This window comes from Asterias rubens, chromosome 3 (assembly GCF_902459465.1).
Source record: "Asterias rubens chromosome 3, eAstRub1.3, whole genome shotgun sequence".
NCBI lineage: Eukaryota > Metazoa > Echinodermata > Asteroidea > Forcipulatida > Asteriidae > Asterias > Asterias rubens.
The window spans coordinates 6,265,263-6,409,441 of NC_047064.1; the positions used below are offsets into that span (position 1 = coordinate 6,265,263).

The 144,179-nt window shown below is 38.1% G+C and overlaps 4 protein-coding genes across 7 annotated transcripts in view; 2 read left to right on the forward strand and 2 right to left on the reverse strand.

Annotated features, from left to right (window-relative positions):
• Nucleotides 1–3,556: 3,556 nt before the first annotated feature.
• LOC117288003 lies at nucleotides 3,557–42,208 on the reverse strand. Its single transcript, XM_033768678.1, has 5 exons — nucleotides 41,875–42,208; nucleotides 14,263–14,567; nucleotides 12,922–13,058; nucleotides 5,699–5,794; nucleotides 3,557–3,694 (listed from the first exon to the last, which is right to left on the reverse strand). The coding sequence occupies exons 1-5, from the start codon at nucleotides 42,084–42,086 to the stop codon at nucleotides 3,557–3,559; spliced, it is 888 nt and encodes a 295-aa protein (XP_033624569.1). The 5' UTR covers nucleotides 42,087–42,208.
• Nucleotides 42,209–44,807: 2,599 nt separating this feature from the next.
• LOC117287832 (neurexin-4-like) lies at nucleotides 44,808–111,989 on the forward strand. Its single transcript, XM_033768372.1, has 23 exons — nucleotides 44,808–44,903; nucleotides 64,201–64,323; nucleotides 64,768–64,964; nucleotides 67,383–67,524; nucleotides 68,489–68,692; nucleotides 76,721–76,905; nucleotides 77,105–77,385; nucleotides 77,757–77,914; nucleotides 78,414–78,563; nucleotides 79,093–79,255; nucleotides 79,871–79,977; nucleotides 80,668–80,766; nucleotides 81,452–81,655; nucleotides 82,250–82,332; nucleotides 82,785–82,986; nucleotides 100,827–101,053; nucleotides 101,672–101,837; nucleotides 102,979–103,212; nucleotides 104,095–104,280; nucleotides 106,691–106,818; nucleotides 108,917–109,001; nucleotides 109,543–109,812; nucleotides 110,250–111,989. Exons 1-23 carry the CDS (start codon nucleotides 44,831–44,833, stop codon nucleotides 110,441–110,443), a joined length of 3,861 nt encoding a protein of 1,286 aa, XP_033624263.1. The 5' UTR covers nucleotides 44,808–44,830; the 3' UTR covers nucleotides 110,444–111,989.
• A 9,000-nt stretch (nucleotides 111,990–120,989) lies between these two features.
• Nucleotides 120,990–142,947, reverse strand: LOC117287725 (V-type proton ATPase 116 kDa subunit a-like). 3 transcript variants are annotated; one of them, XM_033768227.1, is made up of 20 exons: nucleotides 142,883–142,947; nucleotides 139,335–139,473; nucleotides 138,776–138,854; nucleotides 138,253–138,350; nucleotides 137,309–137,437; nucleotides 131,784–131,848; nucleotides 131,137–131,263; nucleotides 130,878–130,960; nucleotides 129,995–130,301; nucleotides 129,019–129,169; nucleotides 128,295–128,434; nucleotides 127,403–127,551; nucleotides 126,706–126,790; nucleotides 126,126–126,244; nucleotides 125,319–125,526; nucleotides 124,567–124,674; nucleotides 123,926–124,063; nucleotides 123,248–123,365; nucleotides 122,280–122,451; nucleotides 120,990–121,709 (listed from the first exon to the last, which is right to left on the reverse strand). In XM_033768227.1, exons 2-20 carry the CDS (start codon nucleotides 139,449–139,451, stop codon nucleotides 121,619–121,621), a joined length of 2,484 nt encoding a protein of 827 aa, XP_033624118.1. In that variant the 5' UTR covers nucleotides 139,452–139,473; nucleotides 142,883–142,947; the 3' UTR covers nucleotides 120,990–121,618. The 3 variants fall into 3 exon arrangements, with proteins under 3 accessions (XP_033624118.1, XP_033624117.1, XP_033624116.1); XM_033768226.1 differs by having other exon boundaries at nucleotides 131,784–131,866; XM_033768225.1 differs by having other exon boundaries at nucleotides 131,784–131,887.
• A 225-nt stretch (nucleotides 142,948–143,172) lies between these two features.
• Nucleotides 143,173–144,179, forward strand: part of LOC117288603 (V-type proton ATPase 116 kDa subunit a-like) — a 25,523-nt gene continuing 24,516 nt past the window's right edge. For both annotated transcript variants that reach the window (XM_033769521.1, XM_033769522.1), the window contains exon 1: nucleotides 143,173–143,259. The gene's annotated coding sequence lies outside the window, so the exon portion shown is untranslated. The remainder of the gene's footprint in view (nucleotides 143,260–144,179) is intronic.

Below are 144,179 nucleotides of genomic sequence, written 5' to 3' on the forward strand. Positions count from 1 at the left end.
AAAGTTGGACAGGAAGGTCAATATTTGAAATGAAAACAATTTAAGCCTGGAAACTTTTTTTTTTTCCCAATTATAATTTCTTATAATAAATGGCCTAGAAGAAGCTGACGGTCTGTAGAATTTGTATCTGGACAACATTCGTCAATACACTTATTTTTTAGTAAAACATCCACCAAATGCTAACAAAAATGTCAGTCCTCACTACATCTGTATAAATCTTTTATCTCCTCCAGTTTCTTTAATACTAACTTTCATCTAACTATTTTTTTTCAACCAAAATCTTTTTGTGCTTCTGAATGTACATTACAAAAATATATTGACAACAAACTTCACTTTGTTATAACTATCCAAGTCCCCCCCCCGTGTCAAAATTTTGTGCCCATAAGTGGAAATTGCCCTTTAAGGCCATGGGCCCTGTTGCATTAGTCTTGGCCTTCATGCCCCTTCCAAATATTCCCATAGATTTTAAGATTTTTGAATGGAGGTGCCCTTCGGCCTTACCCTCAAACATATGAAATTCCAGGCCAGGAGTGGATTTCATAAAGGGTTAGTCTTATCTCGAGTTTGGACGAGTTACTAATCCTAAGGCTAGTCCTAGCTTAGGACTAGCCTTAATTGTTTAATATCTCCTAGCCTAAGTTCTTTGTGAAAGCAACCCCTGAAAATGTATTGCTAAGCACAGTATTTCTGTTTTCATTCTCAAATTATTTTTCTACAGGACTTGATTCAAGATGACTGACATGGCATCTTTTAATTGTTTACAGGTTTTCATCAAGAATTTTGAAAATAAACAAATATGCTGACCTCAGGGAAAAAGAAAAACAATTCGGGAAGGATGTATTTTAATTGGCAAAGGAAACATAAAGATATATTAAAAAATCTAGCGACGACGAAAAACTACCAACACATGTCTCGCGCAGCTGCGGAATTTCTGTAACTCGTTTCTGTTTAAATAAACCTACATTTCTACCTTGAAAATATGAGAAAACGGGTACCAGTGATTGCCAAGCCGGTACCAGTTGCTCATCATCAGGGCCCAATTTCATAGAGCTGCTTAAGCAGAGAATTATGTTTGGCACCTTTCTGCTAAGCAGAAATAAGCAGGATACCAGTCACAGATGGTAAATGTGACGTGGTAGTTTGGTTGGTAACCTTATTCTGGTAAGCATAATATTACTGTTCTCAGCTACTTGTTGTGCTTAATCAGCCCTATGAAATTGGGGCCAGAATTATAAATAATGACTTGGGCTAGGAATTGTCAGAATTTGACACGCTGGGTTGAGCAGATGACTGAAATATTTATGGGTCAACGTCTCTATCTGTTGTTTATTTGGTGCAGCCAATTAGTCAAGAGCAAATATGGACATCGATTGGGGAGAAGAAATAAATTGGTATTGATTTATATCATTTACAAATAGGGTCAGGAATGTTTAATGTTGGCATGAAAAGACTGTATTGTTTTGGGTCATTTAGCTTGACTTTCACTATTGCCTTTTTACCCCTTCATTTTTTTGTTTTTCAGGTTTTTACGTTAAAATTGATCTGTAGAAAACAAATAAATCATAACGAATATCAATATAAACCAAAACATTAAGAAGGAACACAAAACTTAATGTATTTGTACCCAGACCCTAGCCCAGGATGACCTGGGACCTAACCCCGGGATGATGCCCAGAATCAAAAAATTGCAGAGTTGCAGAATTTCTGTAAAACAAACCTGGATTTCTACCTTGAAAATATGAGAAGATGCGTACTGTGATCACCGGGCCGATTATTGCAAAGTTGGTAACAGTTGCTAATGTTCAGAATTATTAGTAATGCCCACAATCTAAAAAATAAGTTATAATTTGTGTTTGGGGTTCAGACTCAAGTACTGGAATCCATTTCTATAGAACTAAAACATTGTTTTGTCTATTACAATGTATAAAGCTTAACTTACAGGAAGAAGTGTATGTAAATTAAAAAAAGATATAAACGTATAGTTTTGCACATATAATGTATACATTAGTACACTGTACAATAATGAAATTGATTTGAAACTTGACTTCCAACAATACGTTTATGATAAATCTATATCAATAGTATATGACAAAGTTTCCTACATACCATGTCTGCATTGGTCCTTGTTGTACGCACTCCACCGGGGCATAAGTGACCATTATTCACATTGGCCATTTTGAAAGTTCACAATCGTGCAGTAACCTCAAAGACTCCTGACTCCTCTGTGAAAAATCCCTCCAGGGGTACCCACAAAAGTGTGGTCAGAAGTTACATATCCCTCAGAGTTTTGTTTGTGCTTTTCCTAGTTTGCCTTCTGAGCTCCAGTTTGTAAAAAAAACTCCAACGTAAAATGGAAATTCAAGATGATCCTTAATTAGGATGTTCTACACAAAACTGAAAGAGAAGTTTCCTTTCTCTAAACAATGCCAAATGTATTCAATCCACCACGCACACTGCCATTTCACTGCTCCTCCATTAAATCCAATTGACACTCATCCATAAATCTGCAGATGCCAAAGTTGTCCACACTCAACAAATGTAGGGATCAAAGAGAAATTGTTTTGCTCCAGCATGTATACAAACTTAAAACTTTACTCTCCTTGAATACAAAAGTGATGCTCAAAAACACACTCTTCCTGTGTGAATAATACGTATCATCAAAATCACCAAGCACTGAACGTTAAGACAGGATAATTAGTAGTAGTCGCACTGAATCCAAGCAAGGATTTGTAATCAAACTTTAAACTTACTTAAGGTTTACTCTCCTAAAGACAGTCATGTTCCAAAGCACACTCTTCCTGTGTGAATTACGTACATCGAAATCACCAAGCACGTTAAACAGGATAGTTAACCAGTAGTCACACTCATACCGAGAGAGTATTTTTTTCCCTGTCCCCTGTAACTGCTGTCGTTAGACAGGATAGTTCGAGCAGTCACACTATATCCAAGCAAGGATTCATCTTTTTTTCCGCGCCCCCTTGTAACTGCATTCAGAGACAGGTGCTCGTAATCCCCGTCAGGATCGCTGTCACCGTTTTTTTTTTTATTCGCCATCAACGTGTGCTCCGTCATCAATTAATGCAGTAACATGATTAGGACTCTCTCGGCTGAAATTGTCTCTTCACGGCCACATCATCATGTCAATGTTAAGCCGACTGGTTGGGTCGTTCTAAGGAGAGACCCCTTACACACACACATGAGTGGGAGAGACACAATGCATACAGTGTAAAGTAGTTCTGTGGCGATATGGTATTACTATTATTATTATTGTGTTATTATTCGCTGGGGCTCTTACAGGGTTGATTTCAGGAAAGTTGTAACGCTATCCTCAAAATTTTGCAGGGGTGGTGTTTCTTTATAGGTCCCCAGTGTAGAAGCTGACACCACGGAAGGAAACAATATTTAAAAACCAATACAACATGATTTAAGTTCTCCCCTTCGTTGGTCGCTTTCTAGTCAAAATGCTCTAATCACTGTGTGGCGATCAGAATTTAACGAATCCACTAAGGAAGTTGCTGCGACAGATGCCAGCTTGACAGGACGCTTTTGTTTCCTTCTACACCGTCTGATTAAGCGGATTGTTCCTTGATGTCTCCTTGGCGTTAATCCAATCAGATTTTGCAGCTTTCTCTGTGAAGAGTTTGACTTTCTTGTCACAACTGTGAAGGGTTGCTGATCGTCTTGTGAAGCAACACTGAAAATTAAATTTCTACAGTTGCAACAGTGTTTCTTCTTGACATTCTATTTAACAGTTGTCTTGTCTTCAGCACCGCCTGTTCTCCAATTGTTTAGTTTATAATAGGAATTTTGTGTCCACTCTATACTCCACCAACGCACCCTTGGCTTTATGGTCTCCTTTAACAATCCTGCCGAGTTACCAACAGAAACGTTTAAAAAAAAACAATTGAGCAGCAAGTCATTCTATATAAGTATACACCTCGAGTAATAAGAGTTAGTTCCATCGCTCTGTAGAACAAACAGATATAGAAAATCCGCTTTTCATGAATTGTCTGGGACTCTGTAGAACAATGTAGCAAATACAGCCTCAATTGTAGTGTGTTTCTGACGACGACCTCACTTTATATTTCTACATACGTCAAATGTCAGAGATCTAGATACTCTATTCATTCCATTCAGGCGAGGATGTCAGAATGAAATTACTTCTCTGCTGCGGCTACTGCATTGATCCCACAGCGAACGAAGCAACTCCCTCCTCCATCAGGAATCTATCATACGTCTAGACTTTGAAGTGCTTTTTAATAACATCAGTCCCTCACAAAAAAAACATACACGCTTGAATTGAAGCGACAAGAAAATGAAGGAGTTCACACTACTCACATCGGCGCAAAGTACACAACACCTTGCTACATCCGATACATTCTCACAAAGTGCAACGACGTCGCCGAGATGTGCAGCCCTTGTCAGAAAAGTTTCAGGAGAAGAAACGTTTCTTCAAGACTGCACAAAGCAACAGATGGATGATACGGCGTCCAGTGCATGCTTATCTCATCAATAACCCCACAGGACTCAAATGAGTCTTCAATAAAAAACACACCTGCAAGTCACATTTGAGACAGAGCAATGCTGAACTTGCTGTAACCATGGCAACACATCACCCAAAGAAATCTTGGCGAGTCTCAATCTCCAAGGAGAGGCTTACATTCTCGCTGTTTTCTTCCCCCCTCTCATCAATAAGATATCAGATTCCTTTTTAATATGTTGATCCCTAATCGGTTTTTCTTTCCGGGACTAATAATGCGGAGAGGTAAAAAAGCACCCTCTGTTGTCCAATGTGACGTCTTCATACACTTCTCTTCTCTTTCTTAGTGCCCTCCAACCTCCAGGAGGACAGCCGCTCCGAGCTGATGTCGTTCACACTCTCTGCTGTCTGTCCAAGGGTAGATCTGACCTCCCCATTAGTACCGGGGCAATGATATGCTGTCTCTCAAAGCATCCAGAACGCACACACACACATTCACGCCAAGGGAGACGGCTTTCATCACGTTCGGCTGGCCGAGGATCGTGATCAGTCGCCGCATCCCAGGAGGAAGGCTAGCTTTTCTCAAGTATGTGAGGAAGGGATACTAAAACGATACCCCCCTATGTGAGATGCAGCAGCATGAGTCAAAATCCAGTATCCCCTAGAATCGTAAACATTGGTGATTGAATCGGTTCATGTTTCTGAAACTGAACTTTGGGGGTTTTATCGAAATGGAGGTCTGCTGTGCCTGTCTGCAGTTTCCCCTTAACATAAACGATGACTAATAGAAGGTTTTTTTAACGTTGAAATCCAGTATCACAAAAAAATCATAAACATTGTCATTGAATCAATTCATGTTTCGGAAACTGAACTTTGGGTATTTGAAATGCAAGTCCCAGACTGGAGTCCCCCCTATACATAGACGATGACTAATACAAGGTGTTTTTTTAACGATGAATGACAACACAAGATTACTGCCCAGGGTAATTCACACGTTCCTTATAATGTCAACAAACACCTGAAATCCAATCTTCCTAATTAGGTACGCCTTTCTTAATGGCAATCCAAGTACTGCTGCGATCATGCATCTGAGTTTCCTGAGGAACTTGGCGGAGAAAACTATAAAAACAAAAATAAAGATAAAGCAGAGAGCAAGGAGACAAAGCATCGAGCTGTGAAGATAAATCAAGTCAGTGTTGGTCTTCCATCTCAACAAACTCTGCAGCGACGACGTCTGTAGTCGATGTCCTCCGTCGACTCGTAGTAATCAAATTTCCATTCCAAGTCATTTCCTTGCCTATTATTTCCACCATCCTAAAGGCCAAATAAATAAATAAATAAATAGTTGATCGCCCTCTCCCTCATCCTTTTTTGAGGCCGCTTTTTTTCTCTCTCTTTTTACTTTTTGTTCCTGTGTATTTCTCATTAAACTTATTAATCTTATAAGAACTTGTGACTACATCAAGTAAATGATGACTTTATAAAACTGAAGAATTGGTAGCCAATTTGAATTAAAATGCTTAGCAGCTACCTTTGTGAAAAGATTTCAAACATAAAAAGGCCCTCATCCTCCCCTTTTTGGAAAAAAACCTGGACGATTACCTGGTATATATTTTTACTTGGCCTAATGCAATCCCAGCACTTTCTCTGCTGCTGTCTGTGGCAACCTAAACAAATACAACCCGTACAATGAGTGCAGGCAATGTGTCTGTGCATTACTTCCACAGGGTTTCACATCTGTTCAAAATATGGTTTGCCCTCCTCCGTTATTCGAGACAAAACTTTCTGAAAATTATTAGTGAAAACATTTCTTTTGGCACTAATAAAAGTTTGCTGAGCTATAACTTCTTTAGAAAATGATGTGTCTGAAGAATTCATTTAAAAGGGAAAGGAATACATGTAAATAAAAGACAAGATTTGCAATTGTTGTACCGTCAAATAACATCAGTTTGGAGTCCCTTCATTTTATGAACCTAAATATTTTCTTATTTGTCCTCCGGAATCATAACAAGAATCTTTTGTTGAAAATTATAACGCTCACATCCTGTGGTTATGGGCAATTTTATATTTCCTGTCAGTCTTTTTTCATTCATCATAAATGTCTTAAACGCAAGACTACTTCCTTCTTTCTCGATCAAAGTTTGGATTTCTATTAAACGGTTAAACAAATACGTATATATTATATACTTTGCCTTTAGAGCATCCAACAAAATTGTTTTGCTTCGCAATTATTTTAACATTGCTATAAAAAAAATAGGCCCCACACAAATAGTAGAGAGCTTGAGTTATGTAGGACACAATCTGACACTCTAAGTCAACTCAACAACCCAACAGTCCAATCTGTTTTCTCTTATGTAGGAAGTTTACAAAACACCCCTTTCCTTACAAATTCCTTAGAGTAGACATTTCTGAGTTGCTATTTTGTTTTTCAAGAAAAAATGTGAAACCGCACCTCATAAATACCCTTAACGAAACAGGTGACACTCTATGTCAACTCATCAACCAACCAATCCAATCTGTTTTCTCTGATTTTTTAAAGATTAAAAAAAACGCCTTTCCTTACAAGTTCCTTAGACATTTCTAAATTTTTATTTTGCTTTTTCAAGAACAAATGCAAAGACCGCACCTCATAAATATCCCTTGAAAAACAGGTGAAGCAGAACAAAGCAAGTCTTTCAGTGAGATTCCAAGATAGATGACACTGAGGTTAAACTGTCCGCTTCTGCAGGGAGTAATGTTGTGTCTGCACTTGTTTCTCACAATTTCTGTTTAATTATAACTTGGTGGCTTTGGTTACATTTTTGAAAGGGGGACTCTGTTCTCTCTTCTGAGGAAGTCAAAGTTTAACACAAACACATGACTAGTTTCTCAACAGCGGTTTGTGACAAATTGCAGTTAAAAAACACACAAGGACCAGTCCAATTATGTTGAACTAGTCTGGCTGGCTAGTTCTGCCGGTCGATTTCACAAAACTCCTCCTAAATTAAGACTTATCTTAGGACTTAGGATGAGTCCCAACCCTGCACTGTAGCATGCAGACCTTAAGATTAATCCTAAGTTAGGAAGAGTTACTCTTTGTGAAATCGACGGCAGGCCTGAAACTTCTCTCTTGGAGGGGCGCATCAATTTCCTTCTGGTAGGGGGAACTTCTAAGTATGAGGATACTGTAAGTTAGCATTGGAACCTTGCAGAGGGCACCACAGCACATGGTGCCATGGTTTATTTGGAGGCCCGCAAGTCGATTGCTTGCCGCTGATATATTTGTAAACACTGATTTAATTGTTCATATTCCTTCAGTCACAAAGTCTTATGCTAATAACAATGTTGCAAGCAGTGCTGGTTGCAAAGAAACACTCAAATATGGCCCAGTGAAAAAGCTGGCGGAATAGAGAAATGGCTATCTAAGCGGTCCTGCTGGCTAGTCACTGAAAAAGTTATGGGCAAACCCTGAGTGCATACATGTTTTTTCTCCCATTATTGTGATCACCTATGATACATGTATTCCATTTCCATTTTTATGATTTTGTTGTCCTCTAAATTTACGGTTTTGCATGAAATGGCCTCTTCCACATGCAGACCTACACCACTGTAACTAGGTTAATAATAATTGGCTTGCATCCCCTACATGCATTTGGGGGAGGCTATCCAGGAAATTACATGCCATTAGCAAGACAAAACATTTCAGTTTCGCCTGGAGTGTCAATGAGCGCAAGGAGAGACCGGGGGAAAAAACCACAAAGTGATTTTATTTTTCATTCGATAAAAAACATCCGACACAAAGTTATTTCTCTGAGGGGGGTTAGAAATCTCACCCGTCGCAAACTCCCACATGTGTGATTTCAGCACGTTTGGCATATTTATCCGCAACAATTTACATTTATTACGGCGACGGCGGGGCCAAGATTTGTTTTCAATCACTCGTGCCCTTAATACAGAGTCGGTGACCCAATCTTCTGAAATGAGTCAGAAAGTGACTTGCGTTGTTTCCTTTTCCCCCCAAGCGTTAAAACATGACATTGCTGGATGAATAAACAAATTTCAATTTCAGGCCTGGAATTTGATGGAGGCAGACCACGGAGGCCATGGCCTCTGTTGTACCAGGTCTTAGCCTTGGTGCCCATCTCAAAACTTTCCAATAGACTTAAAGATTTTCCAATGGGAGTGCCCTCAGGCCTTGAACTTCGCTCTTGAAGGGGCATGGCAATTTTCCTCTGGTAAGGGCACTTCCATTGGGAAGATGTAAGTTTGTATTTGGAACCTTGCAGCAGGCACCACAGCAAAAGCACAGGGCACCACTGTGAGTGCCGTGGGCTATTTCGAGCCCTGTGCCCTTTTGCAAAATGAAAATATCCCTGCCCTCTCAAAGATGTAATTCCAAGCCTACAATTTCACCTTGTGAAAGGCAATTGCCCCACTGATGCAATCCTTATGAAAGTTTATCAACCTCCTGGCACAAGTCATGAATACATGCAATTATAAACTTAAGTAGCACTATATATTTGGTGTGGGGTAACACCATGTGTTCATCATCTACTTGCCCGGTAGATTTTGTCCCTTAGAAAACTGTTTTGCTTTATATTCTACTATTGGGAGTGAAAAGAACTGTCCAGTTTTTTCGCAACATGTGCAACTACCTGGGAAGAAGGTAGAAAATCGATCTGGACTACTACTTTAGCTTTTGGTTGATCGTTCTTAACTTCACTACCTCGGAGTTAATTCTTAATTGGTCTCAACATTTTGACTAGCTTGCTCTAGTCATCGTCAGTAGCACTGTTAGCTACATTTATATCAACAATTGCACACTTACTACACGTATCAGCCAAATTCACTAGCTACAAGTCAAAATCCAGATATTTTGTAAAATTCCTATCAATCTTGTTTTATCTATAATAGGAATTTGTTTACCATTTGCTTCTTTTCCACAAATTAATTTTGTGCAATCGTTTCCATGATCTTGCACAATACTTCTCCATACGTCAATATTAAAGAATCAAGAACGAAAAATTACCATCACAATTGATTAACCATGAAGTAGTAATTTCAAATAAATTATGAATATAAAACCATCTCCCAAGAGATGATAAAAAAACACTACACATGACATTAACCCCATCAGCATAATGAAGGACATGATCAGTATCAATATCCGATGATTTGTTTCAAATGGTGTCAACTTTCAGTGTGATTTACTCCTAACTGACCCAAAAAAACCAGAGAGCTTCAGTGATGTTTTTGTTAACAGAGCACGTAAGTACATGTAGATTTTATTGAGATTTTTGTCCAGAGTATTTCCCCGACCAAATTGCAGAAAAATAAATCTTATATTTGCCAACAGGCAGAGCACCAATGTACCCAACATACATTTCTGTATATTTGACCACACCGACTTAAAAACCTTCGCTGGCAAATCATTGCCGAAAGCAACAGTTCACTTTGTGTACATTACGAACCGAAGAAATAAGATCTAATCTGTGCATAATATCTTGACAAGGTTGGGGTGACTTTACTGACAGGATATGACTCTATGAGTGTACAGATGGAGCTTTATGTAAGACATATGCCACAGGGAATGCAACTTCTAGATATTCTAGATATATGCCACTTGGTATTCTCCAGTTTAAAGGGATTGTACAGCCTTTTAAATCTTGTTTAAACATTTTTTTTGAGACACGTTGTTTTGAGACGTGAATAATGGATGAGATCATAGAGAACCTATGATTGGATTTGTTGTTGCTGTTTTCTCAGCAAACAGACCCGGCAATCAGCTGAAACTTCCATTTGTGACTTATTTTGTAACTTTCTATATAATTTTGCCTATAAATCACACCCCCCCAAAAAAAAAAAAGAACTTTAATGAACATTCAATTTTTTCATTCATTTCTAACTGAAGAATACTTGAAAGTATTACAGGGAGGGCAAGGTTAAAGAGTCCTATTTGCAGCACGTGTCTCAGTTACTCAGAAGGGATTAACGGAATGATGACGTGCCAAAGCGGTCATGTTCCATGAGAGATGATTGAGGGCAAGCACCTGCAATGGGTTTTACACATTCTCTTATATATCGCTGCTGGTGGATTTCCTAATGATCACTGTGTTCATATATCATGCTGGGTGTTGGCATTCGACAACTCAACCACAGTTAATGTTGTAAAATTTAATGTGTGGCAGTGAATGATGTCCCTTGCACAGCAGAGCAAATTGCTACACAAAATGTATCAGTTGCAACCATAGAGTTATATATAAGAACTAGAGGGCGCACTGGCCTATATACGCGACCCGGCATGCGCGCAGGCGGCCATTTTCTAAGTTGACAAAACAGGCATTGCTTAGCATGTGTTTGTGCGGCCATTTTGTAAGTTGAAAAAACAGCATCGCGTCAGCGTTCAATAAACACAAACTCCAACAAGTACTTCGTATTCAACGCGCGTACATAATGGCGCACGTGTCTCGTTGCGGTCCCGTCGCGTTTGTACAAGAAGCATCACCAGTGCACCCTCTAGTTCTTATAACTCTATGGTTGCAACTCAAAATCACCATTTGCATACTCAATAAAGCATTCAGTGTTCAAAATATGTTACTGAACACTAATGATAAGTAATCAAATATATTTAGCATAAGACTTACTTGGTAATAAGCAACCAAGAGCTGTTGATATTATAAAAGGTTGTGAGAAACGGCTCCCTCTGAAGAAACGTAGTTTGTGAAAAAGAGGTAATTTCTCACTCAAATATTAAAAGACCTTGGATCTCAAGCTGGTTGTTGGCATTTGACCATAGTTAATTTTGTAAAATTTAATGTGAGGAATTTGATGTCCGATTAATATTAACCCTTTCAGGCACCATTTATATAAGGTGATCAATTGATCATTTGTTTGAACACATTGTGTATTTGGGAAGGTATTTTTTTTGCAAATGGCAACCCCCCCCCCCCCCCCCAAAAAAAAAAAAAAATAATAATAATAATAATAATAAAAAATAAATAAATAAATTAATAAATAAATAATTAAATAAATTTGTCACAATACTAATTTATAGCATTACCAAGAGTCATTTTCCCATTCTGAAAACTGGCGACTTATGAAAGAGTAGCCCCTCACGCAATGTCTTGTCAAAGCACTTTACAAGGAAAATCAATGCAAAATACTGTAAACGGTTTCGATTTAATAAGGAGAAATTGATTTTCTAATTGTTCACTAATTCTAGAAGTCAATGTTTCCATTTTTCACTTTTCACCATCTGTCGTTCACCTGGGCGCTTCAATAACAATACATAATGTTATACACCACATGTAATTTTAATAATTGGATGGCAATGATCCAACACAGAAAGAACAACGACTCTACACAACAAACTTGTCCAAAACTAAATTCAACATCAGGCCTTGAAATAACCCACAGCACTCACAGCAATTTCCGTGGCGCCCTATGTTTATGCTGACATAGTGCTTTTTGCAAAGTTACTCAAAGACGTACCCCTTACCAGAGGAAATTTGCTGTGCCCCTTCAAGAACGAAATTCAAGGCCAGCAACATACACGATAACTACTTGAAATTGTGTGTTCTCGCCAACAGTAAATCATCTCCATTAATATTCTATTGTTCAACAGATGTACAAAGAAATAAGCAGACATACAAGTAAACAAACATCAATATCTTTCATCGTCAACTGTAAAGCCACATCGCAAAAACATCCTGAAACATGATTCCAATTATTAAACCTAAGTGTACGTAAAGAATATGAAATAACTTATTGTAGAACGATTTGAGATTATGAGGAAAGTCAAGCAAAGTTCAGCACTGTTCAAATGATATACTGCCCTCTGTTGAAAAGAATGTTTTGATACAAACTTTCACAAGTCTACACCACAAGAGGGCCCTGTTTAAGTTTAAGGCCAGTTCCAAGTTGGGGGGGGGGGGGGCTACAGAGACTGTTACTAAGGACGTCCTATATTTCAATGCATGATGACACGGCAATCTAGCAGTAGCCATAGCTTCAGACACAGGCTTAGCACAGATTATATTCATAATTGTATCCTTGGTCCTTCACGCCATAACTTAAGGCTGACTGATACCCTTACAGTCAGGCTTTGAAAATGAGAAAACTACTCGAATAAAGACTACATATTTCTATGAAATCAAATCAGGATGCTAAAGAAACCCTATTTGCCGATCAAGCCTAAACTTGTGCGACCATCACATAGGTTTAATGACAACATGAACAAAAGTAGAATCTATGTCCATAAGTTTAAAGGAAGAAATCCAAAATGGTGCTGAGTCAAGCCACTCAGGTCATGTATCGATCGATGCGAATACTCAAAACACTTGCACACTCTATTCTACCTTAGTGCACAGCACTTCCGTGACCTAAGGTAGTTTTTCACAAGATCTTCACAATAAGAACAACACCAAACCACAGCAAATAAAAAAAAAATCATGGTTTCTCACCGTGTTAGCGACTTCCAGAAAGTTTCCGGTCGAGGAGTTGGCGCTCTCCATTAGCTTCTGAAGGAAGGCTCCTGGCTCCGGGCTCATGTCCCTGGCCCCCGAATCTCGCTCCCAACTCTCTCTTGCCGCTGAGGAAGCTACAAAGAGAGAAAATTGAACTAGGGTAAACTCTCGATACAATGTCTTCATGAAATACTTATAAAACCAAAAAGTGACAGTAGAGGGGCTTTCCTTTTCAGCATTTGTTGTGTGTAAACAATATAGAATTGTGCAATTGTTTGTATCCTTCAACACTTATCTTAAAGGCAGTGGACACTATTGGTAATTACTCAAAATAGTTATTTGCATGAAACCTCACTTGGTAAAGAGTAATGGGGAGAGGTTGATAGTATAAAACATTCTGAGAAATGGCTCCCTCTGAAGTGACGTAGTTTTCGAGAAAGAAGTAATTTTCCAAAATTTGATTTTGAGACCTCAGATTTAGAATTTGAGGTCTCGAAATCAAGAATCTCAAAGCACACAACGTCGTGTGACAAGGGTGTTTTTTTCTTTTGTAGTTTTCTCGCAACTTCGACGACCAATTGAGTTTAAACTTTCACAGGTTTGTTATTTTATGCATATGTTGAGAAGACTGGTCTTTGACAATTACCAATAGTGTCCTCTGTCTTTAAAGTCTGCAAAGAGCAAGTCAAGTGCTTGTCAAAGCAAAAACATTTTCCCCCATATTACCGTATACATATGTACAACCATCATTGCATTTAAACACCTCTATCCATCCAAAACATACTCCATTATTGGGTTTGGTTTTATTTTGCAGGGATGTAATAATAATCATAATAATAATAAATCTTATAAAGCGCTGGTATCTAGAAAACTATAACTACCAGTGACTCAAGTGATTGTATCAGTATTGTCATCATTTGATCAACAGAGGGCACTGTTTACTTCAGTCAGTCTAGTCTAGAAATGATCCACGGGGAAGGATCCTGAGCTCTTGCACATCACCCATTTCGGAATGCCCAACTGACACTGACAGTGTCACTCCATGTTTAATCAAAGGTATCACTCAGATTGGTAAAGCTAACAAAACCATCAAACTCTTAGGCAGTGTTCATGCTTTGTGATATCTACCACATTGTATGATGAAATAACAAACTTGTAAACATTTGGGCTACATGGAATCTATTGTGTCAGTTTGGAGAAAAATTCTAGAAAATTTACTTGAGAAAATAAAAATCAGATTACATTGAGTTTATCATCGCAATTTTGAAGTAACTTTTCAATTCTCCTCAAACGAACCAAACAAAAAATTCTTTCAAAAATATCAAAAATCCCACTCACCTAGACTGTTATCGCTATTGGGCCATGACCCGTACTTGTTTAAATTCTGCGGTAAATTCGGATCACTGCCCATGCCCACTGACCCCTGACCCTCCAGTTTGGCGTCCAGCTCCCCGAGGCTCGGATGTGACGAGAGGCCGCTGTCCTGCTTGGCCAAGGAGCTGATCTCCCCTTTGAGTTTCCGCTGGCAGCTGATGAACTCTTGGCAGGAGATCCGGCCCGTCTCGCCAGCTCCTAGCTGCTCCATGATGTCCTGGACGGCTTCCTCCATGTTCAGCTCTCGACAGACGGCGAGGAGATCGTGTCTGAAAAGAGAGAAATAAAGGAAGATTTGTTTGAAAATAGTTTCCATGGAAATCTTTAAAATAAAAAAAACCCACAAAACATAATCAGAGGACAGGAGGAGCTTCATCGGGATGAGGCCAGCTTATCCTGTTACAACCTTTCGCATGCCATCGAGTCAAACCCAACTCCAAGTTAATCTACAAGGCAGCATCTAGCAACAGAATCCAGGGGTAGATTACACAAAGAGTAAGGACTAGCCCTAGGAGATATTAAAAAGTTAAGGCTTAGTCTTAAGTTACAACGAGTAACTTGTCCTAACTCAAGAAATACTAGTCTTAACTCTTTGTGAAATCCACCCCAGCATTCCCCTGAAGATGATCAGAGCATACTGAGTGAAATGTGGAGTTGTCAGCCACCGTTTCTTTTCAGAACCAACACTACTCGAAAGAGACTTACACATGATGCTACCACAAACCTCACCTAAACAATATGCTTACTAGAATAAGGTTACCAGCCAAAGTATCATGTTACGTGTGAAATCTTTGACTGGTATCCTGCTCATTTCTGCTAGGCAAAAAGTTTGTGCACAATTTTGTTTCTGTCTGCTAAGCAACTCTATGAAATTGGGCCCAGTGGATCAGTGAAACATTTATATCCAGCAAATTTAAAATAGAAATTTAGTTTTCGTGATACCACAAAAAATTAGGTGGTCATACTTCTGCTTAATGAATTACGTACCAAAAGTAATCATGAGTCAAGATTTAAGATTCAAGGTTCATATTTGATGGTCGATATCCCAGATGGCACTACTACCCATGACGACATCATCCATTAACTCTTTCAGTGCCAAGGTCATACTATTTTATTTATTTCGAAAGTGACAATATCATACATGTTAGATTGATTTTATATATATATATCTAAAAGTGTACCTGAAAAAAAGCACCAAAAAACAGGCACTGTAAGAAGTTTAAAATGTTTTGGGCTAATGCCAATATACCCCAAAACAAAAGTTCTGTCAATCAACTTTTCAGTTGTACACAGGAACTCTCTTTAAATGGCACCCTTAGCTTCATCCTGGGATGCCATTTACCCCCTCAGGTTTACGAAACACTACATCACAGCAGATGACTTTGAGTTATGACAACATGCCAAAACAATGTCTAATAACTGTCTCTACTTTTATTCCTAGGTTACCTTCATTGTGGTTTTGATTTCAACAGTGGTTTAGATCCAAAGCTTTGACAAAAGCCAGAGCCGTATATTGAGAGTTGCGACAACTTGCGATGAGAACTTAGAAGCCATTTTGCATCAAAAAATAAACCGCATTGGCAAATACTTGATGCCAGACTAGTCTGTCTTTTAGGTAAATAATAATAATAATAAGACTTGTAATGCACACATATCCACCCTGCTGGGTGTTCAAGGCGCAGTAAAACCACAAAAAGGTTGTGCTGCATTTGGACGAAAAATGGCATCCAGCAACCAAGTGACAAAAGAAAATGGCCAATCCCTCTACAGTATGCTGTAACTCTCTCAATGCACAGCTCTGACATAAGCCATTGTCCGTTAACTGAAACCCCAGCCATTTTCGTTGTCGTGGAAATAATGAAAAGTGACAATTTGTGGGGTATTGAAACGGGGAACACATCAACCTTTGTTCTAGATGATGGAAGATGATGGTAGGCTGGGTGTTGTGACATTTGCTGCTGCTGCTGCAATGCATTACATTTACATACTTGTTCATGTATTCATTCATTCATTTCACAGTTGGGTTAAGTTTTATCAAATTTTTATCAAATTTGATCAAATTTTTTAAATTTATGCATTCATGCCTACAGTTTATTCTCCTTGTTAAGTCAGAGTTTGTTGTCTTTTGTAATTTTTAATAATATTGAATTTTATCAATTTTAATCAAATATTATTTTTTTTTTTGCATTCATGCCTGGAGCTTTTCTTCTCCTCTTTTAAGTCAGAGTTTGTTGTTTTTTGTAATTTTTAACAATAATGAATGTAAACACGCCAATTTAAGTCTTTTTAACTTCTGTCGTGTATTTTGTGATATTTTTAATAAACCTGAATGAATTGAAACTGAATTGAATTGGATTTCACAGGTAAAAATTCAAGACAGACAATAAGAACAGTAAAGAAAACAAAAACATGCACATACAATTGGGGGAGAGAGAAAAAAAAGTAGCACCCCTGATGGATTCTAAATAAGTAAACTAAATAACCATCGAGTTAATCTCCTGATGCCACAATTAAAGAAGAACAATACAAAAGGACATTGCAGATGGACATTATTAAAACATGGTTTACAGTGTGACAATATAGAACTATACAAGCAGTATAGTATACATGTAGTAGTACAGACTGAACTTATTTTGCACGCTGAACTGATTTTGCACACTAAATGCCAATATTGAGTAGTCACAAATGGTGACTTTTGAGTAGCAACTGATACAACTTGTGTAGCATTTTGCTTAGCTACACAAGGGAAGTTGTTCGCTGTCAGGGTGTCTATGAAATGCTTGACGGTGGATTCTGTTAATGAGCCGATTATACACCAATCTGTCGACCAAAGAAGCCACATTATGGCAGCACAAAATGCCTTCATAACTGTTGAGGTATCACTTAAAAACAGTAAAACAAGGGAATTTGGGTTGAATTACACACAGATGTGCGCCAGCGCCATAGCTGGAAGTAGTCCCTTCGCATCCATGGTGGTACAAAGCCTGAGCGTGCGACCAGTGCGTGCGCAAATGATGTTCCACGTATTGACTTACCAACAATGATAAGGGTCTTCTTGAAATGATATCAACAATACAGTGCAATTAGATTGGCCCCCCTCTAGATTATACGATACTGTAACCAAATAGCATTATAATGAATGTTGAAAATTGAAAATCCACATGGCGGAGTTTGTCTGGTTGTGGTCGACCGCCGACATTTATACTCAACCTCTTGAAACAATCAGCCCTACTCAGATGAGACTGTGTCTCAAGCGACCCTTGTAAGTCATGATCATCCATCTATAATGACCTGAGCAGGTTGAAGCCAGGGGAGCCATCAGCCACTGGCTCAATGCTCCTCACGTGTTGAGAAAAAAAAAAAAAAAAAAAAAAAAAAAAAAAGAAGAGAGAGAGAAAAATGTCGGCGATGGCGTTGACCGATTCTGACCAGGTGAAAAGGATTCCCCCACACCTCATCATTTATTAACGGGGCAATCACTAAAAGTAGGGGGAGGGGTTGGTTCATTAAGGGTGTGAATGCATATCACACAAGGAGGTGAGGCTGGTTATGAATTGATGTGTAGCAGGGGAAACACAGATGCTTAAAGGGAAGGTACACGTTTGGTAATATTACTCAAAACGAATATTAACTTAAAAACTGACTTGGTAACGAGCATTAGAGAGCTGTTGATAATATAAAACATTGTGGGAAACGACTCCCTCTGAAGTAACGTAGTTTTTGAGAAAGAGGGAATTTATCACTAAAATAATAAAAGACTTCTAGCTAGAAGTCTTTTATTCTTATCTGAAAGCACACAAATTCGTCCAACAAGGGTGTTTTTTCTTTCATCATTTTCTTGCATCTTTGATGACCAATTGAACCCAAATTTTCACAGGATTGTTAATTTATGGTTATGATGGGATACACCAAGTGAGAAGACTGGTCTTTGACAATTACCAAACGTGTACCCTCCCTTTTAAGGGTTACAAAATAAAACAAGCGCAAAAATATTTCACAAGGAGGTGAGGCCAGTATGAATTGATGTGTACTTGGAAAATAATACCAGCGCCAAAATATCTCACAAGGAGGTAAGGCTGGTATGAATTGATGTGTACCAGGAAAATAATACCAGTGCAAAAATTTCTCACAAGGAGGTAAGGCTGGTTTGAATTGGTGCCTACCTCGGAAAAACAGATGCTTAAAGGAGAAGTTACAAAATAATACCAGCATTGACCAAAAAATCATACAGCAAATGCCTAGCAAAATAAATCAGCAAAGCAAAATACATGTAAATCTTTGAGAGGGCGAGGCATTTTCATTTTGCAAAAATGAACCTCCCTCCCCTTCTATACTTGATTTCAAACAATGACAAACAAGTTGTTGACTGCAAGCCAAACTCTAGAAATTGTGGGGGGGAAAGCAACCGACACACAGAGGCTATATTGTATAAAAATTACCCTCCATTTCAACAATTCATTTTACAGATCCTTTGTCAAATATTTTAATTTTTTGTAAGTGAGGTAAATTTTGCATTTGAAAATTACCATTAAATATATTAGTCGGTACTGCATCAGAAGGGACTTTCTATCTTTCGAGAAATTGCAAAGTTAATTTCCTAAACGACAAAATATTGCCCAAAACAAAACCATTGTTTACCAAGTACACCATTTTTAACCCTGGCACTAGCACTGATATGTGATAACAAAACAGCAGACAAAGAAAAATTCAAACACAAAAAGTCAAAACATTAAATTCACTTTGACTCACTCAAAACAAACTTGAGTGATTACTATCCAATTACATACTATAATTTCCAAGTTGCTGTCAATAAATAATTTACGCTTATCAGGTTCCAGCAGGCTTTTAAAAGAAAACACTACTCACAAATTGGACTTCATTGGCACAGAAACCCAAACAAGGGGCTTGGAATTGTGTAACAATCGAATCAAGAGCATACATCCCCCCCCCCCCCCCGGTGCACCGCAAAGCACTTCTAAAACGCACCTCCACAAGCGTAAACATATGGGTTAATAGAATTAGTAATGGGCAGTTTGACAACAAGATGGGGGCCATGTATCGGTCTGCTGAAGGAAAAGTGCAATCCACTTCATGATTTGAACTTGAGGGGGGGGGGGGGATTCTAATATGCATATTTCATTTTAATGAAACGAGGTGGACAATGGACAATGACTTGTATAATACACAGTGCGGTTTGCACTCCTCAAGTTGGAAGGGGGGCGGGGGGGGGGGGGGGGATCCTGAAATTCATATTTCATTTTGATGAAATGAGGTGGACAGGATTTGCTTACAATGACTTGTAAACACAGTGGATGTTATTACCCTCTATGCGGACGTCTTTTGTCAATGTTGTATTCTCTACGGGGTTATGCCAAACTGAGGAGGGGAAAGGGGGGAGGGGAAAGGGGGGAGAGGGATCCATCTGGCGGAAACACTGGCTTGCCTGCTGTGGAGTACCATCACAATATGAAATAAAAATCAGACACCGGTGTGCAAACACACAATGTAATGTTATTAAGAAAGTACGGCGACTTCGGTTACCCGCATAAAATGTATCTGGGTCTTTCTTTCTCTTGGCAGGCGTTCCAATTTTTTGAATTGCAATGAATATTTATGGGCAGCGCATTCAATCTTTTGGGGGAATAAATGTTGGTGTTTTTTTACATACCTTGATTGTGTTTATACAGTAGGCTCTATCTAGTGTTACACACATGGGTAATATCTGATTCTGTATGACTTTATGAATTCAGAAACTTCAATAGAACTGATTTATTGTATGGTGAAGAGCTTGAGGCTGCTCTACACACATTGGCCTACTTTATACAAATACGCCCTCTTCAAAAGAACTTATTTAAAACATTTATGGCAATAACAACAGGTTTCCCTTTCCGTGTATGTATAAAACCTCCTCACAATTCATCTCCAATAAGAAATCAAACCTCTTTTTTCAAAAAATTTTTTTCACAAAATAGATCTTTGATTTTTGACTGCAACCGTGTCAGCCGCTGTTACTGTTCAACTCAAGTCATCAAATAATACAAATAAAAACCAATGAGGTTCTTGATTTGGTTTTTGTTTTCGTGTACAAAACCAATGGGGATGTTGGAGAAGAAGAAAAAAACAAGTCCAAACAATAGTAGTCTTGATTAGTGACAATCGTTTTGTTCATGTAGTCACCACTTGACCCTTTCATGCACCATTTATTTTAGTAATAAATTTGTCATATTGGACACATACATTGTTTATTAGGGGCTTTTTTTCAAATGGTGACCCCTGAAAATCAGGTGACAAGAACACCCTCAAAAGTCCTCTTTCCCGTTCTGAAAACTGTGAGGCAGTGCAATCTTTATTTTTCATTTTACAACTGTTTTTCTGGAGGGATTTAAACTGGTCATTAGCCAGACGGACCACTTGGACCTCTCAACTCTCACTTGTCCATCGGAACACTGTTAAAGTAAAGAACGCTGTCATCCAGCTGCTCCTTTAATACCACATCCCAGAGGTTATCAACTCATCATCTATCCCTAAACTGCATACAGGAGACGATCAGGTTCCGTCAAGTCGTTGATGATGAGCTCCCAAGAAAGCTAACAAAGAGCCCCGGTGTTCTGTCTCCTCGTCGCATATTATTGGCAAATCACCTGAAGCTTACATTTGCATCCTCTTTCCTCCCGGTCTTGCCCCCTATGAATCCATCTGCTTTGTCTTCTGTTTTCTTAAGGGGGCTTTCTTGGCAAATCCCTGAGATATCTTTTGGGACAGATGCGACACCTGTTTAAAGTGCTGGGATGGCCAGAGTTTACCATTTTAGCGATTCAATGAATGAGAAGATGTTAAGATGGTTAATAGTGTCAACTCCTTTGGGAAGAGGTAGGCCTACTAAGAGATGAGGCTCTTTCAGTGACAAAAGTGTACCGGTAGATGAGTACGTTGTATTTATCCAAGAGTGCTTCAAACTGGTTCAATTTGCACCCCCAAAACTAAATATTTGCACAACTGTATTTTCCTCTTTCAGAATACTCTCTAGATTTGTCAATAAATAGATTTCATGTTTTTGTTCAGGAGGTACGTACATGTATTGTGATCAGTTTAATAGGTTTCTTTGGCCATAAAATTTTCCTTCTTCTAAAACTTATTTTAAAATCCATAATTTATTTACTTAATTATACTGTATAAAATCGTGTTTTTTACCTACAATGATCTCTTTAAAACAAAAGGCAACCTATATCATACTACCTACATTGTATCTCATCCCCTCTCATAAATAAACTAAACTACATGTATATTAATAATTAATATTAATAATCATGTAAATTTAATGATAGTTACTTGTATGTACTGTAATTACACTCAAATTCCCCAGTGTCTAGTCACAACAAAGCCTCATTAGAATTCACAGTGTTATGTACACTAGTCAGGACTCAGGAACACATGCGGGCAGTACCCGTACAAAAGATAAAAACAACAAAGAAACACGTGTACACAATACACCACTGCTGTTTCACCTTTCAAGAGCGTGTCATCACTATTCGTCAATACTCCTTTTAAAACACACCAAGGCCCAATTTTAGTAAGATTACCAACCAAAATACCATGTTAATGTTAACAATTTCTGAGTGGTATCCTGCTCATTGCTGCTATTAAAGCAAACAATTGTTAGAAATCATTTCCTATCAAAAAAATAGTATGTCTTGACTACCAAAAATTACGCATCGTGATCTTCGTTTTGAAATACTAATTGAATCACCTAAGGATGAACAAAATAACTAGAACAGAACAATCATGTAAATTAATTCCAACTCAATGAATGTTTCATTTATAAAGAGAATCTGTAGCCAAACAAATTATATTTATTAAAAAACTAAAAAATCAATAACAAAAATATTTAAAATAGACATTGCAAGGATTGTTCAGATAAAAAATGTTAAAATTAAGAAATTTAAATTGTCAAAATATCATATTTTAATAAGCCACCAAAATGTGTTCTATTGCAAAGATTGCTCAGGGAGCAGATAAAAAAAAAATGAAATTGATATTTGAAAATTAAAATTGTCAAAATACTTCATTTTAAACAAGCCACATGGGGGTTTCGGGTGACGATAATTTATGAGGCACATAAATTGTATGTCCTTGGCAGGTGCTGGCGCATTGCACAAAGGATCGACGCCCCATCTCTCTTAAATGGTTCTCCCCCAGCATAGCAATGTTGTATATTGACTCAATTAAACTAGGCCACAACTCTCCGGGCTCTATCTGGTGACACACAGAGGTTGACAAAAGACTATGGCTTGATTGCCTCTCAATTGCTGGGTGACTGTGGGCCCAAAGCCTGTAAGCACAACAAATTTATTGCTTAACAGAGAGTGGTTACCAGCCAAAATTGCCTTAAGTGTACACGGTTGTGACTGGTGCCCCACTCAATTTTTGCTGAGCAAAGAATTTTGTCAAGTAACATTTTCTGCTCAACAGCTTTATGAAATTGGTCTTTTCACAAATGTATGCACTCTGGGCCATCTCGTTGTGGGCCATCTGTCAATGGTTGAAACATGGAAGACATGCTACCCCACTCCCTCTTATACCCACCTGTCAAACCATATTAATGGGGACAATTTCATTGAGCTGTTTAAGCAAAAGAAATTATGCTTAAAAGTTTTTTGCTAAGCAAAAAAAAAAGGACGATAACAGTCACGACTGATACATTTGGAATAGTATTTTGCCTTGAAAACTTATTCTGGTTTATGCATAATTTTGTTGTGATAACTTCCTTTTTTGATTTTCTGAATGCTCACTTTTTCTTAGCAGAAATTTGTTAAGGAATATGTTCTGCTTTTTTTAAGCAGCTCCACAAAGTTGGGCCCCTGGTGTCAGTGTGAAGAGAATTTCATTTCTGAACAAGTTGGAATGAATGCACTGGTCAAACTCCAACCCTACAAAAACAGACTGTATACATTTTAATAATTTTACAAAAAAAATTTGTGTACAACTAATAATGCTTTGCTTCTTTTGCTACACTGTATAACCTTCTGAGAGACATTTAAAGGGTAGGTACACGTTTGGTAATTACTCAAAACAAATCTTAACTTAAAAACTGATTTGGTAACAAGCATTAGAGAGCTGTTGATAGTATAAAACATTGTGGGAAACAACTCCCTCTGAAGTAATGTAGTCTTTGAGAAAGAGGTAATTTCTAATAGAATATTAAAAGACTTCTAGCTAGAAGTCTTTTATTCCTATCTGAAAGCGCACATTCGTCCAACAAGGGTGTTTTTTCTTTCATCATTTTCTCGCAACTTCGATGACCAATTGAGCCCAAATGTTCACAGGCTTGTTATTTTATGCTTATAATGGGATACACGAAGTGAGAACACTGGTCTTTGACAATTATCAAACGTGTACAGTGCCTTTAAAGCCAGCCATTGGGACTACCAGAGGGTAGGTATCAGAACATAATCATTTTGAAGAAAGTACAATCTTTCTTTTCTCAATATCATTAGCCTACAGAATTTGATGGACCAGAAGAAGACAACAAATGTACTGCTGCAAGACAGAGCCCCCCACCCCCACCCTGCAGCATTTGCCTTAAAGGCACTGGACGTGTTTGGTAATTGTCAAAGACCAGTGTTCTCACTTGGTGTATCCCAACATATGCAGAAACGACAAACCTGTGAATTTTTGGGCTCAATTGATCATCGAATTTGCAAGAGAATAATGAAAACACCCTTGTTGCACAAATTTGTGTGCTTTCAGATGCATTTAACAAAAGGCTTCAGCTGAAATCTGTTATTATTCGAGTGAGAAATTACAGTGTACCTCTTTCTCAAAAACTATGTTACTTCAGAGGGAGCCGTTTCTCACAATGTTTTATACTATCAACAGCTCTCCATTGCTCGTTACCAATTAAGTTTTTATGCTACCAATTATTTTGAGTAATTACCAATAGTGTCCAGTGCCTTTAAGACTAATTTCAATAGCCATGTCAGCATTCAGCGACGTTAATTTCAACAGTCCCACTTCCCACCTTTGACAATGCAGTGTGTAAGTGCAGCTGCCGACCCCAATCATCACCAGCGCCTTGTCTCTACCCCTCCTCCCTACTACCCTCCCCCTCAGACATGACCAAATAAAGAGAGGCCTCTGACATCCCCCGACGACGCATCGATAGCTGATGTTATTGTTAGGGGCAACCCAACACTTTGCATGTCTGAGTTTTTTTCCAGGGAAGAGGGCATCCAACAAGAGGGGGAAAAAGGAAATGGGAAACATTGAAGAAAACAGAGAGCAAAGAAACTTTGACCTCCACACTTTCCAGGTCTTTGAATATTGTAGCCCCTTCAGATGTTCTCACTTATAAATATACTATTTTGTTAATCCGGAGGTGACAGGTTCAAATCCTGCTCTTAAGTTTACCACATCACAACTTGCCCTGTCGAGAACAAAGAACGGACCACCTTGAGAGGGGGAAAAAAAGGAAAAAATAAAGCTTGAAGAAAATGGAAAGCAAAGAGGCTTTGAACTCCACTTTCCAGGTCTAGGAAATTGTGGCCTCTTCCGATGTTCCCATTTCAAAAAAAAAAAATTTTTGTTCTCAAGAAAAATAACCTTGTCTGTACAAGCCTGTATGCTTGGTTTTTGAAGGGGGCAAGGGCACCAAGGCATTTTCTCCTTGGTTAAGGGCACCCTATGAGAAAATTGTAAATTTCTACTGGATGGAGGCAATCGCCTTCGTTGCCTCCGTGAACATTCAGGCCTGCCTGTAGCCTTTATACCAGGACAGACTCGCATCTCAAAATAGATTTTGGGTTTTAAAAAATGTGTTAAAAAATTAACAAGTTTGAATTTACTGCACAAAATGAAAAGCGCAAGGTCAGAGTCCTCAAGAATAGGTAGAACACTTGTTTATCTGTTTACAAACACCACCACTACCTGAATCAATGAGTATATTACTTAAAACTCGGTTTTCATGAAAACATGGACTATTTCTGGTGGCCCCTTAACTAAACATCCCAACCGATGGATTGTGCACATTTTCTGGATTAGAATAGCCCTGCTGCGTATTGACCTAAAATAACCCCTCCCCCGAGCATGAGTAGAGGGTCCACGCATGACATCCCAAGAAATTAAAGCCACATGATGATCCGAATGTTATGAATCAATCATGTTTACCACATGAAATCATGAGAGGAATGTCATACCTTAAAGGAGCGTTACAGAATTGGTAAGAAACAAAAATCGTGAAGATCACAGATTTACATAAAACTTACACGGTCTAATGATGGTGATAGAAGAAAACATCCCTTGAAATAATTCTGTCTGAAATTTCATATTAGATAGTATTATAAATAGTATAATTTTGGGTTTTGAGTTTATCGCTCAGTGAGCGTTTAATTCATTTTTATTTTGGCGTCGATGCAATGCAAAAGTTGTAATCCGTTTTTCACTATTCTCTCGTGACCCAGATGGCCGATTGATCTCAAACTTCTACAGGTTTATGTATATGGTGGATTACATAAAGTGCTTACACTGTTAGCAAAAACCAATTCTGTAAGGTTCCTTTAAACTGCGGCTATAATAAGCTGCCCCAGAAACACAGAGATAGAAGATCAATTTTGGTGATGCATGAATCGGATGAAAACAACACAGGTTGATATTTTCCCCAAACGGGTCGGCACTCTCAGAAGTCTCGGTCTAGCAATGTTTGCCGTTATGTTTTGGTCTTTAGGTTAAATCATCCGTGTGCTTAGTCCGTGACGGCAAGATCAAACAATCCTCATGTGATCCAGCAATAAGTTTTTAAGGAGAGTGAAGGATATAGAGTGATGCAGAAATAAACTAATCCTATTTCAAAGGGACTTCAAGGTGACAAGCCAAGGATTTGTGACAGTTTCATTAAAGGCAGTGGACACTATTGGTAACTACTCAAAATAATTATTAGCATAAAACCTTTCTTGGTGACGAGTGATGGGGAGAGGTTGATGGTATAAAACATTGTGATTAAACGGCTCCCTCTGAATTGCCATAGTTGTCGAGAAAGAAGCAATTTTCCATGAATTTGATTTTGAGACCTCAGATTTAGAACTTGAGGTCTCGAAATCAACCATCTAATTGCAACCATCTTATGCATATGTTGAGATAACCAACTGTGAAGGCTTGTCTTTGACAATTACCAATACTGTCCACTGCCTTTAAAGGACGGTGTTGAAATTAACTTAAGAGGAAAACATGAAGCACACTGTACACTGTACTGTCATCAACAATGCTGAATTGATGGTATGGGATACATACTAGTCTAGTAGTATCCTACATGTACAAGATCCACAGTTTACTTTCACACAAACGGTACAAGACTTTGTCAAGTCTAAACCTGTGAGTTATCCCATAGAGCAAAGACCAAAACAGAGTTAAGGGGAAAACATGGAGCACACTCTACACTGTGATGACATCAATGGTGCTGGTTTGATGGTATGCAATGACCCACAGGTTACTTTCATGCAAACAATAAAGGACTTTGTCAAGTCTAAACATGTTAGTTGTCCCATAGAGCAAACACCAAAACAGAGTTAAGGGGAAAACATGGAGCACACTCTACACTGTGATGACATCAATGGTGCTGGTTTGATGGTATGCAATGACCCACAGGTTACTTTCACGCAAACAATAAGGGACTTTGTCCAGTCTAAACATGTTAGTTGACCCATATACCAGAAGGTGCTCTGGAGGTACACAAGACTATGCACATGCGTTAACGAAACATGTGCTCTATTTAATTAGCTGTAAATTTGAACATAATCACGACACATTGATTAATTGATTGAATGAAAGGGTCTAATTAATGTGCATAATTCACATGGTATGAGGCAAAATTATGTTTTGCAAAGGTGCGTTACGCATTGTGCAAGGGACCAATTTGTAGGCCTAAAGACCTTTATCACGGTGTGGTCATCTTGATTTTACTCGATTCCAACTCATTGTAACCAAACTGAAATATAAGTCTGGTGCCGTATGCGCAATGAATGTATTACTGTAATTGGAAACAGGGAACATGACCCAGATAGTGACAGCATGATAAAGGTCTATAGCTTCTTATCTGCACTGATTTAAAAAATAGTAAAACACAAACACAAATCTCAACTTCTTCCATTGAAAGACAACAGCCATCACACAGGGAAAAGTTACAAAAACACACAATTTCTCTTGATTTTTAACTACTTGAATGTTTTATGAGAATCTTCCAGCGACAAAATTAAACACCACTACTCAATTTATTTTTCAAAAATCTCTCCAGATTGTACCAAGTACCTACAAATGTGACAATCGTAAAACACAGAATTCCAAATTCTTCCATTTAAAGACAAGATCCATCGGATGATCCAACAAGGAAAAGTTACACTCTTTTGATTCATAAACACTTGAATGTTAAATGAGAATCTCCAATAACAAAATCAAATACCACGACTCAATTTCAGTCACTAAAATCTCTCCAGGTTGCACATGCACCTACAGATGCAATGTAAATTTGTAGGCGAGACACACCCCTCAGTAAACATTTACACATTTCCAGAATCTCTATGCATCCCAAGATATTCAATTAAAAAAAAAAAGGGTTCCACGAATTCAAGAAAGAAAAAAAATACATTACCGATAATTCTTTGAAGCTTATTAAGTTAAAAACCGAAAACTGTAACGCTTTCAACGGCCTGCCAGAAGAAAAAAAACAACAACCAGTAATTAGGTTTCTTTTCCCGCCTCAATATTTGCAGGAGAACCTTTCTTCGCCCACAAGAATAAAACTCTCCAGGGCTTTCCAATAAGACTGGGGCTTGCTTTTAGTGCATCTCGCAGGACAAACCCGACAAGGCAGTATTATGAATCACTGGTCTTATCAAATTGTCAAATATATTTTTTTTCAGGGAGGTAGTCATCATTTCTATAATCATATATAAAAAAGGAAAATTGAGCCAGTCGGTAAAATCCCTCCTAAATTTGAAACCCCAAGGGGCGGCTGAGTCATTTGCTAATTGTTGCTGCCCAGCCGCACTCTCTTTCTCTCCCTCCCTCTCGACCCTCTCGCCTGACCTGAGCTCGGTGATAGTATCTGTTTCAAGTTTATGGTTCGTTTCAGTTCAGATGGATTTTATATAAAAAAAAGATTGGTAAATTTCATCTGCAGATTTATTTGATAAAGATGCTGAGAGAGGTTTATTGGAACTTGAGTAATTCGCTCATTTGGTGGATTCATAAGCATAATATGAAATTCATTACTTTTTGCCCCCTGATGATAAGTGGGCCGCTTGCTCTTTTAGAATTCTAAGTAAATTTATTCAAGCACCTGTTTTTTATTACTTTCAAAAGCAGCGAGTTTTCTTGAGTATTATTGTTAGCTAGTAGAAGCTTTTATTTGTTTGTTTATTTTCCTCTTATTTATTTATTTATTTAGTTTGAGTTTATATTTTAATTGTTACTTTTAATTTTATTTTATTTATTTTATTTTTTATGTTTCACATGTGAAATGTTTTGTTTACATACATTTTTTTCATTTCAATCATGCATTGTACAGATGTAATACCAGTACATGGGCAGTTTTCAATACTCCAATCTATAATATCCAAACTAATATCTTACTCCTCAGGCTACAGCCAGAACCATAAGATCTTTGTCTACAGAAAACAGGGAAATTTCCTCCTTAAATTCAAACCATGTTACTAAGAGCAAAAACTACCAATCCCTAGAAATACTATTCTGTATAGACTACAAAACTGTTGCACATCATAATTTCATTCAGTACAAGAACCGTTTCTTTAATGTAAAACTGCTTTAACATCAGTATGCATCCCAAAGTTGTTTGGATGCAAAGTGCATACGTTTTGTTGTAAAAATACATACATTGAGCAAGTTTGTTCCTGATTTTACAGGTATTAAATTATAAATTTCATGCACTACAGATCTTAAACAGCAATTCAAATTCAGATTTAATTTTGTTTTCTTATTTCAGCTTTTAAACGTTAGAAATGAAGTACCTTATCTTTTAGAAGCCAAAGTCATGGATCCATATGGCGAACCTTCAGTCTGGTAATCCCCCTGTTGTCAGCGACCAAAATAACACCATAAATCACCAGACAGATTCAGTCAATGTAAACTCTCACGGTCAACAGTACGTGATCACAAGAACGTTGAGCTCTTCAGATTCACGAAGAGAGAGACAAAGAGAAGAAAAAGTCCAGACGAAAGGGCTCTGTTTTCACTGAAAACACTCCACACAGGCCATCTCCAGATGAATTGATGGATGAAGCAAGACGCTGCTCCTTATCCCTCTTCCAACCGCATCCAATCACTGCATCTCATACACACTAGACAGTCCTCTCGCTCCCCCCGTGTAGAATCTCTCAAGACGTTTGTTTCTTTCGACTTGATTTCACTCTAACAAGAGATGATCTCACGGTCTGGGGTACATTAACTACACAATGGCCTGTGTCTTTTGTACTTTGCGTTATTTCACTCCGTTTCTTCAATCATCCCCTGTGATGTTCATGATCGTTATTGATTTTAAATTATATGAGAAATGCCTGGACGAGTCATGCGAAGAGAAGAGAGAGGGGGGGGTTATGAGCCCTTTTACAAGAGATTCGTGCTTGTACATTCGGCGAGATCCTGGTGCGTTTCAATTGTTTTCCAGCCCTGTGGCTATTTTAAGCCTCTGCCATGATTGCACTTGATCCAATGTGCGGCTTCATCCAGCGTAATTATCATTTTCTCACTTGGGAGGATTTTTAGGTCTATGGGTGGGATGATAAATGCAAATTTTTTGTCGGGGGCTCTTAAGAAATTAACGAATTAATCCAGTTACTGTGTTCAAAGATTGGATTCACCCTTCTCTGTTGGATTTAATCACCTACTGTTTAGATCTTTGTGTAAGAAGGAGAAGGGAAACAATTTGATGGTGTGCATTTAATTATAATTTTGGATTTGCTGGTTATAGGAGAACTGTTGTTGAACCAGCATCCGAACTGCTTGAATCCAAATGTTTTGTTTGAACTCAAAGGAAAATCAAGCAGATTAAATCAGGAAGATCAAATACAGTATTTTAAAATAATTATGTTAAACTTGCATGGGGATATAGAATATTATCTGGCATTTCTGGTCGTATTGAGGGCAGCATATCAACGGACACAGCACAACTTTAAAAAACTTGGCTATGTGTGATCTTTGGAGATTCAAAATTTTCAATTTTATTAATTTGTAATCAATGGTGAACTTCAGAAAAAAATCATTTTGCAGAATAACTCATTAAGTATAATAAGTAGGCTTTCAGATAAAAATTACAAAAATTGTCTTTTGTAAAATACAGAATTTAGAGGAGCGGAGGAGTTCATGCATTGGGAGAGTAGAACTCTATGAAAATAAGCCGCACCAGATTTAAGAAATAAGCAAAGGGAAACCAGTTAGGAAGCCAGAAAACTCAATTGAACCTAGAATCAATATTGACAGTGAATTGGTCTGGCAATGACCCAGATATACACCATTATGCACACTGTATGTATAAAAGGTCAAAGTGTTAAAAACTATGCATTGCGCCCTTATTAATGGATAAGCAGGACCGTATAAATCGCACACATAGCACTGTTAAACTACGGTATAAATTTGCAAGACTTAAAGACACTGGACAACACTATTGGTAATTGTCAAAGACTAGCCTTCACAGTTGGTGTATCTCAACATATGCATAAAATAACAAACCTGTGAAAATTTGAGCTCAATCGGTCATCGAACTTGCGAGATAATAATGAAAGAAAAAAACACCCTTGTCACACGAAATTGTGTGCGTTTAGATGCTTGATTTCGAGACCTCAAGTTCTAAATCTGAGGTCTCGAAATCAAATTCGTGGAAAAATACTTCTTTCTCAAAAACTATAGCACTTCAGAGGGAGCCGTTTCTCACAATGTTGTATACCATCAACCTCTCCCCATTACTCGTCACCAAGAAAGGTTTTATGCTAATAATTATTTTGAGTGATTACCAATAGTGTCCACTGCCTTTAACCATAGAGCAAGGGTTTAACCATGGAGGTACACAAGTCTCTTTTACTTGTGTACATGTTGTACGTGTACTCGTACTGCTCAGTAAAGTAGCTGAATGAAATTGAGACCAGCTGTCAATCAATCAGTGAATAAATAATTGGAGGACCACACTGTGTTCTCACCAATCTGCATTCCAGCATGTCTCACAAGCTAGAGGTATATCAACCTTCCACTCTGTGTACATTGTGAAGTACTAGAGGGTTTATTATTAAGTCTTGGTACAAGACTTGTAAGTTACCATACATTACACGCATCCTGACCTGTCGTTATTCAACTCTCCTTGCTCTATCACGGGTAACTATAGCCTATATTGTGGGAAGCGCCCCTAAGAAGTGCCTGCAAGCGGTGACTATGCAGTAGTACTAGTAGTGCAATGATCATGTAACAAAGATCCGCTGATCCCATTTTGCCCCAAGACTAATAAATAAGCAGAGGGTTTTGCGATGCTCGCAAATCCTGCTGGAATATTTGGGTTACCATCTTAGATGTAGATGTACGTCAAAGTACGGCCAACAAAAGAAAACATTCTACAATGTACATACTGTCCAAGTACAACTTCAAGGCCCGGATCTTCACAATTGAAGGAACAATGTCAATTTGGTTTCGCAACAGGAACTTTCTGTTGGAAAATCTTAAAGTCTATGCTGGTAACATTTTGAAAAAGAAACCAAATCTAAGACAAATGACAACAACAGCTATTTCGTGTGCAACGGCTCAATACACTAGTTTAAAAATGCATGGGCTGATCTGTACAATCATAGAGAAAGGTAGGCTATACAGCAACATGGGCCTTACAAGTTTCCTCCACAAAACAAAAACATTGTGACATTACCACATCTTGTGAACACATGTTCCCAACAACAAAGACCCCCCAACCCATAATAAGCCCATTAAAGCTGCCTAATGACAATCCAAAGCGACAGGACGATCAATGGTAAAGCCAACGTCTCGTCTGTCTCTGTCTCTCCTAACATCCGATGAAGAGTCGGCTTTAGAGCCGTCCAATCAATACCCAGGCAGCAGAGTTATGCCAAATCAGCGAGACGCACTTCCACGGGTCCTCCGTATGGACCAACAACACGGATCTTGGTCAGACATCTTGTAAGGAGAGGGGGAGCCAGAGATAATGCCCACAGGCAAGAGATTCCATCTTGTGTTACGAGAAACTGTCCAGGAACCCTGAGATCTACATGTATTTATTTTTCATATCCGATTTCGCTGCACTTTTGGGGCACTCAAGATATTCCCTGTGCACCGTATTGCAACTGCATCATTTTGAAATTACACAAGACATGTGTATTAGGTGTGTTCCTGTATAAATTACTGCCCTTAGACTTGGTGGGGGAAACAAAATATTATTCAGTGAGGACTAAAAGTGATTTGTGTATACTGAGAATTTTAACCGTTATGTTCTGCTAACCATTAAGTGTGTTCGGTTAAATTTATTTACTTAATTTGATTAAGCCTTCTTATGAAGAAAGTGTCACAATTTCCGCCCCAAAAATCATTGCAAATCTAGATTTAAATAGATTAACCTAGATAACCATGTGCCCCTAAGATGTACATGTGCTGCATTTCAATGCACTGCGTAGTACCATCCTACATAATCAGGTTAGAACTCACCCAAATCTCAAATAAAAAAATAATACAAATTTAAACTGAAGACCAAATTAACACAGATTCTGAACAGAAATCTTAGGCCCCCATCACACGTTGATTTTGCTCACGTCTGAAGTAAAAACTTCTGCTAGCAGAAATTTTTGTTGTAGCATTTGGAAATATTTGAGAAGATTTCACTAGGGACCTTGGACAGTCCAAACATTGTTGGACTGCAAATTCCAAAGTTTCACAACCATGAAAAAATAAAGCAAGGGATCCCTGCTAAATTGCAATCATGCGAAGAGGTATTTTACTTCATAAGCTCCACCGTCCACAAAGCACAACTCATTCCTAAAACAACAACAACAAGGCACGTAATAAAAAATTACAAAGACTGTTGTCAAAATACAAACATTTTTTTTCTCCAACTTTGGAGTCTGTAATCTAGCAACCAGCATGGTGATTTTTTCCTCCACCAAGTCAACAAATGTACACACATTGTCCACAGAAAGCACCGAGTACAAAACTACTCTTGTGTCTTACTCAATGAAACAAGGCACTCTACAGGATTCGAACCCACACCCTGATGACCCAACCACCGAAAATTAACCCTGGAATGCTTTAAATAGTACACCACTAAGTCAGGACACGCCACACTAAAAAATCTGTGCATCCCATCAGTACATTTTAATATCCCCAAAGTTTCTAATTCCAGCATCACACCTGTATCAATCAAGCCTACACCATACCCCAGGCCTGGACTTAACCTCCGCTAAATTGGGAGCGTATGCCTCCAGGAAATTATAAGCCACATCGAGGGTGAAACCCGAGTTCGCAACGCTTGATCCAACAATGGAGCCATGCACTGACAATCGGTCTGAACAGCCCTTTAAAATTGCCCAGCACGACGGTTGACAGGTACCTTTAATTAGAAACAGGGAGGCAAATCCCCATTGATGAGTGTACTTTGACACCTCGATGGACGACAAACTCCATCTTTATTACTTACAATGTAGTTCTTGATATTTTTGGTCATGGCTGTTCTCTGGATATCTCAAATACTCTCAGAAGCTAAGAAACCACACTTGGGTTCGAAGGGAAAAAGTCGTGCCTATTCTTTAGATTTTAAATGAGAATCTGTATTAAGGTTGTCGGTATCCATGTAGGCCTAATGTCTGGGAACATAACAAGGGTGATTGCAGCATGGTGAGGAGAAAGTTATACTGCAGGCCTTGATTAACACACATGGCCTCTGTTGCCCCTGGTCTTGGCCTTGGTGCCCCTTCAAAAGTTTCCCTCAGACTTGAAGATTTTCCAATTGAAGTACCCTTTGCAAAATGAAAATGACATTGCCCTTCACAAATGAAATTCCAGATCTGTTACTGCGAGGATTGTTATGACTTTGGGATTTTGACGGTTCATAATAACGAAAATATTCCCAGGAGGACAAGGAAAATAAACAATGTTAACATTAATCATTACACAAAATGGAAATGACGATGGTTTGGGCCTACTGTGATTAACCATGGAGGTAGAAATAGACAGTCACTAAATTAAGGTTTAACTGAAACCAGCATCCATGATTAAAATGCATAAACTTTGCAGAATGCAGGGTTGTCAGTTATTTTTTAACATGTTTACATTATTTTCTCCTTTTTTTACAATTATTTGTTAATATGTCTACGATCTTTCTTTCCTTTTTTCTAATTTTGTTTTCTACAAGAGAAAGGAAGAGAAGAAATAAATTAGCATGATTGAGTAACAGTTTGACTACAGTGTGACTTGAGTCTGTCCCTCCATGCTTGAGTCATGCCAATTAACTTGACTGTTTCACGCCGTTCGAGCAAAAATTTAATAAATGTACGCGAGGTACACCTTGTACTTCAGGGCTCAAATTTCAAGAAAATGTCAACTGCACAATAAGACAGCAGGGTTTGTAGCTCACAACTTTCTGTGGACCAGAACATCCAGAAATATAGAAAAATACTGTTTTATTTTCTGTGTGCTTTTCTGATTTTTTATAGGCAGTGGACACTATTGGCAACTGTCAAAGACCGGTCTTCTCACTTTGTGTATCTCAACATATGCATAAAATAACAAACCTGTGAAATTTTGAGCTCAATTGGTCGTCGAAGTTGCGAGATAATATTTATAAAAAAAACACCCTTGTCATTTGAAGTTGTGTGCTTTCAGATGGTTGATTTCGAGACCTCAAATTCTAAATCGGAGGTCTCAAAATCAAATTTGTGGAAAATTACTTATTTCTCGAAAACTATGTCACTCCAGAGGGAGCCGTTTCTCACAATGTTTTATACCATCAACTAAGGTTTTTTGCTAATAATTATTTTGAGTAATTACCAAACGTGTCCACTGCCTTTAAGCCTGTAGACAACAGGCCTGGAAAATCACGAAGGCCACAGAGGCCAAGGCCTTCGTTGCCCTGGTCTTGGCCTTGGTGCCCCTTCAAAAGTTACCCATTGACTTTAAGATTTTCCAACGGAAGTGCCCTTTGCAAGAAGAAAATAGCCTTGCCCTTGCAAAAGTGAAATTCCAGGCCTGAGACAACATTGGAATGTCAAAGACAAGTACCCACACTTTTTGTGAATCAACATTAATAAGAAATGAAATTAATAAATTATTGAAAAGATCAGAAATATCAAATGAGAAGTTAAGACCAGTCGGTCATCAGAGTGACGCTCTACGTTTTGACACCCCTGGTGCTCTGACAACCCTAATCCGATAACCCCTCATGATCAACTCGCCAGAGTTAGGGTTAGGATTTAGACTTTATGGGTGTCAGAATTTAGGTGCGTCAGAAGGAACCATAGAGCTATAGTCGGAACATACATGTACATGTAGGTATGTCAGTGAAATTTTTCAACATTTATTTTAGATTCCACACCCTCTATTCTGAGTTGAAATCTAACCAATCTGCTAAAACTAAGGCCAGTGGTCTGTTGTTTATCCCATAATTGCACTTCATTGCAAATCTTAACAGTCCACGAATGTATCTTTAACGAACCAGAGTTATTGCTCTCTTAACAAACAATGCATTTAGGTCAAACGATTGGTAAGTAGGCCTACTCGCTGTAAAAAATCAGCAAAACAAGTCACTGCAGAAAAATAAAAATAGGTTACCACAACCTATGACTCTAACTAACAAGTAATATCCATTGAAAAATTGAAACTGACTGCGAATGGATATTAAATCACTTGACTCCAATAATGTCTCTGTCATCACAGACATTGCCCGGGCCATGTTGATTCCCCCCCCCCCCCCCCAAGCACAGATTGCAATTACTTGGCATGAGGCTTTACCAATTGACACTCAGTGATATCCTATCAAGACTGATCACCTCACATTAAGCACAAAATACCACAATTTTTTTTAAAGGTGGCTTCATTTTGCCATTGTAGCATTATTTGACTTTAAAGGCATGCACGTTATTGGTAAACTCAAAATAATTGTTGGCATAAAAACTTACTTGGTAACAAGTAATGGAGGGCTGTTGATATTATAAAACATTGTGAGAAATGACTCCTTCGAAGTAGCGAAGTTTTTGAGAACAGAGGTAATTTTTCATTCAAATAACAAAAGATTTCAGGCCTGAAGCCTTTTATTACGCACCTGAAAGCACACAAATTTGTGCAACAAGGGTGTTTTTTCTTTCATTATTCTCTTGCAACTTCGATGATCAATTGAGATTTCACAACGTTTCACAGGGTTGTTATTTTATAAATGTTGGGATCATACGAACACCAAGTTGGGAATACTGGTCTTTGACAATTACCAAATGTGTACCTTCCCTTTAAGGGTAAACTCTGTGCATATTGTTCCCTTGGTTGTTGGGAAGGCAATTTGTCTTGGTCCACTTCAGACTGTTTATTTCTGATTAGAATACCTTGGTTATCTGGATTGGGTCAAGTTGAATGACAGCAGTCAGTTTAGTTGTTACTAGGCACAACACTCTTGCTTTAGTCATTCCCTGCTCTATGTTCCCTGTTTATGCTGTAAGGATTCTCCCCAGGATTTGTCAATAATGTGGAGCATTCTCAACCCAAATTTTTCAAGTTAAGTATTTTTGAAATAAAGAATAATAATTGTTTCAAAAATGTGTTTTATTGTGTTTAAAGATATTGGACACTATTGGTATTTGTAAAAGACCAGTCTTCTCACTTGGTGTATCTCAACATATGCATAAAACAGCAAACCTGTGAAAATTTGAGCTCAATTAGTCGTCGAAGTTGCGAGATAATAGTGAAAGAAAAAACATCCTTGTCACACGAAGTTGTGTGCTTTCAGATGCTTGATTTCAAGACCTCAAAATCTAATTCCGAGGTCTCAAAATCAAATTCGTGGAGAATTACTTCTTTCTCAAAAACTACGTCACTTCAGAGGGGGCCGTTTCTCACTATGTTTTTTACCATCAACCTCTTCCCATTACTCGTTACCAAGTAAGGTTTTATGCTAATAATTATTTTGAGTAATTACCAATAGTGTCCACTGCCTTTAAGATTTGTTTGCATTTATACCCATATTGGTTGGTAAGCAGTTTGCAACAGTAGTGAAGTCATGTCATCTTAGGTCTGACTCTCAGCTCACCAATCTTCCAGATCAATTCATGACAGACAGATATCAATTGAGCTGATAAATTGCCTGTGCAAACTGCACAGCAAGACATTAATTTCCCTCCCCACCAGGATGCATGGACCAGAGCAATGGATTGAAAAGCTTGACCCCTCGCTGGGACACGCTTGCATCAGAAAAATCACTCAGGATCTCCTTTTCACCTGGTCTAAGCGATTCCCTGGGCTGAGTTAAGTGGGTTTACAATGAGTATGCTTGTGGTATATTATGAGGTATCGTATGGATGAAACATAGCAACCTGAAACGCTACAAGTTCGGGCCCAATTTCACAGAGCTATTTAAAGGCAGTGGACACTATTGGTAATTATTCAAAATAATTATTGGCATAAAACCTTTCTTGGTGATGAGTAATGGGGAGATGTTGATGGTATAAAACATTGTGAGAAACAGCTCCCTCTGAAGTGCCATAGTTTCCAAGAAAGAAGTAATTTTCCACAAATTTGATTTCGAGACCTCAGATTTAGAACTTGGGGTCTCGAAATCGACCATCTAAACGCACACAACTTCGGGTTATTTTTCTTCCATTATCATCTCGCAAGTTCGATGACCGATTGGGCTCAAATTTTCACAGGTTTGTTATTTTATGCCTATGTTGAGATACACCAACTGTGAAGGCTAGTCTTTGACAATTACCAATAGTGTCCACTGCCTTTAAAGCGAGGGTATACTATACCTTTGGTAATTACTCCAAAAACTAACGACCATAGAAACTTACTTGGTTAGAGAAGCCCTGCAGCTGTTGATAATGTATAACATTTCAAAAAAATATTTCCCTTCAACGGAATGTGGTTGTAAAAAGAGGAATTTTAATGTTTCTGCATGAAACTTTTCTCAGATTGTGTGTTCCAATTGTGGATTATCCGTGGATTAACTGTTCAGATTTTCAGCAATATCTCAAGAATGCTACCACCATTGGAAATTCAATTTTCACAGGTTATTTTTTATTTGAAATTACATTTACATAGGATTAAAACAATAAAAAAAGATTCCAAAGAAATAAGGAATACATTTTCATGTACAGCATACTTTTGTAAAATTGTACAGAGTACAAACAAATGGTGTCAACATTATGTGAAGTTATTCTTCCCATTCTGCCATACAATTTGTCACTTTGTAAACAATGTGACAACATAATATGAGTCACTCCTAGGTGATCAGCGCCTGGAATTTCATTGACTAAATTTCAAGGCCAACGTCCATAAGGAGAGAGCGCTGAGTTCCATTTAAAAATCTGAATTCTTTGGGAACATTTTCAAGAGCATCATAGGTGGGGGACTTAGAGGTAATGGCTGAGATGGGCTGATGGGAAATTAAGACCTTGTGATTGATTCATTCCAACATTGTGTAATTACACTACACTGGTACTCTGGGCCCAATTTCATAATTGCTTTTAAAACAATTGAATATTGCTTTTAAGAATTTTGTGCGAAGCAGAAATGAGCAGGATACCAGTCACAAATATTTTGTATTGATTCAGTAGTAATGTTAAAAATGCTTACATTTTCACAGTCAATTACAGTCCATAAAGAGCAGCACAGTGTACCAGGTACAACTGTATTGCATAATTTGATTCACATAATGCGTTGCACACCGTTCCTTTGAATTTTATTACTGTATTCCACAAAAAGGCTAATTTTCCCAGGACGCACATTGTTTGGGGGCATAATATTCTACCTTTACCTTCTTAGCTTCAACCTATTTTTTTGAAATGAGCATCTAATATCATAAACCAGTCATACATCCAGCTCCCGAGCGTGCCCCCCCCCTTCCCCAACCCCCAAGCGACTGTAATCATCATATCCAATTTCAGTAACACTGTCTGAAGACTTAAGAAACTTTTGTGGATCTGATTTCTTTTAGTCATCATAAACGTCCAAGTGTAATTTCCGAGCTCTGCCTGCAGCATCATACTATTTCTTTTCGAACCAGTGTCCGGCAATAATGGCAGTGCGTTGGGGGGCTGTTATAACTACAAGGGATTCGTTTTGTTAGTAATTTCTGGGGTGGGCGTAGACATCGATCATGAATACACAACTGGGCCGAGGGCGACGGAGATTGTGGACAAAGTCTTCTCAACTTTCGATAATGTACTGTGACTTGGAATTTCAGTTATCATTGAGGGGTTGACGCTACAACTCCACAGAATTTTGTTTGGGTCTTTTCCCCCAACAGAAATAATTTTAATTTATATTATATTTGTTACAAAGAGGAACTGGATACAATTTTGTTTCAGTACAATTACTTTGGACATAAACAATGTACATGCAACGTACCTCTGTCTATATATATTTTTTTTAAATACACCAATCTACTAAAGGCACTATTTAACAAACAGAAATTACTCCTTAATTTTTTTAAATTTCGGTCTGTTAGAAAATGGTTATAATGCAGAAATGTACAAAGTGTAAAAAAAAAATCATTATTTATAATCAAACCAACGATACGTCTTATCTGAATGTCTTTTTGGTGAAAATCAGTGAATTTTATGACACTGAAAACTGCTTGACAAAATAACATTCCACAGTGATATTAAAATAACAATTATTTTCCTTGTTCAATTGATGATTTTCAGCTCATCAAAACATTCCTGCGTTAAAATCACACTCGGAAATCCTACGCAAAATCCATTCTAGTTTTAAGAAGCACTGCGTGCACCGTATTATAGCCACCTACAACGAAAACACACTAAACAACAATTCTATGTCTGGGGCGATGTGGGATTAACAATTGAGGATTAAGCTAAATAAAGGATTGACTGTCTGCGAGAATGATCCAGTCAATGAAAAAAGTTAAGCCCAGCCTTGGCATGATCAGCATTTATCATGCTTCTCTCTTTGAGTACTGGTCAATGCGGTGCAAATCTGATAAGCTGGCAATATACACTCACACCATAGTGTACATGTATGTAGTTGAAGCACTCTCCCTATTAAAACACTAACAGAGATCCTCTGACAAAATGTTAGATTTAAACACCTACATGTAAGGAGCAGACGCATATTTGATTCTGTATTGCAACATCATTTGTCAACTTGCTTCATTAATTAATAGAGAATGGCCTAGTGTTGGAGTGTTGTAGTAATTGATGAACCTACTGTACTTTCAATACTTTAACACTTATAAATATAGGCCCTAAATCACACTTTGGTGTAGAAAGACTCGGGGGGAAACAAATCACAACTTCTGCCGTGTGGTTCCTCAACATGAAAAAGCAACAATAATATTTTCTTGTCAAAGCCTGCATGGAAACTTTTTTGGCCGAAAAAATACTTTTCACATTTTTCAGAAAAGTCCACAGAACAAGTATTTAAATGCTTGATAAAATGGGGGAAATGCTAGTTTGCACATTTAATCATTGTGTAAAAAACAACAAGCTTTTCGTTCATTCAATTTGATTTCTAATAACTGTGTTATGACTCCCACTCAGTTAGATTGACATTGAAGGAAGGGCGTATGCTGTTAAATGCATTAATTAATGTGCAGGCCTTGAACTTCTCTCTTGGAATGGCACATTAATATTCCTCTGGCAATAAGAGGTACTCTAATGAGGAAAATGTAAATTCGTATTGGACCTTTGCAAATGGCACCAACAGCAAAAAAAAAAAGGGCACCACGGCAATAGGAGACTTTCCAACGCTAGGTGGCAGCAGACATACCGGGTAAATTTCCATTGTTTACGTAGTTCTGAACATGCGCATAATTCTGAGAACAATGGATTTACCCGGTAAGTCTGCTGCCCTCTATCGTCCCAGAAAGTCTCCCATTGTTGTGGGTGTTGTTGGTTTAATCAAGGCCCGTTTGTTGATGATAAGGTTTATCGCCAATAGCAAATTATCAAGAGAGGGCGCTGTTGAGCACACACAAAGATATAGGCGATGCGTGCGCGAGTCGTGCATGACAGCATACAACCGCATAGCAAACTGCCCCATATGCCTTCCCACAACGCATTGCGGTTCTGAATCGCGATAAACCTTATGGAGAGGTCCTTCTGAAAAATGTCTGTATTCTAGTTCTACCACCACTTTCTCACTCATTACAGTAAATAAGATACTATTTTATTTCATAACCAGTAAAAAAAACTAGTGAGTGGCAGGTTATGTTTCATTCAGAGACTTATCCGGTCCCTCTACTAACTACCCCTATTTACCAAATTAAAAACAAATCTACTATTTACTAACTATTTTTAACAGCTGTTCATACTGAAGTTTTCTATTTAATCCCCAACAATTCCTTTACATGCCTGTAAATTTAATACATACCCGTCTATAAACCCATCTCCATCGCTATCGCACGTCTGGAAAAGTCGTCGCAATCTACCTTCCTCGCTCGTGCTGTTGGAGTCGCAATGCGTGTGATCCCCGGCGGAGGATCCAGAGCAACTGCTCCCGACAGATCCACGGTCCGACCCGCTGCTCGACGAGAAGAATTTCTCCGAAATGTCTGTCCTGTTTTCTCCTGGATTTCTCTCCATGTCCGTATGACCATTAACAACGTGTATCTATTGTGTCATATTCCGTACAAGATAATAAGGATTTCCGAGACGTTAAAGGTCCTCAAGTTGGCATATTTTGGCTAGCACGTTTTGTGTACATTACAAATCTACACTGATATGTGCACACACACGTAACTGTTTGGGAAATGTGTTCGAACGGACGTGTAGTTAGTGTCACATGTCATCATCATTGCATCAAGTGTCTATGAAAACAAACTCTAACGATGAGTTTCATTGTTTAGTTTTTTGTTTGTTTTTTGCAAGATGTAATTCCGTGGGTTTTTTTTTGTCATGAAATAATATTAAATTTTGTTACGGACGGATGTTCATTTCTCCATCCGTGCTCTATGGTTTTCCCCATTATACTTCTGCCGTTTATGGCAAATACATTGTAATACATTTTTGCGGTAACAATTACACTGATAATCAACGGTTCCAGATGTGATTAAATATGATTGTTATTATTTTAAAAACTAAATTACAAACTTTATTAAACAACAATGAGTTTGTAATGTTTCGCAAAGTTATTGAAACAAAAATATGTTGTATTCCTTCAAGATGTTTTTTTTAGGGGTTTCATCACCATCTACTTGTTACAAAGTCTATAATAAACGAGAAAAGCCGTCAAAAGAGGGCGCCTGCCAACATTCCTTCAAAGATGTAAAGGTTCAAAATCAACGCAAGGTGGCGGTATGTTGTTTAAGGGGTCAGCAAGCTGCCGCCGTCTTTTGGTTGTGATAATAATAAACTCTGTTTTGTTTTCACTTTCGTCCCATGAACTCTCAAATTGGATTGAAGATGATTTTAAAATTGGTGTTTACATGTATTTATTTTTAGGCCATGACTTTCTTACTGAAGTAGTTCAGAGCTCTCACAATAAGAGAAATAATTATTTCTTAAGTTAGTTCATTGTCAGAGGAAATGATGGCGTATTCCATCCCAACTAATGCATACAATAATTTATAAACAAACCTGCGAATGGGCTCAAATTGGTTATCGAATTTGCATATTTCTTTTCCATTTTTTTTTTCAATTCCACATTAATTTCCATACTTCCATGAAAAATATAAACAATTACATGTAGTACGGGTTAAAACATATCACGTTTTGATAAGCAGAAGCTTGTAAACAAAACAAACAGACAGACATACAGTGAAAGAAGACAAACCATCAATGTTGAACAGTGTGTGCTTTCAGATGCCTGATTTTGAAGCCTTTCTCATAAATTTTGGGTCGAAAATCGCCCCCAAAACTACCCGGTACTTCTTCAAGGGGGGGAGTTTCTATCGTAATGTTTTATAAAAGCAACAGCTCTTCAGTGCTCTTCACCAAGTAAGTTTTCTTTAACGGCTATTATTTTTGTTTGAGTAATTACCAAAGGTGTACCCTCCCTTTAAAGACAATTTTAGCCTGAACCCATGAGTTTTTAACCAACACGATTGCAACTTTCAACTTTGCACATTAAATTGCCTAAAGTTAGTTGTATGTTCAAAACTAGTTCGTCGGGGATTTGACGGTGTACACCACATTCCGTTGGTTTATTTTGATTGCTTCAAGCAAAATAATTATGTGATTTTTAACCCTTAACTTGGTATCCATGGTAACTCGATAATTATGAAAACGCTTGCTACTGCATTAACCGGTGAATGCAAACGATATAGACAAAAAGATGAACTTTTCCTTCCCGAAAGTTTGATGCCGATTGAAAATGTGGCAAAAAAGCGTTGTCTTTTGACAGTGGAGGATGACACGCTGATGTTACCGCCGATGAGTTGACTGGTCTTTGGACATTTCCTCTACTTTTTTTCAGAATTATTTTTCTTGAGGATTGGCATAATTATGCTCTGGCAGGTGCCAGCAAGAGATTATGTCCCCTCCTTACGGCAAGCTGTGTACAAACTATTTCTGATAATAATAGTGCCCTCTTGTGAATCATTCTTCCTTCAACCCATGTTACCATTGGAAAATATCACGGGAGAGAATCTCCAGCGGACAGAATTTCCCTATGACACAACACAATAATTATTAGAGAATAATGACAATTATTGTAATTGACAACAACATTATTCTTTATCTTTATGTTTGTAAATGTTAAACGAGAGACAAAACTAACTTTGAATTTGAAAAGCATTCACAAAAGTTTGAATTTTGTCCCTTTTTTTTTTAAATAAAAAATTTGATAAACTGTAACAATTTTAACGTTTTTCACTTTTTGAATTGTGGATCAACTTGTTTAAAAGTTGTTTATTATTATTTAATTAAAAAAAACCCAATCAATTTAACAAACATGGATGCTAACTATGTTTTATTTGTGTGCGGTTCTGTTTATTTATCTATTCCTTTTCCAACTTGCTGTTGTAAAGTAAAAATAATTTTTATGTTGAAATGAAAATGAAACTAAAGTATCAGACCTTGCTCTAATTACATGCATATTTTCATCGCACAATAATTTAAAAATAAACCAAAACATTAACGCCATTTAATTAATATAAAAAGTGCCCCCTCCTCGAGTTTTGCGTTAAAAAGTGAAACCTACATTCATTGATTTCAGAAGGGTAGGTTGCACCTCTAAGTATCACGTGACCAATGATTGAACTGATAACCGCCTCACACCACTGTGTTGTTCTCCGCATCATCTGCGGCCACGAATACAATACAAATTCGCAACCAGACTACTATACAAATAACTGAAAGCGGAGCTATTGCACGGCGTGTGCAGGAAAATGGGCTACCAAATACCACTCGTTTTAGCCTGGATTTTCACTATTTCGGTGAAATTTTGCACTGCAGATATAGGTAAGACGCACTTATGTACCTTGTTAATATATGTTTATTGAAAGGCACGTTTATAAATGTTTTGAGGTCGTAGTTTGACTTCTTGATTTGTTGAACGGGATAGAGGAGAGCTCGTCCATCTCGCGTCGGGAAGTGATGCCTGGAATTTTCTACAGCTTCCCCACGGCCCGTCGGTTGGACACCAGGCAAGCAATCACCGAAGGCCACCGGCCGTGTCTAAACATCAGCGCCATTAAAGCCAACATTTTTGTTGTTTTTCACTGATTGTTGGTGGCGGTAGTATCCACATCAACAGTTACTTTAATTAAAGTACTATTTTCTGTACGGGGATAGCCACACCAGGCGTTCGTACAGTACCTGACAGATGCAGTTATGCAGATTTTCAAAATATTTTGAATAATTAAATTAAAGCATGGTTGAATATAAAGTTTAAATTCATACATTTTTAAATTTAATTAACCAAAATACAGGACAGTTTTATCAGTTCTGATTTACACTCGTTTAGCAGTACTTTTAAAAAACATGACCGACCTTGGCTATGGTCTATGTATGGAGTCAACAACAGAGGGTGCAGAGTGTGCACATTTTATGGCCTAATTTAAGTTGGTAGGTGTTTGCGAGGGACAGTTTGAAACTTAAGCGCATCTGACCTTGCACTCATAGAAATTAAACGCAGAGTTGAGGTTATCTGAGGTTATAAACTGACAGATTTTTTTCTTAAATTTTAAACTGAAGGTTTGTGGATGATGTGAAAGGAAGGTATTTATGAATGTTACTCATTTAGTGGTGACCCAGTCTTAAATGTTCCGTTTCTTAAAAAAAACCTTGCAGGGTCATTGCTGTGTGATAAAGGACCTTGCCTTCGCCGGCTTCGGCTTGCTTTTAAATTTATATTTACAATCTTGTCACCGCTCTTTTATTCCCTCTTTTATATATACAAATAATAAAACATTTACTTTAACCTGAGAATTTACATAAATTATCAAATATGACAATACTCCAGACACAGAAATGAAAAATTCACATAAAAGATACATAAATTTTATACAGGATAGTTTCATGCCAACACGCACCAATTTCTGCTATGATTTACAAAAAAAGGGCAAAACATCATATAGTCACTAGTCATGCATGAGACATGTATCTGTGACTAACGGAAAACATGGGACAAGGACCCTATATGATGTACATGTGTCCTACATGTACATGTCATAGAACTGCTCTAAAGCACAAACAGTAGCTAAGCTACTAATGCTAATTAATTGTTAACAACCAAAGTACCACATCATAACTCACAACTGGTATTCTGCTAATGTTGGCTTAGCAGAAAGTACATTGTTGTACATGTAGTTCAGCATTTTTAGGCAGCTCAATTAAAGTTGACACAGTCCATGAATGGTCACCCTTTTCTGCTAAGCAAGGTATGCTAAGCTTCTTTGACCACTGCCCATTCAGATTCAACAGAAGTGGACGACCCACCCAGTTTCTGTGATTCATATTTAAAAAATCCACAGTTTTGTTGTTGTTGACAAGAAGTTCAAGTAGTGAATGATTACTCAGACAAATATGTACAGAATGTTTGCTACTTTGATTACATCTGCTGGTTGGGTAATTGCAAATATATCCAAAGGATTATAAAAATAAATAAAAAATTCTTCTTTGCGATTCTTTGTAAGTCCCCTCTTAAATTTGTATCAAGATTTTTTTCAAAGGATACTGATAACAATAGTTTGAGAGTTTATAATTTGGCCTATTTTATTTAATATTTGGGTTTTAGGGGCAGACCAAATTAATTGCAATGCAAATGATGTAAGATCTGACCTAGTTCTATTCAACAATGAAGTTGTTATGAAAAAAAAAATCAAACAAAAAAATCAATCAAAAAGGTAACATAATGTGGTTTTACCTATCGGCAGTGCAGATTTTAACGTCATTACAAGCAACATTCTCATTGTGTCTGTATTTTATTAATAAGTTACAGATTTCATTTAATAGGCCTACCTATAATACCTAGAGAGCATTAGTAGTCATCTCTGTTGGTCAGCTTAACACATGCTTTTAATATCGGCCAATGTTTATTAATGTTAGCGCCCTGCCCATTCATCAATGCTTCATATTGTTTTCATTACGTGTACAATTTTATAGATGGAGACACATCTCTAATGTTGCGTGGCAATGAGTACAGAAGAAAATGACATGCTACACAAGTAATAGGATCTCATTGCTAATGTCTATTCTCAGACTGATATTATTACCACAATTGATTTTTTGTCCCCGCTGTGTGTGTACACTGGATACAGTGTGCACAGTGTTCTTAATTGTCAATTAAAGGGATGGTACACCATTGTTTTTTTCAAGAAGGAACACATACTTTGTATCAAAAAACATATTCCCAGTTGGAACGAGAAGCAATCTTTTGGGGGTATTCAAAAGCCTCCTGAAGACGTTCCTGTTCCCCAACCAATCTTAGTTCGTTTGTTTTTCTTTTTGTCCTCGTCTCCTGTAAAGCGCTCTGTTCTTAGTATAAAGGCTTCGTATTATTATATTATATTATTATTAATGTTTACATGGAAGTTTTTAGTAAATGAGCATCAATTGTCTTATGGCTACATTACAGAAATTTTAGTAAATTTTCCACTGCAAGAAAATATTGGCGTTTACATCATTTCCTAAAAAACATAATTTCAGACCGAATTTAGAAATGTTCACAGTCCCATGTTAGAGCCTTCATTTGTGGGGCTGTTTACCGCAGTAATATGGCTCTTAGATTTGTGCACCGGTGTGCATGAAATTTGGCTCAGCACTCAATTTAACAAAACCAAGCAGTTAAAATTTGAGCAGTTTGTTTTTCACATTTATCCGGAGGTCGCAGCTATTCAAATACTGCTCATAGTACAGGCCTACACAGTTTTTTTGTTTATTCAACCCAAAGAGTTATTCTTCAATTAATATCGCCATGTTTTCAAACCCCCGATAATTGTCCCACAATGACAAGTTTCTGACTGACAGAAATCTATTTTGCATTAGACTTTTTCAGGCACAAAATTTCATATGTTCAGATTTAAAGGTAGGTTGTACAAAATATAAATGTCAAAGGAAACAAACAGCAGGATACAATATTTTTATTGGAAACGGGTTGAACAAAAGTAAACAGTCGAATAATGCGTGATCATCGTGCCATCTTCTGAAAAATCCTAAGATGCCCTCCTCTGTGTACACCAAGTGATGCACGTGTTCATTTATGGTCTCAAAGTCATCACGTCGTCCATCATTGATGTTAATTCGCATTCCTTTTCCCTCTCTCTGGGGGACTCCGTTTCTCCTAAGATTTAATTTCTAGGATTTGTTTTCTTCATCCCTCCCGACTGCGGGAATTTTAATCACACCCAAAGCAGGGTGCTGGCTGGATACTTTACGTATTAAAAAATATCTGGAAATTCTTTTATGCTCCCTGTGGGTAGATTTACCACCCGCCTCATGTCCCCGTAAAAAAAAAAAAAAAAAGAGAGAAAAAAAGAAACAGAGTTGGTAATCTGTTTTGCTTTTCAGTCTAATGTATTAATATTTAGACTAATTAATTTGTCCATAATCTGGATTAAGGTCAGCCATGTAAAGTTGTCTAAAATCTGTGTGCATTGGGATTTGTCCTTGTTTGATCTTTTTAGTTCAGGCTGCACTCTGCTTAATTGCTTTAAAAAGACAAAACATAATTATGATCTTATATTATTCACTCTCCTGTGTTTGTTCATTTAATTTATGTGCGTTGCATCTTCGTCATACTTTTTTTTATATGAAAAAAAAAAATGAAGGGGAGATGTTTTTCATGGATGGGACAAAAGCTTACAGTGCATTAGGCATGCTTGGTTTATAATGAATACACTTACTACTGTGTGTAAGTGCCATACATGTAACACATTTAGCCCTCGCCCTGGCCCAAGCCATTCCTGGCTTTGTCCATTTCTCATTTTGTTTTGATTGTTGATGTATTTGAACTGAATGAAAAATACCATTTCTCTTTTACAAATACTTTAGAGAAGGAGCACTGCCCTTTACCTTAATGAAAATATTCTCTTGAAAAACAGCAGATACATTTTTAATGTACACAACTGCATGACTTAATTTATGATCTACAATAATGTTGTAAGCGCTATGAGATGCCCTTCGGGTGTGAAAAGCGCTAGAATATAAAAAATGGTTATTATTATTATATATACAAATAATGTTGAACTACAGTCTATCGTACAATTTGTACTTAACTCAAATGCAAGTTGTATTCGATCGATGATAATCATGATACGATGATAAATTTGTTTCATGTGCATTGTAATTCATGTTTTCCCAAAGTCTCACCTGGTGTACACATTTCATTCCCTTCGTTATCAATTGGGTTATGTTAAAATTGAACACGACAAAAAAAGTGCAACCCCCTGGGGTGCGTTGCAGCTGTTATGACAAACGAGCTTACATCGTGTAAAAACCCTCTCAAACCCAGTAAAGTTTCCACTCATAGATTCTTGTCTGTAGAGATCCAAAGCTGCGATTATTCTGGTGAGTAGCCAGCGCAGCATTGCAGACTTTTGTACTGTATATCGCTCTTTGACTGGATAGGGAAAAGGATTGGAAGGGGGAAGGGGGCGGACAAAAAAGGAGAAGGTTATCCAGCATGGTTAAAGATGACACATATTTTTATCTCTCTAGGTTTTATTTTCCCAGACCTGGAATTTCATCTTTAGGAGGGCAAGGCCATTTTCATTTTGCAAAGGGCACTTCCATTGGGAAATCTTGAGGTCTTTGGGAAATGTGTTGAAGGGGGCACCAAGGCAGTGTACTTCCAATGCATTCAAGAAGCATCAGGCCTAGCATATGAAGGTCATGATTTTCTTAATTGTCAGGCCTCACATCAAGCGTGTTGGATCAATGCCTATATTCATTTGAATTTAAACTGAATGTTTGGTGCTGGCAGGGCTGTTTATTTCTGCTCATTCAGAACAGTAGTTCTCACAGCACCAGGCCAAATCTCTTCTATTTATACTCGACCTCCTGAAAGTTCACAGGGAATGTTTTTCTATTGATCTCAGGGGATTTTTACACACCATCTATTTTTCTGCTCACCCATCCAGTAATGTACATGTACCAGGCATGTCTGGCTGATATGACCTGAAATGTTTCATGCATGCAACATTTTAGGTTTATCAGCTTATTTCCAGAGGCCTGTATTTAATCCACTTTTCATGGCTGCCGTATTTGGTGGTTGCAAATTTATTGAAATTAAAGCTCACCATTTACCAACAAATATTTTACTGTCAAATCTTTGCAGTGTTCATTTCGAGCCTTGGGACCCATTTTTGTGTTTATTGCATAAATACTGAATAAATAGAGCAGTTTCTGCACTTGATTAACTGCAAGTGCTTTTGACGCTCACAAGGTGCTAATAAATAATTCAAAATGAATTGATGTTGGGGAGTGTGGTAAGCTGCTAGTGTTGAAGTCCCTTGGCTTGTTTTCCACCTTGTCGCCCTTTCAGCAGATGCTCATTAGCGATTGTCAACAGAACACCTGTGACCTGGAATCTGGATTGATGCTGAAAGAGGAACAGGGCATTGGAGATCAGTGTGCAGAATGTACACATGTACCAGGCCTGATACTTCATGGAGGCAACGAAGGCGATTGCCTTCATGCCCTGGGGCCTGATACTTCACGGAGGCAACGAAGGCGATTGTCTCCATGCTCCGGGTCATTGCCTTGGTGCCCTTAAAATGCCGTGGGCAGTAGAAATTTATAGTTTCCTTATAGGTTGCCCTTTACCAGGGAGAAAATGCCTTGGTGCGATTGCTCTTTCAAAAATGAAGCATACAGGCCTGTTTGTACATACATGTAGTTAAACTGTAGATGACTTTTACAAAACTAATTATACACAATTTCAAAAGTGCAATGCACCACTTTGTAAACGAAGTTCTCAAAATTAAAATCTGCGAAGGTCACTTTAGCAAAATTTCCTATACTCTGTGTGCCAAATTCCAAAATGTACAATTTAATTAACTGCCTGTCATGCTGTATCGTACGAGTGTGTGCATTGTCATTTGTCATTACACATCTGATCTGATACTCTTTTGAATAGTCTGTAGGAAAGTGCCCCTACAAGTTATGCTTTATTTGACCTGACTGGACGGAAGCATTGCTGGTACCTGCTGCACTCGTGAAGCAATAATGCAACACCAAAGTATGCACCACATCAAGTCCTGCTGTATAATGTCTCCTCAAGTGTGTGTTATTTTTGGCACAAAGAGTCTGTCTCTGAATCGTCAGTCTCTCTTCACACAGTCTGTGTATTTATTCAGGAGCATAGGGGGTCAGTGATCCAAGGGATGGCCCAGCCCCACCTGGGATCCTTCCCGAGGGTTTGTAATTATTTTCTGAGTGTTACAAGACGCTTGTAAAAACAGCCTTTAATGATCTTTTATCAGGGAGTTTGAAGAACTGTATTACAGACCCTCTAGAAGTAATTGGATAACTTACGCTCACTTGAGCTTAGTAAGCGAAAGTAACGTGATTCAGTGAGTGTTCTAATTGGACAATTCTGTGGCTAATGTGTGTCATTATACGACTAGAAATTCCCCAAAATTGATTATGTCCTACCATCTCCATGGTTATGCATAATTGTACCTATCCATGGAGGAAAGAAGGTCCAACCATTGAGGAGTATTTTCTTTCCTCCATGGTCTTCTAATTTTTCCTCCATATGGTCCTACAATGTACCATGATCCTTGTTCGTCTGTACATGTCTGATGTGGTTGAATCTTAATGTAACTGTCATGGGTAGTACCGGTACACATGTATGTACTTTGTAAGTACTGCTCAACTGTACCAATTGTACACATTACAAATCTTCTGCGTGCAAATGTTTTAAAGTTGTAGTCATAGAGCTGGTCATTGCTCCATGGTGTAGCGTGTAGTGTACATTGTACCATAGAGAAGTGGGTCCTTTCTCTAAGATTGTACAAATTGCCGTACATACAAAATATAGTCTATTAATGCTATTTATTGGATTCTGTTGAATTTGACTGTATATTGAAAAGATGTGCCTTACATGTAGGCCCTGCTTGAAATTGAATGAAGAATTGTGTTGACTGACTGAAGATCTGCAAACTGGGCATGTCCAAGATAGTTTTCTATTGTTGTTAGTGAGTTATCATGGATGACTTGTAGACCATGTTAGACACATCATTTCTGTGGACGTAAAATCATTGCCAGAATTGGTCTCGTCCCTCATGAGCGAACCTGTGCCAGAATTCTCACTGTCTCATGAGCAATTTACCTTCCTTTTGTCCACCTGCATCAGCTGTTTTTATCTTATTTGCACTTCATAGTCCTTAATCCCTTAGCGATAGACAGCCACCATAAATTATGTTAGACACAACATTGGAAGTGCAAATTTGCATCACGTTTGCTTCTCGTCACGGCACGTGGCATCGAGTGCTTGCTTTCCCATGATGTCCTGTGGCAGGCAAGCCAAACTTGTTACCGATGGCTCTTCGTACAATGATATTATGAATGCTCTACATGTTTTTGTGTTACAGGCTAGAAACACAACTTCAGGGTTTACCCTCAACATTTTCAGTGACTGACCTGCAGGAACACTTACATGCAGCTTGCCATTTTCTTTAGTAGGTCAGCTTTTTCACTTGTCCATATAATTTTTTTAATGAAATAGGGGTCGCTTTTTAACACTGAACTTGCCAGCCGGACCACTTGGAGTATTCACCCAATTCACCTGACTTCATTTGTAGAATAATCTTGGATGCGCCATATTGTGGGCAATGTCACTGCGTTATTCAGTGAATTCTAGAGTTGAAAGTGTGTCTGGCTCATCAGTTGGTTGCCATGACAATAATAATGATAATAATGTCACTTTAAATTAATGTGTAGTGCTTGTACGTAGGTGTACACCAGCAGATATTGTACTCCAACAAAAATGTGATGGAGCACTAACAGAAAATTACTAAGCGGAGAGACACAAAGAAAGCGAATTACATGAAACTTCTGAAATGAAATTTGAAATGGCTAGGAATTTAATTGAAAATGTAGGCCCTAAATGTATTTGACACATGTGTTCAGCTTGTTTGTCAATCTGACATGCCTTACCAATGATTGCATGGTTATGGTAATTCACTCCCCCAGTGTATGATGCATAGCAGGCAATCATAAACCAAAATTGAAGTTATTACATTCTTGTGTCTGTGTATAATATTCAGCATACATTATTCACTGTTCAGGAAAACAGTAAGGAACAGTGATCGAAAAACTTCTGACGTAACATTCAACACTCGGAGCTAAAATATTGTATTTTGTAATATTGCCTTGATGTATTTTTCAACCTACAAGTAACCTTATCGAGAATCACATGCTTCCCTATTTGGGGAAAACAATATTTGATAATACCATGTGAATATTACATGGTGTTATGCCAAGTTTCAAATCCAAACTTAATATTTGATAAGCAACCAAGTTGAAATCCCCCACCCCCATCTACCTCTGAGGCATTTTATTGCATCTTCGCCCACATTTCCTGCATTAAGTTTTTAACTAAATGTGTCTTAAAACATCTGCAAGAAAAGTCAAACTTCGTTCTCAGCAAGAAGGAACTTGATCAGATAAGCAGTGACTTTCGTCCACGGTCGAGAAGCAAATCCTGGCATGACCGATTTAACATTCACACTGATCCTAATCAAATCAAATGGAGTTGATCATTTTGGCAGTCGGCTTTTCAACTGCTGTCGCGCTCTCTACCTGTCTTATTCTCTCTCTTAACTGAATGGTACTGATCGCAGACTCACTGTCAAGGTTATGTACACATGGTTAATTTGCTGCGTGGCTTTTTCCTTGGTGTATGGCTGAATATTGATTCCGCTTGTATGGGGGAGACTTTGCGCATGTTATTGTAATCGGAGAAGATGGTCGCCCCAAGAGTAGATCAGACGCTGATAAAGCTATTTAAATTTGTCTTTTTAAGATTCTGTCAGAGGTTTATCAACATTGTCATTGTCAGTTTATATTCGATGGGATGGCTAATTGATTTACTGTGTGGGAGTAGAATACATGTAGATAGAGCAGGAAAAAGGGAAACACTTTAAGCAAATAAAGAGAAGGCTTGATGTTTCATTCTTGAAAGGGCAAGGACTCCAAGGCTTTTTTTTTGCTTTAAAAAGGGCACCTTTATGACAAAAACTTACTTTTCTCTTGGAATGTTTGAAACAGTGTAAAGGCAATCGCCTGGGGCAAATGAGGCCTCCGGTACCTCGTGATGTATCAGGTTTGAAAATTTGGATTATCGTGCAGGCGCTTTACCAACTGAAATTTTATCAAGGCCTACTGTATGTCAGTTTCCTTTGTGGTTTTACTTGAAACTGTTTTTTTTGCACTTTCAATTTGTTTTTATATTTTATTTATAGTGACATTGCAGTCACTTTAACAAAATATTGTGATTGAACATGTAATAATAGACCTATACTTGGTCTCACAATATGAGAGGAAAGATAAATGAAAACAACTTTCAGTTTTTGTATGTTGTTGTTGGTCGGGGTGGGGGTGGGGTGGGCTAATGAAAAAGCTTTCAAACTGTCATTATTGTCTATCAATGATTGTTTTATTTTACTCCTAACATACATAAAGCAGGGTTATTTGGGAGTGTCAAAACACAGAGTGGTATCGATACATTTATTTCTACAAAACATTTCCTCATTGGAAGGTTAGTAGTATGAGGTAATGGGATGCAAACATTAAACATAGAAACTAGCAAGAACAAGGTTTCTACTGGAATGACCCCAAGTTCCACATTTTTGTTTTGATGTTTGATGTTTAGCCCATCCTGGTTACTGCTGGTACCTTAATATTTAGCTACTATTTCCTTCTTCACATACATGTACAGTACCAAGAAATCCCACAATGATAAATTGTTTTTAATGCACTGATTATTCACTTGTGGTTTTTAATAATGCACCCCTACCACAAAACAAAAATGTGACCATTGTTTTATGGAAAGTGAGTCGAAAGTGAGAGCACTACAGAGGGTTAGCATTATTTATTTCATGAAATACTGCTTGGAATTATGACGCTTTATTTTTCTTGGTATATTATGTGTCGCTCATCATAGAAACTTCATGTAAAACTGCATGGAGAACAGCAATATGGTTTTTCCTACATTGAACATTCGTTGTGTACACAGTGTACACAAAAATTTCTTGTACGGTATTTTGATCTTTTCACACTATGCATTATGCAGGCATGGCAGTAGAAACGTCAAGCCTTTCTAAAGTCCGATATTTCAATCCTGTACGGGCAAGGCAGTTTATAATCCATTTTGCAGGCATTGTACTTTTCCTACTTGGTACTAGATTGTTTGCCTTTGAAACATTTTAAGAAGAAATCCGATGAAATAACCTGAAAAGGCCATTAAACCCTTCTATTTTTATTTATGAACTCATATCAGTCTTTTTTTTTTTACAAATGCCACATAGAGTACGACCCTTTGGTTCTTCTGCAAATATTACATGACTAACTAAAATCCAAATATGGGGAATATAGTCACTTGATATTCACTTGTTGGTAGAAACCAGTACCAAGAATCAATCCGATACGGAGAACGTGCTTTTCTCCAAAGCTTCTCCTGCCCTATGGAATAAGCTCCCTGTCTCACTTCGCAAAACAACATATTTAACAACTTCAAGAAGGAACTGAAATCACACTTGTTTACATACATGTAGACTTACATTAGATTTAACTTAATTTAATTTAACTACATAGTAGGCCTATCCATCATTTTCATTTTGTATAAATGTTTTCGTTTTGTATAGGCACCTTGATGGAGCTTCTGGAGACGTGCGCATTATAAATCAATTATTATTATTTACAATAACGCACAACGTAGAAACATTTGGGGAGGTTATAGTAAAACTACAATAAGGCCTTTTACCTGGATTGACAATTAGCTGAAAATCCAATGAGAATAGCACGTCTGGAATGGAGGTGCCAATGTTATGATTCAAGTACCTTCACACTAGATTGTTATTGACATCCAGAAACCTAATTATGTGCTTTAAAAAAATGTGGCCTTGACGAACTGAATGCTGTACAAGGAAACCTTACAAACAAGAATTCCAGGTAGTTCTCTATTCAAAGTTGCCTTGAGACACCATTTTTTAAAGTAATGAACTGTTGGATTGTTGTAATCCTGTTTATATGTATGAATACAACAAAACTAACCTGTGAAAATTTCATTAATTAATGTGCAGGAAGAATAATTCCTAAATAGGAATACACAATCTGAGAAGTAATTGCAGTCACGTTTCTCAAAATTCAAATTTTGTGGGTTCCTTACTCCTAACCAATGGTTTTATTGCCATTATTTTGAAAGTGAATACAGGGGTCCAAATTGCCACTAGCCCGCTAGCCCGGGACTACCAGATTTACAGTGGAGCTACTCATTTTTCCAGTTTGATAGCCTGACGGACTAGTGGAAAAATAATGCAAAAATCATCATCACAAGCACAACTGTGCTGTGGTGTATTGTAAAGATTGAGCCTTGACGCGAGACATGATGTGTCTTTCGGGCTACCAAAATCTCATCAGGGCTACTAAAAATGATTGGTTACTAGCCCTGCTGACTACCATGAAAATACGCTTAATTTGGACCCCTGGAATACCAACCAATTGTATACTTTCATTCCCTTTAAATTCTGTAACGACAAAAACCTTACACACACAGATTCCAAGTAGTTTCTCTATTCATTATTACGTTAAATCACCATCTTATCATATAACCTTGCTCTCCAATAAAAACCACTTGCACTTAATGAAAAGTCTGGCAGCCTTCATTATTGTTATGAGTGTTACATGTTCATAATGAGGCCAATCACTCCCAAACCCTGTACAAGCCCATACCCTTCAGGCCAAGCTAATTTCCTGTACATGGAAAGCAATTTTCTTGACAGCCCCTCGTCTGTCGTTGTACCCAATACTTTCCCAATAGTTTCCTGAATTGAATTTCCCTTTCCTGTTATCAAAGTCTTCAGATTTTTCTAAGTGTTCCAGTCCAAGTCTCTGTGTGAAGTACCTAGTGTAGATCCAGTACTGTCCTCGAGTCTTAAAAACAAAAGTGTTGCTGTTCTCATCGTCGTGCGAGAGGCAAAAACCTGCACCTTATGTTGGATGCTATTCGCGGGCGGGAAACATGAGGAGGGTTTCTTGAGATTTGTACGCAGGGCATGGGTCGGAGTTAAAGCACAGTGACCGGGGTCCGGGGTCTAAATCAATTTGTTCTGGAGTGCATGTATGCGTCAGGTTTGCGCTAGGCAATGCAGGAGCCTTTGTTGGAACCTGGATGCAAATCGTGTTTTACCCACTGACACCTATTATAATCATTTAGAAGATGGGATACGTGTAAGAGAGGTGGTTGGGGAGAGGAAATTGGGGAGACAACGTGTCGTGCATAATATTTGTAGCTCGTGCCACTACTGTGCCACTATTGTAAATTAAATACAAAATACTGTAATATCTGAAATATATGTAATTTCTATACTTTGCGTTTAAGTGATGTAATACCACTGTGGACTGTGAGCTAGGGCCACGCAGCGTTCGGTGCCAATAGCTGTACCAAAAGGATGCAGTGCATCAAAAAGGATAAAATTTGATATCAGAGTAATTGACATCATCTAGATCTATTGGACTCTTTTATAGTTTTTAAGCCTGTGTCGTTGTAAACAATTGTCCAGTGTTCACAGTGTTGGTTGGTGTTTTGACAAGTCACTTTGTACAATTCTGACAGAAATTGACTTTCTTGACTAATTGTTCTGTAAGTTCATTTCAAGTCACCCAGGACAACAAAGAACCTGACAATAAAAACCACTACAGGGATCATACAAGTTGGGCTGTTGCGTTCACTAAAATGTTTTGAGTGGCAGTGTATGGAATTTACATACATAGTGCGTGGCCTCGATCTAATGGTATGTAGTACACTAGTAGGCTCGGACTGCAAGAACTACATTTTCATACAAAACAGATTCCACAAATGTTTCTGCACTAAATTTATTTAGAACAACAGAGATACATTTTAAAATAGAAGTTACTCAATGTTATAACAAGTTACTATTATTGTAATAATATTTTGTATGACTCATGATATGGATTACAAAACTAACATTATAGCAAGGTTATAACTGCAAGAATATTTACATATTATATTGTTCCAAATGAGAATGGTACAATGGCTTTCTGTCTATTGTGTAAAAAGAAGGTTTGCTTTTTAGTAGCATGTGTTTAATGTAAATTTGTGTGTCTACATCAAGGTGACTGTAAACAGCTGAGTCATTTTCACCATCACATGCAGGGAAATGGCATTTTGTGGATAAGGTTACCTCGGTGTTTTCTTTCCCTGCCTTACACATCTGTGGACCCCAGTTCGAAACCCACCACACACTTGTATTTGGATTGGGTTTTCAGTCCCTAACTGATCTCAGGGGGCATTTTCCCATAGACCTTATGAACATGACGTCATTTCAGTACGGCGCCCTCGCCTTGAGGTCAAAAGGAGGCTGTACATTGGCCAATCTATGTGTGTTTCGATTGTTTCGTCACCGTTTGACCTCAAAGATGGCGGCTGGATTACGCCAATGCATAAGGTCTATTGAAGTTTCCTCCCACATCTGAAATTTAATTCTTTGGTTTTTTTCTTGAACACCATTTATAATCTTGCATATTTTCTGAGTGTTTTAAGGATGTTAAAAAGTTTCAGCTAAACTTGTCCAAGAGTAGACATGGGCCCAATTTCATGGCTCTGCTTACTGCTGAATTCTGTGCTTACACTTTACATCACATTGAATCTTGTGCTTAAATACCAAACTCCAGAGTAAGCAGAGCCTTGAAATTGGACCCCATGTTACAGTCCTGGTGTAAAAATGACTGGACTTGGAGCTGGTTGTTGTCCAGTGGGTATTTCAACACTCAGCAGCAGGTGGTTATTTTTTTGTAAACAAGCGATATCGATGTCATAGGTCATGTCACCCAGTCCATCAGTTTGGGTCTAGAGTTTATTTTTATGGTGTTAGGTTTTGATAGAGTGACGAAAGCATCAGTTTTGTGACCATAAAATAACTTACATATATGTATACTGTAATAGAAAATCTTCAGTGGACTTGAGCACTTTCACTGGACTAGATGTAGGAACACACTTTACAAGATTGGCTTAACTTTTGGGTGGAGATTGTATGTACACGGGCCTACACGATGTACATGAACATAGATCTAGTTTATGATTTACACGCTCGTTAAACATGCATAATTTATATTTATTTGCTCAGCATATTTAAAAAACCCAAATCAAAAAAGTATCTGCTATAGGCCTAATTTAATATATAAAAAAAAGCTTAGTAGCCTGACATTTTAAGAGCTACCACTATTTTCCTTGCTATTTTCATCTGCAGTAAACATAAGAAGCTTTGCATTGAGTACATTTCTTGACATACCTTCGGTTATGTCTGCCTTATACATGAAGAAACCACCAGTATTAAACTGTCAGGGGATATTGTGTAAACGTTAATGATGAATTATTGTGAGTTACCAGATACAAGTATTACGAATGAACGCATAATGATCTTCCTTAGAGGGATAGTATACCCTCGTTTTTGTAAGAGAACAAAAACAATGTAATTCATTTCCTCTAGATTCCAATCAACACACCATTCACAAAACCTGTGAAATTTCATTACAGGAAATCACGTTTAAGTGAAAACAAAACAAATCCCTGCAGTAGCTCCGTATTGGGCAGTATTTTGATTGAACAAGTACAGAAACCAAACTGCAAGCGATGTATATTGTTGGGTCTTATAATAAGGGAATCAATGTGTGGTGAAGAGGTTTTAAACTAGTGGTTTAAACCCGCCGAGGCCTGGTTCTTGATAATGTTACCGAGACGAATAAATTATCAAGAACCAGGCCTCGGCGGATTAAAACAGATTCAACACACTTTGATTCCCATTCATACCTTTTTGGTCAAAAAGTAAAATAAATGAAAAAATTATAATTGTTCAATGATTTCTTTCAACATAACACCCCTCCAGCTATGAAATGGTAAGGCCCTCGGGTAAACAATTCCTTCTAAGGAGATTGCTGTGCGCGTCGCGCGTATCGCGTGATGTGGCACAACTGTTCCAGACGTTGCTCTCGACCAATAGGAATGAAGAAACTGTCTCATAAGCACAGGTGCAAGCTCCCGTGTCACGCCCATGTTTCAACACTTTTAACTGGTGTTATATCATCCGTTCAAACAACCCCTCGTGATGCCCTATCGACCAATCAGAATGGATAAACTGTCTTAGGTATTTATGAATGCTATTTCACTCACCAGTAGTTCAGACAGAAACAAATCTCTGGATAATTGGTACCAGTGGCAATATCTGGTGATTAAACATTTAGCCTATTGAAAATAATTATTAGTTTTTGAAATATTAGGATGTAAATTGGAAATCTTCATATTTTTGTTATACTAATGATGGACGGTTCTAACCATATTTAACTCTCCAGTAAATCAGACAGAAGTATCTCTCTGGTTAATTGGTTCTGGCAATACATGGCATGAACTCTACGTCTCTAGATGAACATTCAGTTTATTAGTTTTTTGCAATATTACCAATATACCAAGGGCAGTTTTGTTTGAACCAGGGATTTGTTGTTTGATTTTAATTGAAAACCCTCATAATACTAATGGATTTCACTAATGGGTTGGGGGGGAGGGGGGGGGGGGGGGGCGGAGGCATTTGCTTAATTGAAACTGTCATTGACGGGGGTAATATTTATGACCACAGAAGTTGGATGAGATCAGGCAAATGAATATGAAAATGTTCTGCAAGTGACCAATTAATTAACCTTGAGAATGAATTCTTAGGGTCGTGTCTTTTAGTTTTTTTTTAGTTGAGGGGGAGTATAGACATATTATGTAATGAGGCTTAAATTTGTAAATGGGTTTGAACAAAATATTACCCAGTCAGTTCCCCTTGTGGTTTATTATTAGTCAAGGATTAAATTTGTGTGTGAGAATTTACAGCTGTTACGGGTCAATGTTGTTTTGAGAATAATTTACTGAGATGATGTTTTTAATAATGAAGCTACAAATACCTTCATGTGTTTACATGTGTAGAAAGTTAACCATTGTGTGCTTTGCTTTCTTTGAGGAAATAAAGTGATCAAAGGCTTAGGCCAATAAGAGATAAAAAAAAGTTTCTCTCCTAGGTTCAAACTAAAAAAAGGAAGGAGGATGCCCTTTTGAATTCTTTTTTTTGTTATCCAAGACGGCATATTTTTTACCTCAAGTCAATGTCTTCTGCAATGTATTTAGGTCACTAAAATTTCTGTTAAATTTAATATTTGTTTACATAAACTTAACAAAAATTATTGAGGGAGCTATGAAAAAAGAAGGGAACAGAGACGAGAAACAAGTTTATTTGTAATGTACCTTCTTTAAGAAAAAAGAGTGGTGTCTGTTAAAGTCTAGTCCTTGGATGCAATGAATAGGCAGCTGTTGACTGTTGAGATTTAATGAATAGTTGGGATGTATTGTCGGGAATTACATCACCAACCAATGTGACTACTTTTACTTGCAGGGGAAGGTCATTCCTTTTGGCATACTGTTAAAGCCCTCTTCATGGCTTCCAGTGTCTGATCCTTCAAAATAGCTGAAACCAAAGTAACAAAAATATACAATTGCGGATGTTTGAAGAAAACCTTTACGGAACACAATGATCTAGAGCAAGCTAGTCGAAACGTTGAGATCTATTATACAACTCACCCTGCCTGAGGCATGCAACTTTTTTGCTGATCAGCTGATTTCCTCTTTTTCTTTTCAAAACAGTGCCATAGAAAAAAAACGGAAAAACGCTGTAGGAAAGTTAATTGTGATTGGCCATTTCCTCTTTTTTTTTTTGTAATTAGCATGTTGCATACATGTACTCTGCATTCCGGACTGTAAAGTTATTAAAGGAACGCGTTGCCTTGGATCGCACGAGTTCATCTATAAAAAGCAGTTGTAACTGTTTGTAAAAAAAATGCATATGGTCGGAAAGATGTTTTAAAAGTAGATTACAATGATCCACACAAATTTGCCTCGAAATTGCGTGGTTGCTTTTACTTTGCAAACTAACACGGTCGGCCATTTATTACACAGTGGATGATGTAAAAGGAAAACCGTGCAATTTCGAGGCATGTTTGTGTGGATCATTGTATTCTACTTTTTTACATTATCTTTCTACTCGTATGCGTGTTTTTAACAAACGGTTACAAAAGCTTTTTATAGACCAACTCGACCAATCCAAGTGTTCCTTAAATAACGAGAAGTCCTCTTGATCCATTCCTCAAATCCCATAAACATAAGGAGATCTGCAAAATGCAAATACTCTTTTACTTCAAGTCAACATCTCTAAAATGAATTTAGACCTGACATTTTAAACAGGTGCTAGCAAATTTACTTCTGAATGTTTCATTGCAACAGTTGTTCATAGATGGTCTCTGTCTGTCAGTAATGACAGAACAGGTACATTGTAGCCTTTGTTTACAAATAGAGTGACCTTTTACAGTACATTCTATGTCCTTTCTGGCAGGCAAGGTACTCCACTGGTCATGACAAATGTTACATCTTGCGTCTAATTTCCACCATTCAGGAGCTAGGAATATTTGTAGTGTGTTAAAAATAAAAACCTCATTATATATAAAACCTTACAAGCTTTGCTTCTTTACGGGTACCCCACAGTTTCATGAATGTCAATGCTTATTATTCATTTAATTAATCTTATGAAACAACTGTTTATTTCTTGATTTCCAACTTATATTGCCTTTGATTTGATATTGATTGTTATTTTGATACTGTGGAAATAAACTGATTGATTGGAACAAAAACTGCAGTCTGAGTTGGACACCATTTCATTAAAAAAGTAGAGCTCGCTCTATAGATGCTTTATCATGAGGTTTCTGCTTTACAAGGCAGAGGTTTGTAGCCAGCTGCTGCAGGTCTTAATTAGCCCAAATCCTGGACCCTTGGGGTGGGGGAAGCCTTGCTGGGCAGCTTGGCCCTGAAAAAGCCTAGACAATGTGCTCACACCTGTGGCACTGGCTACATGTATGTGTCTGTTGTTCCAAATTTAAAATGTTGGAAGTTACAGTTTGGTTTAGAAAGGTACATTAACATACCCATTGATTTCAACATGCAGCCCCTGACTGCGTAACTAATTTGGTGGAGCACCAGCTTGTCAATCCAGAGGGTTGCAGGTTCAAGTCCCGCTGTACTCAATATTTCTTTGTTCAACCCACATTTTCTTATCTTGTAAGCATTTAACATACCATTACTCTATGAATATTTTGTAAAAAAAAAATACTGTTTAGAAAATCCCCCCAGTGATGTATTTACATGTAAATGTAACAGGAGGAGATGCAGCTCATCAATCGTAATAACTAGTAAACTGGCGTCTGTATGACTCCATGTCTCAGTGTCAAATCCAGTCTTGTGTTCTCATTAGGCAATCAGTAGGTAGACATTTGACGCTGGCTTTTGCATGCTCAGGCACAGTGACATTGTGCATGAGTGTTGTCTCCTCTAATGAATATGTGAAAATAAAGCTGAAACTGCAGCGTTTAAAAAAAAAAGTGTTGTTCAACCATAGAGTGGCACAACTGAGGGGATGGCAAGATGAAGATGAAATGTAGAGGGGCCAATGATGTTCGGTTTTCTTCTTTATTGAATCTCATAGTCCCTTTTTTAGACCAAAATTTTTGAAATTAAATTTATTAATCTTTGGTCCTAGGAATCAAGCACCGTGCACTGTATACGTATTTTCTCAATGTAGATTTTCTTCTAGTACAGTGTACTACGTGTGTGCATACTACTGTACATAGTTAACAAAAATAATTGAATACTTGGTCCTTACGGGTTTTATCACGTGCACACTATAGTGTCGTGGCTAGCGATTAAGAGCACTGGAAGCAAGCTCTGGTGTATCTGATCAGCAGAGTCTGGGTTCGAGTCCCGGTCGTGACACTTTGACCAAAATTGATCAATCACACCATACTACATACACTCGGATTGGTAGTGCTCGTCAAAGAACCCAGAAACACTTACCGCAAAAGAGTAGCTGTTAACCCGGTATTTCTTGTTCACATAGCAAGCACCCTTGTTAAAGGATTCCTCAGTTGTATCAAGTGACATGTTGTTCACCATTCAATTATTTTCAGACCTAATTTTGTTTTCTTCTTTTTATTTTAGATGCCAACTGCCGGCTACCCCTAGGTATGGAGTCAGGAGCCATTCTTGATGGTCAGATTTCAGCGACATCATGGATTCATGTTCTTGAAGGCCCAAGGTATGCCAGACTACACAACAGAGATGGTAAGTATAGGAATAATAATATCAAAGTTTAATATAGCGCATGCTACCAACAATGTACTCAAGGCGCTTAGAATACATTTTTTGAATTAATAACTGATACAGTTATTGAAGTAATGATGTCTGAGACCCAATTATGTTGCACCTTCTAAGGGTTTACATGGTGCTACGGAGCATTCAGCAGCAAAAGAGGGATTTTTTTTTTCAAACAAAAATAGTTCTAGTATGAATTTCTTTCAGACTAGCATTATTTAAACAATGATTAGTTATCTTTACCAGTTGAACTGTTTATTACCTTAACTAGTTTGTAAATCTTAAAATAATGTCGAAATTTTGAGACAAGTCGGGCTTGGTCGATCAACGTCCCATTTGTCTCATCTGGATTTAGAGACAGATTGAAGAAATAGTGTGCTCATTGGCAATGGTGTTACTTTGTGTAACTCGCAGGTGGTGGAGGGTGGACAGCGGGCACCAGTGACCTAGAGCAGTATCTTACCATCGACCTAGGGAGCGTTGCAGAGGTTACCGGTGTGGCCACGCAGGGTCGATACAACACAGACAACTACGTTCAGGAATACAGGGTGATGCTAAGCACAAACGGCAAGGATTGGACAACTTATAGTGACGATCAAGTGAACGATAAGGTAAATTATCTGTATCTGTTTGAGCCATTGACGTCAGAACTCGTGCCAATATTTTCCCTGCTAGAGTTTGGACATCAGCATTTTGTTTTTTTGGTGTCACACAGAAGACCCATTTGGTGCAGGGTATTTGGCATGGTGTACCCCTTACCCTTCTATTGTGTCCTCACTGTGTTCTTGGAATCTCAGGAACTCTTTAGAGTTTTTTTTTGTATGGATACCCTGCTTATTTGTCTGAGCAGAAGTATACATCTACCCTTCAGGCATGATAATCTTCCTACTTACATGTAAATGTACATAAAATGTAATGTTGTCTCATTTCAGAAGAATCAGAAGAATTGTGACCAAGTAGCCTTAAAAGTCTATTAAAGCCATCACCATATGTAGGTCAGGCCTAGTACTCAATAAATGTCACCTACTTTTTTCCAGGGACCAAATATCATGCCCTATAATATTCTGCAAGAACAGCAAATGTATGAAATTTGGCCTAAGGTCCCAATTTTATAAAGTTACTTTAAAGCACGACCAACATATTGCTTTTAAAACAAATTTCCAACTAGGAAAAACTAATAACAAACAATGCACATTTTGACAGGTAATCTGTTTGCAGGGTTTGTTTTCTTTGTAAGCACAAAATTGTCTAGTGCATTGCTAATTTTTCTTCTTCTATGTATTTTAAGCAGCTCTATGAAATTGAACCCTGGGGTTTTGGTGTTTAGTTACACCGTTGTACACATACCATATGCTATAGACTCCTGTTACATTGTACATTATAAATTATGGGGAAGAATTCTGGTGAAAAATGCCAAGAGTGTGTGTGTGTGTGCATCAGGTCAATACAAATGCTGAAAGGTTAAGTGTTATCTACTGGTACATGGAAATATTACACTGAAAGGAGGGCGGACTAATTTTATTTGTCGACTATACTAGTAATTTGCATTCATTAAGGCAGGCCTGTACGCTTCATTTTTGAAAGGGCAAAGGCACCAAGGCATTTTCTCCTTGCTAAAGGGTACACTATGAGGAAGTTGTAAATTTCTGTTGGAGTATTTGAAGGGCACCAAGGCAATGAGCAGGGTCATGAAGCCAATCGCCTCTGTTGCCCCCGTGAAGTATCAGGTCTGTTTAGGACTCATGAATAGGACTCATAAGCTAGTGTATCAGGCGGATACACCCAAATCTTGAGCTTTCTTTATGGTATTCTCTTGGATGTTTTTTGTAAAATTAAAATGTTGGTGTATCAGCCGAAATGTGCATGTATCGGCACGCAAAATGTGTGTTAATGCATGGAGAGAACCATGTTCTGTCCATTATGTACCTACACATAATTCACAAATTTGACCATGAATCTGTCTGCAAGATTCAGTTTCATGTACCGCCAAGGCACTCCACAGTACCAGCCATTTTCCCTAAGTGCTTAATGAATATTCATGAACTTATTTGCAAAATGTGGCTTACGACCAATGCCTGTCAGAGTTTTTCCCCCCACTGTATTCATCAGACCTGAGTAATGCACCCAATCAATAGCGTATTAGTAATTGACTAAAATGTGTTCCTTTCATATAATCCATCAGGTAGTTTACAGTCCGCATGTCTAACAAATATTTAATAGGACTCTACACGTAGCCCTTAGGGTAGTGAAATGTCCATTCGGTCGTTGAACTTGCTGTTTGAATGCATACAAATGTACCACTTAATGACTGAAACAATACATTCAACGTACTGGGGATGAATGGGGGACTTTCTGGGCGCTTGGTGGCAGTAGACTTACTAGGTAAAATCCGTTGTTCTCGGTAATGCACGCAGGCTCAGAACTCTGTAAACAATGGAAATTTACCTGTTAAGTCTGCTGCCACCAAGAGTTCCCAAATAATGAGAATATTATTTAATTATTTAATTACATATCCAACAATGCAAGCACCAATTATAACAGGATGAATAGAAAACACAGGCCGGGTGGTTTGTTTTCTGAAAGGGCAAGGTCATCAAGGCAGTTTCTCCTTGATGTTTCCAAGTGCTAGAACTCTTGACATTTTGTAAGACGAGTAAAACAATGGATGAATTTTAGGCACGATTGTGGTCATTTATCTCGTGATGAAATTTAACCCTTTTTGAAAGCGAAATTAACTGGAATTTCAATGTGATCATCTACAAAATACAATGCTTATTTTAAAATGCCCAACAAATTTGATAGCATGGAAACTGTTGTCATAACATCAGGCCTCGAAATAGCCCATGGGATCCACAACAAGTGCCAGGGTGCTAAATGAAAGTTGCTGTGCCCCTTAAAGAGTGAAGTGCTATGGTTTAATAGTGTGCTTGCCATAAATTGTTTTCAGATATAAATTAGTCTTCAGATATTATTATTATTATTCATTCATCATCCATCGTTATAACTTTCATTTCATTTCTGTTTGATAGATGTTTGAAGGCAACACAGACGGCAACCTCGCCAAGAAGAATGAGTTTACGAGGAACATTGAAGCCCGGTACGTCCGCTTCAACCCCACCTTGTTCATCGGAGCGCCCGCAATGCGCGTGGAGGTTTATGGGTGTCTTAAGGGTACGTACAACAAAGAAAGGTTCAAATCCTACCCGAGTTAAAGGCAGTGGACACTATTGGTAATTACTCAAAATAGTTATTGGCATAAAACCTTACTTGGTGACGAGTCATGGGGAGAGGTTGATGGTGTAAAACATTGTGAGAAACAGCTCCCTCTGAAGTGCCATAGTTTTAGAGAAAGTTGAATTTTCCACGAATTTGATTTAGAGACCTCAGATTTAGAACTTGAGGTCTCGAAATCAACCATCTAAATGCACACAACTTCGTGTGACATGGGTGTTTGTTTCTTTCATTATTATCTCGCAAGTTTGATGACCGATTGAGCTCAAATTTTCACAGGTTTGTTATTTCATGCTTATGTTGAGATACACCAACTGTGAAGGCTAGTCTTTGACAATTACCAATAGTGACCACTGCCTTTAAATGCCTGTGATTTATTTCACAGAACTCTGGAAAGTGCTGAGTATACAGCGCTTACACACATTGGTGTAAGGGTCAAACCAAAATTGTTATTCTTTATTATCACACAAAAAAAAAAACATTGTACGTTACATAAACATTGTCAGCTCTACCAATCCTGTATAATACCTCTAACTATTGGACCTTACCGAAAGTGACATTTCCTGAAACGGTTTTGAAATGAAGTGGGCAAAATGGTAAAATCCCCATTTTTGTCTTAAAAACCCCCAAAACAAAACAGAAAATGTCTTTATACAGCAATTGATATCCTCATTATTGCAATTCAAGCATCAAATAATTTTAATATTAGTTTTGTTTTTACTTTCAGGTGTCAATGAACTTGAAAAGTTCATACTTCCTTTCTCAATGTTGACGCACATATTCGCAACGAATATTCGCAAATACAGAGTTATCAAATTCACGTCAAATGACGCTTCGCATTCACAGGATGTATAAACCAGGCTTTATGCTTTCACTTCTAGTGTCAATTGTTCTATTTTTACAGATACCGCCTCCTTCGATGGGAATACCTACATCAAATACGACGTCAGTAACCCGGATAATCACATCCAATCCTACGACGGGTTGTTCCAAGCGCGCATCAGGACGACACAACCGGACGGAGTCCTGCTGGCGGGGGTCAGTAAACAGTCGGACTACCTCTTCATCCAGATGAAGGGAGGCAAGATCCTAGTGAGCATTAATCTCGGTTAGTACACAGGAGTTATTTTTTTCTTGTTCCTTTTTGTTTTAAAACATTTTGTTTTGCCAGTGATCAAGGTTGTAGGTTTCTAGGTGGCAGGTGAAATGATTAAAGGAACACGTTGCCTTGGATCGGTCGAGTTGGGCTTTGAAAAGCATTTGTAACCGTTTGTTATAAAATGCATATGGTTGGAAAGATGTTGTAAAAGTAAAATATAATGATCCACCTAAACACGCCTCACAAGTGCATGGTTTTCCTTTTACCTCGTCGACTAACACGGTCAGCCATTTATGGGAGTCAAATTTTTGACTCACATACTCCCATAAATGGCCGACTGTCTTAGTTTGCAAAGTAAAATGAAAACCACGCAACGGTTATAGACGCTTTTTATAGACCAAATAGACCAACTCATCCGATCCAAGGCAACGTGTTCCTTTAACTGACATGCTCCAGGCCTCCAGTACACAGGGCACTCGCACAGAATGGGCAGCCTACTCAATACCTCTGAGCCCACTAACCACAATTCTCCTTTCGTAAGAACCAATCCGAGCAGTGCTGGTTTTACACTAAAACCTCTGAATCCCTATAAAGAGACCACCATCTCAAAGATTATTCAGTCTCCGGACGATTCAATTTAATTCAATTCAATAATACAATTATTCCATACTCTTGTGGGAAAAAAAGAACAAATATGAGAATTAAACGGTACATAAAATGTACCAAAATCAAAAAGCGCACAATGAGAACAGTTAGGAACTCTTTTCACGGCAGTGAAGTTAATAACAAGAAGTCCCCTTCATCCACTAAGTATCTAACTTGCATAATTGTTTTTATTTGAACTAATTAGTTTGAACAAGCACTAAGAAGTGTAAGAGGACAAAGACCTTATTTGTCTTTATGAGTGTTAGATGTACTTAATTACTAAACGGAGTTGTAAGGTACTTATCAGACTCAAAGTCAACATTTTAAACAGCTACCTGAGCGGAATGTTTTCATTGGAAATGGTATTTTAACTTGTTTATAATGCACCTGTTCACAATTTTAATGTAATTTTGATATGTGTACACCTCTGAATTTCTCGTAATTATCGATTAAAAAATCAGGCCCCAACCTAAAGGTTTTGAAAAACTAAAAACACTTTTGCCGTTGAGAGCGCGCGTCAAAGGGCAATGCCGCTGACGTCATCTCTGGGAGCTTGCTTTGTTATGACTCCACGCTGCAACAAAGCGGCTTTACAAATTGGAGCTCCCAGAGATGACGTTTTGAGAGTGATTACGTAACAGGGCTTTTTGCAAATCTCTCAGAAAAGAACTGGATAAGGGCATTCAAAATGATTGCTTTTTTACACAATTGAAATCTTTTTATAGTCATATGACTCGATTTCCCTAGCAAAGTTTACGACTTGACATTTTCGTTCAAGCAGGTCTTTAACATCATTTTCTTCTGCTCTAAATATAACACAATGAGCCATTGTTAAAATTCAAGTGAAAAACATAAGACTGTTGGACTTGTCCATGCATTCTTCACTGGCCCAATGCCAGAACTACTCGCCTCAGGCCTGCAGTCAGGTGTTATTTAAAAAAAAAAAAAAAAAAAAAAAAAAAAAAAAAAGTCATGCAAGTTCCCCCAAAACAAGGCTAAAAGCCACTCTAGGTAAAGGGCTACAAGGAAGAAAACATAGAAATGCAGAAACTCGGTGGAGCTGAAGGTGGAATTTATATTCCTCTTAAAAGATGGCAGATCATAGGATGGAGAGAAACATGCACCAGGCAAGGAGTTCCAAAGAGATGCAGTACGAGGGAAAAAGCTACTGGAGTAGCTCTTTGTTCTACATCTTGGCACAGCCACAGTAAAAGGATGAGAACAAGCAGAAATCCTGATCTCACGTTATATTAGAGCCCTGCCTGTATGCTCCTTGAAATGAAAGTCAAAGTCCGAGTGTGAGGCAATAACATTGGCAAAAAATGTTCCAGACAGTTGCTGAATGTAATGATGCGTGCAGATTCATGTTTCGACGGGGGAGGGGACAAGCTGTCATTATATTGGAAATGTCTTGCTGCGGAAAAAATATATACCCGGTAGTAGTATGGAGAAAGTATTGAAATGAAAAAATATGGTTCATTGGAGCTCTCATCACAGTCTGAGGAATTTATGACTAGTGGGAACTGTAAACAACATCTGTGTAAGATATCGGGGACAAATGCTCCAAAATATTCTTAATATTACGTTTTCAGTTGACACACAAGTTATAGTCAAGGTAAAGTACGTGTCGGGGGTTCTCCCAGGAGTGGTCAAAACTTGGGGCATGCTAAAATGAAGGTTTACTGGTGAAAGCATTCAAAATTGTCCTTTAAAGAGAGAAAAAAACCTCCTTTAATATTTCCGGTAAAAAACATTCTAGGTTAATCCCACAATGTAAAAAACAACAACACGAGTACGGCTCCTACTACAAATCATCCCACAAGATCTTGTAAGAGAAGCAAAGTTTATCAGCAGCATTAAATAGCAAAAAGAAACCCTAAAACTTACATGTAGCAGTGCTAGAAATATACATTAGGGATTAAGAAAAGAAAGTATTATCAAAAATATGCCAATGCAAAATAAATGCTTTAAAAATACCAGTGGTAAATGAGACCATACAGCTTGCATTTTACTAATAGCTTCCTTCAGTGCTAAGTAATTGTCCAGTGTATGGTTCCAATTAGGGCTCATGAATAACTGATGTGCCACCACCTGACGTTCCACTATTTGCTGACAAATAAGAGAGATTTCAGGGAGAAAAAAAAAAAAACCAGAAAGAAAAAACCCACAATAGATCTTAAATTTGCATCGGGATAATTTTTTACCCATACACCGATGTAATATGTTAGCACTGTATACTCAGTACTTTCCTGAGTCCTGTGAAAAAATATCACAGGCATATTACTCGGATGGGATTCGAACCCACGACCCTTGCAATTCTAGAGCAGTGTCTTACCAACTAGACTACCGAGACTGCCCGGTGGCCAGAGGCATCTCGAATGCTATTGTTTGGCAGTGGGTACCTCAACGATATATCTTAGATGTTAAATTTGCATCTGGGATAAGGAATATAATTATTATTTTTTTTTTACCCATACACCGATGTGTGTTAGCACTGTATACTCGGTACTTTGATTAAACCCCCAAACAAACAAACTTCACAAATCCCTCTTTAAAGCTCTGCTGTCTCATCATCAATTATGAACCAACAATTTAACCATTCCTCACTCCTAACAACCCACACATGATATCCTGGGATGTGATGAAATGAAAAAAAAAAAAAAAAAATAATAACAGCATTTTTTCCCCCTGCCTGCCTGATATCCCTTCATGGTCACCGGAGCTTGTGGCAGTTAAGTGACAAAATTGCATTTCACGGTTTGTTCATGCCGGGTTGGTTAACCGTCCCCGCAGGAGGTTAGTGCCAGAAACCTTGATGCTGAGTAGGTTGTACATGCACTTGGCGTCTTGTCTCTTTGGATTCGAGTTAGTCTTAACCTTGATGCTGAGTAGGGTGTACTTGGTGTCTTGTCTCTTTGGATCTCAGTTAGTCTTATCCTTGATGCTGAGTAGGGTGTACTTGGTGTCTTGTCTCTTTGGATCTGAATAGAGGCCTTTTCGCACTACCTTTGTTGAAACCTACCTGGTTCAGCCCGCTTCATTTTGACACGGATCAGAGATAAGAAACATTCACAGTCGATTTCAATCCGGCTAGAGCATGCTACCCAGATCGGAGGCGGATTGAAAATTTACATCGGGGATAAAGTTTTTTATTTTAATTTTATAGTTTTACCTATAAACACCGAAGTGTGTTAGCACTGTATACTCAGTCATTTCCCGAGCGCTAGGCAAAAAAAACCTCACGGGCATATTACTCGGGTGGGAATCGAACCCACAACCTTTGCAATTCTAGAGCAGTGTCTTACCAACTAGGCGCATGAACGTCTTGTGACTGCTCTGCGCATAACACACAAGTATATATGCACATATGCAAAGAAAACTAACGGTGAGAGCTGAGATATTTCACAAAAATTACAGTTAAAGGAGGAATACTTGTGCTACATAAGTAAAAACCCACCATCAAATTATGTATTCAGCCATATAATATTAATTTGATGAGGTTAGTTGCTTCTGAAGTGTTTCTGCCTTAGAAATGATCCCTCATATCTAGGTCATCATTGAGTGCTTAAAGGCACTGGACACTATTGGTCATTACTAAAAAATAATTGGCAGCATAAAAACTTAGTTGGTCACGAGTAGTGGAGAGCTGTTGATAGTATAAAACATTGTGAGAAACGGCTCCCTCTGAAGTAACATAGTTTTCGAGAAAGAAGTAATTTATCACTAAAATATTTGAATTTGATTTCAAGACCTCAGAATTAGATTTTGAGGTCCCGAAATCAAACATCTGAAAGCACACAACTTTGTGTGACAAGGGTGTTTTTATCTTTCATTATTATCTCGCAACTTCAATGACCAATTGAGTTCAAGTTTTCAAAGGTTTGTTATTTTGTGCATATGTTGAGATACACCAAGTGAGAAGACTGGTCTTTGAAATTTACCAATAGTGTCAAGTGTCTTTAATCCGAAAGTGGAAGAGCTCCATGGCGAGATGTGAAGAGGCATTGTACAGTTGTCATAAATACAGCATTGGTTCTACTCTGAATATTTGTTAATAAAGTCCTGACATACCATGTCGTGTACATGATGGTGGGTCACGCTGTGAACCAACAGAGTGACCTTTTACTGTACCAGCAGGACTGTTCATCATAGAGCAATTACCTCTATGCCCCTTGGTCATTGCCTTGGTGCCCTTTAAAATGTTCTAGTAGAAATGACAACTTTGTTGTCAGCACGTCAACTAAGCATGAAACATTCAATGCCAGTGCCAGTGCAGTGAATGATTTCTTTGTATAGCAGAGCAAAATGCTACAAAATAAAAATCAGTTGCTACTAAAAAATCACCATTTGCTTCTCAATATTAGCATTCAGTGTGCACAAATCAAGTTGAGTCTAAATATTTTGCTGTGCAAAATTGCCTGCCGGAACTGTTCCCTGCATTGTATTTTGTTCATTGTTTCTATAAGGTCAACTGTAGTAAAAAGATTTTAGACTAGTTTTCTTTTTCTCAAGAAAGACTTTGAGAAAGACTCTGCTGGGCTCCTACCTTTTGGTTGGTAAGCAGTTTGCAAATCAGCTAATTTGATTTTCTCATTTAAATAAAAAGAAAGTTGAAATTAATGTTCATTTTTTTCAATATACCTGTGTTAATGTATTCCAGCACATGTATAGCTTGTTTTGGTGTTGGCAGCGTTCTTAAGGTCCTATGTAACTTAAATGAGTATTATTTATAAAGGAATAAAATTAGCATAATACCTTACGTATTGTGTGACCTTCAGCTGAGATAAGCTGTTGGCTCCACACAGACTTTATTTTCTCTTTGAAATGATTAAAAGGTTTTAAGCAAATAAGTACATGTTTTAATATTCTGTTATTAATGTGCTTTTACCTTACAAACATTTACAGATGGTGTACTTAGGGGTTGTTCCGAACATTCAATGTTAACAAATTTCAAAATTGTTTTGACCTACCCACCCCAAATTTGAAGGTATAGCTTCATAATATAATAATATACAATTATTAAAAATTAAGAACAGATCAAATTGAACCAGATCAAAGGTCTCCAACAAAAGTTGTTTTGAATCACCTTTTCTGGCTTAAACAAATTACTTTATAGTTATGTCAGGTCAGGAATTATGACAATCTTAACTAGCTGGTTATTTTGTCTTGTTCTTTTTCATTTGTTCATTTAAATATATTAAAAAAAAAACCACAATTTTGAAAAGGAAAAAAAAAAACCCAAAAACCAAAACATCCACATTACACATGCATTCTTCATGCATTAAATATTCTTCCTATCTAAATCTGATTTCCATTCGTTTTTCCGTTGGAAAAAAAGTATAAAAATTGTGATTAAATAGCCAAAATAGTCTATTAAAATCAACGTAAATGTACACCATGTGTAACATGGAGGTCAGCCCTTGTAAAATTGTCCTACCTTTCTAAAGTCAAAATATATCATGCCTCATTCTTTAATTTCTTTGTATAAGTTTTGAAAAAATGATCTTCAGTTATGTGATTTTGTGTGTTTATTTTTGTCATACTTTTTCTTTGAGCAGTGTAATCCTTGTTTTCTGTCCCTTAAAATTTGATTTAAAATTGCAATTGAAATTATTCGTACTGTTTTGTGATGTACCAATGCCATTTTTAGATAGGAAATGAAATTAAGCACAATATGCAGCGCAGCACCACAAATTAAATTTCTTATGCAGAGAGAGTTTTACAAGGTGTTTCCACAAACCTGAACTAGATTGTATTCCAACCTTGCAGAGTTACAAATTGTATAAAACGAAAGTCTTTTGTCCGCGCCACAGTTTCAGTGATCTCATAACAAAATTAACAAGAATTTACAAAGGGGGTTGAATTGAAACCCTGTCAAGAGACTTTTGTCCAGGAGTGAAGGCCCTGTCACACAGGACAATTTTTACAGGTAACTTGGAGGCAGCCAACGGCACTGCATGCAAAAGGAACACTTAGGTGAAACAGGAGCTATTTTCCAACTTGTTTTTTGTTGCTTATTCCCTGCTTTCTCATATCAAGATGAAAGTAAGAGTGTTTTCTATTGGCAAGATTGCCTGGAACTGGGGTGGATTTCACAAAAAGTTTGGACTAGTCTTATATCGAGTTAGGCAAGTTACAACTGTACTCGTTCTTACTTACATAGGACTAGCCTTAAGCTTTTAATATTATCTTCTTAGACTAGTCCTAAGTAAGGACTAGTCCTAACTCTTTGTGAAATGGACCCTTGGCTGCCTATAAATTGCCTCGTGTGACATTGCCCTGAGATGTTTTTTCCCTTAAAAAAAAAAAAAACATCTCAAAACTACCAAACGAAAGCAAACATTGAATGTCAATATCTTGTAGAACAAGAGGTTCAAGTAGACGTGTGACTTCTTTCTATAGACACCTTCATGACCTTGTATCGATGCCACCCGCGGCCACAGTTTGCACATGGTCTGCCATAAAAATCATAACAACACCTGATCCACATCAAAAGGCAATGAGATTACGAAAAAGTCAATCAAGCAATATTGCACACAATAGGGGCAGGGTGAGGTGGGAGGGAAGGAGGGGGAAGAGGTTTGGAAAAGGGAGAGGTATAAATTGTTTGTCGGATTTCTGAGGGTTGGTGTCCAGTCGCGAATGCTGGTTTGTGCCGGTTGTCACCTCGCTAAATGTTAATGGATTCAATGTTCTTGTGACAATACTGTGACAGTTTTTTTTTTTTTTACTGTTAACTTAACAAGTACACACTGAATTATACGAGTGAAACTTTCACAAATGGATTTAATTGTACCTTTCTTGATAATTTTGCCTTTACACTCATCAACATTATGTTGACAGACACCAAACGATTACCCAACCTTGCACTCACATTACACTCCACCTTGCTTTCTTTGGTCCACACTTGACAACACACCCGTGCAAACAAAGTTCTAGGTCAAAAAACCTTCAGTGTAGCTGGGCCAATGATTCAGAGCAATCTTCCTACCGCCATTAGGGAATCTCTTACTTTACCTTCATTTTGTAAAGTTCTTAAGACTCACCTTTTTTCACATTAATTGCTTTCAAGTGCGCCATGATCGTGATGGAATAGCGCCTTATAAATTTTAGTTGTTATGATAACCTTAAGGGAAGGTACACGTTTGGTAATTGTCAAAGACCAGTCTTCTCAGACTTCTAGCTAGAAGTCTATTATTATTTTAGTGAGAAATTACCTCTTTCTCAAAAACTACATTACTTCAGAGGGAGTTGTTTCCCACAATGTTTTATACTATCAACAGCTCTCTAATGCTTGTTAACAAGTCAGTTTTGAAGTTAATACTTCTTTTGAGTAATTACCAAACGTGTACCTTCCCTTTAAAAGGAATCTCCTGTGATTTGTTTTTCAAGGTGACAGTCCCAATATGCCGGATTCTGGCATGACAGAGTTAGAAGGCGGAAGTCTTCTGGATGACAACCAGTGGCATCTCATCGAGTACAAACGCCAAAGGCAGACTGTGGAACTTATTGTTGATGGGGTGGCCGTAGCAACCAGAACCAACGGGCTGTTCTCTCGACTAGACCTGGACAAAATGGTAGGGAAACAAAAACGGGTCAAACATGAGTGAGTTTGTTGGTTTTCTTGAAGATGGAAGAGTACACTGATGACTTATTCCTCGAATGAATATGCTGCACAGTTTTTAGTACATTTTAATTCTTTTAACCTTTTGGAAGCGTTTGCATTTTTTTTTACCTTACTCTAACCCTCTCAACATTTGCATTTCCCTTGACTAGGTGACCATCGGCGGAGCTCCCATGCAGCACAAGGGTCTCGTTGTCAGACAGTACTTCAGGGGCTGTATGCAGCATGCCCTTCTCAGTAACAGCGTGCTCCCGTCGAGCCTAGGCACTGCCCTCAACTTTATCATGAGCACGACGGACAAGACGATGACCACAATCAGCGTGGAGGGAAATCTGGTATACTCCTGCAGCGGGGACACGACTGTACCAGCTACATTCCCCACTAAGAGCTCGTACTTAAAGTGGAGGGGCCCTAATAGTATCCAAAACTACACGTGAGTCTACCTGTTTGTTTTGTTTTGTTACGACGATCTTTCCCGTCCAGGGAACTCGGCAAACTTCCACAATACCAAGGGGATATAAACACCAAGCTGGCAACAGCCAATCTCTCTCATACAAACATTGGTTTAAAACGTCTATGATTATGAATTGCACAGATCTAGAAATTGTGCTCTAGTAAGTAAATGATAATACTTATTCTAGTCATTGTGAAATCAGCGGTTAGCTTGGTAGGATTCGAAACCCACAACCTTGTGATTGCAAGTCCTTCAGTCTAACCAGAATGTTCAAAGTCTTCCGACCCCAGTTTGCCTTAGAATAACTAAGCATTAGTTGGATCCTAATATTTTATCACCTTTCCCAACAGCATCTCCTTGAAGTTCCGTACTTTTGGTGCGGACGGTCTGTTCATCAGCAACCCACAAGAGTCTGTCAGTGGAGGCTACATCAACGTTGGACTAATTGACGGAACGCCGTTTGTCGTCATGAAGACCGGGTCAAACCCGGCAACATCACTACCAGGAGGTAGGTGTTTTATTAAGAAGGCATTATACAGGAGATCAATTCATGAGCTGCTTGTAGAGCTGCTTGTAGAGCCAAAATACCATTTTTGCTTGTACACAAAAAGTTGCTAAGCATGACAGAATTATGCTTACCAGCATATGGTTACCATTCAAACATAATTTTTCTACATACCATTTGTGACTGCTCCTTTTTTGCTTAATTGAACATGCAAAATGTTCTTCTGAGGCAACTCTATGATCTTTGGCTCTAGGCTGTTCAAAGGCATGCAACATCTCAAAGGATTAGCAGGGGGTCGATTTGACAAAGAGCTAAGAGTTGACCTTAACTGCAAATCAATCTTAAATGCTATGCAAAGTTTAGGTCACAGTACAAATCACTGTTGTATTACTGACAACTCAACTCATTTTAGTGCTTTGTGGAATCGACCCCCTGCTTTTCTTAGCATTTTCAAATTTGAAGTACCACCTCTTTCAATTTACTTTTTTTAAAATATTTCCAGAGGGTTCTGATCTGAATGATGGGAAGTGGCACAGCATCCGGCTAGAGATGACCAACAACATCTTCAAGTGGACTGTGGACGGAGAAACGGGAATCATTCAACGAGACTTCTCCCTGCGCACCGGTGAAGACTACTTCATAGGCGGAGCCAGTAAGTGTTATATACGCTGAATCTGTCTAGTGACCTGTCATGATATTGTTCCCACTTCAGTCTGTTTTCTGATTTTGTTTTGCCCTTAGATAAATCTGAAAAAATTGTTTTTTTTAGTAAGGCCTGAGAAGTATTTTAAAGCCTACACCATGTGTACATGCAGGTTAGTCCTTGTGTACTCGATAAAATATTCCTACTTATTTTTAAAGGACCAAATATCATATAAGAAAATCTCAGCACATTTATGGACTCGTAATTTATGTTTTTTTTTTAAACAAGCTTATCACTTAACTTACATTCTTGTGAAAATTTAAATTTAGTGATACCTCCCCCCCCCCTGTTTTCTCAGCAAGTAGACACAGTTTTCAGCCAAAACTTTCGCTTTAGATTTTGATGATTTTGCTTATAATTCAGGTATAAGTTTGTGTACAAAAATGTTTGCCCATTTTGTCAAAGTATTTGGGTTTGAAATCCCCATTTTGTTCACATTTTTTTACCAACTTGTTTCTTTTTTTCTCAATCCACCAAGGTGACAGCTCACAGACGGGAGACATGCCAGGTTTCCGTGGTTGCATGAAAGACGTGTACCTGGGCAACACCAAGGTTGACTTTATGTCTGTCCTGACAGGCACCATGCCATCCGGCGCAATCAACGAAGGGGTGGATATTGACACGTGTAGTCTGGTAGACTGGTGAGTTTGTAGTAGGTTGGTTATTAAACAAATATTTAATTCTTTTTCATTTTTCTTTATAGCATTATTGAGAATGATAAATTGGCTGTGATGGCGAGTTTTTTGCTGAGCGGTCAACCGCATTTACTCAAGATTTGGTCTTTCTGCTCGGCAGAGTGTGGGTTCAAGTCCCAGTCATGACACTTGTGTCCTTGAGCATTGACCATTATGGATTCATCCTTCGGATGGGACTTAAAGCCATTGGTCCTGTGTGTTGTGTAATCAACGTAAACGATCCATTTTTACATATCGCTAAGATAATAGGTTTGCCCCGATGATTTAGGCAGTGGCTGCTGAATGTGTCGCAACACCTTGTCAAGGTGTTACATAAATGGGTCTCATCATTCAAAACTTCAAAACTGTCTGGAAATAAATAATGATAAGCGCTTTGAGATACCCGTAGCAGGCATGGAATGACAAGAAGGCCATGGAGGCATTGGCCTCTGTTGCCCTGGTCTTGGAATTTATGCCCCATCAAATCCCAGGCCTGCCATAGGCAAAGCTCTATAAAAACTAGTTTGTTATTACTATATATATTTTTTTAAATTTTATTTGAAATTTTGTCTTTGATTAAAGGTGCTCACCCAACCCTTGTGCTAACGGTGGTACATGTGAGACTGACTGGGATACGTTTACGTGTAAATGTATCGGGACTGGCTATACAGGCACCACATGCTCAGTCTGTAAGTAGTAAATGTCAAATTTTAAAGGCAGTGGACACTATTGGTAATCACTCAAAATAATTATTAGCATAGAACCTTTCTTGGTGGCGAGTAATGGGGGTCTAAAACATTGTGAGAAACGGCTCCCTCTGAAGTGCCATACTTTTCGAGGAAGAAGTAACTTTCCATGAATTTGATTTCAAGACCTCAGATTTAGAACTTGAGGTCTTGAAATCAACCATCTAAACGCACACAACTTCGTGTGACAAGGGTGTTTTTTCCTTTCATTATTATCTCGCAAGTTCGATGACCGATTGAGCTCAAATTTTCACAGGTTTGTTATTTTATGCATGTGTTGAGATACACTAACTGTGAAGGCTAGTCTTTGACAATTACCAATAGTGTCCACTGCCTTTAAAGGATGAATTAGGGCCCTGTCTTATGAGGCAGCTTTTACAGGCAACTGTGGCGTGTCATGGCCTAGCCGTTAAGAGCACCGGATTCAAACTCTATAGTGTTTCTGATCAGCAGAGTGTGGGTTGGAGAGTCGTGACACCTGTTTAGCAAGACACTTAACCATGATGCTTCGTTGTGAAGCCGTTGTCCCTTGTCTTGTGTTGGTTAACGCACCGAAGTGAAGTATTTAAGACTGTATAATGTTGTCTTACTATTGATTGTCTCACTATTGATTGTTATTATATAAACCCACAGCTCAGCATGGAAGCTTCTGCCAGTACGAAGGAACAATGAGCATAGACCCAGACGGTAGTGGACCGATTCCTCCAGTCATGGTAGATTGTGAAAAACAAGGTGAGTAACATTGCAACTCTGAAATAGGAATTTCAGTTTCCCCCTTTCTCTTTACCGGATAACTTTAGACCTGGGCCCAATTTCAGAATAGACCTTTCTTTTGCAACGTCACAGCCCGAGTTTTTGCCAACCCAGATTGGAAAACTATGGAAAGCCGTAAGTGCAAATTAAGAAAAGATCGCTATTTTTTGTAACAATGTAACCAAATTTGTTGATTTTGTTAAAAACAAAACAAATAATTATGAGAGGTATTTTATTTAATTGAAAGTTTGCAGAAAATGCTGAATTTGGTTAAAACATCTGTTTTTAAGATTTAGTGTTTTACTAACATTCGGCCGACCATGCCAACCAAGGCGGTTTGTTTATCAACAAAAGAAAAGTCTATAGCCTTGTGTAGCACCAAAATTTGCTTAGCATGGACAACAAAATATGCCTAGAAGAAAGGGGTTACCAGCCTAAATGCATTTGAAATCTTCAAGACAATAATAGAGTTTGTAAAATTGAACTTTGAAACACAAGCTCCCTGTTGTGTGAGAATGTGTGCTTCACGTTTGAGTGGTCAAAGAATGTAACCTGTAGCAGTTGTTTATGTCAAAAGAGCTTGGGGCTGGCTGAAAGGGGGTAAAGTAGAAAGTCGTCAGTAATTTGGGGGATTAACTTATTTCCATAAAACAATCACTTTCAGATGATGAGATCTTCACCCTCATCCACCATGACTCAGAAGACAGGGGAGACGTCCCTCCAGGTAGCGTTGCTCCGGGCTCTTACTCGAAAGATATCGCTTATGAAGCATCCCTTGATCAGATCAATGCCATCATCCATATGGCGGAGTATTGTGAACAGCATATTAAGTATGAATGCAACAGGGCTAAACTACTCAACTCACCGAGTAAGTAAATTTTGTGTACCTGCTATGGCTTACATTTATCACTATGCAATTGAATTCCTTTACATTTTGGCGAAACTTTGCCCTTTTTAGGTTGGCGTCACACTTGAAAATTGGACAACAAAACCTTAGTTTGGTGTCTGTTGTCTGTGAAGCTTCTTGTGTTGTGCGGAGTGAATACAAATGGAAATGCATGCCATGCTTACTTTCCTGTTTCTGTATGGCAATAAAAGTCAATATGCCCAGCGATTGAAATGTATAATTCATTGATTGATTACCCACACTGTGGACATATGCCTGTATTCGTCAGTACTGAACCCATGCACAACCTGGATCTCACCTCTGCACGATCCCCGTCTACCCTTTCAACTCATGGGAGTAAATTCCGTTGTGTACATTTTTACTCACAAAATGGCGGACGGGATAGGCATGTGTCGATGCACTGCACATTGTGCACAGTAATTGTCAAAAAAGTACCCTGTGGAACGCTCTTCTGTACTTCCCTTTGTCCCTGCACTTAACATTTTCCCATAGACTTTGTATGTACACCCACAAAACCTATCCCTCTTCTAATTATCTTGTTTCTTCTATCTGCAGATGGCGACCCTTATGGATGGTGGGTGAGCCACAATAACCAGAAGATGGCCTACTGGGGCGGGGCTGCTCCCGGTACAGGAAAGGTACAGATGCAACATCCTCTCTTCAAACAAATTTTGAAAACCATTTTCCCTTTCAGCATTCAAATGACAGTGGAGGGACTGTCGACAAGTTTCTAAAACTAAGTGTGGTGACAGTGACAAATTGTGTACAGCAAGTTTTACACGTTGGGTCTGAACAATGGTGGTAGCAGACTTGCCAGGTAAATTTCGGAGAACAGTGGATTTACCTGGTAAGTCTGCTGCCACCTAGGGTCCAAGAAGTCCGCCATTGTAATGTATATGCTGGCCATCTTTGCAGGACGCTTCCCTTCAATGTTTGTCTGGAAGTTCAGAATATCAGCTTGATGTGAAATACTATTTCTAAAACCCAAATGTCTTTTCTGTTTTCAAATCTAAGTGCATGACATAAACAGTGTATGTCTTAGTTTTTCTCAACAGCCGTCTTAACTGACAAACACTCTTTATACTTCTAGTGTGAATGTGGACTGTTTGAAACCTGCTACGACCAGAAGAAGTGGTGTAACTGCGACGCAGACAACGCCCCGAACAAAGTAGACGAGGGTCTACTGCGACACAAAGAGTTCCTCCCTGTGAAGCAGCTACGGTTTGGTGATGTGGACAACAGCGGAGCGTCAGCGAAGTACACGCTGGGACCACTCAAATGCAGAGGAAATGGTAAGTTATTAATGCAATTTTTATTTTGTAAAATTTTGTTTTCCCTTTTTTCGGGTTTGTTAGATTTCTTCTCCTTTTATATTTATTACAATTGTTTATTTTGTAAAGTGTTATGTAATTTGTCACTGATTCGATGAAAACAAAACAACAAATAAAACACAAACAAGTTATCAATCATGTGAGCCTTGTTATACAGCCACTTTTTACAGGCAATTTGGAGGAAACCAAATGCAGTGCATGCTACAGGAGTACTTCGGTAGCACACAAGTAGTTTCTCAAATATGTCTTACGATCCCCAAGAATAAAATGTGAACATAAGGTTTATCGCGAATAGCAAAATATCAAGAGAGGGCGCTGTTGAACCCACACAAAGGTATAGGCGTTGCGTGCGCGAGTCGTAGAAACTGCATTGAAACCGCCCCATATTCCTTCCCACAATGCATTGCGTTTCTGAATCGGTATAAACCTTATTGAAGTGTGATTGGATTCTCATCTTGGAGAGTGCCTGGAACTTGTTGCCTGTAGACATTTTTTTTAAACTTTTTTTTTTTTTTTTAACTTGAACATTTTCAGTCTTCATTCTTTCCATTACATTTGATATACACGTACCATTGAAACCAATTCAAATATTATTTAAAAACTCTCTGTGTTTTTTGTAGTATGCATTCACAACATGTAGACACATGTTTTAGTGGGTTTTTTTTATACTGCAATAACATTATAAATTGTATGAAATTGTTTTTTTTCTTGTAGTTTATGATTTGTTTAAACTGTATTTATAATGTTTTTAAAGTGCCTGAGAGTACATTATATTTCAATTTATTTGTGCACAACGTTGAATATTTTAGTGGTAGTCGGGTTTGGTGATTGATTGAAAAGTTTGAAAACAAAACAATTGAGAAGAGTAGCATCTAATAATAATAATAACTATTATTATTATTATTATTATTATTATTGAATTTAAAAGATACACAACAAGAATACACATTATAAAAACATTTAAAAGGGAAGGGTTTACAGAAAAATTGTTTAAAAGATTTTGCACAATTGACAAAAAACTACCAAATATAAAAAAAATAATAATATACCATTCTTATATAGCGCATCACAGTGAAGTCCCTATGCGCTGTGCAGGGAAGTCAACAATTGTACAAAGTAAACAGATTTGTTTTCACCCGGGTTTTGAATTGTTCTGATGTCTCAGCCTCTGGAAGACTGTTCCATAACTGAACTGCTGCATATTGGAAAGAGCGGGAACCGTACAACTTGGTTTTGATAATTTGGGGAGTCAGAAGGGATTTATTTGAAGATCGCAGATTTCTAGTTGTCGCAGATCGCAGATTCATAAATATTGACTTGACCTGATTTTAACCACTGTGCCTGTTAATGGTATGACGTTCAACCCTACAAAGTCCAAAATCATGCATATTTTCCGTAAACACTCTCTCGACCCCCCTGTTTACACTCTTTCAGGTTTTCCTGTGCAACCCACATCCTCTGTCAAATACCTTGGAGTCACTCTGAATGCTCAGCTCTCTTGGAATAACCATGTTAAAAATGTTGTTTCAAGTGCCAATAGAACATTGGGCCTCATTAAGACCATTGCTTTCAATTCTTCTGTTTCAGCTAAGTTCTGTCTTTATAAATCCCTAGTTCTCCCAATTTTAGAATATGGAATGCCAGCTTGGCTTCCTCATACATCTCTCCAGACTCAGGCCCTCGAACGGGTACAAAAACGTGCTACTCGGTTTATTCTTGGGCAGAGGATGGGTGAGATGTCCTACCCCGATAGACTTAAGTCCCTCAACTGGTTGTCTCTGTCAATTCGTCGTAATTTTTCTGTTTTGTATTTTATCATTAAGTGTAAGTTTAACCTTATTCACTGTGATGTGGCAGACATCATTTCTGTCAACCATAGATATCCTAATGTTCTCACCTTCAAACACCTGTATGCTAGAACCGATGCTCTGCACTTATCTGCTCCTCATCTTTTTCCCAGACTTTGGTATAGTTTGCCAGAAAACATTTGTAATTCACTACTGCTCTTGCCCTTCCACAGCTTTCTCAAATCACTTAGATTTTCTGTCTGTCAATATCATGAATCTACTGAATAGTAGCTTTATAGCCCAATCACTTGTGCAATATTTTAAGTCGTTTTAATTTATCTACGAGTTTAGGTTTTATTTATTTATTTATTTCCCATTATTGTTTATCCTTACCCCATCTGTTATTTTTACTTATTTATTTATTTTTAATTTAATTTAATTTATTTTTATTCTTAATATATATTTATCATTTTCTATTGGTCTTTAATTTTCTGCTTTTATTATTGCTTTGTGTACTATATTATGTTAAATCTATATTAATTTTATTGTGTACCCCAGATGTGGGGCAACAGATCTACGGATCATAGTATGTATTTGCTTTTGTTGTCCCTTGCCCATCTTGGGGTATAATGTTGTCAATGTATTTTGTTTTGTACTGTTATGGCGAATAAATAATAATAATAATAATAATAATAATAATAATAATAATAATAATAATAATAATAATAATAATAATAATAATAATAATAATAATGAAGTCATGAGACATGAGTGATTGGCAGCACTCACAGTAATGCAACTACATGTATATTAGGATTTAATTGGATCTTATTGACAACACTCAGGGCTTGTTTATGGGCGATGTGAAATTGCAATCAAAGCCAAGTACAAATATCATGCTAATGGCTTTTTTTTAAATGGGTTATAATTACTTTTTGGGTTTCGGGTACGGTGCTTGATGCTCGTTTTTATATACTACTTGTTTGCAAACAAAACAGAGTGAAGAAAAGCACTATCTGCTGATGGACCACCTTTTCCTGGAGTGTCACTCTTAATTATTACTGAGATGCATACTAGCGACTGCGAGTATGGCGCAGTAGACACGAGTACCATCTGGTACTAGCCACGTCTACATTTACATCTGCATCTATGTGGGTTCTCATCGAAGCCTGTTCAGCTTCTAGATCAGAGAATGGTAGTTTGTTCTGTAATTTGTTATTAGCTGGGATCCATGGGAGATCAGTGAGTTTTTCTTACTGAATGGATTTCCCAGGATAAACAAGAAATAAATAAATAAATAAATAAATGGTGTGCGGTGCTTCTAGTAGTGGACTCTAATATTGTGCAACAAGCCAAACTGTGGAAGTAATGATAGCAGGGTGTCTTTGTGAAGACGTCACCCTCTGTGAAGCCGTGCAGACAGATTACACACTGTGTTGTTATTGGTGAGGCTCTTCTTGGCAACCTGACAAACACATAGGATTGCTTGCATTGAGAGAGCAGCCCAACCAGCATCACGCAGGATTACTCAACACAAAGACTGACTGGGCAATATGGACGGCGTTATTATAAACCTGTTCAAAGTTTTAATTGTCTTGATGCCATGTGTTGGGATTATTGGATTTGTTGGAAATGTTCTTGTATGTGTGACTATAATCTACACCAAGAAACTGCATAATTTGACCAATTTGATGATACTCAACCTCGCTGTTGCAGATGCGTTGGTCTCTGTATCTTCTACTCCATGTGCATCTGTTAGTTTGGAATACTTCCTTCTTGGAAACGGTTCATCTAATTCTAGCATCAGCCAATGTACAGCAGACAGGCTTGATCAGTTCACTCGTTCCTGGATATATTTTTTCTTTGTCAACAGCTTTCGTGCCCACTCTGTTCTCAGTCTCACGTTGGCCAATTATGAACGATTTATTGGAATCGTTCGACCCTTGCTGTACACAAGCTACTTCACTAGAAGAAAGATCTTGCTGTTGTTACTTGTCGTTTGGATAATTCCAGTATTAGTGTATTTGCCTCGGTCGTTCCTCGAAATACATTTCTACAAAAGAGACAATTGTGTAAATGGTGAGGTACGAAAACATACAGCCTCTAGCATTGCATCTATGCTCTTGCTCCTTCTACCTATTGCAGCTACAATTTGGATGTACATCAGAATCCTCATCAACCTGAAACAAGGAGCCAGAAACCTAGAAGAGCAAGGAATCCAGGGCCCCGCTCAAGAACTGCACCAAGCTCACAAGAAAGTCACCAGCACTCTAGTTATCATCACCACAGCTTTCTTCATTCTGGTCTTGCCTGGAGCCATCTGGTTTTCATTTTCTATGCTGTTTGAACCAGAAGTTGTTTTTTTATTAGTTAAGGAGGCCATATGGGATATATGTGCACTTCTCACAGTGCTGAATTCTGCCATCAACCCAGTCTTGTATGGATTCAAAGTTGAAAAGCTCAGAAAAGCATTCATAAACATGGCGACCAGATGCTATCAACGAAAACATCCACACCAAGTTGGTCCTCTGTGATTAAGAAGGCATTGACGTGTATCAAGCAAGATGAGATGACTTGTAAATGAGCAGATGAGCAAAACACAGATAGTTTTTACCCAAACTGGCTTTAAAAAATTGTCACCCTTAGGCGCACGGTCCATTTAGGGCCGGTTCGGCAACCATAACACGATTGTCAAACGATTACAGTAGCAAACGATTCAGCAGCGGTTGTGAGACGATTGGGGGATATGTTCTTCAAACGCTTCAGTGCGCTGAGCTTGTCTGGTCGTCCGAAGTCCGAACAAAGGGGCTATAATCGGATTACTGTCCATTGTGTTGGGGTTATAGAATTGACTGTTGGGTTGTGGACTATGAAAATGAATTTAAAAACTAAATTGTTCTAACGCTTTATTTTTGCGCTGTGTTTTTTCCATTTCTAAAATACTCGTCAAAAGATACCACACATACTTTTTTGATCGTGAAAAACGATGAAGTATAACCTGACATTCTACTTTACCTCTTGTTGTCATGTCGAAAATGTTTGTCTAGCATTTAAAATTAAAGCCCAATGTCATTTAGAAGCGGAGATAATTGGAAATATCTGTTTTATGGCGGCCATTTTGGAAAATGGCCGCCATGTATTTTTTTGCCAGGTTTAACTTTACAAAATGCGTTTCACTTATGGACTTCCTAGTCCGTGAAAATGTATGTTTAGCACTTACAATTTAAGCCCTTAGTCATTTAGAAGCGAAGCTATTGGGAAAAATTCGGGTTTTGGCGGCCATTTTAAAAAAAATGACCGCCATGACACTTTCCCCCATTCGGATTGCTTAAGAGTTTTGATATGTTATAGAGGACAAAATTCTGAGTATGAAACAGTTTACAGACTTGATGTTGCAATTTGTCCGAGGTCATATCAAATAATGCCTGGACTATATAGTTTGCGAAACAAAATGCAACACGCGGCTGCTGACGTGAACGGATATGGTTATCGTATCCGTATCTGTATCTGTATCCGTACGCTTGCGAAACCTCTCTAAATAATTTGTAGTCGCGACTTTAACACTAATAAAGCACACTAGTCGCCACGGCCTACTTTTTCACAAGTAAAAAGCATGGTTATCCTGCGAATGCAAATCAAATTTTTAAGTCACTGTTTTCGCAGTAAAAGTTTCGCAGAAGTTGAGCACAATTAGTCAACTGATACAAATTTGTTTATGCGAGTTGTGACGCTCAAGAACCATTACCTTCTGCAAACCCTGAAATTTATTTGTAAATATGTGATTTTTTTCTTCATTTTTCTGTGCCGAAAGTGTATAATGGCTTTAATTGATGCACTCAAATTAAGTCTCACCGAAGCGAACATGATTTTGCTGCTATTTTGAGTTTTCTTGTTCATTTATGTGCAACGAATTTCAACTTCTTTGCATTCAAATTAAAGATGAGTTATGTCTTCACAAGTTAACTGGGAATTATAGCTCATTTACTAGCACATACATGTAGTCCTCCTTTGTAAGAGGTGTTTCCATGTACTGTACATTATAATTTTACAATTTGCACCATTTTTTTTTCTTCATTGAAATAACTGTTCCTTTTGCATTGTTTCCCTAAAAGTTAAAGCCTGTATCCAACTAAATATTTTGCTTTAGCCTTGAGATTGTGTTGTTGTCTCTGTTTCTGAATGTCCTGAACATGTCAAATTAGAAGTTTTAACTTTTAGTTTTGAATGTTTCGAATTTGTTTATAGGCAGCAACGAATGAGTATAAGCACATAACATAGAATTTGAATTTGAATGCAAACAATGCATTTGGAAAATGTTTGCCCATTAATGAAATTGAATGGTTGACCAGCTCTTGCTGCTGGCTTTAACGAAATTGAATGAGTCTTGCAGCCTGATGAAGTTTAGTGCTTTTATTTGACCAGTGAATGCTTAACTTTTTAAATCGAATAACTAGTTTTGACTTTTGAATGTTGATTCAAAGTGCATTCATGATCAAAACGAAAATGAATGAGTCAATGGATTTTTGTTGAAATTGACCGAAAAAACCTATATTAGAAAGTTTGGGTCTGCACAATGTTTTTCTTCTTCTTATTCCTTATTTGGCCATTAAACAATTACAAACACAAGCATACAGTATGTAAAATAAATAATATAAATACACAAGTGAATACAAAGACGGACAAACAGTAAGGGCACAAGAAATACAACCCTAATGTGATGGCCATGATCAAGAAAAGTGTATTCATAAATACTCCATACAGTTTTGCTATTCCTATTGGTGAAGAGCGCGTCACGTGGGTGTGTATAAACCCTTGTTAATGACCAGTAAAAAGTGTTGAAACATGGGTATGACATGCGAGCTCGCACCTGTGCTTATATAATACAGTTTCTTCATTCCTATTGGTCAAGAGCAACGGCCGGGACAGTTGTGCCACATCGACGCGCATAGCATTCCCGTATAAGGAGTTAACCGAGGGCGGCGGAGGGCTTTACCATTTCATAGCTGGAGGGGTGTCGTGTTGAAAGAAATCATCGAACAATTATAAGTGTTCATGTTTTTTTACCAAAAAGGTATTTATGAATGGGAATCAAAGTGTGTTGAATCGGTTTTCAAATAGTGGTTTAAACCCGCCGAGGCCTGGTTCTTGGTAATTTTGTCTCGGTAAAATTATTAAGTACCAGGCCTCGTTGGGTTTTTACCACTGGTTGAAAACCTCTTCACCACACATTGATTTCCTTAATTAAACACTGGAGCTCGAAAGCCTGTTAATCCAGGCACTTAGGGAGGCACACACACACTATTATATAAAATACTCTCTTAGGGAAAAACAATTTGTAATTAAAAATAAATACAAACTAGACATATTTGCATTTGTGCACAAATGCATGGCTGTTTCTTTAATAACATTTTAAATTTGTCAACTGAATTTGAAATGTATTTTTTTTTTCACAGCAGTTATGACCAATCCGGTCTATTTAAAAAATAATTTGGATTATACCATGTTCAGATAGCAATTGATGTGTTACAGGCGCAAAAATGGAAAAAAAATCTTTTAAAAAATCATGTGATGACGTCATCATTACGCCATTTTACAATTCACGAGGACTTGCCAATATCTAACAATCTACGAAGTTTCAGCATAATCGCGTCGTTACTTCGAGAGTTATACGACTTCAAAAAGTGCACCTTTAATGCCGCGTCACGTGACCCCGATGACGTCTTTGATCTGAAACTTCACACACATATACACAGTTAACATGTGTGTACAATTTAAAGTGATTACAACAAATTTCACCACAGACATCTTCAAAAAGTCCATTTTGAAGAGTTTTTAACCTGCCGCTAGAGGGCGCTGTTGCAATTTGTGACATCATCAACATTTTGTTTGAACCGCCCACCCTTGCTAGACACTTACGTCATTGGAAAGCAACTTTATAACTTTTACCACTTTCCAGTTACAGGGCACTTCCGTTTTTGGCCCGTTTCGACCGGAAGTAGATGTCATATTAGGTCACGCACACGAAAAGAAAAAAAAATAATATATAATATATAAATAATAATAATAATTTTGTCCTACCCAATCCCGCAAACAGAAACCTACGGTCTCTTTTGGCTGATTTGATATACATTTTTAAACATTTAACATAAAACACCTTTAAGATGACGTAATGAGACCGGTGATGACGTCATCATGACATCATTGCCTTAGGATTATTATTGCACCATAACCTTCGCTCCCTGAAAGTGTCATTGCAAAGGAACTATGCAAAAAATCGCGAGTTCGGCCTCGGGAAATAGGTCCCTCTTCTTGTCACTCCAAGTCCATCGGGGGAATAGACGTACACTAGTTACCTCATTGCCAGTCAATATGTGTATATTGGTATCTCCCGGGAGTACTACTCCCCGGGAATATGCACGGTCGTTTCATGAAAACGTTTTAGCCCGGGGTTAACTTCCTACCCCTGAGCAGGGTTATTTTTTTCCCAGGAAAACGCTATTTTCCGGGCAAATCTCGGGGAGTTAAAAGATGGGCCATAAGTTCCCGGGAATTTCCCAGGAAATACCTTTAGTGTCGTCTTGGTAGTGAAACAATTATTAGCCCGCCTTCGAACCAAATACACAAGCTGCGGCAGCCTCTAAAAAATCGATATTGTATCAATGGTGCTGTCATAACAACTCAGACGACTGTAACAGTGAGTTATTTACACTGCCGGGTCCATTTTTAACAAAACATCAACAATTATTTGGGGAAATTTCATCAGCGCTACTGTATAGACTTCTGACGATATTAAAAATGTCAGTTCAAGATCGCTTGCTTCTTCCGGTGGTTGAATGGATGACCCAGTAAAAGGGAGTGAGAACATGTTGTTGTTGATAGAGTAGTGGACAAAAGGCATGACATGTTGGAAGGACAGGCGTAGCGCGTGCAAAGTATTTAATTAAGAGTGAACGGACACCATTCTTGCATCTTACATTATGTTTTGGTAAAAAAAAAAAGAAGATAATCCAGAAAGGCTGAATAGCCAGAAAGTATCTTAAAGGCAGTGGCCACTATTGGTTTTTACTTAAAATAGTGTTTAGCATAAAACCTTGGGAGCTGTTGATAGCATAAAACATTGTGAGAAACGACTCCCTCTGAAGTAATTTTCCACGAATTTGATTTCGAGACCTCAAAATAATTAATGATTAGGTCTTAAATCAAGCATCTAAAAGCACACAACTTCGAGTGACAATGGTGTTTTTCGCTCATTATTATCTTATTACCTCGCAACATCGACAACCAATTGAGTTAAAATGTTCTCTTAGTTGATGCAAATGTTGAGATACACCAAGTGGGAAGACTGGTCTTTGACAATTACCAATAGTGTCCAGTGTCTCTAAGCCGCAATCGTTTGTAATCATTTTTTTTTTCAGCTTTTGGTGGTATTCGATCATGGGTAATATTGTGCTATAGTTCCATTACCATATTACGTATATTTGATTTATGTTTTCTGTTATGTGCATTTGAAATAATGTCTTTATTATCAAAATATTATATTTGTAAATATCATTATCTGTAAAAAAAAATGTCTTAAATCGACCTCTGGCTGTGATGACTTTGTTATAAATAAACCATGACGATACAATTCAGTTTCCCCGGGGTTCTCTGATCAAAGGCCCCGGACAAAAAGCCCATGTAGGCTTTAATCTGAATCTGAAACGATTCGTGAACTTTCGCCGCGATCTTTTTCCAAGAAATTTAGTCAAGACACTGGACATTATTGGTAACTGTCAAAGACCAGTCTTCTCACTTGGTGTATCTCAACATATGTATAAAATAACAAACCTGTGAAAAGTTGAGCTCAATTGGTTGTCGAAGTTGCGAGATAATAATGAAAGAAAAAACACCCTTGTCACACGAAGTTGTGTGCGTTTAGATGGTTGATTTCGAGACCTCAAGTTCTAAGCCTGAGGTCTCAAATCAAATTCGTTGAAAATTACTTCTCTCTAGAAAACTATGTCACTTCAGAGGGAGCCGTTTCTCACAATGTTTTATACCATCAACCTCTCCCCATTACTCGTTACCAAGTAAGGTTTTATGCTAATAATTATTTTGAGTAATTACCAATAGTGTCCACTGCCTTTAAAGGTTGAAAGGAAAAGAACAAAATTAAATCAAATCAGCTTGAAAAAGCTCCAAGAAATGTCAATGTTGTAACAACTAGTATTTGAATCCACAAACAGGGCCCATGCATGGTAGGCTTCGCGTTGATTTACTTTGTTGTTAACTTTTTGTCAATTTTGTTATTAGTTTTGTGTTATTCAGTCAAGCATTTTACACAAGATTACACACTAGACTTGTCAAGGGATTGACGTAAAACAATTGATTGATTACCAACCTTGTTTAGGCACCTTCATGGAAAAATAAACTCGTAACCTCCTTCCTCGCCTTTTCACGTCTTACTTCACCTTTAATAAAGACGTTCATAACCACAACAATAGATGTAGTAACAATATACATGTCCCTTTTGCACGCATATTATGTACATACATTACTCTCCGTGACTACGGTTCTCGTCTTTAGAATTCGGTTGACCAGACTTCCAAAGCCTCATCCCCTGTACCAAGGTTCAACATATCTTATAACAATTTTATAACTTATTTCCCAGTATGTAACATAGTTTATATACCTACATTCTCATTGTAGTTTTTGCTTACTTTGTCATTGTCATTTTCTCTAGTAGTTTGTTCGTATGTATTTTATGTTTGTCGGTCCGTCTGTCTGTTTGTTCGTCTGTCTGTCTGGCTGTCTGTCTGTCTGTATGTTTCGTCTGTGTTTTGTCATAAGCATGAACATTTAGTTTATGTCATTTGTTATATAAAGGCAAGCCGCTACAAGCTACCTGCCTTATTTAGGGTCTTGCCTCCACGTGTGAATCTACTTGCCAGGTAGAGTGTGTTCATAGAGAGCTGTCTTTCTTTATTCTACTACCGCGGAGTATATCATCGGTTCTGAAAATATCTGTTCTGATTTTTGTTTAACTACTATACATTCGGGTTACAAACTATAATGAGCGATGGTATTACATTGTACGGGGCACATGTTGTCAATGGCCAAGAGGGATATTACCATCCTCTAGTTAGACAGATGTTTTGAAAACTTTATACAATTTACTTAACATTCAGAAATGTATGATATCTTAACTCTAAGATTTTCTCAAAACGCACCCCGGATTTGTATTTAACAATCAAACAAGTCTCAGCCGACAAAATGTACATCTGACAAAATAAGATTTTAAGGCAGCATTTTAAAATTGTCAATGACGAGTAAAGGCACTTGACACGTTTGGTTATTGTCAAGAGACCAGTATGCTAACTTGTGTATCTCAACATTTGTTTGAAATAACAATTCTGTGAACATTTGGGCTCAAGGTCATCGAATAAAAGAACAAACAGCCTAACTGCATTATTTTGCGTGCTGTGAGATTCATAAGAACACCTCAGAGGGAGCCGTTTCCCACAATATTGTATACTACCAACAAAGTTTTTATGCTAACAACTATTTTAGGTAATTACCAGTAGTGTCCAGTGCCGTTAAAGCTCAAATTTATTTAAAACAAAACTAAAACGGCGAATCTGAAACAGGGGTGATTGGCATGTGCTGTGTTGCGATTCGTCGTATCTAAATAAATATTGCGCATATAGGAAAAACACATATTGAGTTTTTTTTTAACAAAAAAAAACTATTTACAATAATGTTGATGAAATGTGGCTGACAAAAGGAAAACTTGAACTTTACAACTTAGTAAATTTCAATGATCTTAATATTGACCGGTGTTTGTTTAAAAACACTGTACACTATTGGTAATTGTGAAAGACTAGTCTTCTTACTTGGTGTATCTCAACACATATATAACATAACAAACCTGTCAAGATTTGAGCTCAGTTGGTCGTCGAAGTTGCGAGATAATAATGAAAGTAAAAATACCTTTGCCACACGAAGTTGTGTGCTTCCAGATGCTTGATTTCGAGACCTCAAATCTAATTCTGAGGTCTCCAAATGAAATTCGTGGAAAATTACTTATTTCTCTTTCTACGTTACTTCAAAGGGAGCCGTATTAAACCTATCAACAGCTCCCCCAAACTATAGATTGCTGAAGCGTATGCTTATTTTATTTAATATGAAATTGCATAAGCCGGGTGACTGATGTGAAAAAAAGTTCCCAGATAATTGGTGTGGATTTTTGTTGTTCATAGTCTCGCAAACCATAAGTGTACGTTTTTAATTATTTTTTAAGATATGCAATTATGTCCTCTATGCAATACTATCAGGCGGACATTATTGCATATATGCACTAATGTCCGGGAAACGGCTCCCTCTGAGGTGTTCTGCGTTGGTCTGACATTGAATGACCCATATATCCACTAATGTCCGCCAGGCGGTTTTGCATATGCAATCGTGTCCGCCCGGACGCTGCTGCATAATGCAATTGTGTCCGCCCTGGACACATTTGCATATGCAGTTGTGACCGCCCCCGTGCAAAAGCATCATTGCAGTAAATTAAACGCCCTTGGTCGACGGAACACGTTCGCCATTTTGTACAAGCTAAATGCATGTAATGAATGGCTATGGAAATGTTCGGCCGTTGGGTATTCGCTGCAATCATAAAATACGTAAATATTCATGCTGCATTAGTACGTAGGTTCAGTGCATGCACGCTCGCTTACGCACACACATACATGTACAGTCATGTCATGTCCACCGGACGGTTTTTGCATAGCCCCGGACACGATTGCATATGCAAAAGTGTCCGGAGCGGACAGTATTGCATGGAGGAAACAATTGCATCTAGACATGATTGCATTTGTGCACAAATGCATAGCTGTTTCGTCAATACAATTTTCAAATTTCTCAACTGAGTTTGAAATTTGTTGTGTTTCAAAGCAATGAGCCCAATGTGACATAAATAAAAAACAAAATTTGGATTGTATCATGTTCAGATATCAATTTATGTATTAAAAGTGCAAAAATGAAAAAATCATGTGATGACGTCATCATGACGTCATTTCACCATTCACAAGAACTTGCCAATATCTAACAATCTACATGTACAACACAAACAAACACACACAAACTAGACATATTTGCATCTGTGCACAAATGCATAGCTGTTTCGTCAATAAAATTGTCAAATTTCTCAACTGAGTTTGAAATTTGTTGTGTTTCAAAGCAAATAGCCCAATGTGACATAAATAAACAACAAAATGTGTATTGTACCATGTTCAGATAGCAATTTATGTGTAAAAAGTGGAAAAATAAAAAAAAACATAAAAATATCACGTGATGAGGTCATCATGACGTCATTTCACCATTCACAAGAAATTGCCAATATCTAACAATCTACAAAGTTTCAACATAATCGCATCATTACTTCGAGAGTTATACGACTTCAAAAAGTGAACCCTTAATGCCGCGTCACGTGACCCCCGATGACGTCATTGAATTTGAATGCAAACAATGCATTTGGAAAATGTTTGCCAAATTAATGAAATTGAATGGTTGACCAGCTCTTGCTGCTGGCTTAACAAAAATTTAATTGAATTGGTGGAGAGCGCGTCACGTGGGTGTGTATAAACCTTTGTTTAATGACCAGTAAAAAGTGTTGAAACATGGGCGTTAGACGCGAGCTCGCACCTGTGCTTATACAAGGCAGTTTCTTCATTCCTATTGGTCAAGAGCAACGGCCGGGACAGTTGTGCCACATCACGCGATACGCGCGACGCGCACAGCATTCCCTTATAAGGAGTTGTTTAACCGAGGGCGGCGGAGGGCCTTACCATTTTTGTATAGCTGGAGGGCTGTTGTGTTGAAAGAAATCATTGAACAATTATAATGTTTGCATTTATTTTACCTTTGACCAAAAGTGTTCATATTTTTTTACCAAAAAGGTATTTATGAATGAGAATCAAAGTGTGTATAAGAGGCCTGGTCCTTGGTAATTTACCTCGACTTCGTCTCGGTAAGATCACCAAGAAACATACCTCGTTGGGATTAAACCAATAATTAAACACTGGAGCTCGAAAGCCTGTTAATCCAGTCACATAGGGAGGCACATACACACTATTATATAAAATACTCTCTTAGGCAATTTTTTTTTTTTTTTTTTAAGTAAAAATAAATAGAAACTAGACATAATTGCATATGTGCACAAATGCATAGATGTTTTTTTAATAACAATTTAAATTTTTCAACTGAATTTGTAATTTATTTGTTTATTTTTTCATAGCAGTTATGACCAATCCGGGCTAATTAAAAAAATAATTTGGATTATACCATGTTCAGATAGCAATTGATGTGTTAAAGGCGCAAAAATGGAAAAAATCTTTAAGAAAAACCATGTGATGACGTCATCATTAAGTCATTTTACAATTCACAAGAACTTGCCAATATCAAACAATCCACGAAGTTTCAACATAATCGCGTCATTACTTCGAGAGTTATACGACTTCAAAAAAGTGCACCTTTAATGTCGCGTCACGTGACCCCCGATGACGTTATTTAAAGTGATTACAGCAAATTTCACCACAGACATCTACAAAAAGTAAATTTTGAAGAGTTTTCAACCTGCTGCTAGAGGGCGCTGTTGCAATTTATGACGTCACCAATGTTTTGTTTGAACTGCCCACCCTTGCTAGACACTTCCGTCCTGGAAAGCTACTTCATAACTTTTACCACTTTTTGATTTACAGGGCACTTACGTTTTTGGCCCGTTTCGACCGGAAGTAGATGCCATGTTAGGTCAACCACACGAACAAAATATGAAGACCTAATTTTCCCCTACCCAATCCCGCAAACAGAAACCTACGGTCCGTTTTGGCTGATTTGATATATATTTTCAAACATTTAACATAAAACACCTTTAAGATGACGTCATGTGACCGGTGATGACATCATCATGACATCATTGCCCTAGGATCAATATTGCACCATAACCCTCGATCCCTGAAAGTTTCATTGCAATTGCTCGGTCCAGTTAGGGCCGGTTCGGCAACCATCACACGATTGTCAAACGGATTAATGTCCATTGTGTTGGGCTTATAGCTTTGACTGTTGTATAGTAGACTATGAATATGAATTTCAAAACTTGATGTTCAAACGCTTTATTTTATGCGCTGTGTTTTTTTATTTACAAAATACTTGTCAAAAGATACCACACATACTTTTTTTTATCGTGAAAAACGATGAAGTATATAACCTGACATTCTACTTTTACCTCTTTATGTCCTGATTTGCTGGTTGGCTTTGCCGGAAACGTCAATATACCTCACATGGGTACATCATGTACATGTATACATGCATTTGAGCGTTCGAGACGAACTCAGTTTGTGGTTGATTGTGACCAACTAAGAATGTTTCCCAACTAACGTGTTTGTTTTTAATAAACGTATGACCAGGTTGTTGAATTTGGGTGTGATCTGCAAATAGGACGGTTATAAGTACGTCCTCGTCTGAAGGTTTATTTGTGAATACTTTTACATTTAAACATACTGTTAGCATTGAAGAAGAAATACCTTTGCATTAATAAAAAGACTGCAATAAAAAATATCGAATGTATGTGTGTGCAATTGTTTGTTTTATGATTAAGTGGAATAAATGAACTGATCTTATTATCAGAACATTTGTTTATACCCGACCCGTTTTAACGTTTAAGTTGACATCGAGTAAAGATAAAGCCCCTCTATGTTTAACGTTCATCAGACAATCTCGTGCTTTAATATAAATAAGTTTCATGGAAAAGTGTAAATGAATTTGGAGTCCGTCTTGTGATTTGGGGAAAATCTGAAACATAAATATTACAAATCTGGGAAATTATAAATGAATAGTTTAATAACTTTTTATTACAAAGACGCATCATGTTAAATCTCTTTTTTGATGTGTGTGGCTCTGAAAAGAAAAAAAATAAGATTATATAGTCTAGATAATGTGACCAAAAGTTCGTCAATACAAACGAAATGAGGAATTTTCATTTCCCCCAATTTTCACAGCGGATCGCGGTAGGAAATCGTTCACCGCGATCCGTTAACCATCTTATCAATTGGAACAGCCTTGTTAAATATTTGTATGATTTCCGTTCGGTCCTACCTCTCAAAATCAAGAATCCCGAATTTTGTCGACTTAAATTACATAACAAGATGTTCAATGCCGTGTTTTGCCCCCCAAAACCTATTCATTCATGATGCTAAGAAAAGCTACTACCTGGGCGTACACGCACCCACCCATTGTTACCAGTACTCCTGGCCGTGGAGGATTAGTCGTGATTAACGAGGGATTAGCGGTGGAAGTGTCAGTGACAGCCTGGTTTTGGCGAACTCCTTCGTTAGTTGTAAACCATAGTCAAGTACCAACTCTTTTGTGTTTCACCTGAGTAAGTCTTTCTTTAATCTCTGGAAACGATTGCGTGCCGAAACTCAACCGATTGACCCTCTGTAAAGTAATCGTTTGCGGCAATCGTGGATGGTTGCCGAACCGGCCCTAAATGGACCGCGCGCCTTACCCTTTAGAAACTCATCAAACTCCAACACCATTATAGTTACCACCTATTGCAACAGTTCTCTTGTGGAAACAGTACTCAATCCATCAAACTCCAACACCATTATAGCAACCCACTATTGGCTTCAGTACTCAGTGAATCAAACTGCAACAGTTCTCTAGTGGAAACAGTACTCAATCCATCAAACTCCAACACCATTATAGCAACCCACTATTGGCTTCAGTACTCAGTGAATCAAACTGCAACAGTTCTCATGTGGAAACAGTACTCAATCCATCAAACTCCAACACCATTATAGCAACCCACTATTGGCTTCAGTACTCAGTGAATCAAACTGCAACAGTTCTCTAGTGGAAACAGTACTCAATCCATCAAACCCCAACACCATTATAGTAACCCACTATTGGCATCAGTACTCAGTGAATCAAACTGCAACAGTTCTCATGTGGAAACAGTACTCAATCCATCAAACTCCAACACCATTATAGTGACCCACTATTGGCATCAGTACTCAGTGAATCAAACTGCAACAGTTCTCTTGTGGAAACAGTACTCAATCCATCAAACTCCAACACCATTATAGTAACCCACTATTGGCTTCAGTACTCAGTGAATCAAACTGCAACAGTTCTCTTGGAAACAGTACTCAATCCATCAAACTCCAACACCATTATAGCAACCCACTGTTGGCTTCAGTACTCAGTGAATCAAACTGCAACAGTTCTCTAGTGGAAACAGTACTCAATCCATCAAACCCCAACACCATTATAGCAACCCACTGTTGGCTTCAGTACTCAGTGAATCAAACTGCAACAGTTCTCTTGTGGAAACAGTACTCAATCCATCAAACTCCAACACCATTATAGCAACCCACTATTGGCTTCAGTACTCAGTGAATCAAACTGCAACAGTTCTCTTGTGGAAACAGTACTCAATCCATCAAACTCCAACACCATTATAGCAACCCACTGTTGGCTTCAGTACTCAGTGAATCAAACTGCAACAGTTCTCTTGTGGAAACAGTACTCAATCCATCAAACTCCAACACCATTATAGCAACCCACTATTGGCTTCAGTACTCAGTGAATCAAACTGCAACAGTTCTCTTGTGGAAACGGGACTCAATCCATCAAACTCCAACACCATTATAGCAACCCACTATTGGCTTCAGTACTCAGTGAATCAAACTGCAACAGTTCTCTTGTGGAAACAGTACTCAATCCATCAAACTCCAACACCATTGAAGAGCTGCTTAAGCACAATAAACGTATGCTTACCAGAACAAAGGTTATCAGCTACATGTAAACTACCTTGTCCCATGTACAATTTGTGCCTGATACCATGCTCATTTCTAAGCAGAAAACTGATCAGCAATATTATCTGGTTAAGCAGCTTCTTGAAATGGGGCCCAAGGCAACAGAGGTCATGGCCTCCATGTCGTTAAGGTCTGGTACCATTTAATTTTTTGATTATGATTCCAGCTTACACTCTAAACACGGTGACGTTCCGCACCCGCGAGGCCCACCTCCTGTTCCCCGTTGCCTCGCTGGACGCCAAGGCCATGGTGGTGTCCCTGGAGTTTAAGACCACTCAGGACTCTGCAGTACTGGCCGCGGCCGATGGCCGGGATGAGACGTTTGTCAAGCTGGAGATGAACACGCCCAAGATGATCCGCTTCACACTTGATTACGGCGCTGGACTTAAAGAGGTAAGAGACAATTCCATTCAATTCAATGCAACTTATTATACATATTAAACCGGTTCTTCGTTCGCTACACTGGCTACCTATTCTTAAGCGGATTCAGTTCAAAATTCTTCTCCTTGTTTACAAAGCAAAATGGCCTCGCACCCGCATACATCAATAGTCTCATCTCACAAAAGTTGCCTTCTGTTCATGAGCCTTTCGATCAACATCCAACATCCATCTTCAACTTTCCAATGGCCCACGCAAGAACACCCGCTATGGTGACAGAGCATTCTCAGTAGCTGCACCAACTTGCTGGAACAAGCTCCCTCTTCACATCCATGACTCATCCTCGATCAGCTTATTCAAGACTCAGCTAAAAACACATCTTTTCAGACAATGCTAAAGCGCTTTGAGATGCATGTGGAAAGCGCTCTACAAATGTTTATTCTTTATTATTATTAGTAATCACATCACGTTAAAAACACGATAAATGCCTTCAAGTGTGCATCAGCGATAACAAAAACGCAATATTTTTAAAAAATAAATAAACAGAAACTACTCGGCCTAAAGGCATTTCTGTATGACCCTTTTTATTTGCTGCTACACCGGTTTTAACATCTTTTTCTCGGTACCTTGCAGGTGGACTACAACTTGTCAGCGGCAGTCAATGACGACCAGTGGCATCATGTAATGGTTACCTTGGATACCAAAGAGGTGACGTTGGCTATCGACGGTGGAGCCACGGAGACGGTTCAGTACAACATGGGAAAGCTCAGACTCCGGTTGACTAGTGACTTTTTCATTGGTAAAGGAGAACTTTGAGTTTTGAATAAGTGTATCTTCTGAAATTCTAAAAATTTGAAAAGAGAAATAGAATTAGTTGTTAACTTCTTACCAACCAAAAGAATTTATTATGGTATGAATTCAAAATGTAGTTCACATCATTTTACAATAAAAAGGAAATCGATGAACATTAGTTAACAATCTGCAAAAAACACACAAGAACAACTACACACATTGGAATACAGGGGAAGAAAAACCTGCATAAAGACAAGGCAGTCACCAGAAGCATACACCAATAAAAGAATTCCTAAAAACTGAAAATAAACATATCAGCAATTCTATAAACACTTTCATGAAACACACATTAGCAGTCAAATGAACCCAAGCAAATGTTGGCTCAAACCCCTAGTATCTAGAGTGAAGTATCATTTGAACTAACTTTCGTTTAAAGGATTCGGATACTTTTTCAAAATGTCCACAGATTTAAATTAAACTTACAGGGTTTGAAGATAATGATAGTGGAAAGCTTCCCTTCAAATATTACTAACTAAGGTTGTGTAGTTTTTGAGAAATGAGTAAAACACGTCACAAAATAGTTGAGACCAAAACTATTTTAGCATGTAAGATCCCCTTAACCAGTTATGATATTATACCAAAACCATAGCATAACTGGTTAATACGCTTTTACATGCTAAAACTGAGACGAAAATTATTACCTTTACTCATTTCTCAAAAACTACAGCACCTCAGTAAGTAAAATTTCATGGGAAGCTTTCTACTATCATAATCTTCAAACTGTGTAAGTTTAATGTAAATCTGTGGACATTGTGTTTTTTATTAGGAAAAAGTACATATTATACCCTTTAAAAGGTCCATTAGGTAATGAATTGCACTCTTCTTGTTTCTGTTGGTCTTATACCTTTCTTTAGAGATTTCTAAAATTTCCTCCATGGTAGGACCATTAAAGTTGACTTGAATTGAATTCTAGGGCTGTCTCTTTAAGTTATATTGCGCCTGATCACCTCGCTGTTTAGGCAGCCAATGCAATATGTCTTTCGTTTGTCGTTGAAGGGAGAGAAGATTTGTTACCCTCAAGGGCTTCATGATACGTTGAGTATGTAGAATGCAGAATAACTCTAAGTGCTCTCATTTGCTTTTCGCAGGTTCCTCGACCCTCCAATCCGAAGGATTTCTCGGCTGCATGCGTAGCCTCATCGTCAACGGCCGTTTCATCGACATGGTGGCGGCGAGTAAAACCACACAGCAGGTCGTTGCTGGGTGCTCGGGCAAATGTGACGACAAGCCGTGCCTGAATGTCGGTAAATGCATCGAGACTTATGATGAGATTACGTGCCAGTGTGAAATGACGGCATTCGAGGGGCAGTATTGCTCTAAAGGTGAGGGAAATATTGTTTTGGGTGTGAACGAAGGAAAATTGACCTAAGGGGGGCTTGAACCTGCGACCTCCGGATTAACATTCTGGCGCTCCACCAACTGAGCAATTTAGCCCGAATGTTGGCGGTCTCCCCGTTTTTTTTCTTCATTTACATTGTTTGGGGTTCCAGTCGGAAGCCATTCAACCTGTAACTGTCATTATAGCCAGGAATCTAACCCAAGTTTACCAGGTTGCATGTGTGCAGTTACCACTAGGGTACCAGAAAGTTTTCTTTAACCAAGTTTTGTTATAGGCCATCTATGTATTTTTTTTTCTGTTTAACTACTATTCCAATAACGTTATGTTCTTTTTAGACCAATTCTTGTTTATATATTAAAGACACTGGACACTGTTAGTAATTGTCAAAGACCGGTGAGTGAAAATTTGAGCTCAATTGGTCATCAAAGTTGCGAGATAATAATGAAAGAAAAAACACCCTTGTCACACGTAGTTGTGTGCTTTCTGATGCTTGGTTTCGAGACCTCAAAATCTAAATCCGAGGTCTTAAAATCAACTTCGTGGAAAATTACTTCTTACTCGAAAACTTCATTACTTCAGAATGTTTTTTTCTCACAATGTTTTATACTATCAACAGCTCTCCATTACCCGTTACCAAGTAAGTTTTTATGCTAACAAATATTTTGAGTAATTACCAATAGTGTCCACTGCCTTTAAGTTCTTGTATTAAAGTGATGTCTTGTTTTTTTTAACACTGGATATGGAATTTCATGTTTTTATATCATGATGAAGAATTATAAATAAATGAATGAATAATGAATGAATTGATAATTTATCTTCAAACAATTTTTTATACTGAATAATATGTTCGCCCGCCTCTCATCAGAAATTGGCAGCCTGATGGAGGGGCAGAGTGAGGTCGTTTATGACGTTCCAGACGTCGATGTCCAAGACTCCGAGATGGATGACATCACACTGGCTTTCACCACCGATGCTACCAGAGGGAGGCTGCTCAGAGTAGAGAGCAGCTCTAACGGCGTGTACCAGGAGCTGGCTCTTCAAAATCCACAGGGTAAGTCCTTGATTTTAATCAAAACATTTTGTAGGTTCTGTTTCAGTATTTTGGGTTTGGATATATATTATCAACACTCTTGTTAGAGCAAAGAGAGAAGATAAAGAAGTTACAGTTTTAGATGTCGGAGGAAAACCCCAGAGAATGGTTCCAGTGAAAACCCACGCAGTCTAGTAGAGACTGAAAAGCCAATCCACATAGTGCCCCCGGTGGGATTCGAACTGTTGTCCCACATGCGGAAGGCAAGAAAAGACACCACTATGGATTTTGTCGAGATTCATATACCGTGTTATTTATGTTGCGTCAATCAGGATAAGCATTATCAGTGATTTGAAAGTTCTTCAAAGGGGATTATTTATCTTTATCAATCATTTTGACTTAAAATGTTTTTAAATCTGTTCAGAAGACTTATCTGTGTGAACAAGCTTTTTACTATATGTGGTTTTATGGTTCCTTTCCCAAGTACATTTTGTATCTACTGTCTTTACGTCAATGCATTTTTACTGTTGTATCTACTGTCTTGATGTCGATGCATTTTTACTGTTGTATCTACTGTCGTGACGTCAATGCATTTTTACTGTTGTATCTACTGTCTTGATGTCGATGCATTTTTACTGTTGTATTTACTGTCTTTATGTCAATGCATTTTACTTGTTGTATCTACTGTGTTTACGTCAATGCATTTTTACTGTTGTATCTACTGTCTTGATGTCAATGCATTTTTACTTTTGTATTTACTGTCTTTATTGTCAATGCATTTTACTTGTATCTACTGTCTTTACGTCAATTCATGTTAACTGTTGTATCTACTGTCTTCATGTCGATGCATTTTAACTGTTGTATCTACTGTCTTTATGTCAATGCATTTTAACTGTTGTATCTACTGTCTTTATGTCAATGCATTTTAACTGTTGTATCTACTGTCTTTACGTCAATTCATGTTAACTGTTGTATCTACTGTCTTTATGTCGATGCATTTTAACTGTTGTATCTACTGTCTTTATGTCGATGCATTTTAACTGTTGTATCTACTGTCTTTATGTCAATGCATTTTAACTGTTGTGTCAACTGTCTTTATGTCAATGCATTTTAACTGTTGTGTCAACTGTCTTTATGTCAATGCATTTTAACTGTTGTATCTACTGTCTTTATGTCAATGCATTTTAACTGTTGTATCTACTGTCTTTATGTCGATGCATTTTAACTGTTGTATCTACTGTCTTTATGTCGATGCATTTTAACTGTTGTATCTACTGTCTTTATGTCGATGCATTTTAACTGTTGTATCTACTGTCTTTATGTCGATGCATTTTTACTGTTGTATCTACTGTCTTTTTGTCAATGCATTTTTACTGTTGTATCTACTGTCTTCATGTCAATGCATTTTAACTGTTGTGTCAACTGTCTTTATGTCAATGCATTTTAACTGTTGTGTCAACTGTCTTTATGTCAATGCATTTTAACTGTTGTATCTACTGTCTTTATGTCAATGCATTTTAACTGTTGTATCTACTGTCTTTATGTCAATGCATTTTAACTGTTGTATCTACTGTCTTTATGTCAATGCATTTTAACTGTTGTATCTACTGTCTTTATGTCAATGCATTTTACTTTTGTATCTAATGTCTTTATGTCAATGCATTTTACTTTTGTATCTAATGTCTTTATGTCAATGCATTTTAACTGTTGTATCTACTGTCTTTATGTCGATGCATTTTACTTTTGTATCTAATGTCTTTATGTCAATGCATTTTACTTGTATCTACTGTCTTTATGTCAATGCATTTTAACTGTTGTGTCTACTGTCTTTATGTCAATGCATTTTAACTGTTGTGTCAACTGTCTTTATGTCAATGCATTTTAACTGTTGTGTCTACTGTCTTTATGTCAATGCATTTTAACTGTTGTATCTAATGTCTTTATGTCAATGCATTTTAACTGTTGTATCTACTGTCTTTATGTCAATGCATTTTAACTGTTGTGTCTACTGTCTTTATGTCAATGCATTTTAACTGTTGTGTCTACTGTCTTTATGTCAATGCATTTTTATGCCCTGTATTTATGTCAATGAATTTTTACTGTTGTATCTACTGTGTTTATGTCAATGCATTTTTACTGTTGTATCTACTGTATTTATGTCAATGCATTTTTACTGTTGTATCTACTGTCTTTAATGAAAGGGTCTTGTGTTTTCATTTTTTTTTTTGGGGGGGGGGGGGGGTGGGATTGTGGTGTTTCTTGCTTTCACCAGTTGTAAGGGTTTTTAATCTTTGTCTAATTATTTTGATATGCTTGTGTACATTTTACGGAATGGGCGCAATATAAATCAATAAATTATGATTAACTTTTAATATTATTAACCAATTGTTTACACTAAGTTTTCAAGGTTTATAACATTTTCTTTGTCTAGGTTTCGTGACGTACACCTACAAGCTTGGTGCAGGAGACCCAGAGATCTTGACGAGTGAGCACAACTTTGCCGACGGTAGACACCATTACGTGACAGTGAAACGCAACGGCAATGAGGCAATCTTAAAGGCAAGTGTCAAATTCCTATTGATTGGAGGTTGCAAGTGGGATCCATAAATGGTTTTATTTTGCTGTACACTTTCAAAGTAATTTTGCACCTGTTCTTTGTGAATTGATAGTTTTTATATTGCGATGTTGTCTCTGCTTCTACATGAACATCATATTTTCATATTTTATCATTTGCCATAAAATTCTTTGTTCATTGTACATTTTCTAAGTATTTTTTTATTTACCTGTGATTTGTGAATTGAATTGAATTGAATTGATAGTTTTACTTGTATTGCTGTCTCTGTTTGTACAGCATACTGCTGTTATTGTTAATTTTTGAAAAGAAATGGTAGACAGTTTGGGTCCTATGGAGACCTCCTAAAACATACTTCAGGAATGCTATAGACCTTATGCATTGACGTCATCCAGCCGCCATCTTAGAGGAAAAACGGTGACGAAACAATCGAGACGCACAGATTTGTACGCGCGGCGCAAAGTATTGGCCAATTAACAATCTCCTTTTGACCTTTAGGTGAGGGCGCCCTACTGAAATGACGTCATGTGCATAAGGTCTATTCCAGGCCTGTATGCTTCGTTTTTGAAAGAGCAAGGGCACCAAGGCATCTTTTCCTGGGTAAAGGGCACCCTATGAGGGGATTGTAAATTTCTACCGGAGCATTTCAAGGGCGCCAAGGCAATGGCAAGAGGCAACGGAGGCAATCGTCTTTGTCGCCTCCGTGAAGTATCAGGCCTGGTGTTCTTCAATCCGAATCTGTTTTGTTTATGTTATTGATAGCCTGGAAAGCCTATAAAACCCTATTGACCCAATTCACCTGACGTCATCATCAGAATAATCTTGAATGTGCCACACTGGTGGGCAATGTCACTGTGCGTGTTTCAGTGAACTGCGCATTTTAGGCGACGCGGCGTTTACACGTAGACCTATTGACCACCAAAATGGTGAGCTTGGACCAGTTGCCACGTGTGACGTGCGTGTAAGGGGTTCAATACCATATATGTCTGCCCATGTACTCATTAACATTTTCCTACTGTTTTACCAAGGGCTAAACACTATGCCTGATATTTTGAATTGGTTGTGTTGATATTGAATTGATAAAAAAAAACATCTTCCTTCCCATACAATAATCACATTCAATTGTGAAACTTGTTTGTATTCCTTTTTAAATTGTATTATTCTCTATTGTTGCCATTTGCTTAAATTTTAATATGATTTATATCTCGCTATGTATTGTAGAATTAAGAATGACTCGAGAAAAAAATAAAAATATTAATATGGCAATGGGAATGCTTTTGGTATTCCATGATGATATACTTACTCAAATGAACACATCCAATCACATTAAGTTAGTTATTTGTTTCATATTTTACTTCTGTGGAACATTTAATTTCCCATCTTCTGTTCACTCAAAAATATGTCTTGATGCGAATTGAGATTTATAGTGAGTATGAATTACATAATTAAAAAATGTATTTGCAATGTAGAAAATAATGTGTAACAGTAGGCCTAGTGTAAAGTTGTTTTTAAAGACAATGGACACTATTGGTAATCGTCAAAGACATAGCCTTCACATATGAAGCTCAATCGGTCATGGAACTTGCGAGATAATAATGAAAGAAAAAAACACCCTTGTCACACGAAGTTATGGTGTTTAAATGGTTGATTTCGAGACCTCAAGTTCTAAATCTGAGGTCTCGAAATCAAATTCGTGGAAAATTGCTTCTTGCTCGAAAACTATGGTACTTCAGAGGGAGCCGTTTCTCACAATGTTTTATACCATCAACAACTCCCCATTACTCGTCGCCAAGAAAGGTTTTATGCTAATAGTTATTTTGAGTAATTACCAATAGTGTCCACTGCCTTTAATAAAGCTGTTTTAGTATTGCATAACATATTTATTGCTACCTACTTTAGTCTGATTTTCGAAAATTTGAATTTTTATTTATTTAATCCTATACTATGTACATGAACATGTAGGTCAACCCTTGTCTTATAAATACACTTTTCCTACTTTTTTCCCCAAAGACCAAATGTCATGCCTGTTTCTTACACAACTTTCATACAAATTCTGACATAGCATGTTTCTTTTTCTCCTGATAGGTGGACGACTATGTGCCGATCAGCAAGACGACCTCAGGAGTAGACACCACCTTCCAAGCAGTCAAACTCTACATCGGTGGCCAAGGTACAAAACATGGTCATTCCATGGGTGGTTGATAATAATAATAAGACTTGTAATGCGCACGTATCCACCCTGCTGGGTGTTCAAAGCGCAGGTTGATGTGTCAAGTGTCAAGGATCCCACACTCCCAAACCATCTGGGCCCAATTTTGTGGCTCTGCTTACCCCCAAATTCTGCGCTTACGATCACCATTCTCTAGTTACTGTGCAAAGCCAAGTTTCTGCGCTAGCTGTGTAAGCAAAGAATGCCTAGTAACGTGGAGTACGCATATGCACAAGCAAAAATTCCCTGCTAACCTGTGAAAGAGGTTTTGCTTATGGTAAGCAAAGCCATGAAATTAGGCCCAGCAAAATAATTTGAGATGTTAGTTTATTGTGTACATCTACAATTAGATATGATAAAAACAAACGACATTTGCAAAAACCAAAGGTATCCTTTAAGGAATTGGCTTTATATTGTGGTTGTATAGTAATCATTTATAGAAGAGGAATTCTTTTTTCACCTGTGATTCATTTTCACCCTTCTCATTCTCTCCCCGCTCCAGAGAGCTCACAATCCTTCAAGGGCTGCATCTCACGAGTCAAATTCAACGACATCTACCCACTGAAGCGCTACTACTCCAATTCACCCCCTGATTACGTGACCAGTGCCGGGAGCATGCAGAAGTCTCGTTGTAGGGTAGAGGAAGAAATCCCCAACGCGGCGGTACCGGAGATACCCGTACCACCGACCCAAGCCCCGGTCACTGGGGATCCTAACCCTCTGCCTCCCGCTAAGCGAGCCCTTGCACCCGGGGATCAGGCGGCTATCGCTTGTGAGTCTTTTCTTTGCTTCATGTGAAGTTTATATTTATATTTGTTTAATTTTTCCGGCAGATAATGACATAATGACACAATGCACAATAATGCACTCTGGTAAAAACATTAAAAGATACAAGAGCAATTTAGGAAAGAGACCCAGCTGGAGCCGGAAGGATTGCCGGAAAGTTCCTGACTAGAGGCTCCCTTCTCTTCAGCAGGTCCTAAAGAGAACAACTATAAATTGAAATATATACACTATATCTATATATTAACAGCAATAAAAAGATTACAAATATGCATTTAATCACACAAACTAAGATCATACAAGATTGATTAAAACATAAATGGAAATTTCCTTTCAAATATAGTTTCTGTTTGCATCGTAGATTCACTTTAACTGTCAAGACTTTACTCTCCCTGACCCTTGACCTTTATCTTTCCCATAATGCAGTTGTGATCATCGTCCTGCTCATCGCTCTGATCGTCCTGGTGGTCCTGGTTGTCCGTCACCTTCACCAGCACAAGGGCATGTACCGCACCAACGAGGCTAAGGGTTCGGACGACGCTGGCGATGCGGACACGGCAGTCATGATGACTGGTGCCAAGCAACTAAAACCAGACAAGAAGAAAGAATGGTACATTTAACCCCAGCCCGATTCCACTTTCGTTTTTTTAATTTTTTTTAACCGTAGTTATTTATTCTTCTTAATTCGTTTTCACAAGATTCACCATGTATTTTCTCTTGTATCCTTTTTAAAAAAAAACACCCATGATTTTTGTAATGTTTTTTGTGTTATCTGAGACTGATTTTTAAAACTTCAAACTGTTTTACTGTTTTTAATTTTTATAGAATCGGGGACAAAGATTAAAGCAATTCTTAAAATACAAGTCTTTCTGTATGATTGGTAAGATAGCGGTAGTTCTGGTCAAGAATCTGCCGTACGTATTTGCAGGGCTTTTATACAGTCTTAGAGCTGCTAAGCAGAAAGTTTTGGCTAAGTAGTAAAGTTAGGTATAGATGGACAATGCTGGGCCCAATTTCATACGGCTGTTCAGTAGAAAGTATTGCTTCAGCAAGAAGTAGTTTGTAACCATTCACAATAGTGTGATAACACCAGGCATGGATGGCTAGTGTGTGAAGTGCTCACCTCTCACCAGAAGTGGCCCTGGTTCGATGCCTTGCTGAGGCCATATGTGAATAGAGCTGTGCCTTGGTCTTCTCCTTTGCCACATGGGTTTTTTCTCAGAGCCCTCTGATTGTGCATCCTCTGGAAAATCAAACTGTATTGATCGCTGATTGTGTTCCATGGTCATGTGTGGGTTGATGTGGCTGGCTGCCAAGGGCGCCCTTCGCATGCCTGCATCTCAAACTTGTTGTAGCCAGGTCTTTCACAATTAAGTCTTCAGATCCAAGCAAGGATGATCAGCCTTCCAAATTATTTTTATTTAATTTTGGAAAGGGAGCTTAATTTTCTGCTGAGAAAGATATTCCAGCGCTTAGCAAAGTTTTTGCTTACCTTTGTGCTTAGCTAATTCTGTCGCTTAAGCAGCTCTCTCAAATGGGGCCCCTGGTCAGTAAGGATAATTTTGGGATGGTAACAGAGTGATACATCATTTTATTCCAGCAAGTTGTTTTCCTGCTAAGCAGTTTTGTAATAAATGAGCTTCCGGAAGTTTTCCATTGAACAGGCTTAATAATGAAAAGCATTCTTGAAAAGTGGTTGGCACTTGAGGGCAGGCCCAATTTCACAAAATTCACTAAGCATATTAGCAGGGAGCTAATTATGAGTAATATACATTACACGGTATATTGGCTGGTAGACTGCTTCTGCTCAGCAAGAATATTCTGTGCTAAGCAACTTTCTGCTTAACAGCAATATGGAATTAGACCATGGTCAATGTACATTAAACTTTTACAACTTATCTGGAACCATAGAAGAGGGGAAATGTAAACTTTTTTTCAAAACTTAAAAAAAAAAAAAGATTAGTGCCTAAATTGGACAATTTTAAATAACTTTTAACCCATATCTGCTTGACAGGTTACAGTACATAAAAACACTGCTCCTGACAAAACCGATGTAACTCTTATTGCTCCATTACAATTAAAGGATTGTTAATTGGTTTTACCCATACACCGATGTGTGTTAGCACTGTATACTCCGTACTTTCCTGATTCCTGTGAAAAAATATCACAGGCTCGTTATACCCGGGTGGGATTTGAATCCACGACCCTTGCAATTCTAGAGCAGTGTCTTACCAACTAGACTACAGAGGTTGCCCGGTAGCTAGAGGCAGTTCGAATTCTATGTTTTTAAAGGATTGTTAATTCTTCTGCCTTGCAAATATACACACTCCCAGCAAACTATATACATACGGTACAATTGGGAAGAGTACACAGTTCTCTTGTTTCACGTTGAAAGACGCTGATAATGTTGGGGGTTTACATTGTTAGTATGTTCTACAGGAAACCACGCAGTCAGGCTAATATGGGTTAAGTCAGGCCGTTTATACTTTGTACAGATTTTATCCGATCTGTTGTACAACTTATGCAAGTGGTGTTTAGTAATGGATTACGCTAAGGGTAAGGGGGTGGGAGTGTTCCTTTATTGTTTCAATTCAAAAAATGTTGATTAATAATTGCTAAAAAAGTAGAGAGCTTTGTATTCGCTTGGGTTTTGGATGGATACTGGTTCAGTGGTCCGAAGTGGCCTTATTTTTTGATAAATTCAGGGTCTGTGATTTGCTGTGTGTTAGAGAGAGAAATAGAGCGAGAGCGAGGGAGAGTTAAAGGGTTTTTAGGGTCACTTTCAAAATCGTAAATTATCTGCCTGTAGTCTTTTCTTAAAATAAGTATCTTTTATTGTTGGTTCTAGGTAATTGAATACTTGATAAGAGGCAATTGTTTTTTGAAGAGCAAACTGGTTCTGACTGGCTTTGACCAGTCAGAACTGGTTCTGGGTTGTTTAAAAGTACTGGATGGGAATGGAGGGACATCATGAGACTAGTTCATTGGTTTTGGACCGGTCAGAACTGGTTTAGGTCTGATTTCAGTACTGGATTGTAAATGGAGGGCTTCAATGAGTCTAGTTCTGACTGGTTTGGACCAGTCGGAAGTGGTTTAGGTTGATTTTAGTAATGGATTGTGAATGATCAGAATAAGCATATTCATGTAACTTTTGAACTTTATATATTTCTTTTGGTTGTTGTTTGTTTTTACTTTTAGAAAGGAATTTGGTCCATAGACCACTTTGTCTTGTTACAGAATATTTCTGGATAAATAATGACGTCGTTGAATGGTTTTTAAAGTTTTTAAGTTTCGTGAATACAATTTTCCCAACAATCCAGAGAATTCCTTGCAATTTAAAAACAGTTTTAAGTGTTTTGTTTTTTCGGTGTTCAATAATCAGCACATCAATGTATTCATATATCAAAGATGTTAAAAATGCAAACAAATGTTTTGTAGTACTCTTGTTTCTTTGCATCTTTATTAAAAAAATTAAAGCAGCTGCTACATAAAATCCGGAAATAAAGTTATGCACTACTTGAGCAAAATTTCCAGGAAAACACTACTTTTTGGTGTTGGGGGGGGGGGGAGGGATCTTAAATTTGTTTAACTTATACTACCTTGAAAGCGTTGGAAACCTTTACTGACCTCTCAGTAACTTTACTTATATCTTTTTAAAAGTCTTTTGATCAATTGTGTTTTTTTCCCTGAGAAGCCTCCTTGGAACTGAATGACTTTATTATTATCTTTGGGGTTATTTTTTGTTTTAATTTGTCATTCCTAGCTCTTTTTCAGAGGTAAAAAAAAACCTCAATGCAAATTTTGAAGAATTGAACTTCAATCTCAAATTAGAGCACAACATGTAAAAAAGTTGAGAATTTCAGCATTTTTTAAACCAATTTTTTAAATCTGCAATTTTACTTGAGGCTTGTCAGATATTTTTAAAACAGCATTATTATTGGTACTTGAGCAGGTTTATGCATCTCAATTATGTTTTCAATTTTAAACTTTTTAATTGTTAACTTGCAAATAGCTGTTTAATAGGGTTCAACCATTTCTTTGTTTTCATTTTAGTTTAAATTTTTACACTAATGTTTCATCGTTGTTATTTTTTTAAACAAACAATTTAATTGTATTATTCAATGCAGATATGTATAAAATCATTTTAGTAGAATGAATTATGCAGAGATTGAGGACTTAACTTGTGACTGATGCTGTGTCAGAATTAAAGGCTTCAGCAGTGGCTATACACATGCTATATGGCTAATGCTAGATCACATGTTGTCACTGAAGCCGAAAGCCGTAGCCAAGGCCGAAGTTGCTTTATTCTGACATGGCTTCATTCCACCCTCTTTGCCCAGAGCCAGAGCTAGCCAAAGTCGCTCATTGTCAGCCATAGCATTTTGTATGACTGACAGTCTGATACCCTACTTATTTTGTCACTTTTAGTGTATGCAGATCTAGAAATGGGAGGGCCCTGACAAATTGTCTGGTACCTGGTATCATCGAGAAACAGTGCATATCAATCGTACCTTCTGTGAGCAAAAAAAAAAAAAAAAAACCCAGCTCCCAGACATTTTGTATGGTAACCTGTTTCTAACAATTTCTCTGCGCTTAGCAAATGTTGGTTGAGTTGAAGGCCTTATGCTAAAAACATTGTTTCTGTGCTAAGATTTTTTGGGGGGGTTACCAGCATTTTACGAAGATGGGCCCTGTGTGCCTTGTAGCTCTATGGAAACCAGTGGCATGTGGACAGGTATTGAATTTCCAAACTTTAAGATCAGCAAATGCAGAATGGCGACTCAAATACTTGAGTGAGGGTACTTATTAGGTATCTAGTTACTTGTTAAAAACCTAGTTACTTGTTCAATACATAGTTACTTGTTCAGTACCTGGTTATTTATTCAGTGCCTAGTTACTTGTTCAGTACCTAGTTACTTGTTCAGTACGTAGTTACTTGTTCAATAACTAGTTACTTGTTCAGTACCTAATTACTTGTTCAGTACCTAATTACTTGTTCAGTACCTAGTTACTTGTTCAGTACTTAGTTACTTATTCAGTACCTAGTTACTTATTCAGTACCTAGTTTCTTATTCAATACCCAGTTACTTGTTTAAGTCCTGAATCAAAAGATTAGAAAGGAGATGGTTTTGGAAGTTGTTGCTTAGAATCCCACCAGGTTGTGAATACTTAATAATCTACATCAGATATTTGATAGACGTTTATATTCAGAGTGCTTTTTATTTCTTCGTTACTATGAAACATATCTGTTAGGAAAACAAAAGTTAAAGAACCAACAGAGTCGTGGAACGGGTGTGTCTGTGTGGTTTTGGGTGTTCACTGTTCACTCAAATAGTTTTGGATGTATTTATTTTCTTTCTTGGTAGAACCACTTGACCTCTGTGCAATGCTTATTTGCTGAGAATGGGTTCACATAATCGGAAGTCATTTGTTTTATGCAAAATGTACCAATTAGGAACTTCAGAATCCTTGAAGATTGAAGCATGCCGAGTTGAAAGAATAAAGGCTTCTTTGATCTTATGTTATTAACTTTAGGACTAAATCCCATTAAAATTTGACGGAACACTCTTGCAATTGAACAATTCACGCTTACAGTAGCAGGATGATCCATGAAGCGTATTTCACAGGTTATCAAGAAGTTTGTGCTTGTGGACGTGCTTAATTCAGGTTACGAAACATTCTGGGCTTACACAGCTAGTGCAGAAATTCAGCGCTAGCCCTGTACAAGGGAAATTTGCCCGTTTTGTAGCAGGCTGGGTACATTTTGTATGAGATAATTGACTTTTGATGCTGTGTAACTCACACACGCATGCGTTACAATAGCTACAAAGTAAAAAGCGTAGAAGCCTTAAAAAAAATTCCACATGGCTAGCCGCAATAGTTTTTTCTAAATGGCACACAAAAAGTCTAATTTACTGTATTTGCTTTCACCAAGTGCTAAGGTGTTAGATGAGTTAGCCAGTGAACTTATACTGAGCATCATTGGAGAGTTTGGAACACTTGGTGGCAGCAGACACAGTTCTGAGCCTGCGCACAAACCATATATTGACATGGTATGTCTGGAGTCTACTGCCACCAAGAGTCCCCGAAAGTCTCCTGTTGCATAACATAAAGTGACATTCCAGTAAAATCACAATGGCGTGATTGATCACTCATCTGAAAATGAATCTTAGCATTTGTTGAAATAAACCAGGACTACAATCACAGTCGGAATGAGTCGGAATGAGTCGGAATGAGTTGGAATGAGTTGGAATGAGTCGGAATGAGTTGGAATATTTGTATTCAAGTTATGTCATCATATTGTCCACACCCATTACAATAGGAGACTTTCCAACGCTAGGTGGCAGCAGACATACCGGGTAAATTCCCATTGTTTACGTAGTTCTGAACATGCGCATAATTCTGAGAACAATGGATTTACCCGGTAAGTCTGCTGCCCTCTATCGTCCCAGAAAGTCTCCCATTGATGTATCATTTTTGCAGATGAAACCCCAAGGGCGGGCTCAAGCTAGCCACTGGACCGAGCAATTTCAGCACTGGGCCAGTATTAGCTCACAACCAAAATCTGATGTAACTTTTTTTCTCTTCTAACAAGTACATGAAGTACAAACAAAAACGTACTTCACTTGTATTGTGAAAATGCGAGTACCTATCAGATATTTTACTGTATCTAACAATACTGACTGTGATCGTAGCGTTAGACTTTTGTCAATTTTAGTTTAACTTGTCTGTATTATTTTCCCAAAGCTTGCACATTCCTAGATTTTAAAAACTTGCGTACTATCGTAGTGGCTGTATATAATTGGCTAGAATTTTATAGCATCTTTGAAAAATGAACTTGTACTATATATTTTGATAGCTTTGTGGTTGTGATATTTTTTAACAATGTAATTGTACAAAGCTATTTAAGTACTACGTTTTGTGATCGATTTTCTATAATTAAGTTTCAAGATGTTTTTTTTTTATTACCAAGCACAGTGAGAGTCATAGGGTATGTTTTTGCTGAAAGGGTGTTGGGGGACATTTATAGGTCCCTTTGTGGAGAAGAAACAAAATGTACTTTTTTTCGGAAGACCAACAATGTGATCTAGAGGTGATGAATACCTGTGCCATTCAGATCTGGGCTGCTAAGCACAAAACAATTGTGATTAGCAGATTCAGGTAACCATTCAAAATACAAAGTCACATGTACATTGTTTAACTGGTATCCTGCCTTTTTTTTTTGCTTAGCAGAAATTTGTTAAGCAATGTTTTGTGCTTAAGCAACTCTATGAAATCAGGCCCTGGTATTTCCCATGCAGTCTGTTTGACAAGGATTACCATACATGTACAACAATTTTATCATGCAAGCTTATGGCATGGCAAGTTATTATGTTAGAACTTGGCCTGTTTGTTGTTGATGTTCTTCCACTATAAACCTGCCATGTATGTTTTGGGGTAACATTGACCAGAGTGGGACTTGAACCTGCGACCTCCAGATTAACCTGCCTGTGTTCTACCAACTGAGCTATCTAACTGCCAAATGCAGTACATGTATGGGCAATGGCGTCAGACTAACAAAAATTTTCAAAAGCTTCAGGCATCATTGATGTGCGATATCCTTACTTTTCACCAGGATATTAACATCTTGTCAAGCTTGATAAGTTGTGGTGGTGTTTTCTTCATGCGTCAGTATTAGATACTGGAGAGGGCGCTCTTTGTAGATATTCTTGGTCATTTTGGTACTTTTTCGAGACGGCTATTGTTTCTGTACATTTCACTAATAAAATGTCTTTTGTTACCAAATTATCAAGTTGTTCTTTCTTGTTGTAATGTGTCTCTTCACATTCATTTACATGTGCCCCAATCTAGGATGGATTTTCTGACATGAAAAATAAACCAAGCACAAAAAGTCACCAAACATTTTTGAAACATTTTACTTGTAGCAGTTACATGTACATGCCCATAAGTAAATTATTAATAGACTGTGTTGGAGGTTGAAGCTGTAGGACTGGGTCAAGTCTATGAATCTTGATCGTTTTAAGGTAGATGCTAGTGCGATCATGGAGGAAGGAAGAGAAGGAGCTCGAACGACCCACAAAACCGCAGAGTAACAAAAGAATACCCTGACAATGCCCCTGTCTGACCAGTGGAAAAAGATAGACCTCCAGCTGCACTGCCGATTAACAAGCAGGATTAGATCTCTTTGTACAGAACGTGCGGTACCGCCGCTCTGCACCGTTGCCTTCGTGTAAAGTTGAATCATTGGAGACAAGAATTGTGAATATACACATTTTCATTTACCGTATGTGGTGTTTCGCTGAAACATGGCATATTTTTACATTTTTGTGACTTTCCGGTCACTAGCGGTGGATCAAAATTTGGGTTTAGGCACACGAGGGTGGTTGGTATTCAGTTGTGTTAATCGTTAAGGTGTACAGTAGCGTCCAAAAATGTTATCGCGTCTCAAAAAAGTAGTTTTTCCTCTGTTATATCCATATGACATACGCCATAGTTTGGCGAAGAACCAAGTGTTCACGCACAAATTCACAAACGCCAGGTCGCCCATTGTTTGTGTAAGGTATGTGGGTGATTACGAGGTGTCGTTAAACGATGCGGTACCACGGGTTCGACTTTTGAAGTCCATTCGTTCGAGCTCCGTCTCTTCCTTCCTCCATGGTGCGATATAGATACCTCTTTTTCAGTAATTGTTGTGCTGCAATATCGGCAACTACATTAACAAAATGAACAATGCCAATCAAGACTTTACTTCCCAACTTAACAAATCAATACACAACCACTTCATATATCTGTCCAATGTTTTTATTTGTACACAAATAATTTAGTACACCTAATACCACAAGATTTTAAGCACCGACGTGACAACGATCACTAAATATACATCTTAGTTTACCACAAACCTCTAAATCCAAACCATCAGGGTATTTCTGAGTTAATGGCTCAAACAGTGGCTACAGCTGGAATGACTTTTGCAGCCAATAGCCACAGCTACAGCCATAGCTGAAGTCACTTATGTTGGACACAGCTTCGGACTAATAGTTTCCTAAGAGCCTAGCCAATTTGTTTTTTTTACAATATAGATAAATGGCCAATATTACAAATGTACATAAACACATACAACTAAAATCCTGTGTTATATGCTGGAAGCATGATCTTCCTACTTTAGTATTTTTCCTTTATTTGCCCTTGTAAAAATCAGAAATATGATGATTAATAGCCTGAAAAGTTAAATAAAGCCCACACCATATGTTCATGTAGGTTAGCCCTTGTACTCAATAAAATATTAATTCCTACTTATTTTTCTCAAGAACCAAATACGCCTGAAGGTGGTGTACAATTCCTGATTAAATTAGCAGCAATGATAAACTGTTTGGGACACAAGGTGTCAGCAGATATACCAGGTAAATCCCCTGTTCTAAGGAAATGTGCGCCTTGAACTATTGAAATTTACCAGGTGCCTGTGCTGCCACCAAGCATTCCAAATTCCCCCTTTTGAAGAGTCAATCAGGCCCAAGTTTTCTTTAGCAATGCTTATAAATCTTTTCTTAAACTTTTAGTCCCCAACACCTAATACTTCTTCACTTCTTACCTTTCTCTTACCTTTAACAAAAGATGATTAAATACATAAATATAAGTCCTTCTGGAAGTTGTGACACTCTATGTTTCCTACTACACAATATGTCCTTCACATTTGACACAATTACACTAATCCATTTTACTGCACAGTCTTTTTGGTATAGCATTAAAACAACCATCAATATATTTACTTGAAATAGTGAACTTAAATACCACAACTAGTCGGACTCGTACGTTCCTGCAACATCACCAAAACACAGTTGGTAGTCTCATCCGAGGCAGATGCAGTTTTCACGGAAAATGTTTTGCCATTAGCAGTAGTAGTAACAGTATTGACAGGCCCCACCACAGATTCCAAATATTCTGAATAATTACCATAATGTCCATACCCTATCAGATCCTATGTGTAGAAGGATTAACATAATGTACATGAATATGCTAAAGGAACATGTTGCCTTGGATCGGTCGAGTGAAAAGCGTTTGTAACCGTTTGTTATAAAATGTAGAAAGATGTTGTAAAAGTAGAATATAATGATAATATAATGGTTATAAAATGTAGAAAGATGTAAAAGTAGAATATAATGAGCCACACAAACATGCCTCGAAATTGCATGGTTTTCCTTTTACCTCGTCGACTAACACGTTCGGCCATTTATTGGAGTGAAATTTTTGACACCCATAAATGACCGACCGTGTTAGTTCGCAAAGTAAAAGGAAAACCATTCAGTTTCGAGGTAAATTTGTGTGGATCATTGTATTCCACTTTTAAAACATCTTTCCAACCATATGCATTTTATAACAAACTTCTTTTAGACCAACTTGTCCGATCCAAGGCAACGTGTTCCTTTAATGAGGCTGAAAAGCCATGATAATTGACCAACAGTACTTCAACATATTATACAGGATCGGTAAGGATAAACTAAACTATTTTTGTTGGTCAAATATTTCCATCAGAAATGGAGTTGCTTTCAAGAAAACTGTAGCTGAAAACCTAAAACCTAGAATTTGGTTGTGCTTTAAAAAGTACTTTTTAAAATTGAGACTCAGTTAAGAATCAGATTCTCTGACTCCCCTATACCAAATTGCAACTCATCTTGAGTTGTGTGGAAATTAGATAAGAATGGCACCAGTCTGTAAAAGAAGCTAGCCTCTGTGTGAAAGTATAATAATCCAATATGGCCTCTCAAAACTTCATCAATAACAATACTTGTCTTTTGTAAATGGAAATTGGTGGGTATAATTCATTAAAATTGCGCTTTATCTTTCCAAAATAAAAATAATCTAACTTAAAGGCAGGGTTTACTTTTGTTTATTTTTCCACAAGGTAATGACCATAAAACCTTACTTGGTAAAGAGTACTGGAGAGCTGTTGATGCTTTAAAACATCCTTAGAAACAACCCCCCTGTGAAGTAATTCATTTTTAGAGAAAGGAGTAAATTTTCACCTAACAATTTGAAACTGAGAAAGGCTTCAGCCATGAAGCCATTCTCAGGCATGTGAAAGCACACAATTCTATTCCAAAAGTGTGTTTCATTCTTTCATAATTTTCTTGCAACATCATTGACCAACTAAGCCCAAATTTTTACATGTTTTTTTTTTTATCGAAATGTTGGGCTACACCAAGTGAAGATACTTTTCATTGACAATCACCCAAACTACACCCTGCCTTGATTAGCATAACCTCAGTATAGATTGCACAAAGAAGGGAAACCATTAATACCTAGCTGCTAGTGGGATAACTTTTAACAAACTTCCTATCAGAGGGGAAAACTGCCTGGAAAGTTAGTCGTAGATTAATTCTCAAGCTCAAAAATAAAAAATAAAAATGACTTCAGCTGCAACAATGGCCAGGCCACTGTAAAGTGCATAGTCTGTTAGCGTCTGAAAGTGCTTTGGCTAACAGCAGCAGCCGAAGCCAAAGACCCTGGATCCAGACACGTCCATAAAACTTTCTTTTGCTACTGAACACGTGTGTTGGGTTCCCTACATGCTACTAACATGTACACCATACCACATAATCATCATACAAAGGGAGCCAGTCTATTACTGAGTTTCATATCATGGGTGAAGAAAAAAACAAAACGCCCTGAAAATCATCTGTCCATTAAACATGCGCAAATCTAACACTGTAAACTGTCACAGTTATTGGATATTTGTTTGAGTTACTGAGCTGGCCTTCTCACAAACTGGATTTTTTTTCTTGATATTTAAGAGATATTTATTCATCCTTGGCTTCCAGCATTGCTTCAAAGGAGAACGGCTTGAAGGCGTGTCCCTCGCCCTTGTAGAACTTACTCTGGAATTCAACCCTGTGAGAGAGGGGAACAAAAACCATCTTGTCACATTCTAATATCTCTCTCAAAATTCTTAAAATGTATGATCTGTTCAGACGTACAAATTTCAAGAACACGATCGGGGGACCATGTACTTTTGCAGTGGCAGCTTTTTTCAAAAATGTTTCCCTTTGTTCAAGCACCACCTTGAGTACCTTGTTTGTAGATTCGCAAAAAAAAGACAAAACAATTGTAATGGTTACAGGCCTGAAACTACAGAAACATGGAGACAATTGCCTGCTGCCCTGGATGTTAGCTTTGGTGCCCCTTCAAAAGTAACACATGGACTCTCAGATGTACCAAAGGAATTGCCCTTTGCAAAAAAAAAAAAAAAAAGTCTTGTCCTGTCAAAAGATGAAAATTCCAGGTCACGGCCCAATTTCATAGAGCTGCTTAAGCAGAAAATATTAATTACAAATTTTCCGCTAAGCAGATATTGAGCAGGATACCAGTCACAAATTAAACATGCGGCATGGTAGTTTGGCTGGTAACCTTATCATCGTGAGCAAAATTTTTCTGCTGAGCTACTTTTTGAAAGATGCTTACCAGTGCAGACGTAGGGTGTGTAGAAATGCAGACAGCCCTTCCATCAGGAGCAAGATGGCCATGGTCAAGACAGCCCAGGCGCTGAACACTGCCCAGATGACAATAAACCCAAGGATGGATTCCATCTGCAAGCCAATACTGAATAACATGCTCCACAGGACCTCCGACAATTCTGAGAAAGGAGGAACAACAAAAATTGGGTTGAAAAACTTTCCTCTTCTATCTCCGGGCCGACTTGTTAAAAATGATGGAAGAGAGTGATGTTGTGCATTTGCTCGAGGTCTTCAGGAAGTGAATTCCAGAGTCTTGGTGCTATGTTGGAAAAGGCCCTGTCCCATAACTGGCCAAGGGAGTTTGATGAAGACCCCGTAACTGGCCAAGGCAGTTCAAAAACATGAAGTGTATTGTAAGAGATGTCAAATTTGCATCGGGATAAAGAATATTAATTTTGGTTTGTTACCCATACACCGATGTGTGTTAGAACTGTATACTCAGTACTTTCCCGAGTCCTGTGAATGCAAATTTTACATCTCTTAAATCGTTGCGGTACCCGCTGCCAAAACATAGGGTTCGAACTGCCTCTAGCCACCGGGCAACCTCATTAGTCTAGTTGGTAAGACACTGCTCTAGAATTGCAAGGGTCGTGGGTTCGAATCTCACCTGAGTAACATGCCTGTGATACTTTTTCACAGGACTCGGGAAATGAAGTGTATTGTTTATTAATTTCAATTAAATAATACTTCAATTCAATAAGACGTTTATTCCATACTCTTGTTGGAAACAAAACCCCCAATTGTGATAATTAAATAGTACACAGAAATGTAACAAAATCAAAAGCGCAATTTCAGGTTGGTACGGAGCATCAACAGATTTTGCATGTACGGTGGAGCTGAACCATGTAGTTTGCCGCGAATGTGATGAGATTATAATGTTGTTACTTCTTGCACATATGCTCTATTAAGTCTTACCGGCGTGAGCTAGAGACAAGGCCCAGAGTCGGAGGTAAGACGCAGTGTGGGAGATGCATCCCAAACAGAACTCAATGGTGTGGATGCCTTGGTATATCAAGACTTCACCAAAGTCAAACTGCAAGAAAAATACACACAATAAAAACACTGTTTGATTGAAAATCTTAAACCTGCCCATTGCCTTTGGAGGAGTGGGGGGGAAATAACCAATGTTGAAAGTTTTTATAATTCTTCCAGTTGCCATCTTCTGCAGGGTTACAAGCTGCGCCAATATTTGCATCCAGCAATCAGGATTTGTACAATAATCATGAAGATATGCGACTTGAGGCATTGCATAGTGAGGTATTAGTATATAGTTGGTTTGTGGTTACACTATGTGTATCCCTTCCTGGATAGATTAGATTCTTTTGAGAAATTGTCTTGCTTTATATTCTACTACAGGAGTAGATTTTTCTAAATTTGTTATTAAGTGATTCTATATAAGTGATCAGGAGTCGATTTCACAAAAGTAGTCCTAACATACATGTACGACTAGTCCTAGGACTCTTTAGGAGTTATTAAACATTTAAGACTAGTCCAAGGTAGTAACTCTTCCTAACATCAAGATAAAACTAGTCTTAATTCTTTGTGAAATCCACCCCTGATCCTTGCCCTTAACCCTAAACGACCCCTCCTTACCTGGTCACCGTGATCTGGTTCATCTGAGCTACCAGAGTCAGAAGCCGCTGCCTCCATGGCGTCATGGTGAACCACCTCAGCCGTCTCCTCTCCCACACTGCCGTTCTTCAACATACGAACATCGCGGTAACGGATCGCCTGGAAGAAATTAAATCAGAAGTTATTATCGATGGGAGAAAAAATATCAAGTAAAAGGAAGGGATCATAGGCAGTTAGTGCTCATGTGTTGGTCTAGTACATGGCACTATTTGTGAAGGTAATGCATTCTGCTCTACCAGCCAGACTCGTAGTGGACGATACTTGGTGGGGCGCTATATAAATGCCTACTGTATTGTATTGTATTGATACCCATGCCTACATCCTGATGGACTGTGAAGGACAGATTAACCCTGTTTCAGCCCCAGGGGTAGGTGGCAACGTTCCCCTGGTGATACCTGATTTGGGTTGACAGCCCAAATCGGTTAACTGTAAAAGTGGCCAACCAGCCTTGTGAAGTGAATTCGCCTACCAAATAAAATAAAATTAAAAATGTCACTGTCCTTCGGACAGGACGGGAAAGCCACAGAGTCCCCTGTGTTGCGGTGAGCGCTTGTAAAAGAACCAAGAACAATCATCTTGAAAGAGACGGACGGCTTGCTCACCTTACTGAGGTTCTTGTTATGCTGGAGTTTGAGGAAGACAGGTTTGGCAAACAGCATCCACGGAATACAGACGACTGCAAGAATCACCAACAATGCCTGGGTTGCAAACTGAACAAAACACACACACAGAGACAATCAGTTTGCATGTTAAAAGATGTGGGTACTTTTTGTAACACATAACACGTAGCCCACAGGTTTACATTAAACTTACACCATTTGAAGATAATGATGGTAGAAAGCTTCCCTGAAAATATTACTTGCTGAGGTGCTGTAGTTTTTGCAAAATGAGTAAAACAATGTCATAAAAATACGTTTTTACATGCAAAAATTATTTTCGTCTCATGATCACCGAGACGAAAATTATTTTCATGACATTGTCTTATTCATTTCTCAAAAACTACATGTACAGCACATTGTGTTTTTGTGTGTGTTTTTTTATTTATTTTTAAGACCCTTTATACATACCATTGTTCCATATTACAATTACATACCCCACTTCATTATTATCATATTTTATTTGTCACAACATGCAAAAGAAAGACAACATTTCCCATTGTCCTGGTTACTCCTCAAGTCACAATGACTACAATAAGTATTGTTGTCCAGTTACTGAATCACAATTTCTTGATTTGTGCAATTCATAATCATAGACGTTAAACCAATGTTTGTATGAGAGAGATTGGCTGTTGACAGCTTGGCATTATATTCCCTCATTGGAGTTTTTCAAAGTTCCATTCCCATCCCTGTTATACCTGTCCATTGTAGAGATCACCCTGCGGAGGGGTGAAGAGGAACATGTTGATGAGGGTAATGATGAGACTCGGGGCGTTCTCAGAGTTCCCTGCGTTGAAGATGAACCACTTTAGGAAGATCATGACCACCAGGTAGCCGAAGATGAACTCCAAGAAGATCAGCTGGGGGACGAACTCACACCACATGTTGATGGGCTTCTTGAAATACCTAGAACGAGAGGGCGAGGACAAAAGGGTTGATGACGGAGTTAAGAAGACATTTTAAGGAGGATAATAGTGGCTCATATCTAACTCTCGGTGAGGCTCAAGGAGTTTCAACATTCAGTATTTCCTTCTGACGGAAGCTGTGGCTGTCAAAAGGGAGCCTGTGCTTTCCTACAGGAGGCCAGGCACCTCAATAATTTCAGAGTTCAATCATTCAGGTGTTGAGTGTTTGATTAGAGTTGGGACAGCTCATGGTCACAAAACACATTTGTAATTGGTGGTGTCAGAAAAAACCATCAACTGCATGTACTCTAATTAGGTGAGGTTTGCGGTAGCACCATGTGTAAATCTCTTTTGAGTAGTGTTGGTTCTGAAAAGAACGGGTGGTTGACAACTCAACATTTTGATCAGTATGCTCTGTGAACTGGACCTTTGTCACTGAATGCCGTATGATGATAGCGTTTAAAGGGTAAACAGTAGCCACGACCTTACTTGACCTAGCATATAACTCTACAGAGATCCTTATTGTTGAGGTCAACCAAAGTCGCAACTACCAGTTACCCTTTAAGGACTACCTGCTACATTAGTACACGAGTAACGTACTTGTGATTAAAAGCACTGAGGACCACACCAAAGGACATCTGAGCAACACCGAAGATGATGGACATCTTCATCTTGAAGGAGTTCAGGAAGGAAAGTTTGTTGGTTGACAGCTGCCAGATCTAGAGGGTAGAGGGTAGAGAAAAAAGTAATAACTGAAAATAGGCAAAGGAATCTAAGGTTATATTGGATTTGAGGCATTGCATGGTGAGGTATCAATGTCTCTTTGCTTTGTGGTATACCATTTGTATAGATCTACTTGCTGGTTAGATTATGTTCTTTCTTTTGAGAACTTGTCTTGCTATACTACTGCAGAGTAGATTGTTTTGGAGACTTCTTATCTAGGTTCTTGGTTAATTTATAAGAGATCTTAGACAGAAGTAGTTCCGAGGAAACTCATTTGGTAATTTTGGGGGTGATTTAGGACATGCCATTTGAAAATGGCATTGAGTGGTCAGACAGTAGGAGGGGGTTGTAAATCGACACAATTGAGTTCCACTTTTCAATTGCAGAACAATCTTTTAAAATCCAAATGTGGATGAGTAAAAGCATCACTTTTACAGGCAGAAGAAGGTGGACTTACTGGATCTAACCCGTAAGGGTAGGGTCCGGTAAAAGCCTGCTTAGGGTCCAGTTGGAAATCCTCCTCTCCCTCCAGCAAACCTTTACTGTAGATGAAAAAGATAAAATAAATGGACCATGAAATGAATCGGCCATTTGCAATATATATAATGAAAAGAGAAACAAAAACTGATTTTAAAACTTCTGTTTTTGTTGTTGCTTTTCAATTGCAAGATCACCCTATGAAATTAAACAGCCGTTTGCACTACCTATAAAAAAAAGTGAAACAAAAACTGCTTAAAAAACTCTGCGTTTTGTTATTGTTCTTGTTGTAATGCAAGTCCGCCCCAAACAAGATTAAGGGCCACTCTTAGTAAGAAGCCACAAGAAGAAACACCATTCAAGATGAACATAACTCGAGAAGCTGAAGGCAGGAATTGATATTCCTCTTAAAACAGTCAAGATTGTAAGATGGAGGGAAACATGCACCAGGCAAGGAATTCCAAGGAGAAGCTGGACATGGAATAAAGCTGTTAGAATGGGTCTTTGATTTGAGGTTGAACAAAGACAGATTTACTCGAGCCAACGACCTCCAGATTAATGTGTACGTGAAGAATAGTGAAACAAAACTGCAATAAAAACTCTGTGGTAACAATGTCTGCCGCAAAGACGTAATGTGGGTTGAACATTTCTTGTAGGTGGATGAAAAGTTCACTCACGTAAAGTTGGCCATGCCGGACACTTTCCACGACGAGCCAAATATATTGAACGATTTTGAGAAGGCGTCGTTGTAGACGAAGCCGGCGTACATGGAGAAGAGACCCATCAGTAGAATGATGTAACGACCACCAAAGAACATCCCGAATATCTGAAAAAAAATTAAATAAAATTTGGTAATTTTATAGATGGAAATTTGCATGAGGGATACAGAAGATTAATTTTGGTTTTACCCATAAACTCCGATGTGTGTTAGCACTGTTTACTCGGTACTTTCCCCGAGTCCTGTGAACAAAATCACTTGGCATGTTACTCGGGTGGGACTCGAGTAAGAAAGGTTTATATAAAATTGAATTCTGCAGTTCTGTATCATCAGGGGATTTGAACATTTGCCTTTGGTTTTGCATGGACTGATTTAGCTGCTCAGTGTTCTTCAGCGTTGGCTAGGACCGACGCAGAGTTAGGAGTTTGGAAACTTTGTAATGAAAGCACTTTGTTCTTCCCTACTTTTCACTTATGTGGACCCCCATTTGAATATCTCCTTCAGACCGGAGCCTTGAACGCAGATTGGGATTTCCATCATGATTGCATGAGCATTTTCTCCCCGTCTAAAACTGATCTAAAACAATCTTGTAACATGTTAAGGTTTACAAGATGTTATGGCGCAACATGCAGCCAATCAAACCAGGAGCACTTGGGCGAACCCCTTCTCTTTCCCGTAAGTGCACTTCCATCCGAATAACACAGCAATAATGATTAAGTGTCTTGCTTTTAAGAACACAAGTGTCACGTCTGGGACTCGAACCCACAAAGCTGAACAGAAACACCAGAGCTCGAGTCCGGTGGTCTAACCCACTCGGCCATGAGCGATGCGTTTAGTTGTGTTTTTTTTACCTCATTGTCACCCATGCTGGCAGCTAGCTTCTTTTCACTCATGACCATCCAGAGTGCAAAGAGGAACATGATCAGGCCATGGCCAGTGTCTCCGAACATCACCGAGAACAGGAAGGGGAATGTGATGATAGCATAGGGTGCTGTCAAGAACAGAAAATTTAATCAAAGTCTATCCTTGTCATTTAAAATTGCAATCTTATATAGTGTATGTTTCCACCAACAAGGTGCTGTAAAAACACCTTCTAAAAACAATGGACACTATTGGTAATTACTCAAAATAATTATTAGCATAAAACCTTTCTTGGTAACGAGGAATGGGGAGATGTTGATAGTATAAAACATTATGAGCAACAGGTACCTCTGAAGTAATGTAGATTTCGAGAAAGAAGTAAATTTCCACACTTTGATTTTGAGACTTCAGATTTAGAATTTGAGGTCTCGAAATCAAGCATCTGAAAGCCCACAACTTTGTGTGACAAGGGTGTTTTTTCTATCATTACTATCTCGCAACTTCGATGAACGATTGAGTTCAAATTTTCACAGGTTTGTTATTTTATGCATATGTTGAGATACAAGAAAGTGAGAAGACTGGTCTTTGACAATTTCCATTAGTGTCCAGTGTCTTTTAAAGACAGGTTTTGAAGTTTATGAATGATAAGACCCAATTTAGTTTCTGCTAAGCATATATTAGTTGGGTCCTAGTTTATGGAGGATTCTCTTATACCTGGGTTGACCTCTCGGTAGTCGGACACTCCGTAGGCATCCACGATACCCTGGAACACCTCTGTGAATTTGTTGGTCTTGTTGAAGGTGGGTGGGTCCTCATGGGTGTCCATACGATTCAGGATGGATGGTACTGTTGAGCCGCTACGTTCCTGCGGTAAGAACGGGCAGACAAGACAAAAGAGAGACATCAAGCATCGGGCAATTCTATGGTTAGTCACATTACACCGACTCCAAGAATCAGGGTTAACAGAATAAATATTCATGACACGATTAATTTAATAATAACTCTTATATAGCGCATTACACATTAACCGTATCAATGCACTTTACATTAGTGCCCTGGTCATAGGGCCAATAACATCCCTTTTAATGTTTCTCAGTATTCAACCTGGGCAACAGTTTATATCGCTCCAAAGGCTTTTTCATTCACAATATCAACCTCTACCCTCGCAGGTACCCATTTATACACCTGGGTGAAGAGAAGCAATTATAGTAAAGTATCTTTCTCAAAGACCGGGATTCGAACCCACACTCTGATGACTTAGCACCAGAACTTGAATTTGATGCTCTTAACCACGATTAGTTGAAACATTTTTATTGCCGATCTCATCATTTTTGTTTTAATGAAAAGAGTTCTGCCCAGTACTGTCTACAAGTCATCGGTTAGTGCAGCTTGTATGGGTGTCGGAAATTGGTAATGAATTCTTTGGAGCTCCTGGTAAATGGAGTTCATGGATCTAGAGTAATTGGTTTAAGAAAAACACTAACTGTTTGTGGATTTTGACTGACTGTATACACACTTTTCATATAATGCCCTTTTGATCACTATGGATATGAAATTGCAACTAAAACCTTTACAGCACTGAGCATACAAAGTCAAAGTACAGAACCAGCTCAGAGATAAGCCGTCTTGACAAACAGGTGATCTCGAACAAAATGTGGAGAAAAAAGCACAAACCAAACAATGAACTCACCGTTCCCCTGCGTAGACCCATCTGGATCTTATCCAGGTCCGTCACGGGGCACCAGCACTCCGCGATCAGACACTTCTGCGTCACGTCCAGATTGAAGAGATTCAGGGTGTGGTAGACCGCCTTCAGCTTGCGCACCTTGATGAACCACACCCGCACGTTCTTGGCTGCCGACGAGAGGACGCGCTGGCGGTGCTCCTCCGTCTGGCTCAGGACCGCCTGGAGGTCCTCTATCCGTGTCATGACGCCAATGCTCATCTCGCGACGCTCCGGCTGGGTCTCCGGGCACGGGTACAGAGTGGCGCGGAACCTTAGGAGTTGAAAAAGGGGGATAACCATCAGAAAAAGAAACGAATGTGTCATAAAATTCCCATGACTTCTTCGAGTAGAGATGGAGGATATCAAGGCCAGCTCATTGTCTAGTAAGGGTTTTGGTAGCACCATGTACATGAAGCAACTCTCTCTTGAGTTGTGAAGGTTCTGGAAAGAACCGGTGTTTGAATGACTCAAACAAATGTTTCAAGCTCACTCTAAGCCTAGCTTTAGTCACTTCCCTTACTAATGGGACAGCAATGACCCTGATTAAAATAATGGCTTGTCGTGGCCGAGGTGTATAGTATATCAGACTTGTAAGTTCCGCTGGCTTATTCTGTTGGGTTATCAGAGGGAGAGTTTGAATCCCGATCTTGCCATTTTTCTCTTCACCCAGGAGTGAACTGGTACCTGTAAAGAGTTGGTTATTGTTATTGATTAAGATAGAAGTTTTCACATCTCACACTGCCTTTTCTCCAGGAAGCTGAAGTGTTTCCAGGAAGCTGAAACCAACTTGGTCATAATGTTCATGTGTCATGTATGACATAGTTTTTATTATTATTTTTAAACGTACCCTTCACATATTTTCTTGACTCTATTCTTCAGCTGATCACCTTGGAAGAAGATGATGAAAACAGACTTGTGTACCTGGTCTCCCTGCAACACAAAACGCAGTCAACAATTGATTAATTACTAGTAATTAAGTAAATAAATTGTTTATCCCCTGACATTCAATATGTTCTAAATCAAAGGAGTCATCATGCAATGAAGTAAAGGGCACCCTTAGCAACACCCATAGCGGTAGCCATAAATTCAAATGTGTTTATTCTCACCGTGGTAGGGTCTTCCAGGGGGCTGTCCATCTCGGCCTGTCGCAGGAAAACGTTGCCGCGGCAAACTCGCCATAACATCTGCTCGAAAGCCGGGATGCGTTCACGTTGAATTACACCCGCAACAAATCTATGGAGAGAATCAACAACAAAAGTATTTAAATTCGAACAGATAATAATGATCTTACGGTCTTATTATTATTATTTTTTGCTTTTTATAAAATAACGGAACACCAACTAGGAATTAATGGGCACCAAGGCCAAGACCAGGGCAACCCATCCCCATAGACATTTGCATATTTGAATGTTGGGCCGTCACACATTATAGTAATGCACACAAAGTAGAAAACATTCCAACAACCTCAATTGAGGACCCTGTGTAGCAGCAGGGTTGAGAGTCTCATGCTGACGAATAAGTCTAAAACTGGGATCCAGATCTTAGGAGGTACGTTGAAATGATGGCATGTCCACCTTTGGTACCCCCTGGAGTTTAAAATTCCAAGGAGCCTTTGGGAACAGTATCGCCAGCACTGGAGAAGTACATGTAGATCAAACAGCTTGACTTATTGTATTCAGATAAACACAGTTTTTTTTTAATTTACCAGACAGACTTTAAAAAGTCTGAAATTGATCATCCCTGAAGTACCTACCCGAGCCTCATCGGCATCCCGGTCCGCGGTCCCTCGTCTCCTAGCAGCGTGTGGGCCTCCTCCTCCTTATCCGCATCGTGCATCTGCTGGTGATGCAATTCAGCCTGTTTATATGATGGTTGGGGGGGAAGACGGGGGGAAGACCAGACCATTTGGGGGTACGAGTAGGAGGAGGGGGAGATGAAATGAAGGGAGGAGGAGAGGGAGAGGAGGGGTAGCACAAGTTGAAACACAAGACGCCATCAAGGCCCATGCATGCAAGGCAAGGGGTACAATGTTTACATACGCACACAATACCCGTCAAACAAAAATTAAAATCAAAATCAAAATAAAAGTGATGCACATTTGTTTACATGTATGCTTTTTCTCACTGTGTGGCAAAGTACAATTCTGAGATTGGATTGATTCGGTGAGGTTTGCTGTGGGTAGCACCGTGTGTAAATCTCTTTTGAGTAGTGTTGGTTCTGAAAAGAACCGGTGGTCGACAACTGTTTTTGTTTTCCTCAAAAGAGTTGAGGTGTTCCACAGGATGATTTTCTCTTGTCTTCTAAGAATCGAAGTAAGAGACTTTAGGAAGGTTTTGCTAGAGCCTCGTCCCAAAGATCAAAATGTGTCAAATTCTTACAGAATCAGTGATTCTGTTTTTGGATGGATTTCAGATTTTAGCTCATAAATAAAAAATAACAACCTGAAATTTTAGTAGAAATTCAGGCCTAGAATTTCGTCTTTCAGAGGGCTAAGCTATTTTCACTTTGCAAAGGGGCACTTCCATTTGAAAATCTATGGGAAACTTTTGAAGGGGCACCAAGGCCAAGACAGGGGCAACGGCCATGGCTTGTTGTAATTCACTTCTGACAGTTTTGTTTGTTTGTTCAAACCTGCTACTCAACGCCAAAACAAAATAGTCCGGCTCTGTGATGATATCAATGTTTCATCTTGCATAAGAAGCTGCCAGCTACTGGGTGCCATACTAGTCTGCCACCAAGTGAGTAAAGTCATAATGATTAGGTGCACAGAGGGGGGGTTAGTGCAACTCAAATAATTGATATAACCAATATCTAGTCTAACATCTATTGTTAATGTACCCTGGGGTAAATTCATTCCAACGTATTCTATAAAAAAATAAAACGGCCAAACTACCACTCTGTAACAAGCCTTAATCAGTTTTAGAAATCGTCAGATGTATTGCAAAAGTTATATTATCTGTTTCATCAGATATGCCAATTGTACTTTACTCAAATTGTAATTAGCTTTCTGAAGTTGATTTTTACAATGATATTTTTGTTGACAAAAAAATCTGACAACTATTTTTCTTTTTGAACATACCAGCAGCACTTGGGCAATACAAAATGTTAATGCATATTTGACGATATGCACTGACATTATTAAGAATGTACGGAAAACAAAATTCATTTGCATTGTTTTCTCCAATGTGTAACCAATGTGAACAAACTGTTATAAAAAAATGAAAGGGTTGTAAATACATGGGCTTGAACAAATATTTCAAAACCCATGTTTTTAGAATGAAGTTACCCGGCTGGTACAGTATTTTATGAGACATCAAATAACAATACACACTTTCAACAAATTATACACACACAATGGAAAGTTGTGCTCATGAATAATTCATGATGTAAGCTCTGCTAATTTGAATAAAGTGAGCTAGATTTGAATAATGTCTGGTACCAAGACTTGCAGAGTCACAAATTACCACTCAGATTTGAATTCCTCAGACTATAGAGATGGTTGCTATGTAATGGTTTAGGGCAAGCTTTAGTATAGGGATTTCCAGATGAGCAAACCTGGTACCATAGTGTGCCATACACATTCATTCAGAATAGAATGTGCAAGCCTTTAAAGCAGTTTTTAGACCACTCCGGTCCTCTGTACATTGCTTTACAGCGTTTAACAAATTTGCAGGCTTGGACCGGTCTAAAGGTTCTAATATGTTGCGTACGGGCATTTGCATTCTCTTATGTACTATGCAAAAGCTTGCCCGAACCATATTACACAGCAACTATCACAAGTCTGAGAAATTTAAAATTTTAGCGGAACTTGTGACCTGGCAGGTCATTGCACCAGACTATATAATCAAACCTTACTCGCAAAATGGCTTCAGTTAAAAAGTCAATTCAAAGCATCATGTGAATTCACTGCACGAGTTCTGTTCAATCAGTATGTTTTTTACCCGGTATTTACGACTTTCAAAATCTGAACCAAACACTGAAAACCGGTTCTGTTCACTTCATCGTGCACAGTAAAGTGTGAATCTCATGATCAGTGCTATATTAATACAGTAAACTAAATAACCATACGTTTAAAAATTATTCAGAAGGTGAAAGAAAAAGTGAAGAAACGATCAGAACTGTGTCGCCACAGGGTGCATACATAGTGGTGATCTTGAGTTGAAAAACATGCTAATGCATTCCAAGTAGCGAAAATTACTAGATATCAGTTAGAATGTCAGAGAAACTGATGTTGTTTGTAAGATTAATAATAAGTCGTCATTCCTTCATGCCGAGAGAGGTAGAGACAGATTTGAAGGGAGAAAAATCATCCCTTGTAAAGGGGACAGTAGGGACAGTTTAATGGCAACATTTTATAGCAAACAACTGCTGTAGTTTTTTTGAATCAGTAAAAGAAAATCTAAGAGCCAAAATATTACCCTAAAATATCAACATCCGGCACCAAGTAACACACAACTACTTTTGGACATGGTCTTCCATTTTAGGAGCCAATAAAAATTGGGTGCGTGTCTGGCACCCGAGCTCCTCGCCAAAAATGTACACTGCACACCAGTTGCACACAAGGGGAGCTGACTCATGGCCGAACAAGGGTTAATTAAGATAAAAGATATAACCAAAGTTTTGGCATCTCTCATATTGTCTCAACAAGAAAATTACAAAATGGCAAATCAAATTTACCAGATCTGAATTCACAGAACATGTTTGAATACAACCAAGTTGGGAAATCATTTAAAGTAATCAATCAATACAGATGATTTTCAACAAACTGCTTTGTGTGTTCAATAATCGCTCATAATGCAAAAGAATCGTAATGCAAGTAGGTTTCCCAAATAATTAAAAACGCGCTTTCACAAACAAAGTAGGAATTTAAGAATTTTTTCCCATGAGAATTTCATCTGAAACACAGGTGTCAGTTTTGTTGTTATCCGCCATATCTGATGTCAACCAAGATCTTGTGACAAACTATCTTCACCTACCATGGAATGCACCCGCATTTCATCAGCACACAAGCAACAACACGAAAACAGAAATAGTGCCATCCATACATAACATACAAAGAGATGATAACAACAAAATAAATCATTAACTGTTTTTTCCTTTTCTTCAGTTGGTGCAAAATCAAATAATGCAGCTGAACTCTGACTCAATGATATTCAACATGCATACAACTACAAGTAGCATTACCTCCCATACATTGGTATCACATTGGATGGAAGACTATGGGCTTCATGTCTTGAATTTTACACCAGATCACAGGCCCGAGGCCAGTGACTTTTAATATGTGAAAAAAACCATGGCTGTGGAGTTGGTCTCCACAGTCGAATTTTGCAGGAGTATATTGGGTAGGAGAGTATACTAGTAAAGTAGAGTAATTTGGAGAGAAAGTTATTTCTTTCCTCGTTTTTTTGGTGTACCAGCTTTAACTCTGCCAAATGTCAGTCTGGTAGATCTGGGATAACCTTTGCTATGTGTGCAATCTTTGAAAGTCGGACCTCAATGGCTGAGCATACTGTATAATAACAAACTGATGGACTCTGATCACAGTGTGATCTGTGGTAGACTAGTTGGACTAGTGTAGGACATTTTGTTTCGTACTAGAGTGAAGTGCTTCAGTTTTAATTTCTCAACGTTTGGCCAGAATGTAGTCAAGTTTTTGGAATGCAAAAATGGTTTCACAATGATGCGTGACTCACAAGATAACTCTGACTTTTTGTGGAAAGAGTTTTCAAACACCCTATTTTCATTTTGTTTCATATTTTTGTTGTGGAAAACCGTGAAAGTGAAGGCTACAGGAAAAGAAGACATGGGAGAGAAAATTTGAAGAGAACAGGCTCCAGTTTATTCTAGTTCTACAACTTGGCCTTCCTGTCTTTTGCGTCGTCAATGTTAAAAGTGAAATGTTAATGACGGCCCATCTTGTAATCACAAGTGTGTTAATAGTTTCACTACAACTCAGTCTACTGCATCTAAACCCCATGGGACACCATGTTGTGACACGCTCACTTTGTTGTTATGCTAATGCAGATCTAATGCACCAAAAAAGAATCCAAGAGCACAGACGGGATGGGCTTCAGGTATGGGAGGGGCGGAGATGAAGTCAAGGAGGGGGGTAATATCTTAAACACACATGCTTATTATACATGTTATAAATATATACAGGTGTGGGGGCGATTGTTAATAAAAGCATGACTCAAAATGTCATGGGGGGGGGGGGGTATGTTATATACGGATGGCCCTATAAGAGCAGGCGACTTACAGTGGTAACACAGAGACAAGCGCAGAATGTAGTGGCAAACATCGATTGACAATTGAAAACCATCGAAAACAAAACAAAAAGGGCAACAAACTGTGAGATCATGAGATTAAGAAAAAAGCCGTCTACAAGATTCTAAAGGTGGTGATATCTTAAAGCCACATGCAGGGGATTATGGCTATTAACAATTTGTCTTGGTCCTGTAAACGCAGCAAGTTTCAGGCCTCTAAACAGCCCCCACGGCACCCACAGCAACTGCAGTGTTGCCCTGTGATTTTGCTGTGATGCCCCTTTGCAAAGTTCCAATACAAATTTAAATGTCCCTCATAGAAGTGCCCCCTTACCAGAGGGAAATAAGCCACTTCGGAATTGCAGCTGTGCATGTCTGTTACTGCTGACAAAGGATTTTGTCTATCGCCCGTGACCTTTTGACAATACCCGCTGGTATTGTCAAATGGTATAGACAAATTGCAGTGACAGACATGCGCAGCTGCAATTCCGAAGTGGCTTGCTTCTGTGCCCCTTCAAGAGAAAAGTTCACAGCCTGAAGTTTTATTCTTGTGTTTTTTTTGCAATCAAACAACTTTGGTCAATTCACAGTCAAGTGATTAATTTGACAATCGGTTGCCGCCTCGGTGCACCCTGTACAGGTTTTTGTTTCTTTTCAAAAAAGGTGCACCGATCATTAATTAATTTGGCAACGCACAAAACTCAACATTTGTTTTTTGAGCAGCAACTGGGAGGAGATTCTGACAAATTAAGGCCAGATTTATAACTCAAATGGCCAGGAAAGAAATGAGAATCTCGACAACAAACCCAGTAGCCACCTGGAATCGTTTGTAAAAATATTTCAAACTTCAGCTAAAATGTTGCCCAAGAATTCCCAACAGAGAGTACCTATAGTTGCAATCTAAAACATACACGTAAACATTTTGTTTGAAAAAGGTGTGAGCTACGTTAAGTATATAAAAAACTACACATGCAAACAGACTCAGGAACGTCTTTCCTCGTTTGCGAAACATTACCTCGTCGAAGAAGGTCTGGGTTTTACGGAGGATGTGTTTCAGCTCAGTCAGTTCCAGGAAGTTCCTCTTGAGTGCCTCCTGGTTTGTGTTGACCTCCTTCATTTCTACCTCTAGCTTCTCAAAGCAAGCCTGGAAATTTGTGTTGAAAACGAGAGGTAAATGTCTATTCTAAATTTTCAAAGCCACATGGCCCGATTTCATAGAGCTGCTTGGGCACAAGAAGAAGCTTAGCACAACAATACTATGGTTTCCAGAATAGGTTTACCAGCCAATATACCATGTCACTATCTGCAAATGGTATCCTGCTTATTTTGCTCCTCAGAACATATTTTCTGCTTAACCAGTTCTATAACGATGGGCCAGGTCTCAATAGCCTTTTTGAAATATGGTGGATATTATGGAAGTGCACTGTTTGGTTTGGGTGCAAACAGACAAATTTACCCAAACCTAGTGTCATAGAATTGTATCCACCATATGTCAAAATGGCTTAAAACGGGCCTTGAGTCATTGCTTTGGTGCCTCTTGAAACTGTCTTCATTTTCCTCATTGAGGGGCCCTTAGCTAAGAAAAAATTGCCTCACCCTCACAGAAATTGACACCTGCCTCATAAAATCATTATTTGTTAGATTGAGTGTTATGAACGGCCCCTAAATCAGAATCCATCCTCATTTGGGTCCAGTAGATGTGTATACGGATAATCTAATCATTATTGGGGAGGTAGTGCTTTCTGCTCTACTGGCCAGGCTTCGGACTGATGATACCCAAGCCTACATTCGTATGGACTGTGAAAAGGGTAACCCTGTTTCAGCCCTAGGAGTAGGTGGCAATGGCCTCTCGAAAAAATAATTGAAGCCCACACCTTGAAGTGGCGTTCAGGCCTTGTGTTTCAGGCGACTTGCATTAAAAAATAAAAAATAATAATAATAATAATATTAAAAATGTACCTCTAGGTCAATCATCTCTCTTGGAGCAGGTGCCTCAGGGTTCTCCCCTGTGTCCAGCAGAGGAATGTCAGCCTTGTGGATTTCTGTCTCCAAGAACCCTGGAAGATGCAAACATTTATAAATGTTTTCCGTTAATCACAAGTTTTTCCGCAACTCAGATAAAACTAGTCTAAACAAATGCTACCATGCCTCCAAAAAACTGCAGTGTCAAAAATAAAGGACGTTCTGACAAAGGTTAATAGGTCAGAAAGATATCATATTTGTGTACAAAAGGACTTTAGAATTTCTCAAGGTGAGAAAATAGATACCTCAGTTGCAAACTGCTTTCAGACCAAAAGGACAGTATATGTGCAACGAAAAGATAATTGCCTGATGCTTTAACCCAAGCAGAGTCTTTCTTTAAGGCTTTCTCAGAGTTTCACAAAATAAAGGTGGAATTGCAGAAAAAAACTGTTTGTTTGATTCTTGTTTTTACTGACACATGCATTTATAAGCTGCTTAACTTTTTAAAATGAAAACTTACGTAGTTTCCTCTCCATTTCATCACATCGTCTCACCTCATTGACAAACTTTCTTTGGAATGCATTAACGTCAGGATTAAGCTGCAGCCAGGGATAAAAAGAGACAAATTTTACACTCCATTACACTTGGTTATTTTCTTTTCATAGTTTTCAAATCAAACATGTCATTAACAACACCAAACATCTTATTCGGGTAGTAGAGAACTTCCCCAAATCCCCAAAATCTACTCCGCGTTAGCAGAATATACAGCAAGAAAAGTTCTCTTAAAAAAATAATCTACCCAGCCAGTAGATATACACATAGTGAAAACTGTTACCGCAGACCAAATTTACACAAAAATCATTGAGATAAAACCCTTTAGTATATTGTCCCAGATTACACAGTTGTGCTTTTAAACCAATTAATAAACACAGGTCAAAAATATTCCTCATTTCAATTCAGCTTGCTGAACGCTAAACTTTCAAAATTTGGGTCCCAACAGTTTTGGAACAAATAACCCGGGGAGAACCTTGCATCAGTTGAGCCAGAGAATAATTAAAACAAGAACAGTCTCTACTCACATCCCTGAATTGGACCAATCCAAGCTCTCCTAGCTCAGCCACACAATTGTACGCAGCTTCTGATTGGAGGAACACCTGCGCGAGGCACATCTGCTCGCTGCGAAAAAGCGTCCCCATGGTTGCTCTTTTACGGATTCACCTGCATTAAAAGGAAAAACAAGGGACAAGATTTAGAGGATAAATGATAAATTACAAAGTGCATTGCTCTGTGAGACTGAAGGAAGGTAGTAGTAGCACTTAAAGATTAGCTATTGTACATCAAAAAAACTAGCCCAGTCTTGTCGGAAACAACTTATTCTGATGTAACTACATGTACAATGATGCCCATAAGGCCTTTTGAGGTTGCTGATTGCTGATCGCATCTGCAAGCTTCGGAGTATTGTTTTTCTCAGACAAACCATAAGGCTTGAAATCTTAAGCTTTGTAACACTCGGAGCACAACACCAAGTATAAATTTGTACCATGCATGTAAATAACAAAACTTACGATAGGCCTACCTACAGTCAGCAATAAAAGGAGAACCACAGTGATGTCAGAAACAACTTATTCTGATGTAACTACTGTTCAGAGTCAATGATTCCCAGAAGGCCTACTACTGTAGATGTTGCAGATCGCATCTGCATGCACAAATGATTAACCGACTAAAGTCCAACCAGTCCTCTCCGCTGACCAGAGATACAACCCTTTAAGCCAACTCAATGCTTAGCAGATAATTGCTGCACATTTCAATGCCTCATACAATAGCCACATGTATCAGGGATTAGAACAGCAATAGAAACCAATAACAGAATGGACCAAATATAATCATTTCCTGTGAAGGCAGGAAATCAAAGTCAGATCAAAAGTAGACAAATGACGGATGACCATGAAGCTTTAATATAGGTACCAGGTCTGGAATTACACCGAGACCACAGCCTCTGTTGCCCCTTGTCTTGGCCTTGGTGCCCCTTTAAAATTCCCCATAAACTTAACCAAAGATTTTTGAATGAAAGTGCCTTTACAAAATGAAACTGGCCTTCCCTCTCTAAAGCCCTCCTACAATCGGCGCCTTTTTGTAACAAGTTGATACACCTTTTGAAACCATTCAAGTGAATGGTATTGAATGGTATGATAGCTGTGCACATAGTTGGTTCCCCACATGGTTTTGAATGGTGGTGCAGCTGGTACAGAATCCTATGAGCATTGTTTTAAGTGGTGCATCAAGGATCCCACTTTGTCATGACTGAGTGATACCAGGCAGTGTGGGGGTGACCAATCTGTCCTTGGCTATGAGGTTACCACACACTATGTCATATACACTACAGGATTTGTTAAACAGCTTGCTGACCATCTGAAACCATTCGGCTATGGTAATGCACACAGGTACAGCTTATCCACAGCTCGAAACCATCTGAATGGTTTTGAGTGGTAGTACAGCTTATCATCAACCCTGCTCAAATGGTACTGCCATGTGTGTACAAAAACGATGGGGTTGTAAACGTTAGTGAATTTTGAATGGTTTTGAATGGTGTATCAGTAGGAGGGTTCTAAGGTGCAATTCCAGGCCTGGTGTACAACATTCGATTAATAAAGTATTTTTTTTATAGATTCAAGGTCAAGTGAACAAGTCTGCAGTCTACGCTTCTATTCATTCACGGTTTCCCATAGGCCTATGTAGAATTTTGTAGAAATTGTGAAACAAACTTTGAGTGGAGAACTGCCAAGCTTGATGGCCCTCTTTCCCCTTGCTCCTATCCTAGGCCTAGCTAGGCCCTATATCATAGGTCCTGTTTTTCGAGGTGTCCCTAAAATCGTGGCAAATCTTTTACCTCTCTGTGCGCGATGTAAACAGTCCCTAGATAAAAATTGTGTGGTTTTATTTGCCAAGCAAAGAGTCTCCTCTCCCTTGACCAAAACTTAGAAACACGTAAGGCTCCACTGGATATTTGCACTTTTAAATGCAAAAAGTTTGGTATTTTAGGCATTTCTACAAGGTACAAAAATATGTCATAATGTTGAGGCCATATACAAATATTTGCCCATCGAAAAAGTTTCATCAAACACTATTTCAATTCACAATTCATGATGATCAAATCATGTGACTGAATATTTTGCTGAGCATTCTGGAAAAAAAACCCAGAGGCTTAAAGAAGCCATGTGCCTTAAATATCTTTTTCTCATATTTTTTGAGATTTTTTATTTAACCCTCCGATCAATATTATTATTGATATTAAAATTTAAACGATCAGCTTGTTGATTCAATTATCACTGTTTATTTATACGCTTTATTATAAATTTTAAGAGAAAAAAAAAGGGGTGAAAAATAATAAAAATCAGATTTGAAAGCCAATGATTATTCACACTTTTTATTAAATTATTTTTATTTTAAATTTTTAGCAAATTACCATGGTAATAAAACGAAGACAACTGCTGGCTATAGAGTCATACACAGAGACTCAAAGAACACTTGTAGTCACTGTAGATGTTTCTTCCATGTATGGCTTCACCGGGAAACCATGCTTTCTTGTTTGCCGTGAAAACAGGAAAAACTCAAAACAAAAGGGGCCAGTTGAAGACATCGAAGATCGGTGTGTAGTGTGAACATTTCAATGTCCATCAAGTTTTATTATATGTTTGCATACTTCATATTAACAAAAGAAGGTAATTGGGGCATCGGTTGATATAAGGCATCATTATTTTTTTCCCAATTCAAAGAAAAAGGCATAATAGCGTGAAAACTGGTAAGGGGAGGATATATATACCAAAGCTTAATTAACGTAGTGAATTATGCATACGAGTTGGTTGGCATATGAGTTGGTGCATTTGAGTTTGCGTGCGTACGAAATAATGACTTAATTTAAATCTAATTTGTATTTTACCTTAATTCTTAAAAAAAGAAAGAGCGAAGATGGAATATTTACTGTTTTATTGACTTAATTGTAAATGAGGCCTTATTTTTTTGTTGTTAATTTAAACAAAAACATTAATTAAAATCTTAATTCTTCCAAAATTTTTAGTTAAAATCATTAATTTATTTAAAAACCAGTGCCGCTGCGGGGTGCAGGTTGATTAATATTATTAATATTAACGGATAACTTTCCGTATGGCGCCACCACTTTTTCACTTATTTTTACAAAAAGGGATATATCAATAAGGTAAATTAGAATGATACTAATTTATTAATTAAATTATTTCATATCGAATGAAAAAGTGGTGGCGCCATGCGGAAACTTTTCCATATTAACAACAGCTTTCCCCCAGCATGAACAATTAGATTAATTAGCGCATAATCACACAAACTTGATATTGAATGAAAGGGTTGGGTTGGCCCACTTTTCATAATCATACATTTTTTACCGGTCATTTTTTGAGTAGCGCTCTACTCGAATCACACGTACGCAGCAGTGATGATTTGACAATATTGACAAAAACAAAGTTGAATTCCTGCCTTATTTTTTAAACAGCTCAGTTTTACAAAGCTTTGGCAGTTGCATAATTCAACCACATTTTTATCAAATAAAGCACTGTACAATTACAACAACATAAATGAAAATCAAATAATTTTTTACCGTTTATTTCATGAAAAACCACCACTCAGTCTCCGGAAAATAATGTCTGGTCCGATCGATTTTTCCTGAATAAATTACATGACGTCATTTTTACTGACAAATCACATGATAGTCTGGTAGTCAACGTTCAATGTTTTGGTAAGCCGTGTACATAACACTAGGGACTAGTTTTATCATCACGTGCGCCGTGTCGTACAAAATTAATAAAAATGTACACTTGGTGTCTACTTGATTCATGTTACTTAGCATGACTAGTGGAAATATTTCATCTACTCGTTGTAATTTTAATAGTGAAACTAGAAGTTTGCGGAAGTTTAGGAATGACGGAAAATCTTTCACAAGACAAGTTTTTCTAGCGTTACAAAAAAGCCCGGGTGGTGAGTAGTTTGTAAACTAATGTATTCATCACTTCCGAAAGCCTTCACTTAATACACTTACCTTATGACAGTTTATTATTAACTTAAAATAGGCCTAGTACAAGTAAACAGGCAAACTCTGGTCATTTTATCAAGTATGACAATTTTTGCCTGGCTGGGTAAACCGGCATAGAGTAGTAAACAAACAGTTATTTCTTAATTCCAATTTTTGTGGGCGGGGAGAGGTGGTGGGGGGGGGGCGTCAGCAGTTTCGATGTGTTTCAGCACCAACATGGTCTTGGAAGCATGGGAATTTTCGAGTTTATATTAGGCCTATTACATTTATTTATAAATCATTATTAAAGAAATCAGATATTGTAACCAAAGACCCAAAGTTGATTTGGACGTAATTCATTTTATCCTCCGATACCCCAAATCTGCGCGTTACAAATATTCCCGCAGGCATCTTTTCTGCCGCGTAACTTTTTGTTTACAAAACGCAATGACATAATTTTTTGATTTCGTGAAAATATACAACATAATCTTCAATCTCCTGCGATGATGGGACAAATCGTAGCCTTTCTGGTTGATATTTTAGATAATCTATAATTTTAGTAGAAAATCTTACCTTAAGACTAAACACAAAATATGCCTAGCTAAAATGGTTGATAAAAACACTTAAAACACCCTGAAAGTTCTTTGCGTTTTTTGTCTGCCATACTTCACTACTTCAATTAATTACAAGATCACATGATTTTTACATGACAACAGAGGGGATACAAACAACTGTGAAAGGTTGAATGAAGTGGACGTGCGCCTTATAGGCAAATTTCCAGAAGTTACGATTTTATTGTAATAAGCCTATTCGCTATTGCAGCTGCGCATGTCCGTTACTGCTGACAACACAATTTGTTTATCTCCCGTGACCTTTTGACAATACC

What these genes read in the sequence shown, in the direction of transcription:
- LOC117288003 (XM_033768678.1), bottom strand. Translation starts at nt 42,086, where the DNA reads ATGGAGAGAAATCCAGGAGAAAACAGGACAGACATTTCGGAGAAATTC. An exon ending in GGAGATGGGTTTATAGACGG is followed by an intron (nt 14,568 to 41,874) that starts GTATGTATTAAA and finishes CTCTCTTTTCAG; the next exon opens with ACACGATCTCCTCGCCGTCT. An exon ending in ACAGACGTCGTCGCTGCAGA is followed by an intron (nt 3,695 to 5,698) that starts GTTTGTTGAGAT and finishes TTTAATTTTCAG; the next exon opens with TGTTGCTTCACAAGACGATC.
- LOC117287832 (XM_033768372.1), top strand. Translation starts at nt 44,831, where the DNA reads ATGGGCTACCAAATACCACTCGTTTTAGCCTGGATTTTCACTATTTCG. An exon ending in CCTAGTGAGCATTAATCTCG is followed by an intron (nt 68,693 to 76,720) that starts GTTAGTACACAG and finishes TTGTTTTTCAAG; the next exon opens with GTGACAGTCCCAATATGCCG. An exon ending in ACGGCGCTGGACTTAAAGAG is followed by an intron (nt 101,054 to 101,671) that starts GTAAGAGACAAT and finishes GGTACCTTGCAG; the next exon opens with GTGGACTACAACTTGTCAGC.
- LOC117287725 (XM_033768225.1), bottom strand. Translation starts at nt 139,451, where the DNA reads ATGGGGACGCTTTTTCGCAGCGAGCAGATGTGCCTCGCGCAGGTGTTC. An exon ending in TGAAATGGAGAGGAAACTAC is followed by an intron (nt 138,351 to 138,775) that starts GTAAGTTTTCAT and finishes TGCATCTTCCAG; the next exon opens with GGTTCTTGGAGACAGAAATC. An exon ending in CCCTGGAAGACCCTACCACG is followed by an intron (nt 130,961 to 131,136) that starts GTGAGAATAAAC and finishes TTTGTGTTGCAG; the next exon opens with GGAGACCAGGTACACAAGTC.